The sequence below is a fragment of the Diceros bicornis genome, chromosome 6 (genome assembly GCF_020826845.1).
Source record: "Diceros bicornis minor isolate mBicDic1 chromosome 6, mDicBic1.mat.cur, whole genome shotgun sequence".
In the NCBI taxonomy this organism is placed as follows: Eukaryota; Metazoa; Chordata; class Mammalia; order Perissodactyla; family Rhinocerotidae; genus Diceros; species Diceros bicornis.
In genome coordinates this window covers 70,561,722-70,705,900 of record NC_080745.1, presented here as the reverse complement: position 1 = coordinate 70,705,900, position 144,179 = coordinate 70,561,722, and the positions used below count along the sequence as shown (strand labels likewise).

Sequence of the window (144,179 nt, the reverse complement as noted above, 5' to 3'; positions counted from 1 at the left end):
CAATGCATGTTCCTCTGGGCAAGATTTGATATTAACTGAAACAGCTGTTATCTCTCAGCTGCTGCACATGGGTTAAAGGGAGTAGGATATTGTTAGTATAGGCTCAAGCAGTTTTTTTTTTAGCCACAAAGCCATACTGCATATGGGCCATTCTGCCATCTATGAGACTATTCAATTTTGTTCCTCAGAAGAGGAAAGAAACAAATTGATTTCACAGAAAATATTACAGTCTATCCTAAACATGATATGCATCTTTGTTCTCAGCATCTTAAAGCCTTATAAAAATTTTGGAAGTAACTTTGATGTTTTAGCCATGAACTATGATTTGTTTGATAGTATCAACTCTAAATCTGAGTTCCAGAACCAATAAATTAATAAATTAAACAAGTTTTTAAATATGTGATATGGTTTAGACCAAGGAGATCCCAAATGGAGTAGGAAATGTCTTACTAAATACTATGATGGTCATTTCCATTATGAACAGTGTTAGAGCACAGAGAGAATCTTTGCAATAAATGGCATTGAACAAAATGCAGTAAGGTTGGCCAATATGAATGTTTTTCTTTTTTCCGTAATAAAAGAACATAGAGTTCATGTGCTGAGGTACAAATAGGAGGAAAAATGCACTAATCCAGGAAAAAGAAATAGGTCAGCATTAATCCTAGCCTGGCTTTATAGCGATAAATGTGTTTTTTAAAATGACTAATTGAATACATGACAAGAAATGACGTTCCTGGAAAATAACTAGCAATAGAGAACATATTGCTACCTTGCAGAAACCCAGACTTATGGTAACTCATACTGAAACTCAGAGACAAACAAACAGAGTGAGGATTCCTAAACCACAGTGATAACTCAGGTGTTGTGAAATGGCTAAGAAAATAGTCTTTACTCTGCAAACTTTTTGGCACCAAGCTTCTTCTCTGATCCGGCCTGCTTTTGCAGGAAATCACGTGTGATGGCTCTATGAGCAGGAAGTCATGGATATTTCACGTTATGGTAGTTTATTACGCAAGACAGGAAAGGCAAAGAAGTGGGAAATGGCTTGAATTGGATATTGGGAATGTCTATGGTATATTACTTGATGGTATAAAAAGGAAAACCCTCAAAGCACTACTTGGTTTCATAAGTTGTACCCTGTCACCTGATGCCAAAGATATGGCATAGCAGCATGACCAAATCTAGGTCAATCACATGGGGGAAATGTTGTAGGGAGAGGTTGAAGATGCCACAACGTAAAAGACATGTCATATGTAAGACTGGGATGAAGGGCAGGTGCTACAGGAACTCAGAGACAGGAGGAGGTATCAGTTTATTCTACCTTGCTCCAGAGCGCATATTCAGAACCATGTGGGAAAGTAATAAGGCAGTTGATTTCAGCACAATACAAAAAACCCAACAACATCCCACCAATGAGAATGGTCCAAGAGTAGAAGGTCTAATCAAGTTCTTTTCAATGAATGTGATCAAATAAAGAACCCCAACCCCTGAGATGATGATGTGGATCAAGTTCAAAATTAAACTAAATAACTAGATAAGAATTCAAAGGCTCTAGGGGGAAATAATTTTATTCCCCACCTATTTCAAATATTCTTTTATTTCTTTGGAATTTTGGAAATGAGGAGAGATTTTCTGGAGCATTTGAGAAGCAAATTTGATATGGCCCTGAAAGCAAGAGAAGTTTCAGTGAGGTTCTCAAAATTTCTGAATTGCAAGGTACATTTATTGGCTTTGATTAATTTGAAAATGGATATGTCTAAAATGAGAAGTGTGTGTGCATTAGGAGTCAAATTGAGGGAAGAGCCAAGGGGCTAATATGCCAGGAAGAGACAGTTAACAAAGCTAGTTCATATTATGGAAATGTTGTAAGATTAAATGAGAGTGCACATGTTAAATGTATAACAGTCCTATCTTCTCATGGAAAACTCAAAAGACATTATCTTACAGGTAGACGGTAGGAGAATACCAGTTCTCAAGTCTTCTAACTTGATAATAATAACCTGGAGTACAGAAACCCATCCATCCCAAGGTTACACTTTCCTCTTGCTATTTGTTCAGGGGTTCCACAGTGCCTATAAGTATCTGCAAAGGGCAGAGCCAACCTGGGCCTTCCCAATCTTAGTGAGATAATCGTGGCTGAGTTGAAAACAGCCAGAACCAAGTTCTGGCCCTGTCCTAGCCATAGATACTAGATTGGGATCATCCCCCACAGTAGCTAAGGCTCCCAGTATAAAAGCTGGGTTTCTTTAAATGAAAGTTCAGTGAGTTTGTTGATTCTTAGTGAAGGAGTTTTCCAGACAGAATGTCACAGTCTCCATTACCTCATGGGAGTAAGAAAGTAGAGATCTGGCTACAGTGCTTTTGTTGTTTTGGAGGTCAAGATACAGCCCGCTGGGCATGAGATAGTTCAGAAATGTAGTACATTTTAGACTCCCTGGCAGAAAACAAGACCTCAAACACAAAATGGAGAGGAATCTTACCCATCGAAGAGTTGAGCTCAAAGGAGATGAAGTGTGATCTTGCCAGGGAAGCTGTCTTGAGAACTGGGCCTGCAATGAACTGGCAGAGTTTGGCTTTGCTGTGGTTGCTACCTTTGGTGCTGATAGGAGTCCTTCAGAGTGGTCCTTTAAGGGAAAAAAATGCTTCAATATCTTGCTTAATCACTGGAATCATAAAGTTAGAGGCCCTAACACTGAACAGCTATTACACAGCCACCTCTTGGTTGTAAACCAGCCTTGGGATTGTTGTGGCCCTGTAAGATTTGGCACCAAGCCTGATACAAGCCAGGAACCACTTCTTACTCTACCTGAACTCCTTAATCCCCTAAACATAGACGTCGTCTTCCTCACTTTTCTCTGGACAATCAGGACTAGCGTTTTGCAACAACTGTGCAAGATGACTGTGAATTCAAGGTGATTCTTCCATCTCAGCCTATACTGTGAAGCAGTTGTCTCTGCTCACTAAAAAGAAGACACATTGACTTAAACTCTAGTGACACATCTTTCTAGTAGATGATAAGGTTGCAGAAACTTTACAATATTGTTAATATCTGATAAGACAAATATGCCCTCAGTCTTTCTTTAAAAAAAATCTTAAAAGTTTACAGAATTTTTTTTTTTTAGTAAACTGTAAGATAATGTTTGTCAAAAATGCCATTAGGGTTTTAATTAATTTTTGCTAAATGCATACATTGGGGAATTATAAAAAAATTAGAAATATCTATTTTCCCCATCAGATGAATGGTATATTTCTCCATTTTTTGAGCTTGTTTAACGTTTACTGGTAAAGTTTTATAGTTTATTGATTTGGATTCTATACCTTTTATTTTAAGACTATAAGGAATTCATTGTAAATTCATAAAGCTAATATTACCTTTATATGTATTTTGTATTTTTGCTCTTTATGATCTCTTAATAGTTGAGTTTTAAAGTTAATTTTATTACGTTTCTAGAGTCAATCGTGTTATTTTGAAGTAATGCCTATGTCCTTGTTTCCGTTTGTTATAATTTCAGTTGCTTTTCTTGTCTTATTCCTGATTTTAGGGGAAAGAATCCAGTCTTTCACCCTTAAGTGTGATGTTAGCTATGGGTTTTCATAGATGTCCTTTATGAGGTTGAGGAAGTTCCTTTCTAGTCTTACTTGTTGAGCATTTTTTTGATCATGAAATGGTTTTGGATTTTTTTCTAAATACCTTTAATGCATCTATTGAGACGATTGTATGGTTTTTTGCCCTTTATTCTATTAATATGGATTTTACTTTAACTGATTTTTGGATGTTAAACCAATCTTACAAACTTGGGATAAATCCCACTTGATAATAGTGTAAATCCTTCTTATGTATCACTGGATACAATTTGACAATATTTTCTTGAGCATTGTTGTGTCTATATTCATAAGAGATAGCCTGTAGAGTTTTTTTTTTTTTTTCCTGTGATGTCATTGTCTGGTTTTAGTATGAAGGTAATACTAACCTCATAGAAATTGGAAACTGTTCTCTCTCTCTTTTTTTTTTTTTTGGTGAGGAAGATTAGCCCTGAGCTAACATCTGTTGCCAATCTACCTCTTTTTGTTGAGGAAAATTAGCCCTGGGTTAACATCCATGCCATCTTCCTCTACTTTATATGTGGGACGCCTGCCACAGCATGGCTTGATAAGCCCTGTGTAGGTCTATGCCCATGATCTGAACCTGCGAACCCCAGGCCACCTAAGTGGAGTATGCAAACTTAACCACTATACCACCAGGCTGGCCCCTCTCTCTCTTTTTTTAAAAGAATTTGAGTATGAATGGTATCAGTTGCTCTTTAAATGTTTGGCATAAATGACAAGTGAGACTACCTGGTCTTAGGCCTCTCTTTGTGAAAAGTTTTAAAATTTCAAATTCAATCACTTTATTTCTTATCAATCTATTCATATTTTCTACTTTTTCTTGAGTAAGTTTTGGTAATTTGTGTCTTTCTAGGAATTTGCTCATTTCATCCAAGTTATCTAATTTGTTGGTATAGAATCGTTATACTCTTTCCTTATAATCTTTTTTATTTCTATAAGGTTGCTAATGAAATTCCCTCATTCATTTCTGATTTAGAAATTTGAATCTTTTATCTTTTTTTCTTGGACTGTCTAGTTAAACTTTCATCAATTAGGTGATACTTGCAAAGAACCAATGTTTGTTTTTATTGATTTTCTCCTTTGTTAATTAAAATGAGTGAAAATAAATGAAATAATTTCCTTCCTTATGCTTTCTTTGGGTTTAGTTTTCTCTTCTTTTTTCAGTTTAAGATAGTAGGTTTCCACTTGATATCTTCTTTTTGTCCATTATTTTATTGAGATCATAATGATTTATAACATTGTGTAATTTCAAGTATACATTATTATTTATCAATTTCTGTATAGACTACATTGTGATCACCACTAGTAGTCTAATTTTTATCTGTCACCATACGTATGTGCCCCTTTACCCCTTTTGCCCACTCCCCAGGCCCCTTCCCATCTGGTAACCACTAATGTGTTCTCTTTACCCATGTGTTTATCTTCTGCATGTGAGTGAAATCATGCAGTATTTGTCTTTCTCTGTCTGTCTTATTTCACTTAATATCATACCCTGTATCCATATTGTTGCAAATGGGATGATTTTGTCTTTTTTATGACTGAGTATTATTCCATTGTATATGTACACCACAACTTCTTTATCCATTCATATGTAGCAGGGCACTTGGGTTGCTTCCATGTCTAGGCTATTGGGAATAATGCTGCAATGAACAGAGGGGTGCATAAATCTCTTTGGTTTGTTGATTTCAACTTCTTTAGATAAATACCCATTAGTGGGATAGCTACATCATATGGTATTTCTATTTTTGTTTTTTTGAGACATCTCCATACTGTTTTCCATAGAGGTTGCACCAGTTTGCATTCCCAACAGCAGTGAATGAGTGTTCCCTTTTCTCCACATCCTCTCCAACATTTGTTCTTTTTTGTCTTGGTAATTATAGCCATTCTAACAGGTGCAGGGTGATATCTCATTGTAGTTTTGATTTGCATTTCCCTAATAACTAGTAATGTTGAATATCTTTTCATGTGCCTGTTGGCCATCTGTATATCTTCTTTGGAAAAATGTCTATTCATATCCTCTGCCCGTTTTTTGATCAGGTTGTTTGATTTTTGTTGTAGAGTTGTATGAGTTCTTTATATATTTTGGAAATTATCCCCTTGTCAGATATATGATTTGCAAATATTTTCTTCCAGTTGGTGGGTTGTTATTTTGTTTTCTTCTTGGTTTCCTTTGCTGTGCAAAAGCTTTTTCGTTGGATGTAGTCCCATTTTTTTACTTTTTCTTTTGTTTCCCTTGTCTGAGTAGACATGGTATTTGAAAAGATGCTGCTAAGACTGATGTCAAAGAGTGTACTGCCTATATTTTCTTCTTGCAGTTTCATGGTTTCAGGTGTTACAGTCAAGTCTTTAATCCATTTTGAGTTAATTTTTGTGTGTGGTGCAAGAAAATGGTCTACTTTCATGCTTTACACGTGGCTGTCAAGTTTTCCCAACACTGCTTATTGAAGAGACTTTCCTTTCTCCATTGTATGTTCTTGGCGCCTTTGTCAAATATTAGCTGTCCATAGATGTATTGTTTTATTTCTGGGCTTTTAATTCTGTCCCCTTGATCTGTGTGTCTGTTTTTGTGCCAGTACCATACTGTTTTGATTACTATAGCTTTGAAGTCAGGGATTGTGATGCCTCCAGCTTAGTTCTTTTTTCTCAGGATTGCTTTAGCTATTCAAGGTCTTTTGTTGTTCCATATGAATTTTAGCATTCTTTGTTCTATTTCCATGAAAAAGTCATTGAGATTCTGATTGGGATTGCACTGAATCTGTGGATTGCTTTCAGTAATATGGACATTTTAACTATGTTTATTTTTCCAATCCATGAGCATGGACTATCTTTCCATTTCATTATATTTTCTTCACTTTATTTCAATAATGTCTTATAGTTTTCAGGGTATAGGTCTTTCACCTCTTTGGTTAAATTTATTCCTAGATATTTTATTCTTTTTGTTGTGATTGTAAATGAGATTGTATTCTTGAGTTCTCTTTCTGCTAGTTCATTATCAGTGTATAGAAATGCAACTGATTTTTTTTTTTTTGAGGAAGATCAGCCCTGAGCTAACATCTGTTCCCAATCCTCCTCCTTTTTGCTGAGGAAGATTGGCCCTGGACTAACATCTGTACCCATATTTCTCTACTGTATATGGGACATCACCATAGCATGGGTTGATAAGTGGTGTACAGATCTGCCCCCGGGATCCGAACCTGCAAACCACGGGTCGCCAAAGCAGAGTGTGCGAACCCAACTGCTATGCCACAGTGCCTGCCCAAAATGCAACTGATTTTTGTGGGAGGATTTTGTACCCTGCTACTTTGCTGTAGTTGATTATTTCTGATAGTCTTCTGACGGTTTCTCTAGGGTTTTCCATATATAGAATCATGTCACCTGTAAACAGTGAGAGTTTCATTTCTTCCTTTACAATTTAGATTCCTTTTATTTCTTTATTCTGCCTAATTGCTCTGGCCAAAACCTCCAGTACTATGTGAAAAAGGAGTGGTGAGAGTAGGCACCCTTGTCTCATTCCTGTTCTCAGAGGGTTGGCTTTTTGGTTTTTTACCATTAAGTATGATGTTGGCTGTGGGTTTGTCATATATGGCTTTTATTATGTTGAGGTACTTTCCTTCTATACCCATTTTATTGAAAGTTTGTTTTTTTATCATAAATGGATGCTGGATCTTGTCAAATGATTTCTCTGCATCTATTGAGATGATCATGTGGTTTTTCTTCCTCATTTTGTTAATGTGGTGTATCACATTGTTGATGTGCAGATGTTGAACCATCCCTGTGTCCCTAGTATAAATCCCACTTGATCATGGTGTATGATCTTTTTAATGTATTGCTGTATTCAGTTTGCCAATATTTTGTTGAGGATTTTTGCATCTATGTTCATCAGTGATATTGGCCTGTAATTTTCCTTCTTTGTGTTGTCCTTGTCTGGCTTTGGGTTCAGGGTGATGTTGGCCTCATAGAATGAGCTAGGAAGTACTCCATCTTCTTCAATTTTTTGGAATAGTTTGAGAAGGATAGGTACTAAATCTTCTTTGAATGTTTGGTAAAATTCTCCAGAGAAGACATCTGGTCCTGGACTTTTGCTTTTTGGGAGGTTTTTGATTACCATTTCAATCTCTTTACTTGTGATTGGTGCATTCAGATTCTCTATTTCCTCTTAATTCAGTACTGGAAGGTTGTATGAGTCTAAGAATTTATCCATTTCTTCTAGGTTATCCAATTTGTGGGCATACAGTGTTTTGTAATTTTCTCTTATAATCCTGTGTATTTCTGTGGTATCAGTTGTAGTTTCTCCTCTGTCATTTCATTTCATTTTATTTATTTGAGCCTTCTCTCTTTTTTTCTTAGTGAGTCTGGCTAAGGGTTTGTCAATTTTGTTTATCTTCTCAAAGAACCAGCTCTTAGCTTCATTGATCCTTTCTACTGTCTTTTTAGTTTCTATTTCCTTTATTTCTGCTCTAATATTTATTATTTCCCTCCTCCTTCTGCTGACTTTGGGTGTTGGTTTTTCTTCCTTTTCTAGTTCTGTTAGGTATTTTTTAAGACTATTTATTTGAGATTTTTCTTGTTCTTTGGAGTGGGCCTGTATTGCTATGAATTTCCCTTTCAGGACGCTTTTGCTGCATTCCGTAAGAGTTGGTATGGTATATTTTCATTTTCATTTGTCTCCAGGTGTTTCTCAATTTCTTCTTTGATTTCTTCACTGATCCAATGGTTGTTCAGTAGCATGTTGTTTAGTCTCCACATATGTGTGACTTTCCCAGCTTTTATCTTGTAGCTGATTTCTAGTTTCATAACACTGTGGTCAGAAAGGTGCTTGATATGATTTCAATCTTCTTAAATTTATTGAGGCTTGCCTTGTTTCCCAATATATGGTATTTCTTTGAGAATATTCCATGTGCACTTGAGAAGAATGTGTATTTTGCAGTTTTTGGATGGACTGCTCTCTATATATCTATTAAGTCTATCTGATCAAGTGTTTCATGTAAATCCACTATTTCCTTGACTTTCTGTCTGGATGATCTATCCATTGATGTAAGTGCAGTGTTGAGGTCCCATACTATAATTGTGTTGCTGTTGATTTCTCCTTTTAGGTCTGTTAATAGTTGCTTTATATGCTTTCATGCTCCTGTGTTAGGTGCATATATATATATTCGTAACTATTATGTCCTCTTGGTGGATAGTCCCTTTTATCATCATACACTGGCCCTCTTTGTCTCTCATTGTCTTTTTTATCTTGAAGTCTGCTTTGTCTGATATAAGTATGGCAACACCTGCTTTCTTTTGTTTGCCATTAGCTTGGAGTATCGTTTCCCATCCCTTCACTCTGAGACCGTGTTTGTCTTTAGAGCTGAGATGTGTTTCATGGAGGCAGCATATTGTTGGGTCTTGTGTTTTAATCCATCCAGTCACTCTGTGTCTTTTGATTGGAAAATTCAATCTATTTACTTTTAGAGTGATTATTGATGTATGAGGGCTTAATACTGCCATTTTATCTCTTGTTTTCTGGTTGTTCTATATTTCCACTGTTTCTCTTCCTTTTTTATTTCTGACTGCCATGTCATTTTAGTGGTTTTCCGTGGTGGTTTCCTCAGTTTTCTCTTTTTTTATGAATTATGTTTCTGCTCTGATTTTTTGTTTAGTGGTTACTGTGAGGTTTGTATAAAAGATCTCATAGATGAGATAGTCCATTTTCTGAGAGCCTCTCATCTCTGGTAGCCTAAGCAGGTTCCATTTCCCTCTTCTTCCCCTTCTGAATTATTGTTCTCACAAATTATTCTGTTTTGTGTTGTGAGTTTGTGACTAAGTCAAACTGTTTGTAGTTACTTTTGATGCTTTCCTTCCCTTTATCTTTTAAGTTATAATTATTTAATTATATTTAATTAATCAGCTCTGTTCTGAAAGAGAGTTGCAGTTTTCTGATTTTGTCTGTCTGTTTAACTCCTTGCTCAAAGCATCTTAGACTTTTTCCTTTTTGTTTAAGGTATGAAGTCTTCCTTGATCACTTTTTGTAGGCGAGGTCTAGTGGTGATGAACTCCCTCAGCTTTCTTTATCTGGAAAAGCTTTTATTTCTCCATCCTATCTGAAGGATAGTTTCACTGGATTGAGTAGTGTTGGCTAAAAGTTTTTGTCCTTCAGTATTTTGAATATATCATTCCATTCTCTCCTAGATGTAAGGTTTCTGCAGAGAAATCTGCTGAAAGCCTATAGGAGTTCCTTTGTAGGTTATTTTCTTCTGCCTTGCTGCCCTTAATATTTTTTCCTTTTTATTGACTTTTGCCAGTTTTACTGTTATATGCCTTGGAGAAAGTCTTTTATCATTGATGTAATTAGGAGTTCCATTGGTTTCATGTATTTGTAAGTCTGGTTCCTCCCTCAGGTTTGGGAAGTTCTCAGCTATTATTTCTTTGAACAAGCTCTCTGCTCCCTTCTCACTCTCTTCTCCCTCTGGAATACCTATAATCCTTATGCTGTTTTTCCTAATTTAGTCAGATATTTCTTGAAGACTTTCTTCATTTGTTTGAAATCTTGCTTCTCTCTCCTCCTCCACCTGAAGCATTTCTATATTTCTGTCCTCTAAGTCACTAATTCTTTCCTCCATAATATCAGCTCTATTTTTTAAGGATTCTAGATTATTATTATTTTTTTTGTGAGGAAGATCAGCCCTGTGCTAACATCTGCCAATCCTCCTCTTTTTTTTTTGCTGAGAAAGACTGGCCCTGGGCTAACATCCGTGCCCATCTTCCTCCACTTTATATGGGATGCCGCCACAGCATGGCTTGCCAAGCAGTGCGTTGGTGTGTGCCCAGGATCTGAACCAGCGAACCCTGGGCTGCCGCAGTGGAGCACACACTTAACCACTTGTGCCACCGGGCCGACCCCTAGATTATTTTTTATCTCATTAATTGTGTTCTTCATATCCAGAATTTCTGCTTTTTTTTTTTTAATAGTTTCAATCTCTTTGGTGAAGTATTCCTTCTTCTCATTAATTTTATTCCTGAGAGCATTGAATTGTCTTTCTGAGTTTTCTTCTAACTCCTTCAGTTTCTTTATGGCAGCTATTTTGAATTCTTTGTCATTTAGATTGTAAATTTCAGTGACTTCAGGGTTCATTTCTGGAGAGTTGTCATTTTCCTTCTGCTCTGAATTGTTGCTGTAGTTTCTCATAGTGTTTGATGAACTAATCCTTTGCCAGTGCATTTGTGGTAGTATCATGTCGCAGATTCCACCCGCTACCACTGGGGGGAAGCAGGAGCTTTGTTTCTGATCCCACTCTGTCTGCTGGAAATTGTGGGGATACTGTGGGTGCTCCCATTGGCTGGGAAAGCATTCACATGCAGGCTCAGGGCTGCTGCCACCTCTTATTACAGTTGCGCCAAGGTGCATTACCACTTGTGGGGCCACAGCAGTACTATATGCACTCTCATGGACTGGAAAAGTGTTCACGAGTGCACATAGATCTGCCACTGTCTCTTCGTATGGTCATGCTGGCCACTGTGCTTGGTGGGTAGGGATTCTTCGCAGGGTCCAAGCCTGGACCACTCCTTGGGGCTGCAGTGGTATGGTGGGCTCTCCCGCCAGCCAGGAAAGTGTTTGTGCATGGGTTCATGTCTTCCGCCACCTCTTACGGTTGCACTGATGTGCGTTCCCACTTGTGGATTCCCAGCGGTACTATAGGTGCTCTGGCCAGCGGGGGTAGTGTTTGCGTGTGGACGTAGAGATGCTGCCACCTCTTATGGTTGCACCAGCCAATATGCTTTGTGGGCATGGCTTCTTCATGGAGTCTGAGCCTGGGCCACTCCTTGGGACAGCAGCAGCACAGTGGGCTCTCCCGCCAGCCGAGAAAGTGTTCACACGTGGGCTCAGAGCTGCGGTTGCCTCTTCTTACAACCACACCAAGGTGTGTTCCCACTTGTGGGACCACAGTGGCAGTATGGGTGCTCCCGCCAGCCAGGAAAGCATTTGAATATGAACACAAGGCTGCAGAGGAAGGATAGGGGAGTGCTCACCTATATCCACTACTACCCCAGGGGTCCAGTCCATCCACCTTCAGATATATAGCTGTGTGGGTATCTCAGGTGTCCTGTTGTGCTATGGGGGTATCCTCTGTTGGTCAATGAATGTTCATTTCATTGTAATTCAAAGGGGGACAGATAAAAGGAATAGCTCACTCTGCCATGTTGCTGACATCACTCTGTCCTTCTTCCTTTTTTTTTTTCCTGGGGAAGATTTGCCCTGAGCTAAAATATGCAGCTAGTCTTCCTCTTTTTGTATGTGAGCCACCACCACATCATGGCCACTGACAGATGAGTGGTGTAGGTCTGCACCTGGGAACTGAACCTGTGTCACCAAAGCAGAGCATGCCAAACCTAACCACTAGGCCACCCGGGGCTGACACTTTTCTTCTTCTTCTTCTTCTTTTTTTTTTTTTGGTGAAGAAGATTCACCCTTAGCGAACATCCATCACCAATCTTCCTCTTTTTTTGCTTGAGGAAGATTAGCCCTGAGCTAACATCTGTGCCAGTCCTCCTCTATTTTGTATGTGGGTTGCCCTCTCAGCATGGCTGATGGGTGGTGTAGGTCTGCACCCGGAATCCAAACCCATGAACTCAGGCCGCTGAAGCGGAGCATGCCGAATCTGACCACTACAGCACAGGAGCGGGTCCCCCTTTCTTCTTTCTTTAAATATAGATGATTCCAGCTATAAATTTCCCTATTAGAGCTATTTTAGTTGCATCTCATAAGTTTCAGTATGTTGCATTTTTTATTTTCATTTATCTTAAATATTCTAATTCCTTTTATAATTTCTTGATTGGAGCTTTGGTTATTTGGGGGTCTGTCATTTAATTTCCACATATTTGTCTACTTTCCATTTTTTTATCTGTTATTGATTTCTAATTGAATACCACTGTGGTTAGAGAATGTACTTTATATGATTTTAATGTGTTTAAATTTATTTAGGCTTGTTTCATGGTCTAGCATATGAGCTATCTTGGAAAATGTTACATATGCACTAGAGAAGAATTTGTACTTTTCTTCTGTTAGGTAGAGTGTTGTATAGATATCTGTTAGGCCTAGTTGGTTGAGTGTTATTCAAGTCCTTTATACTGTTGTTATTTTTCTGTCAAGTTGTTCTATGCATTATTAAACTGAAGTATTGAAGTATTTAACTGTTATTATTAAATTACCTGTCTCTTCAATTTTGTCAGATCTTTTAAAATAAATTTTATAGCTCTGTTGTCAGGTACATAGTCATTTACAACTGTTATATCTTCAAGTTTGGTTGGGGCTTTTACCATTATAAAATATCTCTCTATTGACACTTTTATTTTAAAATCTATTTTGCCTGGTATTAGTATAGCCCCTCAGTTCTTTTATGGTTGCAGTTTTCCTGGCATATTTTTCTCCATCCTCTTATGTCCAACCTATTTGTATCTTTGAATCTAAAGTGTGTCCTGAGAACCATGTATTGTCGAATCTTAATTCTTTAAATGTTATTAATCTGGTAATTTCTGCCTTTTGGTTGAACTGTTTAATCCATTCACATTTAATGTTGTTGATATAGTTGGGTTTATAGCTATCAGTTTTCTTTTCATGTTCTACTTGTCTTATATCATTTTTTTCTTCCCTGCTATTTCTCCTTTTCTACTTTCTTTTGCATTAGGGTTTTCCAGTGTAACATTTTAATTACTTTAATATATATTTTTTACTTTTTAATTCTTTTAGTCATTGGTCCAGGGCTTACCATAAACACATTATCAGAACTTACTTTGGATTAATACTAACTTATTTACAGTGAGATATAGAAAAATTACTTCTAAATAGCTCAATTCCTTCTACTTTTTTTTTTTTTGTGAGGAAGATCAGCCCTGAGCTAACATCCATGCTAATCCTCCTCTTTTTGCTGAGGAAGACCAGCTCTGAGCTAACATCTAGTGCCAATCCTCCTCCTTTTTTTCCCCAAAGCCCCAGTAGATAGTTGTATGTCATAGTTGCACATCCTTCCAGTTGCTGTATGTGGGACGCAGTCTCAGCATGGCCAGAGAAGCAGTGTGTCGGTGCACGCCCGGGATCCGAACCCAGTCCACCAGTAGCGGAGCGCGTACACTTAACTGCTAAGCCACGGGGCCAGCCCCCTTCTTCTACTTTTATTGTGCTATTATTGTTATATATATTCCATCTATATATGTTACAAATGCAATAGTACATTGTTATAAATATTATTTTATGTAATTTTATGTCTATTAAAGAATCTGAGAAAAGAAAAGACAGGAATTATATTTTTATATAGTTTGTTATATTATCCTTCTTATTTACTATTTCTGGTTCTCTCCTTTTGTTCCTGTGGATTCAAATTACAACTAGCATCATTTTAGTACAGCTTTGCTCCCATCTGCCTCCTTTGTGCTGTTATTGTCAAATATGTTAGATTTCTGTGTGCCATATGCTCCATATACACAATGCAATTATACATATTGTGTTATACAATGACTTTTTCAATTAGTTAAGAGAAGAGAGGGGAAGAAATATGCATTTATATTGTCTTTTAAAATTATATAATTTATATAACCTTCAACAGTGCTCATTATTTTTTTCAAGTGCATTTGAATTACTGTCTCTGGTCATTTGCTTTCAGCCTAAAGAAAATCTCTTACTATTTCTTCTAAGATGGATCTTCTAATAAGGAATTATCTCAGTTTATTTTATTTTTATTTCACCTTCATTTTTGAAAGATAGTTTTGCTGAATATACAATTCTTAGTTGACAGTTTTTTTTTTTTTTTTTTCTTGTCAGCACTTTGAATATGCCACCCACTGACTCCTGGCTTCCATTGCTTCTGATAAGAAGTTAATTCGCAGTCTTTTAGGGGTTCTTTTGTATGTAACAGGTCATTTTTTTCTTACTACTTTCAAGATTATCTCTGTGTCTTTGGCTTTCAGTATCCTTATTCTGATATGTCTAGGATCTCTGAATTCATCTTACTCAGAGTTTGTTGGGCTTCTTGGATATTCAGATTAAATTTTCAGCAATTTTTAGAAGTTTTCAGTCATTATTTCTTTATTTTTTCTGCTTCTTTCTTTCTCTTCTGTGCTTCTGGCACTTTCATTATGCACGTTTTTGTGCTTAGTAGTGTCCCACATTTCTCTGAGGATCTGTACATTTTTTTCTGTTCCTTAGATTGCACAGTCTCTATCAATTTATCTTTATGCTTGCTGATTCTACCTTTATCAATTCAAATATACTGTTGAACCACTCTAACAAATTTTACATTTGGATGATTCAGCTTTTCATTTTGGAATTTCCATTTGATTCTTTGAAAATACAATTTTTGTCTCTATACGGTCTTTTCTATTTGGAAAAAAACATTGTTATTATGTTTTTTTACTTAAGTATGTTTTTCTTTAGTTGTTTGAATCTATTTATAACTGATGCTTTGAACTCATTTTTCTGTTATTTCTGACATTTGAGCCCTCTCACAGAAAATTCTGTTGCCTGCTTTATTCTTGTTTATGAGTCACACTTTTTCTTTGCATGACTCATGATTTTTCACTGAGGATTGGATATTTTAGGTAATATATTGTAACAACTCTGAATCCTTATCCTTTCCACATTTTGGTACTTCTTGCTTTTTGCATGTTTATTTGTCTAATGACTTCACTGGACTAGTTTGGTGAATTCTATTTCTCCAGCAGTATGAAGTCTCTGATGTTTCTTCTCAGAGTATACAGCCTTGGGCATGCACAGTCTCCCTGAACAGCTCGGATAGTCTACCTGTATTAATATCACACCCAGTTGTTAGCATCCACTAATTGCTAGCTGATTGCTGTAATTTTTTACAACAATACTCTGAGGCATAAATTGTTCCACAGTCTGATCCAGTTAAAGTAAGGCCTCTTTACAGGTACAGAGTCTTGCCAGTCATTGAGGTTGCTCTGACCCCATGAAGGCTCTCCTTAATTATCTCTTTCTCTGGTTCTCTCTGTTAAACTTCTTTTTTGTTTACAGATTTGCTTTTTGTTATTAGTGTCAGGGAGCTACCATTCTCCTCTTAATTGCTCATTTGGTGATCTTCATTGTGTTCTACAATGCCCTTAGACATAAACTTTCCCACAATCTCTTCCAAATTAAGTGAAGCTTAATTAGGAAAAGCTGTGAACTCTGTTCTTACTGTCTGCCAATCCTAGTGGACGGAAACTCTGTGCCACTGCCTTTGGGCTGAGGACGGAGATAATGGCCCACTTCTCCTAGTGTGACATTTTTGCTCAAAAAGTGAGGCTATGGGCAGGGAAGTAGCCCCTGGACTTATGAACTTGCTGTTTTTGGCATGGAACTTCTACCCTACAAGCAAGCTGGGCAGGGGTGTTTGGATTCCAGTTTTCTTGGCCTGTTGTGCTTGGAGCAGAGTTTCTGCTATTCGAGCAGGAGCAGGGTAAAGGAAGAGACCAGTCTTCTTGACCACAGCTTCCCAGAACAGAGCTTTTGCAATTCAGAGCTGGGGTGAGATGTGGGTGCCCTGTTGTGTCAAACTGTAGCCCTAGACTGAAAGCTAGTAGAGAGGAGACTCATCTTATTGCCTTCAAATGCCTGAAGTAGAGCTTTTATCACACTGAGCTGGGGGTGGAGGGAAGCAGGATAGGGAGTGATAGTTAATCATGGCTTAAATGCCAAAGATTATTGCTGTTCTTATCTAGATTTAGTAGATTACCTTGAATAGATGATTGTCCATTTCCTGTATACTTTTAGTACAATCTCCAAAGATTTTAAGTGATTAATTTTTAAAATTTTCATCAGTTAAATATATGTTTGTTTGTTTGACTGGGGAAAGAGTCCACTGTACTCCTCACACTGCCATTTTGAAAGTCAATCTTACCGGTTGCCTTTAAGATAATACCCTGTCTTTGATATTCTGCAGTTTCACCATGATGTGTATAATTGGATTTGTTGATGTTTAAAGTTATATATACCAGTTTCAATATATGAAGTTTGGGGTTACACATCAGCTGAGTCTCACAACTATTGGACATTTATATTAATTTGTAATTATAAAATAAAATTAAAAAATTATAGATAAGGTGATCATCAAGGAGTATACACTTATAATCTGTGCACTGATTGTATATTATTTTTTTAAAAAAATGAGGTTTTAAACAGGTGGCATAGTGAATGGTTACAGACAAGAATCTCCCACACTTCTGGTTATTTTGACTTCTTCCCTCTCTTGTCCACTTGTTACACCAGTCATTGTTGCAACAGAAATGACCAATTCCGAACTTTTCTTGTTTCTCAAAGGCCAAACAGGAGTTGAATTTACTATTACTTTTGAGGAGCAATAGAACTGACAAGGAATTGGACTGACAAGTAAGTGCTCTGGTGCCATTTTGATGGACGATTTTCCCGTTCTGTGGATACAATCACGGTGTGCAGGCAGTCCTGGCTGTCTTATTTACTGGTATATTCTAGCACAGAGAATAGTGCCTGGCATACAGTGAATGTTCAATAAATAATTATTGAATGACTGCATGAAACTATTAAACCGACCTAAACCAAAGAATTGATTGTGACCTCTGTAATCAAAGACTAAAATTCCATATATTGATTCCCAATCAGAGACCTAGCCCCTGAGTTCCCTCTTCTACCTGAACCCTTGATATTAAGTTTAAACCTTCTCTGAATGTGAGGCAATGGCAAGAATAGGGGACACTCTGTGAGACCATGACCATTTGTGAGACTCACCAGAGCTCAAACTCTGTCTTTGCTGACATTTATCATCTTTCTAATGAAACAAGTGTCCTTTACATTAAAAATAATAAATATCCTGTTGTTTAAGTGTTGGGATTATTATTTTCAGAAACCCATAAAGAAGAAAGGTGAAATCACTTTTAATCAAGTTGGCTAATGTACTGAGATCATGATCTGAGCAGAAGATATGAGGAAAGCCAGCCCTGTTAGAAAGATCCACTCAGGGCCACAAACATATTCAGTGTTTCTGACTTTCTCTTATAGAGATCTTGTGACTGAGATAGGATCAGGCAATTAAGGCAAGGAAAAATCAGCCTTCCTCCAATGTTCTTTATGTATTTGGCTATAAGGCCAATCTGGGCTTTGATTAATGAAAATTCCCCATAGAATCTTATAAATTTTTAATGAGTATCCCCAGTCTGTAATTATTTGTATGGTTTTAATAAGCTGTTAAATCAAATGTGAGGTGAGGCTGGATCAGATTTCGCCAGCTCTCTGCTAACTTAAAATCAAAGCTTTAGACCCATGTTATTCTTTAATTCAAAGAGTTTCTCCTTCCCAATCAATTTCTCCATCAAGAGTCAGCTCCCCAGGGATGTATTTTTTTTTTTTAGCTCCAGTGTGATTTAGGCACCAGTTCTAAGACTAACATAGTACTCAGGGTATACCTGTAGCATTACATTTATCGTCACGTAGTCTAATAATTAACATGTTAAGGTCTCCTACTAGACTATATGCTCCTTAAGAACAAGGTCCAAGTCTTGTTTTCACATTCCTAGTAGCCAATATGGCACCTGGCACAGTACCTACTCAATACACATTTGTTGAATGAATACATGATACCTCATCCCCACTTCACATATCAGCAAATGCCTCTGAAGATCCCAAGGCATGAAAAAGCCCTTTTTCATGGGAGATCATCCCTTCCCCATAGTATGGAAAGCTCTTGAAATGTCTCTGTATGAGCTGGATGGATTCACATTAATATAGCCAGAAAATGATATAGTGTAGCTAATCAAGAATTAAAGTTATAACAACAAAGTAAACTATATCTTCATTTTAAAACACCCATACTCTTTTTCTTAAAACACTAAAATAATCCATTAAAGTTAGATAGATTATTGGAAGGCTTAACATTTAATTTACTGGTAGTTTTGTGTGTTCTTCCCCAAATTTTCCTCCAAGGGGTGGCAGGGAGAAAAGGAAATGCTACATTGGAATTTGTTTCATTTAATCAGTTGATGATGCAGGATCATCCTCTTTCCCAAAGAGGGTCCCATGGTCAGTGAATCTCTTCTCTGCTACTTTCTAGTTGACATGACTAAAGTTTCTAGGAGAAATGGGGGGCAGAATCCAAGCATTTCAGTGAATCCAGACTTGAGTCAGACACGTCACTTTTCTGGCTTTATTGACTTAATCTTTTAAATATGTGTCTTGATCTAGAATATCTCTTCCAGTTTTAAAATTCTGTCCTCTCCTTGAATTCTGAGCCTCTCTCTGCCCATAACTCTCTCTGCTTTCACAGCATCACCACCAATAGACACAGGAATCCTATAACTGCAAGGAATCCACTGGGCCTAAGATACAGAAGCATAATCACAGACAGATGTTGGACTACTGCACCTGAACACTGGTTCTGGTGCCTTGGGAATATAGGGTTCTCAAATTCCACCATGTTTTCGGAGTATGTTTGTGTAAGGTGATGGGGAAAGAGGGTTAGGGAGTGGTACATGGTAGGGAAGGAGAAAAGGAGAGGCAGAATGCAATTTCATTATCTCCACGCTTTATAGTTATTAAATGCTTACAACGTGCCAGGCACTGTGCTGTGAGCATCTGCTCCCAAATTTAACCATCAGAATAAAACTTTGAGTTGGGCACTATTTTAGGTCCATTATAGAGATGAAGAAATTGAGGATCAGGAAGGTAAAATAACTTGCCATGTTCACACAGATTTTAAGTGATGTGAATGGTAAACCCGGGCAGTCCAACTGTATGAGGAGCTAAACTCATAATCATTGACCTATAGAGAAAGAGTTTCTCACTTTTTCTAGTTAAAAACAAATGAACAAACAAAACTCAGTGGGAAGAGAGGATCTGACAAATTCCCAGAGTATCAATGTCAGCAGCAATACCTGCTCCAAGAAGAACATTTGTCTACCTGGTTATTGGGACAGTACCTCCACTTGGGAAGAACCCTGGGTATGAGACAGTGCAGGACCAACTCTGAATTAAAATAACAACAAAACAGCATAGACAATGAGAATATAATGTCTAATATTCTGGTTAAAAATATACACTAATAATTGAAGTAAAAAAAAATTCTGTAGAAGCCTAATTTTAAAACATTGGTTTCTCAGTGGTCACTGCAATGCATAAAATGACTCCTTCCCTTTGCTGTGTGTAGGGATTTTCACATGCTTTCCCTATAATTTGATGCCTGTACTAAATTTAATTTGTTCATTTGTTATTCATTTGTTTATTTATTCATTCATTTATTCAACAAACATTATTGAATGCTTTCTATGTGTCAGGGCAGGTTATCCTATAGGTAAACACTTAGCATTGTGCCTAACATATAGAACATGTTCATTTAATGATAACCATTATGTTGATTTGGTACCCACCATTTCTCCACTTAGGATTTAGGTTCAAACCAACCAGGAGTATGATTTCTGCAAATATGGGGTAGAAGTGGAATAGACTGTATATGAAAGGCTTTTCTATCTGTGGGGTCTGATGACACACTTAATAGGGCAGTGGCCAGCTAAAAGGATGTGCACAGGTTTGGCCTGCGGCCGCATCATTCCAATCTCTGCTTCCATTTTCACACGGCCTTCTTCCTTCTGTGTGTGTTTCTGTGTCTTCACGTGGCCTTCTTATAAAAGACACCAGTCATTGGACTTAAGAGTTCACCCTAACCTAGTACAACCTTATCTTAACTAATCATATCTGCAAAGACTCTATTCCCAAATATGGTCACATTCACAGGAAATGATGGTTAGAACTTCAACTTATCTTTTTGGAGAGCGCAATTCAACCAACACCACCACCATTGCATTTTCCTTTTTAGCCATGCTTCTCTAAGAAGTTATGCTTAGGCTAGCTCTCTCTTGACAAAGTATTATACTTTGTATAGAATGCATAAGAGGCCAAAAATTTTAAGAAAATTAGTGGATAGGATAAAATCTTCCATTGCTTCACATTTGCTCAGGCTGGACCTTTGTCAAAATGTATGCTCTGTTCATAAAAAGAGATGGGCAGCAGAGAGAGGTTTGTTGTATACAATTGCACTGCACTATTAGAGAAGGAAATGAAAAGAAAGAAATTATGCACAATTTTGAGAGAATGATATAGTGTTATCTTCCCCAATGCAGTGCATAGTGCTAATACTTAATGATTGTTAAATAAACTAGTACCATCCTGTCTTTGGAAAAATCTCAACATGATCTGAGGAAGCATGAGAAATATCATGCCATCTCACTATTTCATTTGTACTTTCTATTCATTTATTTATAGTCTGCCTTGTTCCAACAAAGATTTAAAATGATATAAAAATGCAGTTAAGAAGCTATAACACAGTGGTCTCCCTTTATCCATGGGGGAAACATTCCAAGAGCCCCAGTGGGTGCTTGAAACCCTGGATAGTACTGAACCCTATGTATGCTAAGTTTTTTCCTATACATACATATCTATGATAAAGTTTAATTTATAAATTAGGCAGAGTAAGAGATTAAAAACAGTAACTAATAAAATAGAACAATTATAACAGTATACTGTAATAAAACTTACTGTAGATCTTAGCAACCTCAGCATATGATTTTTTTTCTTATTCGGTCAAAAATTTTCACCTTTTCACCTAAAGGAAGCACTTCATGGCTTCTCTTCGGTATATTGGAATTGCCAGCATCACTACTTTTGTGCTTTGGGGCCATTATTAAGTACAATAAGGGTGACTGGAACACAAGCACTTTGATACCATGACAGTTGATTTGATAACCCAGACAGCTACTAAGTGACTAACAGGCAGGTGGTGTATACAATGTGGATGCGCTGGACAAAGGGATGATTCACGTCCCAGGTGGGACAGAGTGGGACAGAACAAGATTTCATCACGCTGCTCATAATGGCACACAATTTAAAACTTATGAATTATTTCTGGAATTTTCCATTTAATATTTTTGGACTGTGGTCGACCGTAACTGAAATTATGGGTAACTGAAACTGTGGAAAATGAAACCACAAATAGAGGACTATAAATGTAAACCAAGGAAGAAAATGAGGGATTTAGACGATAACATTTTGGGGACTGAGTCCTCCTAAACAAAGGTAGCTTTCTCTACTTGATCATCTTGGTTTCCCATAAACTGTTGAAATTTGTGTATTTTGAAAATATAGTGGACTGGTATAACTTGAATATGGCGTAGCTATTTGAATTTAGGTGCAAGTAGGAATGTTTTAAAGGGAGTAATGTATTTTAAAAGGATTGGTAATTTATTTTTGTCTCGACATCCTAGTCCCTAAATGCTTGGCTACTTGCAAGGAGGGCTGGTCCTCAAAAAGTGAGGGCCCTCAGCCATCTCTCCAGGGTGACCTGAGGCAACAGGATAGACTCCTATCTGGTCTATACAACTGCCATCCTCCTGCTGAACCCTACTGTTCCTCTTGTGATTGCACAAGTCAAGATTCAGCTTCTTTGGTGACTAAGAAGCAGAAAGCCATTAGTGTTTCTTCAACATCACCATGTGCAAAACCTGTTCTAGAATGGTAAGCGTCTGTTGACTGAAGAGGTTAGGGACCCTTCTCTTTCTTCCCACTTGGTTTAAGGAAAATTAGAGGAAGCATTAAAGATTTTTTTCTTTCTTTCTTTTCCCTATTTCTTTTTGAAAAAGTGTTAATTGTTTAAATCCTCTCCATTTAGAAGAAAAAAATGTTGCCTGGAAGGGCATTATTAGTCAGTATGCTGGGACCACACACCTAAACCAGGATTGTCCCAGGCAAACCAGAGCACACAGCGATACCGTATATAAGGATCATCAATTTGTGTTTATAAAATCACAGCAAAGCATAACTCAGTAAAAGTGATTCTATAGTGAACAGGTGGGAGAGGTGGGTTGGACAATATAATTCACTTTAGAATTTTGTGTTTCTGTTGGTCTGACATAATGGGAAGGTAGATTTTAAAGAATCCTGTCTAATCAATAGGCAGTATACCTTCCAAGCATTCCTCCATCGATACCTTCTCTCTGCTGCTTTGAAAACAGCTCCTGAGAGTCTGAGATCATATTTCTTGAAAACTACTTGGATTGAGGCTATTCTAGATTCGCAGTTAACTGCAATATCTTACTCTTTAATAATAACATATTATAAAGTACAAATTGACATTTTTTAAAAGAAATGTAAGGATACTAATACATTGGTATAGGAGGCTATGCTCCATACTCTCCACACGCTCCATATGCTCTGAGGTGAACCACAGTTGCTTCTACTTTGTAAGCAATTCAGTATTTTAGCTAATAGCAGCACATTTGTCTATTTAGTTATTTGGGTGCTGAACAGACTCTGCCTGTAATGTATAACATGTATGCTATATGGGATTCCATCATCTTGCTGTAATTGTCATTAAAATGTCCTTGACAATGCAACTTTCAATGCTGACTGCAGATCTGCCTGATGGAGCACCTATCCTCTTAGTTGCCATTGGCTCTCCCTGCAGGGATTTCCTCCTACTGGTGATGTCATCAAGGAGTCTATTTCATTCATAACACCACCAAATTTTCTAGTTTGGAATAATTTCAAAGGTCATTGATTTTACACATTTTTCCTTTTTTTTGTTTTAAAGAGTTAGAGAAACTAAAGTGTAGAGATCATATGGTCTCTTAGTAACAAAGGCAGTAATAGAATCCAGACATCTTGATGTCTAGTTTAATCTATTTTCCGCTTTCATGAATTTCAGGTGATTTCCCAGGAAAAAATTGAAAGCACTTGATTCATACATCCCTCTTGCTCAAACATCTTTTTATGGGTTAATTTCTGCCATTAAAAAAAATTCCTTTTCATATCTCCCTGAATGTATCAACTGCAGTCAAGCTCATGTGAAGTTTTCATTTGGATTTTTGATTCGCACAAATAGGGTTTATACACCAGGCTAGATATCACCTGAGATACAATAGCATTCAAGAATGTGGAATATACTTGGTTGTGATCATACAAATACTAACTACCCTCTGAGCTTCTTTAATGTTAGTATCTTCCAGAACAGCATCTGCAAGCTAAATCCCTTGAGCCAAATCTGGTCTGCTGCCTGCTTTTGTAAGTAAAGTTTTATCAGCCACATTCATTTGTTTGCAGAGGCTCCTTTAACACTACCAGGGTAGAGTTGAGTAGCTACACAGTTTGAAATACTTACAGCGTGATCCTCTAGAAAGTTTGCCAATTCCTCCTATAGAAAGTATAAGCATCACTTCTTACAATCAAGATTCTGTTGGTTAGATTCTACTTCTTTTTTTATGGTCTGCAAGAAAAGCATTAGGTAATTTTAGATTCATACTAAGGTTTGTAAATAGACAACTTATTCATTGCTTTCCGGAACAATCAATGTTGTTTTTGTTTTTTTGTGTGGATGATTCTTCCCATGTCCTTGAATATTCATTTTTCCAAAAAGCTGACAGATAATTATGAATTGAAATGACATTTCCTACACAAACATGGAAGCAGTTCTCCTTTTAAGTGTAAGAACCTGAAGATACAAATGTGTCTTTGATTCGTGAATTGGCATTTGCAAGCCTTTAATGAATTATCTATGAGAAGAAGATGGGGGAAATCAACATCTGCTTTGAAATTACTCTCGAGTTTTTGTGCTGGCTCTTGTTCTTAGCGAAGATACTGAAGCAATAGATTTGTTTTTTGTGGATATAGTCATAGAATTAACTTCATAGTAAATTGGCGAATTCTTAGATTATTTTTTGAGAAATCTCCAAGCAAATCCAATAAGCATCCTGGCACCATTTATAAAGTTGACTTAATTTTGTTAGTTGCATTTCGACACTTGGCCTAATCATGTTCTAAACAAGTAATATACATCTGAAACTTGTACTCTCAGTCCTATCTCTCCAATTTTCTCTAGGAACACTGATCAGTATTTCGATGACATCTATTATTGTTATTGTGTTGGATGGCAGTCATCATGTTATAATTTGTGCAGTGATTAATCACTAACACTATGAAACAATCCTTCATCACACTTATGACTAAATAATATAATCACATCTTGAAAAACCTGTCTTCTACTTGACTATAAGTTCCACAAAATTAGGCACCAAGTATATACTCCTCACCATTATATCCCCATATTAATAATTTATTTATTCAGCATATATTATTGAGTGGCTATGTATACCAGAAGCTGTGCTAATCCTGAAGAAGAGCAGTATGAAACCATCATGTCCCAACCCTCCCAGAGCCTACAGTTTAGTTCCCAGAACAGAACTGAACACATAGAAATTGCTTAGGGATACTCATCTAAGGAATGAATGAATGAAGAGTACTAATATTTTATACTAAATCAGTAAGAACCACAGTTAATTTTCTTTGATTTCATAGCTACATGCCTCTAATCTCAACAAGTAAGACTATTGTTAATACAGAAAATAAGATGAGAAATAGTGGATGGTTCAACATTCACCCACTACTTGAAAAATGACATCTAACAAATTAACTACAGTGAGTGCTGAAGAAAGGAGGAACTTCAATTTCATCTGGATTTTTTTTTAAAGTAAAAATATGTAATTATTGAGTCTAAATGCCAAAGTCTTTACAGTGGCCTCTAAGGGCCCATGCAGTGAGGCTCCTCTGGAAGGAGGATCCGTGCTCGACTGCTCTCCCCTTCGTTCATTCTACTCCAGCCGCATTGCCCTCTTTGTTCTTCAGTCTTGTCAAGTGTGCTTCTGCCTCTGGATATCTGTTTCTTCCTTTCCTTTGCCTGAGATATTCTCCCTCAAGGAATCCAGCTGGCTCACCTCCTCAGCTCCTTTTGCCAGATCTTACTTTACTCTTGCTGCTTTTTCACAGACACTTCCTGAACCTCCCTTTCAAAAAATGAACACCCTTACCTAGGTACTACCCATATTCTTTTCTGCTTTGAGTAGTTACTTTATTTATTTATCATTCATGCATCCATTTCTATACTTAGTTATTTGCTTTCTTTAATCAATGATACTACAGATTTAAGAAGAGGTATTTTTATATATTATAAGGAGCAAAGCTACATCAACATGGGTGAGGCAATGGAGAATGCCTTGGCAAAATACAGATATAATGCTACTAAAATTTACAAAGGGTGATGACTACAGAATATGTCAGTAATAATAGAGACATCTAGTCTCTATTTCTTAGAAAAGAACTATTCGGAATGAAAGTCAGTGGCTGCAAATGTCCATGCAGTAATGTTTTGTAAATATTCTGTGACCAATCTCTGCGCAGTATTTGAACCATACTGTATGCAAATGCCTCGTGTACTTTTTGGATTTCCCAATGTTCTAAGGCCTGACTTTTTAACGTAATTCCAAAATTTCAATTGGTTAGGCTCACTAAAGTCCTGGCTGAACATTGTGCAAGTTTGAAACAAGTAAAAGCAAAAAGCAACAGCCCTTTGGCTTGCAGACATCACTGCAAACATCTTTCTAATTTTATCAACTCAAGCACCAAGACTCTTGCTGTACTCCTGGAATCTGTTCTGAAAATCCTTAATGCTCAGAGCCAGCTTCACCAAACCTAAAACCAATAACTCAGGCACGGAAGTAAGAGATCTTGTTCCCTGTACTATGCATACAAGCTCTTAGATTAAACAAACACATTGTATTACATAAATTTCAATATTTATGTGGAGTCATGTGAATTTTGTTGTGTAACAAAGGCTACAGATTGAAAATTCAAAATCACTACTTTGCCAATGATAAGAACTACATTAGTGGAAACATGTGCATGAATACAACCTGGCACCTCCTCCAAGAACTGCCTTATGATCTGCAGGCCAGGGGAGCCTCTTGATTCTCAGTACATGAGAAAACATGAGAAAACATGGCACTCAGCAGTGGAGGAGAAATTGGACTTTATTGTTAGAAATTATCCATTTGGAAAAGGGTACAGATAACATACATCTTAAAGGGTCATGACATTTGTCTAGGAAAATGTTTTTGATAAAAAGAAAATTTTTGTTCATAGAAGTGCAATATTCAAAATCTATGAAGAGGATACAATGTTTTCGTTTGTTTGTTTTAAGGGAGTAAAACCTTAAGAATTTCCTCGTTAAGTTGAGTTTTTATCTCAGAGACTAGGAGCATGTTCTGGAGTTCTGTTGATTACGGAGGCAGATTTCCTTTGCAGTGTGTGTATGTATTTATAGCAATCTAATATTCACAGGCATTCATCATTGTTTGTTTGCATACTCTGAGGGTACTGTACAGCTTCTGAACATGCCATGGAAAGTTTTCCTTTCCTAGTCTAGCTGTTAGCTCTTTTAATGTCCCTCTCAGCCATCTCATGTTCTCTTTGGTTGCTGTTAGAACTTTAGGTTGGTGCCACAGCCCATGGCCATACACCCCATTCTCCAGGGAATTCAGGACATGTTTGCTGTCAGAGGACTGTGGTTCAAAAGCGCAAGCAGAGCAGGTCTCTCTGAGCTTCTTTTTTATTTTTATTTTATTTTATTATTTTTTTTTAATTTTTTGTTTATTGCAGTAACATTGGTTTATAACATTGTATAAATTTCAGGTGTACATCATTATACTTTTATTTCTGCATAGATTACATCATGTTCACCACCCAAATACTAACGACAACCCATCACCACACACTTGTGCCGAATTATCCTTTTCGCCCTCCTCCCTCCCCCTTCCCCTCTGGTAACCACCAATCCAATCTCTGTCTCTCTGAGCTACTTGACTAGCTCCATGGGAGGCAGGAATTAAAGGGGAGAGTGGGCAAAGAGTCCAGTGATTTGAAGATCCCCAATCCTAGTTTTGAGAGTAAATCAGTCACAGAGGAACCTGAGGGCAGGTTTTTCTCTGTCTAGACTGAAATTTTGGCTCTATCATGTTTTCTACTCTAAGTTTAAAGACTAAATTGGATCTATCTTTATTGGGTTTCCTTGTTTAGAAATTGTAAGCAGTTTGTCTTCATCTTGAGGCTAACTTTCAGTCATCAAACAAATATATAACTGTACTTTGTTAAAAGCTATGAACTCCTTTGGCGACCTGCATTTTGCCTAGAATCCTAGTACTGGATATCTTTTATTTATTTATTTATTTTTTTGGTGAGGAAGATTAGCCTTGAGCTAACATCTGTTGCCAATCCTCCTCTTTTTGCTGAGGAAGATTGGCCTTGAGCCAACATCTGTGCCCCTTTTCCTCTACTTTTTAATATGTGGGAGGCCTGCCACAGGATGGCTTGATAAGTGGTGCATAGGTCCACCCTCTGGGTTGCAACCCGCAGACCCCAGGCGCCCGAAGTGGAGCGCGTGAACTTAACCACTACACCACTGGGCAGGCCCTCAGGATATCTTATTGGAAATGTTGCTGGTTTTTCCTAAAGGTATATTGAGACCTTTAGGACCTAATCAGTCCAGGAACATATGACCAATGATCCAGGGAACAGTGAGGGCAGAGTCACTTCAATGACATAACCAGCAATTCTAAGGTAAATTGAATTTTCATCCTTGACCTGAGCCTTGGCACCAGCCCCCCTGACTTCATTTTATGGAGGCCAAGACAGGGACCTTGATCTTTACTCCAGCACCATGTAAAATTATTTGTAGATGGGCTCATCAAAATCTGTGATGACTTTAACCAGGAGGTACAAACATTCCACTTCCATGTTGTTATCATTGAGTTTTCTCTAGAAGTCATTAAAATTGTGGATGGAAACAAATATCGCATCCACCTGTGAATACAATTTTTAATAGGAAACCAAGTTCCTGCTTTTAGTCTTGAGAAAATATTACAAAAAGTTTGAAGCTAATCCTTTCTTATCTGGATATTTCTACAAATCATCTCTTCTGCTTCTACAGCTCAGGAATATGCCAGACACAGCTCCAAATTCCCATACCTACAACAGAGCACTGACGCACAGGAAAAGAACAGGCTAACTAGTATTGACTTGAGTGACACAATTCTCAATTGCTTTCTCATATCTGCTAAGTTTTAAGTGATGATATATGATACAATAACCAAAATCAGAAGGATCATTTTGGGCAAGAAGTACTTCTGTAGGAATAGGAACAGAGTCAAGATAGCCATAGTAACAGCAAAATAATGTTAGTAGTGTTATGTCCCAGGGCAGTGTTTTCTTTGTTCCTCCAGAAAATAGGATCAATAGGGAAACATCAGAATTTTGCTCCAAGTCCAGTTAGAGGCCATCTCACATTCTTGAGCCATTTGAATAGATTATGACAACTGGGGAAATATGAAAAAGTGGTGCTAATCTGAATTGTAGGCACTCTGGAAAGCTCTGGATTTGTGTGGAATGCAGAAAGATGATATTTTTGTTTTTGTTGTATGGATGATTCTCCCTTTATTTATATCACTGGACACAGATATTTATATTATACTTCAGATGGTAATACAACACTGCTTTACTGATTTTGTCATTCAAATTGCTCCAGTTTTGGCCACTGGGAGCTCTTTCAGTTGACTCCTGTGTCACTTTGACATACTCCCATTGAATGCTCTCTCTTGTCTCGATCTCTCTCTGATTATTGCCTTTGTCCCAGTCTGAGTATTTGTGAGTTTAACCTCCCTTTTTATCATAAAGTAAGATGTAATTCTTTGGTTTGAATAGTCACAGACCAAAGCAGATTCTCAAGCCTGTTCAATTTCGCTTCAACATTTAAACCAAGCTACCTTAGAAAAAAACAAGTTCACCAAATGGCCTAGACCAGTTTATAAAAGCATTTTCCTTTGGCATTTGAATCTAAGACACAGCTAAAAAAACAATTATTTTTATCCCATTTTACACACACACACACACACAAACACACACACATACACACACACACACTCCTTGGGAACTTTGTGTGAAGGGATGCCAATAGCATCTTCATATCCTCGGATTTCAGAATTCCATCCTGATTTATAACATTCTGTAACAGAAAAGTCCAGTCTTCGCCTGTGATCTGACTACAGTAAATGCAAACATGATCATATTCATGTGTTAAGGTTCAATGATATCCTACAGACACTTCATCAAGCATGGCTTCCTAACTTAGCAGGAAAGTGGCAGGATTTGGATAACTAGCTAGTGTGGATAAAATAGTTTTTTTGAGGATGTGGGGTTTAAAACACTCTTCTATCTTTTGCTCTGAGCCTATAACACCTAATTCTATACCTCATTCTTGTGTTTATCCGCCACCCTAATAGAAAAGGATGAACTCACTGATGTCATTCTACATGATCTGATACAAAGCTAAAGTTAGGGCTAGGAAGAATGAAACGTGTTGATACAAATGCAGAGGGTTTGAAAGAGGATGCTTTGGTTTGAGGGTTAAGAAAAATATTCTGTAGTCTCATAATGTAATAGAAAATATACTCCTTAGATATAATACAAGGCAAATATCTTCATAGATCAATGTTACTTAGCATCCCTGGTAAAACAAAGTTAGGACTACAGAACAACAAAAAAAATCTCCAAGTGTAAAGATTGTGTAAGCTAATACACCTCTCTTTCCTTCCACTTACCTTCCAAGGTCAATGGTTACCTTATTTAGTCTCAAATGGTAATCAGAGATTCTTGAAATTTTTAAAAGACCACAAAGTGGTGAACTAATGAACATCTATGATTAAGTTTTTACTGTAAAGAGCCAGATCAAGACAAGTGAGTAGATTTAAAGGAAATGAAAGCATTAAGGAATCAATATATAATTGCAAGCGCCTCTCAGTGACTCTACCATCCAAAGAGTGAAACAGTTTCTACAAGTATTATACTAATATGTAGCAAACAATATCTTGAGATTTATGTACATGTTATTCTCACTGGAATCTGTAGCCTATTCTTTGAAATCGCACTTTAAAAGGAGATGATTTTTAGGTGAAATATTAACTGCAATTCTTGTATTTTTCTTTTCATATGAGGGTAAAGATGAAAAGACAATGATTATTAGCTGAGTGTAGAAGGCACATATATACTTTGGCGTTTAATTAACTTTATGTTAGTGATTTATAAATAGTGGTTCTGCAGACGACCAAGCCTGAAAAATGGCTTAAAATAAAAAAGAAATGTTCTGTGAGCCAATGAGTTTTGAAAACACTCCATTTCTCTAATGGGGAATATTAAAGGGATTTCAATTTGGGGATAGTGGAATTGGAGTCGTGGATTACTTTAGATTGAAAGACATATGGGTGGAGACCAAAGATAATTTTTTTTTCTTGTGAGATAACTTGAAATGAAGAGTTAAAGGGCCAACATAAGTCCCAGAGGGGTAGCTAGAGAGGTTGCTTAAGGATCGCTACAAGTCCTGTTTGATTGATTTAATTATGTAAGAATTTAATGTAGAATTTTAAAAAACCCAGAAAGATCATGAAAGGAAAGGATTATTTAATGAACCATGTGAAGAAAACTGGCTAAATATTAAAAAACAAACAGCAAACCAACACAACAAATGAACATCAACACACTCCAAAATAGTTTAGATTGCTTAACACCTGCCCCCCTCAAAACAAAACAAAACAGGGAAAAAAGATGAACTACAAAATCATTTATTTTACTGTTTTTCAATTTTTTAAATACACTTTATTTTTAGAACAGTTTTAGATTTATAGAAAATTTGAGAATTTAGTACAGAGAGTTCTTGTATATCCTTGTATCCAGTTTCCCCCACTATTAACAACTGATATTAATATGGGACGTGTTACAACTAACGAACCAATATTGATACATTACTAGTATTTAGCACTCAAAGATTATTTATAATTCTTTAGTTTTTACCCAGTGGCCTTTTTCTGTTCCAGGATTCCATCAAGGACACATTACATTTCGTTGTCTTATATACCTTAGCCTCCTCTTGGCTGTGATAGTTTCTCAGATTTTCCACGTTTTTGATGACTTTGACAGTTTTGAGGAGTACTGGTCAGGTATTTTGTAGGATGACCCTCTGTTGGAATTTGTCTGATGTTTTTCTCATGATTAGGCTGTGGTTATGGGTATTTTTTGGAGGAAAACCACAGAGATAAGTGCCATTTTGTTACATCATATCTAGGGTCAATACTATAAACATCACTCTTGACGTTGGTTTTGATCACCTGGATGAGGTAGCATTTTTTAGATTTCTCCACTGTAAAGTTCCTCTTTTTACCCTTTTTCTATACTAAAGTCTTTGGGAAGATGTCACTATGCACAGCCAATGTTGAAGGAGTGGAAAGTTATCTCCAGCTCCTTGAGGGTAGATTATCTACATAAATTATTTGGAATTATTCCACATACGATATTTGTCTCTTATGTCCCATTATTTATTTATTCAGTCATTGATATCACTATGGACTCGAGGATATTTATTCTATACTTTAGGTAGTAATCCAATACTACTTTATAAATTGTGTTGTTCAAGTTGCTCTAGTTTTGTCCATTGGGAGCTCTTTCAGTTAGCTCCTGTGTCGCTTTGATATACCCCCATCAGAGTGGGGTTTTTTTTAGCACTTCCTCACTTTTTATAAGATGCTCTAGCTTATCTTGTATATTTCCTGCTCCAGCACAAGAATCAGCCAATTCTCCAAGGAGACATTTTTCCTTTTATTAGAACATGGTATTTGAAATCAGGATCTGGATGCTAGAAGTGCTCTATTTTTTTAATCCATTAGAGAGAAATATATGCAAAGAAACATAAAATAACCAAATTCCAAAGGGGTATTAGCCCTTCCTAGGTAGAAAGAGAAGTATACTACTTTCCTATTTTAGGCAGTTATCTATTTTTGGCATGGATGGGCAAAGTATTCTGCTGAGGCATAGAAAAATGAGCAGAGCTTTTCTTGGTTGCTTATGGTTGCAATCTTGCAGAATTGAACCTGTAGGAGAACTAAGTACAGAGCTAGCTTTCCTGCCTGCTGATTTGATTCTTTCAAAGATATTTATGCTGAATGTTGGATAGTGTAGGAGACTAGGGACATCACTTCAGATTCTATAGTCATTAAAAGAACTGTAAGGATACTATGAACAACTTCATGCTAATTGATTTAATAACATTGATGTAGTTGACATTTTGTTTTGCAAAATAAAACTTAATGAAAGTACAAAAGAAATTTTAAAAAATTGCCCTACATCTGTTAAAAAAATAATGACCCCATAGTTAAAAACCATTTCACACAAAACTCCAAGCTCCAATGGCTTTATGGTGAATAAAACATTTAAGGCAGGAAAAGGTGCTTTCAGAGAAAAGAAAAATAAACTTTCCTCATTTAATAAGGCTATCATAATTCTTCATAACACCACCTAAATAATACACAGTAAGAAAAGAAAATTATCTCTCATGAGAGTGAACACAAAAATATTAAACAAAATGTTAATAATCTGGATCTTGTAATATATACATATATAACATGACCAAGTGGGGTTTATCCCAGTTAAGAGAATTTTGTTTAATATTCAAAAATCTATTAAGAAGAAAAATGATTTTTCTCAATGGATAAAGAAAAAAAGCATTTAACAGAATTAAACAAACACACATGATAAACATTTTCAACATACTTGGAACTGAAGTAAACTTTCTCAATATGATAAAGGGTTTCACAGAAAGGCAGCAGATAACGTGATTCTTAATGGTTAAACAAATATTGAACACTGTCCCCTGAGTTTGGGGAAAAAACAAGGATATCTACTCTCAGCACTTTCTTATGCCTGGCTTTATTCATTTATCATAATGCTTTTGAGATTCATCCACACTGTTTCATGTTCCAATAGTTCATTTCCTTTATTGGTGAATACTAGTTCATTGCGGTTATGGCATAATTAGATTATACATTCACCACTTGTGGACGTTGGATTGTTTCCACGTTTTTACTATTATGAATATAGCTGCTATATACAATTTCAAGCAGTCTTTGTGTGGAAATGTTTCATTTCTCTTGGGTAAAATATCTAGGAGTAGAATTGCCGGGTAGTGCAGTGTTTGTTTAACTTCATAAGAAACTGACAAACTCTTTTCCACAATGGGTGTACCATTTTTATTTGAAACTTTGTTTTTCTTTTCTAAAATAAACATTTAGTCTTATACAGTTCCCACTAAGCACTGCTTTAGAGGCATCCCACAAATTTTGATGTGTTGTATTTTCATTTTCATTCAGTTGAAAGTACCTTCTAATTTTCCTTGAGACTTTCTCTTTGACCCAGGGATTAGTTAGAAGTGTTTTGTTTAATATCCAAGTGTTTAGAGATTTACTTGTTATCTTTCTGTTATTGATTTATGCTTTAATTCCATTATGGTCAGAGAACACATTTCTTATAATTATAATCTTTTATATTGTTAAGGTTTGTCTTATGAACCAGCATATTATGTTGTGTGCCCACTTGAAAACAATGTGTGTTTTGCTGTTTGGAGGTAGAGTATTCTGTAAATATCAGTTAGAACCCATTGGTTGATAGTATTGCTCAGTAGTTTTATATCTTTGCTGATTATATGTCTACTAGTTCTATTTATGACTGATAAGGAAATCCACAGCTATAATTGGGGATTTTTGTTTTTTTGGTTTTTTGTGTTTACTCCTTGTTGCGCCACATGCCCAGCTGGATGAGCAGCGCGGGATAGGTTGCCAAGAGACCGAAGAAAAGATCTAGAGACAGTGAATGAGACATATGGGTTTATTGGGAGTTACTTACAGGGAAGATCCAGTGATGGCCGGCTGGACAGGAAATGTGCACCCACACCCACATCCACTCCCTGAGAGAAGCTTGCTTAAGTAATCAGAGAAAAAAAGGCTACATGCTTGCCAAGGAGAACTGTCCCTGTATGACCTGCATTCCAAGGACCAGAGCCCCACCCTGCAAGCCCTTCATGTTCCTTCAGACCTTGAGGGTCTCTGTGCTAATTCTCCCAGGAGAAAACAACTGGTTTAGCCAGGCCCAGGACTGTTATCATCGCGAGTGTTGGAACGTAGCCCAGACAGCGTGCCTCAAGGACGCATGGCTCTTAAAAGGCACGCAGGTGAGTGCCCCTACACTCCTCCATTCAGTTCTTTCAGTTTTTGCCTCATGTTCTGAAGTTGTCTTCTTATGTTCATACACACTTAGGGTTGTAATGGCTTCTTGGTGGGTTTACCCTTTTGTCATTATGTAACATCCTACTTAATTTCTGGTAATTTTCTTTGCTCTGAAGTCAACTTCAATATTAACATGGCCACCTCAGCTTTCTCTTGATTAGTGTTTGTATGGTAAATATTATTCCATCTAGTTAATTTTAACTTAACTATATCATTGCATTTGACATCAATTTCTTGTTGATAGCGTGTAGTTGTCAATTTTTAAACACATGTTGTCAATCTCTCTCTTTTTGTTAGTGTATTTAAATCATTAAGAGCCCATTAGTTCATAAACAACTGTATGAGTTTGCGTTCCTGAGCTCCTCCCTCTCCAAAATCTCTCTGGTACTTTCTGGTTCCCTGGTATTCCCCATTTCTATCCTCTGGCCAGAAAGCTGGAGCTTTAGCTGCTCTACCTTGCCATGCACTTCCCATGACTGTGCCAACATCAACAGCATGGCAGAATGGAATAACTAAAGCTCCAGCTTTCTGGCCAGTGGGAGGACAGAAAAAAAACACAACTGGGGTTTTCTTCACCCTCATGGAACCACAGGCCTTCCGATCAGAGAGGAAGTTTCTCTTCCCTCTAAGTTTATGTGTTCCTGGGTGGATGTACATTTGTACACCCGTTTTGGAGGGTGATATGCATGATGGTATCTAGCAAACTTGAAGATGGATAGCCCAGTGATCTAGTTTTTCATCACATTTCCTAAAGAAACTCTTCATTGTGTACAAAAGGAGACAAAAACAGTTGATCATTTCATTATATTTTGTGTTAGCAAAAAATAGAAATTAACCTAAATCTCCATCAACAGGGAACCGAATGGTTTCCTTCCTCACTTTGTTCATGTTTCTGCTCTAAAATAGCCTCTTCAGAGAGGCCTTTCTTGACCACCATATTAAAATGATTCATCTCCCTCAACCCCAATCTCCCTCTCTCTCCTTATCCTATTTTATTCCTTTAACAGTTATTATTATTATTTGACACCATATTGCAGTATTGGTTTGTCTCCTGTTGGTCTTTCCCACTAGAATTCTACAAGAATATGGATTATTTATTGTTCATGTCACTACCTCACATTACATATTTATTTGTTAAAATATTTATTTATTCTCTCTCTCTATCACTAGAATATAAGTTTCATGAGGGTTAGGAAATTTGTTTTAGTCACTGTCATATCCCCAATATCTGAAAAGTGTGTGTTACTTAATAGGTGCTCAAAATATTTGTAGAATATATAAATTTATGAATTATGTAAATCTGAGTAAAAATTGCATAAAAATTGTATGACATTTTATAATTCTCTGTATTTTTCTCTACTTTTTATATTTTATAAATGATTTTGAGTGGTTAAATTTTAAGTAATTTTTTCCTTTATGTTTTATTTTTTAAAACTTATTTGAACACATTTTATTTTTATAAGTAGAACAATTCTTTTTACTGCTAATATTTTTTATTTTGTAACAACTAATTCCTTTGCTTAGCATTCAAGGCCTATTTCATTTTATATCCATTCCTTTGGCAATCTACCTTTCTAGCCTAACCACTGAGTACTCATGAATGAGTATTCTGCAAGCAAAACTAAATGGAAAATTGATAGTTTTCATATTATGCTCTATGCTTACTTCTCTAGTTCCTAACTCTGTGCGTGTGTTACTCTTTTCCTCTGGAAAAACAACCTATGGTAAGATTCCATGGTAACTAAGTTTTGGAGTTACTGTGTTTACAAAAAGTTAAATCGATTCTTTTAATTGCAGACCTATTGAGAGCATTTTATCTGCTAATGCGCATTATGAATCTCCAAGAGGGATCTATAATATGCAGAGATTCAACTTGTTTGCCCATAGAGCTCGTTTTTAAATTGTAATGGTTTCTGTCTAAGCATTTCTTTGAGTATTTCACAATGTGGGTCATTATATCTTGTTACGTTTCATACTTGTGGGCAAATAATCTTATTTTACCTTCAAAATCCCTTTGCTGCAACTAATTCACATATTAGATAATACGTGATCACTAGATAAACACATAAGCAATCTCCCTCTATTGGAAACTTCTATAGAGAGTTCAGTACTTTGTTTGGTGTGGCCCTTTAAGGATAATCATCTTTTTTTTTTTTTTAACCTCCTGACAATGAGATCCAGCCTGTTAAATTGACCTCCACCCCAATCCTCCTTTACTCTCCAAAGTGAGCAGTGAGTTGACAGGCATTTGTGAAGAATTTGTCACCTCTTGTTACTACTGTATAGTTCACTGTGTGAACTTGTCTGTACATATAAGTCAAAATCAACTTGGCAGGTAGAAGTTGCCTTCAAACTTTGATGGGAATGAGAGGAGAGAAGGCAGCCTGAATTTTTTCCACCCTTTCAAGGTTTGTTGACAATGAAATTTTTGAAGATTACAGAGTCAAAGATAGTGGTTTTACAGAAGGACTGGGTTGGAATTTCATTTGGTTTCACGACCAAATTGACTAATTTGGATTAAGGCTGAGTTCTGAATGTAGGCTTGGTTTGCTCTCATAGGATTCTAATGTTCTGTCCACTTCAAAATGTATTCAGAGAATGAGCCATTGTCACTCCATGTGTTTTACTTGTGACAAATGTAATCCTTTAGAGAGGTTTCCGTTGAAATCACTTATGAGCTAGGAAAGCCCACGGTGACAACACTGAATTTGGGAAAGTTTTTTGTCCCTTTAAAATTATTAATTTAGCAGGATAGTGAGCAGATCCACTAAAAAAAAGTCCTAATTTGAGATTCATAAATCATATCATTGACTAATTCCCAAATTTTAAAATGTCTTTTGGGGCTGGCCCGGTGGCATAGCTGTTAAGTTCACACACTGTACTTCAGCAGCCCGAGGTTCACGGGTTCAGACCGTCGCATTGCTTATCAAGCCATGCTGTGGCGGCATCCCATATAAAGTAGAGGAGGATGGGCATGGATGTTAGCTCAGGGGCGATCTTCCTCAGCAAAAAGAGGAGGATTGGCAACAGAAGTTAACTCAGGGCTAATCTTCCTCACACACACACAAAAAGGTCTTTTTGTGATTCTCCCTGCCAATAGGCATCCTTTTCTTAATGATTGAGGAAAGTTTCCAAATTATGCAGCAATATTGTTGCTGTGTTCTTGTGGTGGTTAAAACCTATTGTGTACTAACCATTTACCAGGTACCGAGGATAATTCTAAATATTTTACATTATTGTTTCATTTAATCATCACCACTATGAAGTTAATAGGAATATTATCCCTAAGACGAAGACATGACAAGAAAATGTCTTTGTCCAAAGACACAGAGGCAGTAAGGGGCCAAGCTGGGATTCAAACCCACATAGTCTTTGTTCAGAACCTGAATTTCTAATCGCAGCTATACAGCATACAAGTGAATTTAAAAGTACAGGCTCTAAAGTAAAAAGTACCCCAAGTTCTAGGCTCCACTCTACACTAGTGTTGTGACATTGAAAAAACTGCCCAACCTATTTAAACCTCAGTGTCCTCACCTGTAAATTAAGGATAAGGAAGGTACACATTTCATAGGATATTTGTAAAGATTAAAGATGTTTATGCATGTACATGGTGGAACCTAGTAAACAATCAGTAATTGCTACCTGTTACTCTTACACCTACTGCTATTACTCTGATTGTGTCAGGAAAGTTTCTCCAAATAAACTCATTGGTTTCCTGATGGAAAGTTCTGTCAAAGGTTTATGTGGGGAAAAAAATATAGCAATACGGTAAAAGTTGAGTGTATTTCAAGCACAGATAAGATTTCCTGCAAGAACACATTATTTTAAATCACTTTTGAATTAATCTTTCCTTTTTCAAAAGGATAGCAGTTTAACACCATCATCATAAACTTCATCATCACCAACTATCATATTCATGATCAATAAAGGCATAAAATAGTGTTTAAAAATGTGTGTTCCAATCAGCAGAGAAATAGCAGCCCTACCCGTTCTATTGACCACAGAAATAGCCTTACTATTAGATTCTTCAGTTTTCTACCTGGTTCCAATCAGCTTCACAATCCATAACGCCAAATCAAGAATTTTACTTATGGAATGGATTGTCTGATGATTTGCAAGAAGACAATGTGTGCATTGACTTACAATTCATTAACAGACACAAAGCAGATTTATCCTCCTAAAAGACCTAGAGAATAATAAATTCCTAATGAATATTCCTGAATTTTAAAATCCTTTCATTGTACCTACTATATGAAAAATGGATTTCCACTTTAAAGTTCATAAATTCTGTTCATTTTCCACATATTTTTTGTAATCCCAGGTACTTTTTTAAGTAAATGAACTGATTCTTCTCTCTAAAATTTAGATTTAGTGATAATCTGCTTAAAAGTTTGATCCAATTTGCTGTGTTCTGCAGGTCGTTTGCTGGTTTCACACATTAATCTCTTTTGGTAGAATCTAGTAAAGTGAAATACATTACTGCACATTATAGTCATTGTCCATAATTCCTTTTATCCTTCAGTATTTTTCTGCAATATCTAAAACCATCAGTTCGTATCCTCTTCTTCAACGGCCTTCCTTTTTCACCTCACACCCACAGGTCTGTGGCTCTGGTCTAAGTGTATCATTATGTATCAGGGAAAGGGATTTTGCTTTATAAGGATAAACTGTCTTGCTTCCACACAACTGAAAGTCTGACTTTGGAGCTTTTCTCAAGCTGAGCCTTATGCTCCATTGCTCCAACAAAATAACATAGAGAAAGATTGAGCAAGTAATTTTGAAATTTACCACTCTCATATACATATCGTATATTGTCCATTTGGACAAAGACTTTTTTTGACACACCTCCAATAAATTAATTTTGCCCCCCACAATTTTTCTTTTGAATGCAACATGATAGGATCTCATCATGTATTCAATGTTGACCATATAGTTATAAGTAGCTTCCCATGAATGGCAATGGCAATGGGTCCTTTGGATGAATTAGCAATGAGATATCTCATCATTCCAAGAAGGACAAGTTCACATATTATCACGTCATATCCTACTCTAACACACTGTTCTCCCTTTAGCCACCAGCCATGAAGACTTCGATGGCTCCAGACACCACCCAGATGCCTTAAGAGAATTAACTGAATCAATCAGTTACAATATTTACGCTTGTGTTTTTCTTTACTTGTTTGTCTTTTTTTTAGGGGGCTGGGGGATCTGAGTTAATCTTGTTGATGCTGTGAAAATGGTCTGTAAAGAATAGATATCTTTTAACAATTCCCTACCCTTTCTGTTCCATCTTCTTTATTTCCCATCCACTCTTTGGTTTGCTCCATTCTGTTCCCACCCCCAACGAAACTGCTCTTTTCAGTGGTCATTTCTGTGTATTTATCCTGCATTACTTCTCAGCAGAAGCATTTAACACAGTTCTCGGTGGCATTTGACATGTCGTCCCTCTCGCTCTCTCATCACAAATCTCTCTTGGATTGTGAGGTCGTGCTCAATTAGTTCTCACATCTCTTCCTTTGCAGTTTACTTTCACAGCTGCTCCTTCTCTACCTACCTTTTAAATATTAGAAAGTTGACTCACCTTATTTAGATACACCGTATGTATCTCGAAGTACCTCATTTAGTTCCAAAGCTTGAAATACTCTCTGTGGTCTGATGACTCTCAGATTTAAATCAAGAGTCATGAACGTTCCCTTGAGCTCTGGATTTAGACATCAAAATGGAGACTATAGTTCTAAGAGGTATACATTTAAACATCTCAAATTTGATATGTCCCCCAGTTTCCCATAGAAATGTTTCTCTGCCTTTCCATACCTCAGTAAATGAGTCCACATTCCACTCTATTTTTCACTTCAAAACATAGGTCTTTATTCTTAATTCTTTCCTACGTCTTAGATAGCGAACATGGAGAATTAATTTTGACCGGACTATAAGGTTTGTATAAGAGAATATTAGTAGGAGATTGAATGTAATGTCCTTCTATCTGGCCAAATCTCTTTTATCTCTTTAGCTTTTGTCTCATTTTCTTTATTATCTTACCAAGGAGGCTTCTGGATTCTTAATTATTACTACATTTTTATATTGTATGTTTAATAATGGGACCATGCATAGAAGATAATGATGTTCAAAAAATTTGTCTAAAATGTAATTGTTGAAAGAAATAAAAGAGCAAGTGTCCAGACTTAATGTGTTTTAACTTACAACATCCCCCTTCTATGAACTCTTTTCATTTTAAGACCACTAGGTTAATGGCTATAATTTTTATTTATGAACAGCTCACAACTGACCCCATAGCATTAAGCCCATTGACAACTCTCATAAAAAGGGGAGGTCAAAGGTAACATGACTGCTTCAGTCTGCAAATGGAATCAGAGGAAAAGCATCTTTATCACAACCCTTTAATTCTTTGGTATTTTTCTTTCTAACTTAGAAATTGATTCACTCTTATGTAAGAAATGAAATACTGATGCATAGAATGCCAAACATCTTTGTAAATGAAGATATTTTGAGTCAACCAAATTGCTGAGTGAAAGTGAGTGAGCTAGTCTCTAAGTCAAAATTTTCACTCTACACAAAATTGAAAAAAATAGAATGATTTGAAAAGCAAGAGTTCCAAATAATTGAATGCTTGAGAAGAAAAATTCTGGAATATCTGGAATCATGTACCTCTGAATTAAGAATAAATTCTGGCAAAGACAATGTCTGCCTTGTAGAGGTCAACAAGTCCAGAAGGGAAAGCCAAGGAAAGTGTTTTTTGACAAATATCACAAGACTCGGGAAGAGATCCTGTTGTTACAACTTTTGAGGACAGAAGTAAACTGTAGATGCCAGTGTAAAACAAAAATTCCCATAAAAAATCATTGAAATAATTGTAGAGGAAAGCTATTTTCTGCAATGTGTAAAGGACTCTCCTGGAAATATATATATTTTCAAAGCTATACTGGCAAAAAAGAAAATAAAAGAAAAATGTCTGGTTATAAGGCAGCCAAGGAAAGACCATTCTTCTCTCCTCTTCCTCCTCTAGCTCTGTCAGAGATCCCTTGTTGTTCCTTTTCCACTGTCCTGAGAAGCATGAGAAGATGAGAAGAAGTGGGTTGTAGTTAGTATTTGGGTGGTGAACATGATATAATCTATGCAGAAATAGAAATATAATGATGTACACCTGAAATTTATACAATGTTATAAACCAATGTTACTGCAATAAACAAAAAATTAAAAAAGAAGTGGAGGACAAGTACTCCATTCTCCAGCACTTGTCATCTGAAGACTTTGGAGGCTTTTATAGATGTTGAAAGAAAATCGCACTTTTGGAGGCAGATGTACTTACTTTGAATTAAGTTACTTAAATCAGGGGCTGACAACTTTTTCTGGCAAAGGGCCAGAGAGTAAATATTTCAGGCTGTGTATGCCATATGGTTTCTGTTGCAACTGTGTAATTCTGCCATTAGAGGCACAAAGCATTCATAGACTATGTGTGAACAAATGGGCATGGCCGTGTTCCAATAAAACTTTATTTACAGAAACAGGTGGACGGACAGATTTGGCCTGTGGGCCTTTTTTTGCTGATCACTACCTTCAACTACTGAAGAGTGTTTACTAAGGGAATCTTTACTAGAAAAAAAGGACAAACATTCAGTGCAACCTTTACTAGACCCATGATTTAAGGAGCTTCACTCAGGGTATTCAGTTCATATTTTAAAAATCCATGGAAAAGAATATTTGTAATATTCTTATAATTTTCAGTTTTAAATTAAAATATAAGAATGCTTATTAAAATACATATTGTGTTATTTACATAATTTGGGGGAATAGTAAACAGTCTTTCAAGATCTAAACTCCAATTTTGGAGCTGCACTGAAAGGACATAAAAGGCATACTTAAACAGTTGTTTGCTGTCATCTTCTAGGAATAAATTAAGCCATAAATCTGGGATTTTTCCAGTTAGTCTTGTTAGAACAATACGAACTTGTCTCCAAACTTGCTGAGAATTCTTGGGTCATGTCTGAAATCTTAAAACCCTGATCAAGGTAAATACATATGTTTACAGCCTAAAGTAGCTAAGCGTGGGGTACAATTGCAACTATTAATAGTTTACTCATTACTCTTCTAGTCACATTTTGCATATAATTGTCACCATATTCACACATATCTTTCACCAAAGAATCAGCTTTGTGGCCGTTGTAGATTGGAAACAGAAAGATTTGTAAACCAAGGTTTTGTTAACAACGTTAAGATATATGCAAAATTCTGATGCAATTTTGATTAAGCCTACAGTAACAAGCATGCAGTTTGGGAGAAATATGACCAAGGCTCTGTTTCAGTGGATTGGAAATAAGAACTTTATACATGCCACGGTGAAATGAGTCTCATCTTCAAGAACTACTTAGATTTACTTAGATTTTAATTTAAAAAATAATGATTTATGAGGGTCGGCCCCGTGGCTTAGCGGTTAAATGCGCGAGCTCGGCTACTGGCACCCGGGGTTCGGATCCCGGGCGCGCACCGACGCACTGCTTCTCTGGCCAGCCTGAGGCCGTGTCCCACATACAGCAACTAGAAAGGATGTGCAACTATGACATACAACTATCTACTGGGGCTTTGGGGATAAAAAAAGGAGGTCTGGCAATAGATGTTAGCTCAGAGCTGGTCTTCCTCAGCAAAAAGAGGAAGATTGTCATGGATGTTAGCTCAGGGCTGATCTTCCTCACACACACACACACACACACACACACACACACAAAATGATTTATGAGACAATGTATGTAATCAAGGAAGCACTGGCATCATTAGCTACTAGTAAAGAGTGTATGGATCTAGATTGTAAGCAAGAGAGTTAAGGTCAAACCGTCATCTGACTCTTATATGTTGGAGGAACGATTTATGGAAACAGTGTAGCATTTTTTAGAATCTGAAAATTGGAGGATTTGAAAACTATCTTCCTTACAGATGGACAGAAAAAGCTCTTTAGGTTTGGAATGCACGACAGTTTTTTTCCTTTGCAGGTTTGCACAATAAAAGCATCCATAAAGCCATAGATCCACTATTAAGAGAAAATCCCAATGATTTACAAAGAGATTTTTGTTTTGTTTTGTTTGAAAGTTCTATTTTCCCACGGTGGAAGCTGGAACATGGGTGGTCCCCTAAGGGAAATACAATCCGAAGAATGTGAAAACTAACTATACTCTCATTAGGATTTGGAGAAAGAAAGGGGAAGAAATAGAACTTCAGTTGGGGAAGAGCAGCTTTTCATGTTCACCTGGAGCCTATAGAATTGCTTCAATTAGTCACCGAATCCTAGCACCAGTCCTCTTGCCAACTGTCTAAAACACACATAAGCAACCGACACAGCCCTGGAGCAGCTGCATATGCTTCTGAATTACACACTATGCCTTAAAGTCCTTAGCTTCTTGCTTTCTACAGCAACCTTAGAGAAGATGAAAAAGTACATTTTTATCACACATACCATGATGTGCATAAAATTTTCTCTCCAGTCCCTGCATCTTGGAAGGTGCATTTTCAGTGACATATAGCATATAATGTAAATGAGCTGTGGAGTAATAAATTAAAAAGCTTTTATAGAAACCTCTAATCACTATTTATGGCTCCCTCAGTATCACCTAAGCCATCTATTGCTCAAATAATCACAAGTTCCCCAATGAGTGTAGGAGTGTGCATTGTTGACTAACAACAGATGCAGCAAGCAGTGTGATTTATTATTAAGGCAAAGCCATAAAGATAGTTTTTTATCAATGATGCTCTTTCTGTGCACCGCCAGGCAGACAATGAGAAAGGGCATTTTAAAAAATGGTGGCATTTTTCTGCCCTGCAGCTGTTCTTCTCAGGTGAGGACTCCTCAACCCTATCACTTTTCTTTAGTATGTAATATCAATATCATAAAAAAATGAGCAGATGTCCACCTAGTCATGCAGTAATTGAAGCATCATGAAAAATCGTATTGCGTTTGTAGTTATATAATTAATAAATTTGTCAAAACCTACTTATAGGCAGAGCACTACGTTGTTGTCTTGTTAAAATCATAAAAAATGGTCCTTGATCTCAAGGGGATCATGATTTAGTGCTTGATTCTTTCTTTGGTATATGACACTGTTTCCTAAAATGACAAAATGGTATAAATTTGATTAATGTAAAATTTATTGACTATCTACTATGTGTCAGCTACTGCTTAGACTCTGGGACTCAAAAATTAATGTCCTGGCCTCTAGAGGCTCATGATCTAGTGAAGGACAGAGAAAGCTACATAAATAGCACTGCTGGTAGGCAGAGAAGGGTAAGCGATCTGATTTCCAACCAATATGTTGTGGGAGTACGAGGAGGGAGATTAAAATTCTGAGTGGAGCTGATGGGAAGACATCTGGGATAAGGTGGAATATGAGTTTGCTTGAAAGAAAATATAAGACTTATGCCTGGAATGAAAGGGCTTTCCAGGTAAAATAATTACTTAATATGAAAAAAACATATTCAAAAGGATAAAACTGGCAGAAATTTCATTTATAGAAGACTGGAAATTGGCCACTGTTATTGTTTAGACATGTGTTTGATGGGATGATACAGAAGTAAAACTTTTTAAAAAGGATAATTATTATTTTCATGATGCTTACAGTCTAGCTGGAGAGGGAGGGAATTTATTTTTCAGGATCAGATTTGTTTATACATACTTTCTTATAATGACAACAACTTGGATTTTGAAGCACAACAATTGTATCTAGTCTAACTCAGAGACTGTGAGTATAAAGAACACACTTGCAATTGCTTTACAAATTCTAAAACTTTAAAGAAATGTTGATGTTCTGACATGACTTAAGGGATGCATAAGTACTACTTTTCCCCACTTATCACACAATTGACTTCCTCGCAATGCAAAGGGCTGCACTGGACAGAGCAGAAAATACTGGCCTTTTCGACTTGACTAGCAGGGGGAAAATGCCATCAATAATGATGCTGCCTTTTTGGAAGTCAAGATGGAATCATATTTCACTACACTGTGAACCTTGTTTTTGCAGCTGACAATCAAAAGTCAATAAAGAAAGTTGCTATTACTTATAAAGATTGAGTGTCAATACATGAGTCTTTGCCTCTCAAGTTGGGAGGCCCAGTGCTGTCTCTATCAGCAAGATGGGAGAAGTTAGGATGGATCTGCAAACACATCAGCAGAGGAAATCACAGTACCAGCAATAGCACTAATGGCCAAGAATCCCATGCTTGTGTAGATTGCTGGGTAGGATCTAGTGTAATTCTTGATTTGAATCACAACATCTGCTGTTCTCTGGTGCTGTCTTTTATTCCCATTTAGGTGAGTCCAGGCTGAGCAGGGATGATCAGTAAATCCTCTGAAATGTGTCTAGGGATTATAAAGGGAAGGATGATCCCAGGATATAAAGAAAGCAAAAATTTGCAGAGGGGAACTCGAAGTCAACCTTAATTGATGATATAAAAGCTAGGTCCTTCTCAGTTAATCTCCATAATATATAAAGAACTCGCACAACTGAATAACAATAAAACAAACAACCCGATTAAAAAACGGGCAGAGGAAATGAACAGATACGTCTCCAAAAAAGATATACAGATGGCCAATAGGTATATGAAAAGGTGTTCAACATCACTAGTCATCAGGGAAATGCAAATCAAAACAACACTAAGATATCACCTCACGCCTGTTAGAATGGCTATAATCACCAAGACAAAAAACAACAAATGTTGGAGAGGATGTGGAGAAACAGGAACCCTCATACACAGCTGGTGGGAATGCAAACTGGTGCAGCCTCCATGGAAAACAGTATGGAGAGTCCTCAAAAAATTAAAAATAGAAATACCCTATGATTCAGCTATCCCACTACTGGGAATCTACCCAACAAACCTGAAATCAACAATCCAAAGAGTCTTATGCACCCCTATGTTCATTGCAACATTATTTGCTATAGCCAAGAAGTGGAAGGAACCCAAATGTCTCTCGACTGATGATTGGATCAAGAAGATGTGGTATATATATACAATGGAATACTACTCAGCCGTAAAAAATGACAAAATCGTTCCATTGGCAACAACATGGATGGACCTGGAGGGTATTATGTAAAGCAAAATAAGCCAGAAAGAGAAAGACAAACACAGTATGATTTCACTCATATGTGGAATATAAACCAACACATGGACAGAGAAAACTGTATAGTGGTTACAAGGGGCAAGGAGGATGGGAGTCACAAGGTGTGGGCACAAGGGGTGAAGGGAGAAATGTGTATGGTAATTGACAAACAATAACGTACAACCAAAATTTCACAATGTTATAAACTATTAAGACATCAATAAAAAAAAAAAAAAAAAAGCTGGGTCCTTCTTGCGCAGCCTAGGCTGGTGTTTCAAATATCTCTCTCACTCACCACCCATGTTTTATTTTTTAAAAATATTACTTTTATTTTTTCATTTGAATCATATTAAACAACTATTATGTATGCTTTAGCTCTCACACAGCTCTGAGAAGTGGATGAGCACTATATTTGATCTCTTGGACACTTCATATCATTTTCCATGACTTAGACTTTTAGTGTCTTAGACTCTAAGTATTCGGGTTCTTTTCTGAATATTACAATATGGCTTTTCTCAGTTCTTTAGATTTTCATATCTGTCTTCGGACAGATAGACTCAATGTTAGCATCTGACAATCACATAGTATTTCTAAAATCAATAATTATAGTGATCACTGGCATTTACTCTAGCTGACCCCTTTATTGACAGTTGTCATAGCCTGGGAAAGGAGTTGGGGCATGAGACATAGACTGTTCTCTCATACTTAGAGCTCACCAAAACCCCAGCAGATTCTAAGTTCTTGGAGAATTGTTAGGGTACCACTGTGTATTGCCATCTCTTTCTAATTTTTAGACAGACTGTATCCAAATTGATGCATTGGTGTCCAAAGAGGATGAATAACAATGCAATGAGATGGGCATACATAACTCATTTACCCAATTTGTAATACTGGAAGCCTAATGAATATCATTTCAAACTTCATCCAAAGGCCTTTACCCCAAGTTTGAAATGACTCACAGATGTTCATGTAATTAGAAAGTCCGGTAATTCCAGTCACTGCAATTGTGTGCATAGCAGAAGGTCTTTAAGACCTGACAAAAATCGTTCTATTTGTGCACGTTAAAAGGTTCTGCCTTTTCTCATTTTCCATGATGGTGTATGCATTTTAAATACTAAGGGATTAAGAAGCTTAAAAAAAGATTGTCAAGGGCTGACCTGCATAGATAAATAAAAGTGTTAATCTGAGAGAAGCAAGTTTGAATTAGAAATATGATAATTAGAAGTGAAGATATGGTGGAACAAATAAGTAGATAAGGATGGAAGATTTAGGTCCACCAACAGGCAGAGTCTTAATAAGTTTGCCATACTATCTCATTGATCAACTTGGTGCCTACAAATTGTGTGTTCTTAGTGGAAACAGTAGAAAGTCTATCAGTAATGTGGTATAAAATAGAAAAGCCAACCAGCACTTTACCTGATACAGTATAATGGGGCCAATGACCAATGACCCATGACAGTAGAAACCACATTTTTAATTAATTAATGAATGAATTGCATGCCCTTTAAATGACCCTAGTGTTTTTGTTATTACTTTCATGGCTTTTTACATCCAAGATCTTGATCGTTTCTCACATAGTTTTCATAATGAGTATTAGTCGGCATTGCTTAATTTGCACGCAGAGAAGCAATCCTTGAAGCAAAGCAGTATGGGAAACAATTCCTATTCTTTGATGTGGCTGCTTTTGCATGAGGTCCTAGCAGCAAATTGGGGGCTCTAATTTCTTTAGAATGGATGTAATAATATGTTAGCATCTATTACTTTCAAATGCCTAATGTCATTATTTCACCTAGTAGAAATAGGATATTCTCGGCTTTATCAAATTAATATAGTTCATGTTGAAAAGTATATCAAATTGTTAAAAAATATTACCACTACCCTAAAAAGTCTCATTTTCCCTCCTTGAAAGACTTTTTTTCTTTTGACTTCTTTCAGTTTCGCTTTTTTGTTCCAAGCTACTTAGAGACCTTGTAATAGTGAGCTCTTTGTCACAATGGCGTGAAATTCATTTTTTATTTTATTTTCAAAAACATTGATAAACAAATGCTTTCCAAAAATACTTAAATACTTATGAAGGGTTCTGAGTGTTCTCTGGCTATAACATAGAATTTTGTGACTCTCACACAAATAAAATTCCACATCAATTTGGGTGGATGCTTTATTATTGTTTTCAGTTATTTTGAATAGAGTTACTGAAATGTTGATCCAAAAATAAACATTAACAAAATTCTACACCACTCGATTGATTCAGTAGTGAAAAGAAACTATGCCTGTCAGGGTCTGGCCTATTGTGTCCTACCCCAGGTGACTTGTCTTATAAAGACAAAGTACAGATGGCACGCTCTGCCTGGTTCCTTAAACTTAACAGTAAGGCTCCAAGAATAAGACAATATCTGTGAAGTGTTTTGAGATGTCCAGGTAAAAAGAAATCTATAAGTGAAAGACATCCTTGTTATTATAATGGAAATATCAAAGATACTGTGGAGGTAATTCTAGAATCCAGATCATTTTCCAAAACATGCCCTTTTCCTCCCACCACCCATGATCAAAGAGAAAACTCTTCTCTAAATCACCAAAATGGGTGTAGGGAAACCTTAAATATTTGTGCTTTGGATATTATATTATTACAAAAGTCAGTAAATTTGCCCAGCTGGCTGTATATAAATGAACATTTACCTTGACAGGTCGTTCAATATACTCCATGCTGTCCAGGCAACATACACTATGGAATGAAATCAGAGAGGAGACAATTTCTGTCAGCAGGAATATACAATTACAATGTATTTACTAAGTGTGTACCTGGGAGCTATATTAAATTACTATGTAATTAAAAGACAGTTTGTTCTTTACTCAAGCTGCTACTTTTCTCAGAGTATATGGAAGGTTCCTGTAACAGTGAAAGAAATCCTGATATTATTTAGAGCAGTTCAGAGCCCCGATGGATACCCTCAAAGTAAGTGGATGTAAGCTGCTTTCCTTAACCAATGATTGGGTTTCAATGAATTCCCATTTTATTTCTGTTTCACTATTTCAGATGAAAGAAGACTTTGTTCTTTCTGGTGGCCAAACACTTAGAATTGGATAACATAATAAATAGTTTATCATACTGATAAAATTGATACAACCCTCCCCCTCTCCCCCATTTCTTCATTTAGTAGAAAGAATGAAGTGCCTTTTGAAAAACTTATTCCTGAAAATGCAAGGCTTACAGTATTTGCTGGATCCTGTTCCACTTCAGCGATCCAGCTCAGTGGTAAAAGCATAATGGCAAATTGTCAGATTTGCTCTGTATTTAAATAAACAGATATTAAAGACAGAAATGGCAGATAGTGATAAAAGGGCATTCAGTAATTAAATCTAGCTATAATTTAAAAAAAGTTTTCCCCCATATTTGGTTACTAAAACTATAAGGTAGAGATGAAGATCTTGTTAACTATGTTTCAAGGTACTTATGATTAGGGGCAAAGTATTTCTACTGGAAATGCTTAAATAGTCCAAATTTCAAGTCACCCTAGGAAATATTAAGAGGAAACAAATGGCTGCAGCAGAAATTTGCAATTCAAATAGCACCATTTTCTCTCTGTGCAGTAGTTTGCTTCCGTTCAGGAAAAAAAAAAACAACAACCTCATGCTGTGAACACCTACCATACAGTGTAAGGTTGAAACAGGTGTCAATTGTCACATCATACCACTACTGTTTTTCATGCAATTTTATCAATGCTTCTCAAGGTGAAGTTAATGTTTTAAAATATTTTGCTTTTAATCATAATTACCTGGACCTTTTTCATACTCTTTTGCAATTCTGGCTGTTAAGGTCCCATATCTAATGAAATATTTGTGTGTTAACGTTTATTGGATATTGTTTCTTTCTTGTCTTTTCTGCCCTCATAATTGGGCCTTCAGCAAAGGAGCACAGGAGTATATAGCACGGTGAAATTTCTTCTTGAGGACTTTTTTCCCTTCAGATAAGTTTTAAGATTTGCATTGTTTATTTTCCCATTAAAACACATTAAAATGTCACACAAAGAAATTGCTGCGGTGCCCCAAGTCAGCTAAATAAGTAAGTTCAGCTGCCTAAAAGACATGTATAGATGAATGCAAAGATGGAGGAAATCTTTGAGGACAATTTTACAGTTCCACAAAAGAACCACAGAGTATCCTGGAATTCTGCACATGAGGTGGAATTTACTTTCCAGGCATCTTCCAGGATTGATCCTGTGAGGAAAATCAATTTGTCAGGCACAAAGAAACTTTGGCAGAGAGGAAATAAGTGCTATATAGAAGATAAAAATAGAGGATCTGTCTATAGCCCACAAAAAAAAAGTTTGAAAAGGAAAAATAAAGGCAATTGGGTATTACAGAACATATACTGGGCTGGAAACAAAATTGTTTGATTACTTTTCTTAATTAAAAGGGTACTTTGGGATTATATAGCTGAGCCTGAGTATATTATAAGTAAAAGTCATGCCTGACTTCCCTCCCCAACGTAGATACAAAGTTATGCACACACACGCACACAGCTCTTTTCTAACCAGAATATAAAATGCATTTAGAATAATGACTGAAAAGTTTGGAGAAATAGCAAATAATTACATTTTTGTTTTCTCTATAATTAGGCTCCACAGAGGGCACAAAAAATAAAAACACTAACGAGTGTTTCATATATATTCTCTTAGATTTAACCTATGTTTATGTGTATTTTTTCCTCTCCTAGAATTTCTCCTCTTGCTTTTCCCCCTCCTTCTTAATGTTCTGTATTTATTGCCTCAGAGAGGGATGGAAAGTAGAAAATGTGTAGAGTTCTGCCGGCTTTGCTTTCTATAAACCACACCATTGTGGAAACACAGTCTTCAGAACCTCAGTAAAATGATGGAGAGAAACATAGAGTAAAAAGGATCCTGCCGTCTGGGCAACAAATAGGTTTTCTTAGCATTTTGAAGCAGATAGAAGGAAGTGATGAAAGGAAATATGTTGATGTGTTGAAGAAAAAGGAGCTCTTTCCCCTTCTCACACAAAGCCCCTGAAAAATTTGTCCAGTGATATAATGTAGACAGGACCACAGAAAACCTTCCAAATTTTCCTTGGTCCCTGGTGACACAGTAGCAATAGAGCTTGTAGGCTGCTGATTTTGAATTTAGTGAGCTCAATTGTCAAATGATGCATTTTGTTAGACTGACTTTCCGTGAGAGGACAAGTTTGAGAGTAGACATGTTTGCAGGCAGTTTATTTGGGAGGTCATCCCAGGAAACCAGAGTGAGGGAGAAAGACAAGTGAGACAGAAAAGGAGGAAAAAACAATATACAAGTATACTATTGTGGTTGCTGCTGCAGGCAATAAGGCCTTGATTCTTTTTTTTTTTTTTTTTGGTAAGGAAGACCAGCCCTGAGCTAACATCTGTTGCCAATCCTCCTCCTTTTTTTCTTCCCCCTTTTTCTCCCCAAAGCCACAGTAGATAGTTGTATGTCATAGTTGCATATCCTTCTAGTTGCTGTATGTGGGACGCGGCCTCAGCACGGCCGGACAAAATGTGTGTCGGGGCGCACCTGGGATCCGAAGCCGGGCCGCCAGTAGCAGAGCGCGCGCACTTAACCGTCAAGCTCCAGGGCCAGCCCCGGCCTTGATTCTTTTAGGATCTTTGTGTAGCATGGCAAAAACCTCCAGAATTGTGCACTGGTTCCTATTCCCCACTGTGAGGGTGGCTTGAGAACATTAACTCTCTCTTGTGTCTGCACTACATTTTTACTTGGAATGACTGGAATCCTGTGGCTTTGGGGGATGCCCTGAAGCAGAAAATGACGCACAGCGTGCATTTAAGTTGGAGTGCTGTCAGCGTGGAAATGTCCGCCACTGCTGCTTCAGAAATCAGATTTGGTCCAAGCCAAAAAGATAAGGAATATGAAAAAGCACCTGCTGTAGCCCCTCCCTTGCATGACTCGGATCCCCTTTAGCCCAACATTGTCTCTCTCTCATTGATTCCTGAAGATGGGGGCCAGATAAAATCTCTATGAAAAGCTTGCACATGGAAGAGTTCCTGAAGCCTGCCACAGGCCCTACTGCTGCAAATGGTGCTGAAACCATGTAAAATCATCATTTTCCTTCTCCACTGCTGATTCTACATTCTTATACCTTTTGCCAGCCCTTCAGCTCATCTACAGTTCTTGCTGCTGAGATGACTCAGTCCTTGTTCCTGAGGGATCTGAGCACTGGCTTGCTTTTCCCTTGTTAGGCTGTATTTGCTGACATAAAGCACCAAGAACAGCCCCCAATGAATCCCTTGAGTTCCAGAGATGGTCTCTCTTGCCCCCACCCTCCATTATGTAGCAGTAACCTTAGCTCTTATGATAATTAAGGTAAAACAACAACAGTGGCATGAATAGTCCAAAGTGATCAGGGTGCAGTTGTAATTTCAGGTTTAGGGGAAAATTTACTACGTCTCCTAGTGGCAGCACACCTCCCCATAGTGGAAACCACGGCCTCTGATCTAAAAGATTATGAGAAGTACAAATTTTGCAAGTGGCTCACTAGGAGTGGTGGTGAGAGAGATCAATCCTTCTTCCACAGCTTGGCTCCCAGACCCATGTATTCTGGCTATTGGAGACCAAGAACTATATATTGGCTATTGGTTTATCGCATATATTGCATTCTGGAGGACTGAAACTAAAACCTGCAGAGTGTTATTCTTAAACCTTAATAGAACCTTCAATGGGCTACCCAACATTCTGTTAGACTGACTAATTCCACCTGATGCACCACATGGTAAGATTAGTGAGTTATGTGGTAACGCAACATTGTTACTCCTCTTTAACTGCAAACCTGGCCAACTGGTCTGAGGTGAGGTTACATAATAGCCTATTCCAGTATATCAGATATTCTCTAAGTACTCTAATAGTGCTGCTATAAGAAGCACTTGAGAAGAGAAGGGATGCTTATATCTAGAGTAGTTTTCAAATCTAATAAGGATACATAACTGCTTTCTACAGAGTAGAAGAGATCCAATGTCTTTGACTGGACAGAAAGTGGCAAGCTAATCTCCTCAAGGGATTTTACCTCATTGAGATCTCAGAGTTGCATTGTGTTGGTAATATGCCCGGTATTCACTGGTTTCAGTAGGTAAATCAGCTTTACTTAGAGGGGTTTCTTCGAATAGGCTCCAGCTCGAATAGTGTTAGGCACTGTGCTGGGTACCGGGAATATGATGGTCCCGAGAAACTAGTCTAATGGGGAAGAGAGACAGACAGAAAGATAACCATAATACAGAGTGTTACGTCTGATTATGAAGAGATGGATAGAGTGCCATAGAAAAGTGGAGGGGGAGTAAAGACTCTACAGAGGAGACGACAGTTTGGGCTGCCGTCTTCCAGGCAGAAGGGAGAGGGAGGGAGCCATAAACAAAGCAAGTGAAGGACACAGGGGTTAGTGAGTCCTGTGCTTTGGTGAATAGCACGAATAGGCTCCATCCAACATGGACACACCTTTCGTGAGCCTATTGCACAAGCAGAAGAGTGACAGAATACAGAAGCTGGCTAACATCCATTGGATGAGTCATTCTGTCTACCTGTTATTGAGTGCCTCTTTTGCAGTGGGTCCTCTCTGATGTTCACTGATACGATGCACAAATATCCATGTACTTAGTGCCCACTAGCACAGATTTGTGCATATGCATCCACACCACAACTTCTTGGACTTGATTTTCCAGTCCCCTAACTAGCCAGCCAAGATGTTTGCAATTTTTCATGAGTCCATCAGAGTATATCTCTCTCCAAACAAAGTGGACAAACAAGTGTATTTCTAGAAGTTTCCCTCACCACTGTTCTTTAGGGCCACTCCTGAGATAAGCTGTAGAGTGGCAGAATAAGTGGCAACTTGCGCTGAGATAGTTGGACAGGACATCTGCACGGCAGGCCTGAGTTTTCTCTTATTCATCTGGTTGTAGGGAATGCCACACAAGGCCACAGCCATAACAATTGGTGCAACATAGGTAAGGAGCATGGGTATCTGGTCCATGTGTTCACGAAACTGAGTTGTGCTCTCTGGACCTGCATGAGCTTGATTCTGAATGCATCATTTCTATCCTATCATAGATTGCTGCTGAGTAGCATGACGTCATCAATAAAGAGTTCAAACATGGGGTTCTGCAGAATCTGAAGATGATTTAACTTTCCTGTGAGTTGTATTATGACAGAAATCAGGAGAATTAACCTAGCCCAGAGTTGAGATACTAAATGTGTATTGCTGTATTTCCCATATAAAAGCAAACTGAATTGAATCCTCATTATTGATGGGGTTTGAAAAGAACACATTTTTCGTATCAATAACTGCAAACCACCTTTAAGAGACTGTTTTGATCTATTCTAGGAAGAAGTCCTCATCTGTCAGAACAGTTATGATTGTGGATATCACTTAGGTAAGTTTATAATCATCAGTCATCCAAAACAATACTGATTTTTGCAGGAGTCAAAGATTCTTTAAATTTTTGAGGGTGACAGTAATCTCCACAAAGAATTATAGGGAATTAGAATGCTTCACATTTCTCTTTTTGTCAGGATGGGGATAGTTTTAGGGGCTTACACTTGGCCCTATCTACCATAATGATTATTAATCTATGAATCATGGAACCAATGTGAAGATCCTAGCAGCTGCTAAGAAAATCAATTCTAATTATATTACCACCAAATTGGACAATGTACTAAAAAATGTTTGAAGGCACTGGAGAAGAATTGAAGCAGGAAGAAATCTAAGGAATATAATTTTTCAAAAAAGAGAAATTCGCTAGATAAATTCCACGTTAACATGGCTTTCCCTCTGAGGTCACTCTCCAGTTCACCACAGCGTGGGTAATAAAGTCCAAGCAAAAAGTAGCAGTCTTAATGGACAGAGAAGTGGAGCCGTCATAGAAGCTGGAAGCTGGGGTTGGGGGAGGGGGAATCATGAAGAAGAGGAAATCAAAAAGGAAAGGAGATCCAAAATCTACATGAAAGTTCCTTTTAAATTGTTGGCTGACTATTAAATTGCATATGTGCAGGTCAAGACTTCAAGAATCCCAGTGGAACCAGAAACTGGTAGGATATGAAGCTGAGCAGAGATTTAAATAGATGCCTGGAGCTAAACAGAGAGTTTAGTTCAAGTCCTGCCAAGTTAAAGGGGCTTGTAAACACTTCGGGATTCTTGTTAAAGCTCCCAAAGGGATGTGCCCTAGGAGCAAGGGAAAAACATAAATCAACCAGTTCTTACAAAGTATCAAAAAGCACCCTCTCTAAGATTAAGTTGATCTATTGGTACTCTATAGCAGAAAAATCATCTTTCAGGGACTCTACAGACTTTACATACAATCAAAACTTCTGAGCATGATTATTTTTTAAAAAGGACTAGTTTATAGCAAACTAAGAAAAACAACAGATAAAAATAACAGTCACAATTTATTCAGATACTAGAGTTGAGACAGGATTTTGAAATAACAATTAACAAATTTTTAAAATAGAGGAAAAGATGGTCAAAATGGAAGGAACCACGTAGAATTCCAACAATATAAATAAATAAAATAAAAAATAGCTATTTTATAACTTAAAATGCAATATACAAAATTAAAAACACATGGAATTAATATAAAAAAAGAATCTGGGCACAGTAGAAAACAAGATTAGTGAATTTAATGACAGGTCAATAGAAAAACATTTAAACTGAAGCACAGAGAGGAATAAAATGCAAAGAATAGAACCGTGAGTAGAAGACATGTGAGACATGGTCAAATCTAACATGTATGTAACTGGAGTCCCATAGAGAGAGGAGAGAGGGAATGAGGAAGAAGCAACATTTGAAGAGATAATGATTGAGAATTCCCCCAAACTGGTAAAAGACCACAACCCACACATTCCAGATCAGCGAAACCAAAACAGGAGAAATATAAAGAAAATCACACTTCGTATTCAAATCGTGAAAAAATCAGAGTTAAAGAAAAACCTTAAAGCAGCTAGAGAAAATATATTATCTTTAAAGCAGCAACAATAAAACTGACGTTTGACTTTTCAACAGAAACTATGGAATCCAGAAAACAGTAAAATGACATTTTTAAAGCACTGAAAAAAAATCCAGTCTTGAACTCTATACCTTGTGAAAATACTCATCAACAGTGAAGACAAAATGAAAAGTTTTTCAGACAAACAAAAACTGAGAGAATTTATTACCTGAAGAGTCGCACGACATGAAATCCTAAAGGAAGTGTTTTAGGCTGAAGAAAAAAATTAAGATGGAAACTTTGAACTACATGAAAGAATGAAGGATTACAGAAAGGATAAAGATGGGGATAAATATGAAAGAACCATAACTGTATAAAACACTGTCTTATGTAACATGTAGAAGGAAACTATACAATGGCAAAAACACAGTCAGGGGGCCAGCCTGGTGGCACAGCGGTTAAGTGGGCACACTCTGCTTTGGTGGCCTGGGGTTCGCGGGTTCGGATCCTGGGTGAGGACATACATACCGCTTGTTGAGCCATGCTATGGCAGCATCCCATATAATAGTAGAGGAAGATGGGCACGGATGTTAGCCCAGGGCCAATCTTCCTCAGCAAAAAGAGGAGGATTGGCATTGGCTGTTAGCTCAGGGCTGATCTTCCTCACACACACAAAAAAACACAGTCAGGAGGGGCTACATAGGGTTAAACTTTTTAAAGTTTCTTGCACTATTCTAGATGTGGTAAATATACCAATTTAAGATAGACAATAAGACAAGTATGCACATTTAGGATATCCACTAAAAGAAGAACACAAATGTACACTAAAAATATAATAAAAATACTTATTCAATCTTAATTTTTTTCTGGATGCTAGGAATACATCTTTGAACAAGCAAAAGCCCCTGCTTTACTGAGGAGAGACATAAAACAATCTTAAAAAATGAATATATCATGTTAGGTGATGACTGCTATAAGTGAAAATAAATTTTAAAAATTCCTACTATTTGTTGACCATCTTGTAGATTTGGGCACCAAGCTAAGAGTTCACAGTAGAGAGCTTTTTTCTCACAGAAATCCAGTGAAGGAGATACCACTATCTGCGTTTTACATGTGAATAAAATACGGTTTATGGAAATTAAGTGATTTACTCAAGGCTATAAAACTAATAAGTGACATATGAAAGTTTATAACCTTTTAAAAACATCATAGAAAAAGCATTTTTCCATGTTACTACCAGTTCTTTTTAAACATTGTTTTTAATTTCTACATAGAATTTTTGGTGGGTATCCCAGGCACAAGCTATGCCAGACAATATTTTAAAAAGTAATTTCTCTTTGTGGGTTATGGCATCTTGGTTTGCAAACTGGCCCCCATATGTGGACGGCAAGGAGAGACTAGAAAGAAAGAGGCAGACCTCTCCAGATTGGTAGGTGGCAGGTTTAATAAGTAAGGGAGCTTATTTAGGAGGCTTGTCTTTGGTGTGGCCAGTGCAAGATGAACAGATCTTCATGCTTACTCATCAGAATCTTAAAGTTTATATAGAGGCCTCAACTTCAGTTATGTATACCATCCAGATGGTCTCAATAATACCTTACTCTCGCAAGGCTACGTCCTTGAAACAGCTGCTAGTGTGGGGTAGGTAGGTGGGATGCACATTCCAAGGACAGAGGAGGTAGGAAGGAGCCTGTGATTGCCTGGGTCCAGCTTGCAGGGCGACTAGTGGTCATGTCCTCTCGATTATCTCCTCCAACAGGTAGAATTTGTAGTGCTATTCCATGGGTTCCATGACATTTACCAGCCTTCTTTTACTCAGGTTAGGGAACATGTGACTAGTTCAGGCCAATCGATTGTGAGTAGAATGACATGGTTCACTTCTGGTCAGAAGCAATTAAGGTATGAGTTTCTCATACTCTCTTCCCCTGACAGTGCCACATTCTAGATGGCAGAATCACAAGATGGAGTGAGTCTGGATCCCTGATCAATGGTTGGAGGAAGGTCTCTTGACCTGCATCTTCGCATGAGGGAGAAATAAATTTCTGTAGTGTAAAGCCAGTGTTGTTTATTTTCACAGTGTAACCTAGAGTTAGTTATCTGGACTGATGTATGGGCTATTTGGCTTGGGTCCATTTTTGAACTATTACATATAATAACACATTGAAAATAATTGTGGATTAAATATTTTCTATATTTGGGATTATTTTCTTGGTATAGATGATCAGAACTGGAATTAATGGCTCCAAGCTTCTGAGGCTTACCTCCAAGTTGCTTTCCAAAGGGCTGTTTCTATCATAAGCCCATTGAGTTTTTTGAGTGCTATTTTCTACCAGACTATCAGGATCATTAATCATTAAGATCAAAATCATTTATTCAGGCACATAGAACGGGAAGAAAACTCACTGTTATTTTGATTCATATTTATTTGATTATTAGTGAAGATGAACTTGTTTTCATTTACTTTTTTAAATAGTTTTATTAATTTATAACTGACCTACAGTAAACTGTACATATTTAACTTATAAAATTTGATAAATTTTAACATCCGTATATGCCATTGGAACCATTACCACAATCAAGATAATGTACATATCCATCATCCTCAGAACTTTCATTATGCTCCCTTGTAATCCTTTCTTCTGCTCATCTCCAATTTAAAAGATGTTGCTCCACTATCTTTGGCTTGCATTGTTTATGAGGAGACTGTTGCTATCCTTATCTTCGTTCCTTTGTATGTAACATGTCTTTTTCTCTGGCTATTTTCAAGATTTTCTCTTTATCACTGGTTTTGAGCAATTTGATTATGATAGGTCTTGGTATTCTTTGCTTCATGTTTCTTATGCTTGGGGTTCATCAGGCTTCCTAGATCTGTGGATTTATAGTTTTCATCAAATTTTGCAACTTTTTTGGACATTATTTCTTAAATATTTCTCCAATTACATGTACATTAGGCCAATTAAAGTGTCTCACATTTTCCTGGGTGCTCTGTTAATGTTTTTTTCTTTTTTTCTCTCTGTATTTCGTTGTGGATAGTTCTTATTGCTATGTTATCAGGTTCATAAATATTTTACTCTATGATGTATAATCAGCTATTAATCTTATCCAGTTGTGTTTTTCTCTCAATAATTATAGTTTTCATCACTAGAAGTTAGAATGGTTCTTTTTTATACCTTCATGTCTATAATTAACTTTTTGGACATATATTATAGTTATGATAACTGTTTTCATGTTCTTGTCTGCTAATTCAAAGTCTATGCCAGATCTGGGCCCACTTTTAAATTTTTGTTGTTGTTTTGTTTTAATTGAGGTATAATTAATATGTAACATTATATTAGTTTCAGGTGTACAACATAATGATTTGATATTGGTATATATTGCAAAATGATCATCACAATAAGTCTAGTTAACATCCATCACAATACATAGTTGCAGAATTTTTTTTTCTTGTCATGAGAACTTTTTTCTTTTTTTTTTTTTTTGTGAGGAGGACCAGCCCTGAGCTAACATCCAATGCCAATCCTCCTCTTTTTTGCTGAGGAAGACTGGCCCTGGGCTAACATCCATGCCCATCTTCCTCTACTTTACATGGGACACTGCCACAGCATGGCCCGACAAGCGGTGCATTGGTGCGCGCCCGGGATCCGAACCGGCGAACCCCGGGCCGCCGCAGCAGAGCGTGCGCACTTAACCGCTTGCGCCACCGGGCCGGCCCCTTGTGATGAGAACTTTTAAGATCTACTTTCTTAACTTTCAAATATGCAGTACAGTATATTATCTATAGTCATCAGGCTGTACATTACATCCTCATGACTTATTTATTTTATAACTGGAAATTTGTACAGGCATACCTCGAAGCTATTGTGGGTTCAGGTCCAGACCACTGCAATAAAGAAAATGTCACAATAAAGCAAACATCACAATAAAGCATCACACAAATCTTTTGGTTTTCCAGTGCACATAAAAGTTATGTTTACACTGTACTGTAGTCTATTAAGTGTGTAATAGTATTATGTCTAAAAAGATAATGTACATACCTTAATTAAAAAATACTTTATTGCTAAAAAATGCTAATCATCATCTGAGCCTCCAGCAAGTTGTAATATTTTTGCTGGTGGAAGGTCTCGTGAAAAAAGACAACATCTGGGAAGTGCAATAAAGCAGAGTGCAATAAAATGAGATATGCCTGTGCCTTTGACCCCCTTCACTCATTTTGTGCACCTCCCACTCCCCACCTCTGGCAACCACCAATCTGTTCTCTGTATCTACCAGCTTGTTTTTTTTTTTTTTTCCAGATTCCACATATAAGTGAGATCGTACGGTATTTGTCTTTCTGTGTCCGACTTATTTCACTTAGCATAATGCCCTCAAAATCCATCGATATTGTTGCAAATCGCAAGATTTTCTTCTTTTTTATGGCTGAATAATATTCCATTGTAAATATACATACCACATTTTCTTTATCCATTCATTCACTGATGGACACGTATGTTGTTTTCATAACTTTGCTATTGTAAATGACGCTGCAGTGAACGTGGGTGTTCATATATCTTTTTGAATTAGTGTTTTCATTTTCTTCGGATAAATACCTGGAAGTGGAATTGTGAGATAATATGATAGTTCTATTTTTAATTTCTTGAGGAATCATACTGTTTTCCACAGTGGCTCTGCCAGTTTACATTCCCAACAAGAGCGCACAAGGGTTCCCGCATCTCCTCATCCTCACCAACACTTATTTCTTGTCTTTTTGATAATAGCATTCTAACAGGTGTGAGGTGATATCTCACTGTGGTTTTGATTTGCATTTCCGTGATGGTTAGTGATGTTGAGCACCTTTTCATGGACTTGTTAGCTATTCGTATATCTTCTTTGGAACAATGTCTATTCAGATTTTCTGCTCATTTTTTTATCAAATTATTTGTGTGTTTTTTTTCTTTTTTTGCTGTTGTATTGTATGAGTTCTTTATATATTTTGAATATATATTAACCCCTTATCAGATATCTGATTTGCACATATTGTCTCCCATTCGGTAGGTGGCCTTTTTATTTTGTTGATGGGTTCCTTTGCTGTGCAAAAGCTTTTTAGTTTTATGTGGTCCCACTTGCTTAATTTTGCCTTTATTGCCTTTGCATTTCATGTCAAATTCAAAAAATCATCACTAAAACCAATGTGAAGGAGCTTACTGCCTATGTTTTCTTCTAGGTGTTTTATGGTTTCAGGTCTTACATTCAATATTCATTTTGAGTAACTTTTGTGTATGGTGTAAGATCGCGGTCCTGGTTCATTCTTTTGCATGTGGCTGTCCAGTTTCCCAACACCATTTATTGAAGAGACTGTCCTGTCCTTATTGTATAATCTTGGCTCTTCCACCATAAATTAATTGACCATATATGTGTAGGTTTATTTCTGGGCTCTCTAATCTGTTCCATTGATCTATGTGTCTGTTTTTCTGTGAATACCATACTGTTTTGATTACTATAGCTTTGTAATATTGCTTGAAATCAGGGAGCATGATACCTTCACCCTTGTTCTTCTTTCTCAAGATTGCTGTGGTTATTCGGGCTTTTTTGTGGTTCTGTACAAATTTTAGGATTTTCTTTTCTATATCTGTGAAAAATGCTATTGGAATTTTGAGAAGGATTGCATTGAATCTGTAGATTGCTTTGGGTAGTAGGAATATTTTAACAATATTAATTCTTCCAATGCATGAGCATGGAATATCTCTTCATTTATTTGTATCTTCAATTTCTTTCATAAACATCTTCTAATTTTCAGTGTACAAGTCTTTCACATCCTTGGTTAAATTTACTCTAAGGTATTTTATTCTTTTTAGTGCAATTGTTTTCTTAATTTCTCTTTCTGATCATTTGTTGTTAGTACATAGAAATGTCACAGATTTTTGTATATTGATTTTGTATCCTGCAACTTTACTGAATTTGTTTTAGTTCTAACAGTTTTTTGGTGGAATCTTTAGGGTTTCTATATATAATATCATGTCATATGCAAATAGTGACAGTTTTCTTTCTTTCTTTCCAATTTGGATGCCTTTTGTTTCTTTTTGTTGCCTAATTGCTCTGGCTAGGATTTCCAATATTATGTTGAATAAAAGTGGTGAGAGTGGACATCCTTGTCTTGTTTCTGATCTTAGAGGACAAGATTTCAGCTTGTCACCATTGAGTACGATATTAGCTGTGGTCTTGCTGTATATAGACTTTATTATGTTGAAGTATGTTCCCTCTATACCCACTTTGTTGATAATTTTTACCATATTGAATTCAATTCTAATTTTGAAGTATGGAGAAATAGCCATAGGGTGTATCTGAGGGCCCATTTCCTCCACTGTGAGATGGTAGTTGACCATTACTGCGGTTGTCACCTATCCTCCATAAGCCTCCAATCAAATCGGAGGTCCATGATGGTATTTTGAGTCCCCTGGAATCCATGCCAGCTCAGATCTTCTATTAAGTACCTCCTGTAAGTTCTCTCAAGTATTCAGTTATATGATAAATGGTGAAAGTCCCTTTGGGGAAAGAATAACAGGATGTTTATTGTATTTGCTTTCAGTACATTTCCAGGTTCCTACCCAAGTAAGAACTGGCTTTCCATTCAATTGGTGGAAACTGTGCCTGAAAATTGAGGAGGGAAATATTTTTAAGATTTCTGACATCAACCTTTTTACAAGCTCTTTCATTTTTCTGTTGATACAAGTCAGCAGTATCTTATCAGCTGCCTCACTATCTTACCCTTAATAAAACATGGTTTATTAGACATTGCCACAGATCTCTAGAGAAAAAGTAGACTGGTTGCTGCTCTGTCCTTTCCATTAAAAGAAATTGTCTGCCTTGTGTCAGATTATTAAGTTTCATCACCTGGCATCTTCTATTTCCATTGACACTAGGGAGCTCACCTCCATGGTAGCATCCCCTAATGCCAGTCTTGGCCTATGGAGGATAGCCACCACTAAACCAGGGGTGGAGTTGAGGTGTGCTTCAGCCAAGCTGGAGGATTCCCAGGAGTCTATTCAGGCATTTCCACTCTAATTACAAATCTTAGGATCCCATGTAAGTCTCTGACTTCACCCTGGGCTGCCTGTCAAGGTCATACATGATCTCCTTTGATGTTCTGCTAACAATTAAGTTCTGAGCCTAATTTTCAGTACAGCACTAGCTTCATTGAAGAGTCTCTTTAAATTATGCCGAGGTCTTTAGGCTTTTATGTCATGCTCTGCTAGTTGATGGACCTGAGCCTGTTATCTCTTTCTTAAAGCCTTTTAAGAAATTTAACAAAAGCCAACCACCTCCTAATCTTTATAATTACCATTTCCCCATACCATTGAAGCGCCAATACTAATACATAAGTTAATGTTTCCTCTTCTAATTGTACCTCATTTCAATCCATCACAGGTGATATTATTGCTGATTGTGATATTGCATCTCACACATCAGAGTTTATCATCACCCTGTTTATTGCCAGCAATAACTGATATCTGATCAGTGAGGCGTCCAGTTCCAGAATCCCATCCTAAGGATGTGTTTCCTAGGACCACTTCTGGAAGAACTGTTTAGACCTTCTCAATTGTAGAACTTGAAAGAAGGGAATTTGTGAATGCTGTTTATTTGAAAGATTATTCCATGAAACAAGAGTGATGGAATAGGTGAGAGAGAAAATAAAGAATAAAAATTTAAGTTAAGGATGAGATTTAAGTTGTTGCTGAGGGCAACAGGGGCTAGATTTCACTGGTACTTCTGAGAAGCATACAGAATTCCTCCCTGTATTAAACGTCCAATAAGCATGGGAGCTTCCACCAGTTGCCCTCGGGGGGTATTAACTCCAATGCACTTTAGAGCGCTGCAAAAATATGTGAACTGAGCCAATTCCCTCCTTTTAGGGAAGTGCCCTGAGGTTGAAAAAATAAATGAGTCTTTTAATATGCATACAACTATCTACCATAGTTTGGGCTGAAATCAAAACTGAGCCAAGAAACCAAATTGTGCAGAAAACAAACTAATCTGCTACATACATGATTTGGAGTCTCGTTTAACCAGAGTCCACTTAAAAACAGAGTTGAAAGTAAAGTTTACACATTAACAGTGTGGTGGGGGGTGGGGAGGGAGGAATTGGGTACGGTGGTATGATCCTAGTACCTAGGAATAAAGAATTGAAGATGGCCATACAAAATACAGTGCTTTCTCAGTCACATGGGATAACTTGCGACAAGCTGTATAAAACTACTACCCACCTGTCGGATCTGTTGAAGAGAAGTAGAAGGATGTTTTTTCCAGCTTTCTCTTATCTTTTCTCTAATCAACATTTGTCCACAGGTATTTCTTTTTCTTTTTTACCAGCTTTATTAAGATATAATTCACCTACCACATTAGTTACCCATTTAAAGTGTACAATGCAATGGTTTTTGGTATATTAAATTATTGATTTTTAAAAAAATTGTGGTAAAATATACATAAGACATATTTTGCCATTTTAATCATTTTTAAGTGTATAACTCAGTGGCATTAACTACATTCATAATATTGTGTGACCATTGTCACTATTTCCAAAACTTTTCATCACCTCAAACAGAAACTTTGTAAACATTAAGCAATAACTTCCCATTTCTCCCTCTTCCCTCTGCCCCCTAGCTCCTCTAATCTACTGTCTCTATGAATTTATTTATTCTAGGTACCTCATATAAATGGAATCATACAATATTTGTCCTTTTTTGTCTGCCTTATTTCATTTAGCATATGTTTTCAGAGTTCATCCACGTTGTAGCAGGTATCACTATTTCATTCCTTTTTAAAGCTGAATAATATTCCATTGTGTGGATATACCATGTTTGGTTTATCCATTCATTCATTGATAGACATTTGTATTTGTGAGGTTTCCACCTTTTGGATATTGTGAATAATGCTACAATGAACACTGGCTTATAAGTATCTGAGTCCCTGCTTTCAATTCCTTTGAGTTCATCCTTATTTTTGAAAGATACAGAATTCTATGTTAATGGTTTAATTTTCCTTTCTGTGCTTTAGAGATTTTATTCTGTTTTCCTTCAAATCTCCATAATTTCTGATCAGAAATCAGCCTTGATTTTTATTATTTATCACACTGTATGTGATATGTCATTTTTGTCTGGCTGCTTTTAAAATTGTCTTTTTTCCCAGCTTTATTGAGACATAATTGACATATTGTGTAAGTTTAAGGTGTACAACGTGATGATTTGATACAGGTATATATTATGAAATGAATACAATAAGGTTAGTTAACACATCCATCCCCTCACATAATTACCATTTTTTTTTTTTGTGGTAAGAACATTTAAGATCGACTTTCTTAGCAACTTTCAAGTACACATTACAGTGTTTTTTTTTTTTTTTTTTGTGAGGAGATCAGCCCTGTGCTATCATCCGCCAATCCTCCTCTTTTTTTGCCGAGGAAGACGGCCCTGGGCTAACATCCGTGCCCATCCTCCTCCACTTTATATGGGACGCCGCCACAGCATGGCCTGCCAAAGCAGTGCGTCGGTGCGCGCCCGGGATGCGAACCAGCGAACCCCGGGCCGCCACAGCTTAGCGCGCGCAACCAACCGCTTGCACCACCCGGCCCGCCCCTGTTTTTTTTTTTTTTTTTTTTTTTTATTGTCGTAACATTGGTTTATAACATTGTCTACATTTCAGGTGTACATCATTATACTTCTATTTCCACGTGGATTACATCATGTTCTCATGTTCACCACTCAAATACTAATTACAATCCATCACCTCACACATGTGCCTAATTATCCCTTTTTCCCTCCTCCCCCTCTTCTCCTTGGTACCCACCAATCCAGTCTCTGTCTCTATGTGTTTGTTTGTTGCTGTTAAAGCCTGTGGTGACAGGAGTTTCCTGCATTTCCAGATAGGTCGCTAGGCCTCTCTGGATATATGTTGTGAAAACCAGATCTCATACTTAATGGCACGGCGCTTTTCTGAATCTAGAATCGGGCACAACCGTCGCCTCTGTGGGTATGATTTATTCATGCTTGATTGCTAAAGCTGCTTAGGGTTACATCACAGTGGACATAATGGGAACCATGTCAGAATGGACTCTCACTTCAAGGGGCCAAATCAGCTGGGGGTGTTAGGTGATGTGACAGTGGTGACTGAGGCTCTGTAATGTCCAAGTAGGGTCTAGGAAACAGGTCATACCAGGTAAATTTGGGATGCAAATAGAATGCTTCTACTGGGATCTACTGTATTGATACAGTCAGTACAAACAATGGGTATATGTCACTCATAGACCATGAGTCGTATTTCAATTATAATCAGATATCACTTCTATTTTCCTTTCAAAGAGCAAATGCAGCAGAGTTGAAACACAGTAAGACTGGCGGTGTTTTTATTACTATGTATTGAGCTTTTTTCCTCCGTCTTTATGGGTGTTGACACAAGGAAACACATAAAATGACACCTTGTTAAGTGGACCTATGTCAAGGCTGGTTTGAGACATCCCTGGTCACGTAAGCTATGCTGTATTCAAATGAAATTTTTGTGAAAAGTTCTTACTTTAAAGACATACACTTCCTTTAAAGACATACATTCCATCTTCTTTCAGGCAGTATCCTACTCAATGGGACAGTCAGATGATATAACTTATTGAAGAGTAGAAGCATTTTCGATTTAGTGATTTATAGAGATTCTATTGTTTCCATTTTCTTTTAAGACTTTTTATTTTTTAAGAGCAGTTTTCAGTTTATACCAAAATTGAGAAGGAGGTGCAGTGATTTCCCATATACTGCCTGCCCTCCCTCATGAATGACTCCCCCATTATCAACGTCGCTCACCAGAATGGTATATTTTTTATCAAAAATGAACCTACGTTGACAAATCGTAATCATCCAAAGTCCATAGTTTACTTTAGGGTTCACTCTTGGTATGTATATTCTATGGGTTTGGACAAATGTATAATGACATATATCCATCATTATAATATTATACAGTATATTCTCACTGCTCTAAAAATTCTATGCACTCTGCCCATTTATGTCTCCCTTCAATCATTGAGCTGTTTCTTTTTTCTTAGCATTGTTGAGGAATAACTGACAAATGAAATTATAGGACATTTAAGTGTACAATGCGATGATTTGATATACATAGACATTGCAAAAGGATTTCCCCCATCAAGTTAATTACAAATCTATCACCTCACGTATTTACTTATTTTACTGTTTGGGGTTTTTTTTTGTGTGAGAATGTTCAGTTATACTCTTTTAGCAAATTTCAATTATACAAAGCAGCATTATCAACTATAGTCACCATTTTATACATTAGATCCTCAGATCTTATTCATCTTATAACTGAAGGTTTGTACCATTTTACCAATCTCTCTCTGTTTCCCCTATCCTCTGACAACTATGTAATTGTTTTCTGCTATTTTCTGTAGTGGTATGCTTTGATTCCTTTGTCTTCATCTTTTATGTATTTACTATAGGCTTTTTCTTTGTGGTTAACATGAGGCTTATATAAAACATATTTATAACAGTCTATTTTAAACTGATAACAACTGAACTTAAAACACATACAAATCTCTACATTTTTATACATCTTCCCCCACACTTTATATTTTAGATGTCACACTTTGCATCTTTTTACATTGTGTATCTATTAACAAATTATTGTAGTTATAGTTATTTTTAATACATTTGTCTTTTAACCTTTTTGCTAGAGTTATAAGTGATTTAGCTTCCACCATTACAATCTTAGAGTATTCTCAATTTAATTTTATATTTACTTTTACCAGTGACTTTTATACTTTCATAAAGTTTCATGTTACTAATTAGCTGCCTTCCATTTCAGCTTACAAAACTCTCTTTAACGTTTCTTTTAAGGCTAGTCTAGTGCTAATGAACTCCTTCAGCTTTTGCTAGTCTGGAAAATTCTTTATATCTTCTTCGATTCTGAAAAACAACTTTGCTCGGTAGTTGGCAGTTTTTTTCTTTCACCGCTTTGAATATATCATGTCATTCCTTTCTAGTCTGTAAAGTTTCTACTGAAAAATCTGCTCATAGTCTTATTGAAGGTTTCTTGTATATAACACGTTGCTTTTCTCTTGCTCTTTTAAATTCTCTTCTTGTCTTTAACTTTTGACAATTGTAAGTGTCTTGGTGTGGGTCTCTTTGATTTCACCTTATTTGGTGCTTTTTGGACTTCCTGGATATGGATATCTATTTCTTTCCCCAGATTAAGGAAGTTATTAGCCATTATTTCTTTGAATAAGCTTTCTGCCCCTTTCTCTCCCTCTCTTCTCCTGGGACCCCTATAATGTGATTATTGGTCTGCTTGATGCTGTCCCTTAAGTCCCTTAAGCTACCTTCACACGTTTTCATTCTCTTTTTCTTTTTGCTCCTCTGAGTGGATCAATTCCACTGCCAACATCTTCTTGTTTGCTGATTGTTCCTTCTACTTTATCCAGTCTGCTGTTGAATCCCTCTATGGAATTTTTCATTTCAGTTATTGTATTCCTTCAGCTCTATGATTGCTTTCATACTTTGATACATTCTTTGATAAGACTCATTTGATACATTATATATATCTTTTTGTTGAAATTCTCACTTTGTTCATGTACTGTTTCCTGACCTCAGTGATCATTTTTATAACCATTATTTTGAACTCTCTGTTAGGTAAATCACTTATATCTGTTTCATTAAGATGTGTTTATGGAGATCTTTCTTGTTTTTTTTTTTAACATGATCCTGTGTTTCTTTATTTTTTGTTGATTCTCTGTGTTGGTTTCTTCACATTATATAAAACAGCTACCTCTTCACGTCTTGACAGAGTGGTCTCATGTAGGAGATAAACCTCGTCAATCAGCCTGGGCCGAGCTCCTAGTTTTCTCTCAAACTTTTGTGATTATCCAAGCCACCTTCTTTGTTCTTAGTAGCTCCCAATATTTGAAGGTGCGCCAAGACCTGTCAGTGTCCCAAAGAGGGGGATCACAGTCAGCATCTTCATGGAGGCTGATTAGAAACTGGGCCTTTAGGTAGCATCTGGGAAAGTATGTAGTTAAGCTCCAACATAGAAATTGAGAGATGGACATTTTGACTGTTCCTTTTGTTCTGGGCCCAAGAGTGTAGCCACAGGGTGGGGGGTTGTTGTCAGTGTTTCAGATTTTGGCCGTTCTAGTAGATGTGTAGTGGTATCTCATTGTTGATTTAATTTGTATTTCCCTGATGACATATGATGTGTCATATGCTTTTTTGCCATCTGTATATCTTCTTTTATGTCTGTTAAGGGTTTTGGTCCATTTTTGAATTGGGTTGTTTGTTTTTTTATTGTAGAGTTTTAAGAACTCTTTTCATATTTTGGATAATAGTCCTGTACCAGGTGTATCTTTTGCAAATATTTTCTCCCAGTCTGTGGCTTATCTTCTAATTCTCTTGATAGTTTTTTGCAGAGCAAAAATTTTTAATTTTAATGAAGTCTGGTTTGTCAATTATTTCTTTCATGGATTGTGTCTTTGGTGTTGTATCTAAAAAGGCATCATCATACACAAGGCATCTAGGTTTTCTCCTATGTTATCTTCTAGGAATTTTATAGATTTTTATTTTAACATTTAAGTCTATGGTCATTTTGAGTTAACTTTTGTGATGAGTGTAAGGTCTATGTCTAGATTTCATTTTTTGCATGTGGATATCCAGTTGTTCCAGCATCATTTGTTGAAGTTCCTTTGTCAAAGGTCGGTTGACTATATTTATGGGGGCCCATTTCTGGGCTCTCTATTCTGTTCCATTTGATCTATTTGTCTCTTCTATTTTTTCTGTGAGGAAGATCAGCCCTGAGCTAACATCCATGCCAATCCTCCTCTTTTTGCTGAGGAAGACTGGCCCTGAGCTAACATCTGTGCCGGTCTTCCTCCACTTTATGTGGGACGCTGCCACAGCATGGCCTAACAAGCGGTGTGTTGGTGCATGCCCAGGATCCAAACCCGGGCCACCAGCAGCGGAGCACACACACTTAACCGTTACACCACGGGGCCAGCCCCTCTATTTGTCTCTTCTTTCACCAGTACCACACAGTGCTAATTACTGTAGCTTTACAGTAAGTCTTGAAGTCAGAGTCAGTCCTCCAGCTTTTTTTTCTTCCTTTTATTTTTTATTGTAAGTGGCAAAATGTATTGCATCTGAACTGGGAACTTAAGAAAACTCTACTTGTGACTGACATTACAATTATGTGTGTTCCTTCATGTATAGTTTACTCAATTTGGAGCCTCCAGAAATTCATATTGAAATGTTTGCCAAGGTCCATGCTAAATAAAGTGACTTGGCAGTGTACATACTCAACGAAACAAAATCACACAGTGGAAATTTTTATGCATGTCCCATCCTGTTTGAACTTGACATTAGATCTTTTTGTTATAAGGGGATATATCTGAGTCCTGTCTGAGATGAAGACTCCTATTTTCTGATTCTGTGAATATTTAGACCTTAAGCTGGCCTCACAACAATCTTTCCTTATCTAACATATTGCAAGTCAAATTCAGCCTGGCATTTAATCAGATTGTTTAATTTCAGGAATGTGCATGTGATGATCTGTATGATGGTTCTTTCTTCAAGATCTTCCATGCTTTTTTTTTTTTTCTTCTTTTAGTCGTTATAACACAAATTCAATCTTTGTTCTCAATAAAAATAAAGCAATTGTAGGTTGTAAATGAGAGAAGAGACATTCAAACCAGGTGATTACAGATTATATTACCAACCACGAGCTTTCCTATAGTTGCCTCTTAAGTTCATTAACAAAGATGGATGATTCTATTCATCTACTCATGTTTCAATCCAAGAAACTGGTACTGCTATCATGTTGATATTTGTATTAGTTTATATAAAGGACTCAACATAGTGCTCGGCACATGGAAATTATTAAACATGAATTCTTGTTTGAGGTTTTATCTCATTTACTCCTCATAATAATGCTAATAAGTATTATCATTATCTCATTTTAAAAAAAAACAAACTGAGGCACAGAGTAGAAACTTGGCAATTCAAATAGCTAGTGACCCAGAGCTGAGATTCAAATCTAGGCTCTCTAAGTAACATGCACACGCACGTGTACACGCACTGTCATACCCTTAATCACTGTGCCTTATTGCCTCATAATTAATACTCTGAAACCAAATGCTTATTTTGTCATGATAGAGAAGAGGAGGATAATAGTTAACTTTATATATGTTATCTCATAAGATATAAGCAATAGCCAGTATTTTCTCTGTCAATAGCACATTCCTCTCCTAGTCAAATATTACAGGTATTATTAGTCTCATTATATAGTATTTTTTCAGTTCAAGGCACAGAGATTTCTGATACAATTTTAAATTGTTTTTGACTATAATATCATAAATCAATTTATTTTGAAATAGTCAAATATGTAAAAACATTTATATAAAGTACAAAAGATAATCAAATGACTACATGTGTACTCACCACATAGCTTAAAAAACAGAACACTATTGAAGCACTGTATCTCTCTCTGATCATATCCTCCCTCCCTTCCCCACAGGGATAACTACTATTTTCATTATGTGTTTATCATTCTCTTGCTTAAAAACCTATTTATAAAATAGAGACAAGTATCGCCATATGAAATAATCTTTATTGTTTTTAAACTTTATATACATGGTGTTAGACTCTGTGTATTCTAACGTGACTTCATTTTATCAAGCAACATTGTTGATACGATTTAATCGTGTGGATGTGTTTAGCCGTAGTTCATTCATTCCCAAAGCTGTATTAAAATATACCTCAATTTATTATACATTCTCCTTTCAGTGGATATTTGGTTTGTTTCCAGATTTTGCTCTTATAAATAATGTTGCTACAAACATTTGTTTTTCATGTATTCTGGTGCACGGATGCAAGAGTTTCTCCAGAATGTAAATGCCTAAGAGTGGAAATAATGCTTGGTAAGATATGTGTATTTTCAGTTGTACAAAATAATGCCAAATTATTTTCCAAATTCTTTGGAGCAGTTTACATTTCTACCCATACTAGTTATCATTGCATCATGCCCTTATCAACACTTGGTATTATTTAATTATGTGATGTCTATCTGTCTATCCATCTATCATATTTTTATATATATATATAATAAAAATATTTTATCTATCTAGACATCTATGTTACCTATCTCTGTATCATCACTATCTACCTATCTATAGAGGGAGACTAAGCAAATGACTCAACACCAACATTAAAATTTTTCATGTATGATATATAGATTCACCCAGGGAATATAAAAAATTAGGAGGAGGGGGGAAGAGGCATTTGAGGGTTTATGTGAAGTTAATACCCCTGAGCACCATGATCTGGCCATACAGGAATACAGGAAATTCTTCAATGTCAGGAAAAACAGACATCAAAAGCCTCCAAGAACTTGAAAAATCTCTTGGGATCTAAATGATTATTCAGAATCAGGCAGTGCACTTGAGAGCTGGTACTCTAACTGTCTTTGCAGCAGCAGTATATCATTAATCTCTACAAGTGGGACTTTCCACTCTTGTAACTCTCTAAATAGTGGGATCAAAACCAAAAATATATTCATAAAAACTGAATACTTAAATTTCTATATATATTTCTAGTTGAAACACAAGAAAGAAAGATACATATTTATCCAATTTTTATTATTCTAATTGGTCAAAGGGGTCCTGACAGTTTGCTTTATAATTCTTTCATACAGATACATATATGATATCCCACTGTGTATTTTCACTTGTATCAGCTTTTTGCACTTAATATATTTTTTATTACAAGCCCAAATTATTAGATATTCTTCTATAACATTATTTTGCTGCCAACAAAATTATACTTATATTTAATTTTGGTTCTATCTCTTACTTTATGTTCTTTCTTGGCTCCTGTCTCCATACGCTCCTGGCCTCAACATCAGGGCCCCTGTATTGTTTGTTCTGCAATACAGGATATTGCTCTGCTGTACCTGCCCTCCTCCAGCCTCTGAACATTAGTGTTTCCATTATTCTTCCTCTCGGTATTTTTGTCACTCAGAATTTACCTTTGCTGGATCCCAGTCTAATTTATTACTCATAGTGGGGAGTACTGGGTGCTCCTGGCATGATATTATCTTTCATATCTGCATTAGTCTCTTGTAACTTTGGAGAAAATGTAAGAACTGATGGAATTTCACGGCACTGTGATAGGGTAGAGGTAAAGACACTACGCTTTCTTTACACAATTGCAAAATAAGGCTTATAGAATCTTCCCTTTACATTTGGGGCCAGTCCTCTATGTGGGGTTTTATTTTTGAGCATAAGTTAAAGGAGTATTACCCATAGATACATCCAGATAAAATGTGCATCATGAAAAGACTGATCACTAAGATAAAGCATTTTTTTTAAACTTCCTTTACCTGAGTTTGAATAACATTGCCAGAAAGTAGGAGCTGATGGAATGCAGAGGTTTTAAATTTCTTAGGCCAAATTTAAGTGAAATCTCTATCTATATTTTAACTTCTTTATTGAGGAGTAAAATAATAGACAACATTTAATTTTATTAATGTGGGTTTTGATGAAACAATTACACAATATGGGGCTGTTCAGTCTTTGTTTAACAGTGAATAGAAAGTACCAACAGTGAATAGAAAGTACCAACATCCCAAGGTCTCTTTGAAATACATTTGTTCCTTTCTCAATTTTTTTGCTTTTATTAAAAAAGATCCTTATGCGAAAAAAGAATGATATAGATTAAAAGTTTCTAGATGATTTGATGATTACACTGAAGGCTGGAAACTTTTAAGTAGAAGAGAAAACTCGATTGTAAATGTCCTCTTTCAGCAACATCTGAATGAGTATTAAACTCAATTTGAAGCCAAACACAAAGGTCTCTGAGTAACTGTACAGATTTTTAAGCTTCATTCTGCTACCATTTCTCCAACTCCTGGTTTTGCTTATTGATCTTGCTAATCATGCCTAGCAAAGCTCAGAGACATTGTTTAGACCAAACCTACTCACTGATGATCTTCAGATGACTTGGGTTTTATTTTGTAATACTAAAATCATTTGCATGCACTAGCTGCTGCCTCCCACCGTCATACATACATACATACACACACACACATACGTACAAAGACTATAGATCTCTTAAGGAGTTTTCCTTTCTAGAAGTCATTTAATTCCATTCTTTATCTTCCACAACCTATGATAACTTGCATTTCATGACCTGTACTTAACGCCAGGAGAATATACTACCTGAAAGTAGTCTCTTTAGTACTACAAGAGACTACTGGGTGAAAGGTGACATACATAAAATCACCTTCTCCCACTTGTGCTAATAGCCACTGCCAGTGAGTGACTGCCTGGAGGACCTCTGCCCTTCTGAAAGCAGCATGGGGTGGCTTCTGGGTGTGTGTATGTGGGAGAGAGAATATTTGAAATGTCACTGTTGTTCTCTCTTTGGAGATGCCACTAGGTCAGGAACATTACTTATTGAAATGTGTAACTGCAGCACATGAGGATAAGAGAGTCAAAGAATCATTTCCAATCTCTTTGGGGTTCCTTTATCCACTTTTTGTCAAGTGAGAGACTATTTTTGAGTAAATATCTAATTTGTGGGGTATAGAATTTTCTTTCACTGCATTCTGGGTCACTCTCCCAGACACTGGTGCTCCCTTATCATGTTGACTATATTCACTGGTAATATCACCAGTTAGCAAAGGATTTAGGATTTAGTTGCAAGAACCAGGTTATTAAATCCTCAAATCTCTTGATATCCTTCAATCTCTCTCAAATATAATGACTTTTTAATTGAATAATTTTAAAGTAAGGTTTAATAAGAAGTGTCAGCGGCAAGCAATTGAGCCCATCTGATTTTTTGAAATTGGAAATACTATGATTTTTTTAGATGATCAATAGGAAATCTGAAGTTATACCCTTTTATTCTCTATGGTAACATTTCTCAAAGTAATGCTCTTGAAACGTGATATCATATCATTCTGTGTGATTGCTAAAAACCCAGATTCCTGGACTATATTCCAGAGTCATTGAATCAGAATCTCAGGGGTAGGGGGAAGAAATGTGCATTTTAACCTGCATTTATTCTGCTTTCTTCTTTCATGATTATTTAACTGATTGACATTGGCAAAGCAGTTACCTGGAGCTAATAAAAATTCAGACTTTATCTCCTTTTCTTCTGAATGTAAGATGATGCTGACTATTAAATCATTTTTAGCATTTGCCAGTGCTCTCCATTCTGCCATTCCTTTGCTTGTATAATGCTGACCAGGATACTTCTGGTACATTAGAAAGAGTTTGGGAATTGAACATGGTGTTGCAACTCCTGACTCTGTTACCTTACTAGCTCAGTAAGTGAATAAGCTGGATACTAAAACTTTCCAAATCTCAGCTGCTTCATCTGAAAATGGGACTAATAATTACTTTCATTTAAAGTGGTTGTTTCATGGCATTTCCGATGGTGGGACTTTTTTGAGGCCTTTTACATGCTGTAGTGAAGAAAATATTTAGGGAAAAACCAAAGTTCAATCTGTGGTTTTTCTCTAGTGGAAGCAAGGATCAAGAAACATTAAAACTATGAGTATTGTGCAAAGCTGTTTAATAACAGTACTCCGTTTCACAATGAACACTGACTTGCAGAGCCAGCTCAATAAAATAGCTCTGAATGTCTCTCTAGTGTCTCCTGTTGTTGTTGAAGATGTATATGCAATGATTTTGCTAATTAGTCATAATATGGTTAACAGATGGTGAAATTTTAATTTGCAGGCGAAAAATGTGTGAAAATCTGTATGGTTACCTGGAGCTATATATAAACCTTTTAAGGATATAAATATATAAGCAGAGTTCTATTTGTGAATATGTCAGGGTGTATAATTTCAAGAAAAGTAAGAAATATAATGTTGAATATGAACCTTCAAAATATTTAAGAGTTTATTCACTAACAAAGATAACGCTAATGGTATTCATTTGATTCTTTCTTAACTGAGAACTAGAAACTGTTTAGAAAATTGAGACTACTCCCTGGATTATTTGCTGTCAGTCTCTTTCTGTGTGGGTATTAATTCTTGTTGCTCATTGCAATACACATATCACTCTGAAGCTGGCTTTGGTAGATGCTCAATGAACATTTTACAGTTAAAGAATGTTATAGTAGCTATCAATGTCTAAGGAAAGGAATCTAGGGGTGACTGGTCAAGAAGATATATCTTCTCTCACTTTTTTTTTGGTCTCGGTTAGTTTGTATGCATGGTTTCTGAAGTTTAGTTTCATTCTGGATAACTAAATAATCTCAACAGAGTTTAAAGAGTTTTTAAAAATCTATCATACATGATTTTATGTCAATGTTACTCAATTAATATTTCTTTGACTTATAGTTTAAAAGGGCTGGATTGTTATAACCAATGGAAAAAGTAGGACAATTTATCACTTACCTTCTGATAGAGAATTATCTTTCCATCTGTGTCTCAAGAAAAGCTGTTCCTGGATGTGGCACAGGTGACCCACAAGAGAATCTGGTGTGTTGCAAATTGTGGATTACTATTAATAAAGTTTGAAAATACTTTTCTTTAAAAATAAAGTTACACAGTTTGAAGGTTGTACCTATGACAACCTATCCTCACACACTTGCTTTATGATATGGTTTCTTAAGCAGGAAAGGAAAGGGCAAATTGTTACCTCATGCAAGTATTAGCCTTATCGGGTACATAGTTCTGAACTGATCATGTGAAGAATATGTGGCATATGTGCCATGGTGTGAAAAAAAGTTGCAAACCATTTGCCTGTAAATTATATATTTGTCTTCTGAAAATGCAGAAGGAAAGTAGTTTAGTGAGAAAACCTGTGTAATGTTCCTTTTCTGGGAAATTGCACATTATATCTTAAAAATAAACAAAACCAAAAGGCTTTTATGTTTCCTTGGAGCTGTTTAGATAAACTTTTGAGTTTGCTATTTGTTTCCTTCTGGGATCCTTACTGATATAGAAACTTACTGGTTCTAGATGATTCTAATGTTAACTTTTACAGAGTTTTGGGTATGGTTAATTAAACCACAAAAAATGGTGATGCACGCAAGGACTAGCAACAGAGCCAAGCCATTACTGTCTCTAGGCCTGTTGGAGGGAAAGGAGGGAGCTATACACAGGAGTCTTTAGAAAACATCGAGCCATGAAAGAGAGATCATCCTAACGGACCTGTAAATATTGAGTCCACCCACCAAAAACTACAGACAATCGGTAAAGGAGTAGAGGAAATAAACGTCCCAATCTCTATCTCCTCCTGTCTTCCAATTTCTGACAGTGCCTCCCATTGGTCAAAGTAGCTGAAAGCCAGAGGCACGGAAGACCAAGTGACACAGTCTATAGAGGTCAGTGTCCCAGGGAACAAATTAGGCAAAGAAGGGCAGAGGGTGGGCCTGAGAGGAAAAGGAAGTGTAAACAGCAAAAGCATTACTTTGTTAAATGTGACGCAAAAATATAAATAAGATTCCTCTTGTTTCCTCCAGGTGGCTTTGCCAATTACCAATTTCTGTATACTCAGGGGAAAGAAATGAGCAGAAACATCATGCTGGGAAAATCTGGAGCTAACATATTAACTATTTCAAATACATCTGTGACATGCTTTTGATAGTGATGACTCTTGGTAAGTGAAACTTTTACTTTGGGTATTCTAACATTAATCAAGGGAGTCCAGACTAAGCTAGCTCTATGTTATTTCTGCATTAAAATCCAGATGGTAAAACCAACCAGCACTTGAAAGGGCTACAGGGGAATTGGTGTTCTCAGGAGAGAATAGATTTCCATAAAAGCAGGAACATTCAGGAAGGACATTCAGATAAGAGACTATAAATGTAGAGCATTTTACTAATGATAGTTTGGCAATTCCAAAGAGGACAGTGGGAATATTTTAAAAAATGAAGAGATGTGAGAGAGGGAAACAAAATAAGGTGAAAAAAAATCCAGATGGCAGTGGTGCTTTCCTTTGATGGCTGATCTGCCTTTATTGGTGCAATGGAAGATAGAGAGATCATCAAATGATACATTACTTTATCTGCTTCTGACAAGTGGGATCCCCTATTTCAGTGTGTGTTATGATTTCTGTTCCTAGAAACAAAGGAAGAAAAATTATTAAGTCATTAAAAAACCTTTTGAATATTCATAACAATATGCCCATGCTTGATTATTTAGAACAGGAAGTCATTACCAGATAAATAAGTTAAAAATGAATCATTTTTCTTCCTTTAGCCTTATTCAGTCAGTTTTGAGGCAACTACTTATAGTTAATCTTCATATTGCTAAATTATTTTTGCTTTGGAGTCTCTACTAGCAAAAGCATGCAGACTATGGGGAGCTGTCCACATCAGAATTAGTACTTGAACAAATAAAGTGGTTTACTTGTTATATATTAATCATAGGTTAATGGGGGATGGAAATACAGTTGGCTCAGTAAAGTGCTTGAGTTTTTCTTAATCAGAAATGTGCTTGAGGAACACTTTTTAAGAGAAGATAGATTAATGACAGATTTCCTAAATACAATGAAAAAAGGATATGCCTGCAAAGTTTGTTAGACTTTTATGGGTTTATAATATGAAGACTTAGCTAAAAGAAGTTGCAGGCATCATTTTCCTGACTCCTATTGGAGATATCTGCAATAGATTAAAAAAAAGTCTGTCTGATCAGTAAAATGTAATACAGAGTAAATATGGAAAATTTAATTATATAATCAATGTAGATGCAAGTAAGAATACCCATGTATGGGCAAAGACAATGAGGTGAAGAAGATTTGGTGATACTAATTATATATAGTTTTAAAGTTTATTTTTCAAAAATTATTGGTAAAATTTTTCCCCCAAATACTGAAGTTAATATGCAAACATATTTTATTATCAATGTCTTTGTATGTCTCATTATTGCTCACTAGACTGTGCCTCCTTGATTGCAATAATAAATCCTGAGCATATATGATAGATTCTGAATCATAGAAAGTACTTTAAGATATTAGAATGAAGGGGCTGGCCCTGTGGTGTAGTGGTTAAGTTCACACGCTCCACCTCGGCAGCCTGGGGTTCGCCAGTTAGGATCCTGGGCGCAGACCTACACACCGCTCATCAAGCCACGCTGAGGCAGAGTCCCACATAGAAGAACTAGAAGGACCTACAATTAGGATATACAACTATGTACTGGGGCTTTGGGGAGAAAAAAGGAAAAAACAAAAAAGAGGAAGATTGGCAACAGATGTTAGCTCAGGGCTAATCGTCCTCAAAAAATAACGCGTCTCGATTGCATCATTTATATATATATATATGTATATATATATATTAGGATGAATATATAAATGCTTTGAATACAAAAGGTTGTCAAAATTGAATGAGTTTACGTATACGATATACCAACTTTTGATTAAAAACAAAAGGAGGTATATACCACACCATACATGACTTTTCCTTCTCTTATAGAAAACTTGCTTGTATTGGAGGCATTGGGAAATCAAGAAGATCCTCTCATAGTGTAGTTTTCCTTTGGAAAAAAGAAAACTCAGTAGAATTTATATTACTTATCAGTTAGAAATATATTAGTTTTCAAATAAAAACAACAACAAACACTTGGATTATCACAGTTTAAACAAATAGGATTATTTACTTACTTATGTCAGTCAATAATCTCAAAGATAAGACATTTTCTCTTTTTTCATTCCACTATGCTTGAAGAGGTGCTATGTTGCCTCATATTCATAAGAGAGCTACTTTAGTGCTCGCTATCATCTATATTTTAAGGTAGGAGTGTGAGAGAAAAGAGCAGTGCCAATTCCACTCACATCCTTTAATCAGGAGCGCAAAAGTTTTCTCAGAAATCTCTGCATCAAATTTTGCTTAGTTTACATTGACTGTAACTCGACAATTGAGTTATTTGGGCATGTTTTAAATGAAGAGAGTCTGAAAATACTGGAAAAAATATAAAAGATTAGTGTGATGAGTTAAAACAAGTGATTCCCCTATGAGTTCTGGGCTTTTCATTACAGGCACTGTTAATTGTCTACGCAATTCTATCCTTATCTCTCACTTATTCCTTCCTGACAAAACCCTGGATTGTCTCATAAGGCCAGTTATTAAGCCAAAACAAGAAGTTCCTGGGGATGATGCAGGCGATGAATCAGTGTGACATGATGGAATCAACACTGGCTTAGGTACCAAGATATCTGGATTTTGGTCCCAACTATTTCAATAAATAGTATCTTAAAACCAGCCCTCATTGGGCCTGTTAATCCATCTATAAAATTTAAAAGCTTAGAAAAAATTAGTGGATTTCAAATTACGTCCTTCAGGTCTGGAGTTTTGCAGAAATGTCTAGTGTTGCCCATGGAAATATGAGTACAGGAAAAACTGAAAAAGAAGGGTTATGACCCCACTTATAACAGATAAAAGTGTAATTGCTTTGGCTTATTTGTTGAGATTCCATGAATGTTTCATTTGATTAAAAAAGTATCCTATTAAAAATGTTTTAAAAACCACTGGGCAAAATGGTCTCAGATCTTTTCCAACTACTCTATGCTTAATCAGCTATGCTTTAATATATAAATTAGAAAAGAAACAACACTATCTATCTCTCATCAAATGTAAAGCTTTACCCCATTCTAATTCAGTTTGGCATGAAAACACCCCAGGAAATAATAGAACTGCATCATACACCATTTGTATATGAGTTGTCACTTATTATTAGAAGCTTATTGTTATAAATGTGAGTGGATTCTGAGGAAAGACAACTCAAACTCTTGTAATTGCAATATATCAAGATTAATTTCAGAGATGTCATTATTATGATGGCATGAGATGATCCTTTGGTCTCTCCCCTTTAATCTACAGCAAGTAAAAGATCCATAACCCAACAAAGGCTATATTGCATAACACACCAGGACACCGGAGAGATCCACACATTGGTACATACAAAAGTGGGTGGATTAGAGTACATAGAGGAAGCTAAACAGGGGAAGAGCAGAGGCAGAGCCCAAGATCCTGGATCCTTGGCCACAGCAGCTGAGTCAGCCAATTCACCCAGTTTCAGAGAACTCATTGGGCAGCAGCAAAGGAACACCTGCAGCCATGGGAAGCAGGGTAGCAGCTGCAGAGGAGCCCCATGATCCCAGGCCCCCTGACTATGGCTTGGAGCCTGGTAACAGCAGTGGAGGTGCACAACAGGAATCCTAAATCCCAGTCTCGGTGGTGCCTGCAGCCACAAGGTAATAGGCAACAGCTGAGATGGTGCCCTGCAAACCTGGCTTCCTCTCCACCTTCCTCCTCCCCCCACCACTGCAGCTGAGATTCTGATCCAGGTGATCCCAGATACGGCGGAGGCATCAGTTATCTCTGTCCCCCAAGCAGGAAACCCAGTGACACCAGCAACAGCAAGGTATCAGTGGCCTTCAGGAGCACAGGTGGCAACAATGAGAATACCAGCAACACCCCAAATATAGGTAGTGGATAGTAGAACATGCAGGTCCTCAAATATAGCCAGAGGCAGCTCAGGTGAGAGAAGCCAAAAACTAGCACTATAGCAACACCTACTGGAAAAAAAAGAAAGACTTCTAATCTCCAAGTGTTTGAAAAGTTTGAATCAAAATAAACAAAGCTATACATAAATAAAAAACGTGTTTGCTACAAAAAATGTACTGGCAGAAGAATAAATTGCTAAATAAATTAGCAAAAAATGTACTGGCAGAAGAATAAAAAGCCATGATACCATGGCATCACAAAAAGGAAACAATTCTCCAGAAACCAAAAATAAAGTCGTGGCAAATTGTGATCTGATAAAGAATTCAAAATAGCTGTCATGAAGAAACTCTACAAACTACAAGAAAACTCAGGCAGTTCAGTGAGCTCAGGAATAAAATCAATGAACAGAAGACATACTTTACCAAAGAGATTGAAACTCTAAAAAAGAACCAAACAGAAATTCTGGAGCTGAATAATTCAATAAATGAGATGAAGAATGCATTAGAAAGCATTGGAAATAGAGTAGATCATATGGAAGAGAGAAATAGCAAGCTCAGATATAGAAACCTAGATATGATGCAGGTAGAAGAGGAGAGAGAACTAAGACTTAAAAAAATTTGTAGAAATTCTACAAAAATTATTTGACTCCATTAAAAAGGGCAACATAAGTGTAATGGGCATCCCAGAAGGAGAAGAGAGAGAGAAGGGTGCAGAGAGATTATTTAAAGAAATAATATCTGAGAACTTCCCAAGCCTGGAGAAAGAACTGGCTAACCAACTCTGTAAAGCTAATAGAACATCCAATTATCTAAACACAAAAAGACCATCTCCAAGACATATGATAATAAAACTGTCAAAAATCAATGACAAAGAAAGAGTATTAAAAGCAGCCAGGGAGAAAAAGAAAACAATCTAAAAGGGAATCTTCACTAGGCTATCACCAGATTTGTCAGGAACTGAGAAACTCTACAGGCAGGAAAGAGTGGAAGGATATATTCAAAATATTGAAAGATTAAAAACTGCCATCCAGGAATACTCTATCCAGCAAAGTTTTCTTTCAGATATGAAAGATAAATAAAGGCTTTCCCAGAAAAACAAAAGCTGAGGGAGTTCACTGCCACTAGACCTGCCTCACAAGAAATGTTGAAAGGAGCTCTCCTACCTAAAACAAAAAGGCAAAGGTGTACAAGGCTTTGAGCAAGGTGTTACATAGATAGAATCAGAAAATTGCAACTTTTTGTCAGAATAGGACAGTATATACTTAATTATAACAAAGGTTAAAGGGAAAGGAAGTATAAAAAATAACTATAACCACTTCAATTTGAAAATGACCTCAGAATACCAAAGGGGATAATTTGTGACAACAAAAACGTAGATGGGGAAGAGGAAAAGGACTGAACCTGCATAAGCAAATGAAAATAAGATGCTATCATCAAAAGAAGAACTATCTTATCTATGAGAACTTTTATACAAACCACATAACCACAAAACAAAAATCCAGAGCAGAGTCACAAAACATAAAAAAAAATGACACTGAGAAACACATCACAGAAAAGCAAGTGTAGCTATTCTTACATCAGAAAAAATAGACTTCAAGTCAAAAGAGATAAGAGACAAAGACGGACATTATATAATGATAAAGGAGACAATCCATCGAGCAGACATAACATTTATTAATATATATGCACCTAACATAGGAGCACCAAAATATATAAAACAACTATTAACAAACCTAAAGGGAGAAATTGACAGCACCACAAAAATAGTAGAGGACTTCAGTATCCCACTTACATCAATGGATAGATCATCCAGACAAACAGTCAACAAGGAAACATTGCCCTTAAATGAAACATTAAGCCAGATGAACCTAATAGATATATATAGAACATCCCATCCAAAAACAGCAGGATACACATTCTTCTTAAGTGCACAAAAAACATTCTCAAAGATAGACCATATTCTGGGAAGCAAAACAAGTCTCAATAAATTTAAGAAGCTCGAAACCATATCAAGCATCTTTTCTAACTTCAAAGGTATGAAGCTAAAAATGAACTAGTAGAAGAAAGCTAGAAAAGTCACAAGTATGTGGAGACTAACTAACATGCTACTGAACAACTATTACATCAATAAAGAAATTAAAAGAGAAAACACAAAGTACCTGGAAACAAATGAAAATGAAAATACAACATACAAAAATCTATGAGATGCAGCAAAAGTGGTACTAAGAGGAAAGCATAACATTACAGATCTACCTCAAGAAATAAGAAAACTCTCAATCTAACATTACACCTAAAGGAACTATAAAAAGAAGAACAAATGAGGACCAAAATCTGTAAGAGGAAGGAAATAATAAAATTCAGAGTGAAAATAAATGAAATAGAGAATAAAAATACAAAATAGAAAGGATTGATGAAACTAAGAGCTGCTTCTTTGAAAAGATAAATAAAATTGACAAATCTTTAGCTAGACTCATTAAGAAAAAAAGAGAGAAGGCTCAAATAAATAAAATCAGAAATAAAAGAGGAGAAATTACAAAGGTTACCACAGAAATACAAGGGATTATAAGAGAATAGTATGAAAAACTATACACCAACAAATTGGATAACCTAGAAGAAATGGATAAGTTCCTAGAATTATATAACCTTCCAAAATTGAATCAAGAAGAAATAAAGAATCTGAATAGACGAATAGACTGGTTACTAGTAAGGAGATTGAAACAGTAATCAAAAACCTCTATAAAAACAAAAGTCCAGGAAGAGATGGCTTCTCTGGTGAATTCTACCAAACTTTAAAATAAGATTTAATACCTATCCTTCTCAAACTCTTCCAAAAAATTGAGGAGGAGGGGACACATCCTAACCTATTTCACGAGGCCAACATTATCCTGATACCAAACTCAGACAAGGACAACACACACACACAAATTACAGGCCAATATTACTGATGAACATAGATGCAAAAATCCTCAACAAAATATTAGCAGACCGAATACAACAATACATTAAATGGATCATACCATGACCAAGTGGAATTTGTTTCAGGGATGCAAGGATGGTTCAATATCCACAAATCAGTCAATATGATACACCACAATAACAAAATGAAGAATAAAAATCACATGATCATCTCAATAGATGCAGAGAAAGCATTTGACAAGATTCAGCAGTGATTTATGAGAAAAACTCTCAATAAAATGAGTGTAGAAGGAAAATACCTCAACATAATAAAAGCCGTGTATGACAAGCCCACAGCCAATATCATACTCAATGGTGAAAAATTGAAAGCTATCCCGCTACAAACAAGAACAAGAAAAGGATGCCTACTCTTGCTGTTCTTATTTAAGATAGCATTGGAAGTCCTAGCCAGATCAATTAGGCAAGAAAAAGAAATAAAATGTATCCAAATTGAAAAGGAAGAGGTAAAACTATCACTATTTGCAGAGCACATGATTTTATATAGAGAAAATCCCCCCAAATTCACCAAAAAGCTATTAGAAATAATAAACAAATACTGTAAAGTTGCAGGGTACAAAATGAACATAAAAACATCAGTTGCATTTCTGTACACTAACAAGTGTCAGAAAGAGAAATCAAGAATAAAATCCCATTTACAATTGCCACAAAAAGAATAAAATACCTAGGAATAAATTTAACCAAGAACTTGAAAGCCCTGTACACTGAAAACTATGAGACATTGTTAAAAGAAATCAAAGAAGACACAAAGAAATGGAAAGATATTCCACGTTCATGGAGTGGAAGAATTAACATGGTTAAAATGTCCATATTACCTAAAACAATCTACAGATTTGATGCAATCTCTATCAAAATTCCTATGACATTTTCGAAGGAAATAGAACAAAGAATTCTAAAATTTATATGGAACAACAAAAGACCCCAAATAGCCAAAGCAATCTGGAGACAAAAGAACAAAGCTGGACGTATTACACTCTCTGATTTCAAAATATACTACAAAGCTATAGTAACCAAAACAGTATGGTACTGGCACAGAAACAGACACAAAGATCAACAGAACAGAATTGAGAGCCCAGCAATGAACCCACACACTTAGGGACAGCTAATTTTTGACAAATGAGCCAAGTACAAGCAATGTAGAAAGGAAAGTCTCTTCAATAAATGGTGTTGGGAAACCTCAATAGCAACATGCAATAGAATGAAGATAGATCACTATCTGACACAATACACAAAAATTAGCTCAAAATAGATTAAAGACCTTAAACCATAAAACTCCTAGGGGAAAACATAGGCAGTATGCTCTTTGACATTTATCTTAGCAGTATCTTTTTGATTATATCTCCTCAGGCAAGAGAAACAAAAGAAAAAACAAACAAATATGACTACATCAGACTAAAATCTTCTGCACAGCAAAAGACACCACCAACAACAAAAAAAAGACAACCTACCAATTAGGAGAAGATATTTGCAAATCATTTATCTGGTAAGAGGTTAATATCCAAAATATATACAGAACTTATAAAACTCAACAGCAAAAAAAACAAACAACTAGATTAAAAAGTGGGCAGAGGATCTGAACAGTCATCTTTCTAAGGAAGATATACAGATGGCCAATGGGCACATGAAAAGATGTTCAACATTACTAATTATTAGGGGAATGCAAATCTACACCACGACAAGATATCAGCTCACGCCTGTCAGAATGGCTATTACTTAAAAGACAAGGAATAACAAGTGTTGGAGTGGATGTAGAGAAAAGGGAACCCTCGTGCACTGCTGGTGGAATGTAATTTGGTGCAACCACTGTGGACAACAGTATGAAGATTCCGCAAAAAAATTAAAAGCAGAACTACCATATCATTCAGCTATTCCACTTCAGGGTATTTATCCAAAGAACACAAAAACACTAATTAAAAAATATATATGCACCTTTATGTTCATTGCAGCATTATTCATGATAGCCAAGACTTGGAAACAATCTAAGTGCCCATCAATGGGTGAAAGGATAAAGAAGATGTAGTATATATACACAAAGTGTACTACTCAGCCAAAAAGAAAGATGAGCTTTTGCCATTTGCAACAACATGGATGGAGCTTGAGAGTACTACACTAAGTGAAATAAGCCAGAAAGAGAAAGAGAAATACTTTATGATTTAACTCATATGTGGACGATAAATAAACAAACAAACACACACATAGATACAGAGAACAGATTGGTGGTTACTGGAGGGAAAGGGGATAGGAAAAGGGTGAAAGGGGTAAAACGGCACATGTTTGTGATCATGGATGGCAACTAAACTTTTGGTGGGGAAGACAATGGAGTCTATACAGAAGGCGAAATATAATGATGTACAGCTGAAATTTATACAATGTTATAAATCAATGTTACCGCAATAAAAATAAAATTAAAAAAAATAATTTGCATACCTAGAGATGAGTAGATAAAAAATATCCAAGGGAATGGAGTAGATTCCACAAAGAATAGATTAAAATGATTAGGATGCCCAAGGTTCTATATATATATTGACTAAGAATGGATAAGATTAGAACCCATAAAATTAGAAAAAAGCTAATAGAAAGAACACAGTCAAAGTATAGAAATGGAGGAACTTAAAGATCTACTTTATGCAAATGTGTAGAAAATTCAGTAGAAGTGAATGCCTTTAAGCTTTGAAAATATTGCAGAGGCGATATAAGTCCAAATTGTTCATAAACTTATGATACACTTATAGCAAATGGAAGTTGTTGTTTTTAACATTACTCTAAAAATACATTAATTCATAGTATATGTCGTTAGTCACGGACCTCTTCTGATAAAAATTCTTTGATGTTACTGCTCCCCCAAAACACAATGATTAAGAGACCACAAGACTGACCCAAAGATACGTTTTCAAAAGTCTTGTGAATTTAAATATATTTAAAGCTCTCATTCTGTACAATTCTCCATGCTGAGCACAGTAAAGCATACAAAGGAATATAAGATACAGTGCCTACCTTTACAGATGCTTAAAATCAAGTTAGGAAATTAAAATACAGAAATATAAATGGAAATAGATTTTAAGATATTGGCACACAACCTGAAACATTGGAAGTACTCAATAAATGTTAGCTCTTATTTAATTCTCAGATCTACCATATAACAATATTAGTATTATCACTGCTTTGCAGAAGAGATTGCTTGGGTTTGGGGAGTAATTTGCTGAGTATTACACAACAAATAAGCCGGGTCAGAGTTGAGAGAGTATCTTTTTCTCTTCACTTATTGAGATGTTTATACTCTGAACAATTGCACTATAATACATTTTAAATGATAAAGTTATTCTAAACCTTTCTGTTCCCTCAAGCCTCTTTTTTTCTAGCAGATGACATTGTCTCCTCCTAACAAAGGAAATTGAGGGCTTGGATTAAAAACTGAGATCTGCATTTTTTTTTTCTTCCTGGAGATAAGAAGGAAGGAAATAAAGATGAATACAGATGCAAATAAACATACTGACAAATAATTCTATCACTGCTGTCCTTGAGGTCAGTGATTTTGACTTTCTGGAGCTTTTTTTATCTCTCTCCCTATCTTTCCCTCTCTCTCTCCCTCCTCCCCTATGCCTTCACTTCTCTTTCTGTTATGGCTACTTTACCTCACCATTAAAATGTGAATGCTTGCTTTATCCTCCCTAAATAAATATAACACATCAAAATTACTCTAATTCTAAAGAAACACAACCTTCTTTTCCATTCTGCCCACCAATTTTTCCTTCATGACGACATTCAATAAAGCAGCACTAATCTTTTTAATTCTTTTTTTATAACCTTTTCCTCTTAAACCTCAGATCATGGGCCTGCTCATCAATCTATTAAGAATGGTCTTCTAAGTATACCAATGACCTTTGACCTTCCCATTTCAATAGAAAAATCTAGAGTCCTTACTTACCTAGACATTAATATGATATTTGACACTGTTGATGACAATTTCATTTTTTTCTCGAAATTCTCTGTTTCACTTGAAAGTGAATGTTTTCCCTTTATTATCTCAATTTCTGAAAGAGTTGCATTCTTCTGTTGATTGCATTCATCTCTCCACATTCCTTTTTATTCTGCTCTCAAATGGCAGTTTTCCAGTCTCTGCCCAAATCTGCAATATTTCTAGTCCTGACCTCTCCTTCCTTCTTGTTCCATCTTTTCAGGATATATCTCTATTTGAATGCTCTTTGAACATCTCAAACTTTAAAAGATATATAGTTTCCATTACAAAACTCACTCCTATTCTCATTGTATTCCATTTCTATAAATGCTTCACTAACTAGGAGAGACATCACTAAGACAGCAACACAGGTCATTCCTGACATTGCTCCACCTCACAAGAACAACTAACAACTATATGTGGACAAGACACCATTGAGAGAATCCCAGAACACAGAGCACAGAGGTGAGACTGAAGCACCTCCTTGTACCACAGAGACCATGACAGACTGCATCAGAATGGTCAGAAGGGCTGTTACACATTGCCCTTCCTCCAGGCCAGCACAGCATCAAGCTGAGAGGTCTCTCCTGAGCCTATGGCTGTTCCAGTGAGAAAAGAGCACTCGGGAGTGGACAATTCATCCCCCAACATTGGAGGTCACTTCTTGGGTGTCCCCACTGTGGTCTCATCTCATGAAAATTGCAGGGGAATCTGCAGGGATTGACTACTGAGAACCTGATTATGACAGAAAAGGGGGAAGGGCTTGCAAAAATCATCGCTTGGATCTTGGCACACTGAGTTCCTTCCTGTAGCACCCAAGTAGCAGTCCCAACCCGCAGCTTTGCTCATATGCGGAACTTAGTCAGCGGCACAGTCTGACCAGGGAACTTGGTGGGGTGCAGGTATGCCTGATTTGTATCCTCAAATGAAGAGACTTGCCTGCCCTGGAGCCTGGTCTGCCCCCACTCAGGCAGGGAAGCTGAGTCATACATAGCCCATTGCTGAATGAAGCTCCCAGCCCCACCCAACCAGAAAGTCTGACCAGCATACCTGGAAAGCTATGTAGCCCAAAACCACTTTAGCAGAGAATCTGGCAGCAGTGGTGTTAGTCTTCTGAGCAAAGCCAGTGGCTCTGCTTGGCCAAGGAACTTGGGGCAAGAGTTGGCTTGAGTCAAGACTACAAACAAAGGGCCTTACCAGCCTTGGAGTTAATTCTCTTGCCGTGTCTAGGAGGGAAAATAATTCATTGCCCTGCACATTTCTAAATACATTTTTCAGCCCACTTAACCAGGGAACCTTACCAGAGCACATGGGAAACTGCATAGTCCATCAAATAGCCCTGTATACATTGGCACCTGAGCAGAGATCACAGACTGTGGCTCTCCCACTCCACGAGACAAAATCAGTGGCTCTATCTGGCCAGGGAATTCGGTGCACAGTCTTGACTGATTCAGGTCCTCAATAAGCTGTGCAGGCTCTGGGGCCCTTCCTGCTGTCTTGCCAAGGCAGACAAGCTAATTCATGTCTCTACCACCACTGAGTATAATACCTACTCCTGACTATCTAGTAAGTCTGACCAGAAAAACCAGGTGACCAAAGAACCCATTCTATAGCCTCACTTAGGCAGGGAACCAAGCCAGCAGTCTTATCCAACTAGTCTCAGCCAGCAGCACCCCCTCACTTCAGAGCTAGGGTAGTGGCCTCACCCAAAAATAGACCCTGATAGCAAGCCTTACTTGCCCAGGGACATTACGAGCACACACATCTAAAATGCAAACTAAGCTGACTGGTGAAGAACTGTCTCTGCCAAAGTGAACCTGTAAAGTATATAAAAGGAGACCATTTACTCAAATGTGAAGATACCAATGTAAGGACTCAAAGATCACAAAAAAATCTAGTAAACATGATACTACCAAAGGAAACTAATAAAGCTCCAATAACTGACTCTAAGGAAAAGATCTATGAACTGTCAGACAAAAAATTCAGAATAATTCTCCTCTTAAAGATTTTAGTGAACTACAGAAACACACAGACAACTAAATGAAATTAGCAAAACAATGCATGAACAATATGAGAGGGTCAACAACAAAATAGAAACCATAACAAAATCCTAGAGCTGAAAAATATAATAAATGAACTGAAGAATTCAATAGAGAGCTTCAAAAACAGACTCAACTACGCAGAAGAAATAATCAGTGAACTAGAAGAGAAGACATTTGAAATTATCCAGTGAGAGGAGAAAAAAGAAAAAAAGAATGAAAAAGAACAAAGAAAGCCTATGGGACACAATCAAAAGAAATAATGTTCACATTTTGGGAATTCAAGAAGGAGAAGACAAAGGGACAAAAGTATTTTTAAAGCATTAATGGCTGAAAACTTCCCAAATTTTGGGGGAGAAATAAACATCCAGATCTATGAGGCTCAAAGAACCCCAAGTAGGTTGAATCTGAATAGGGCTACATTACAATTAAGTTATCAAAAGTAAAAGAGAATTTTGAAAACAGCAAGAGAAAAATTGCATACAAGGGAACTCCCATAAGATGATTAGTGGATTTCTTAACAGAAACATTTTAGGCCAGGAAAGAATGGGATGATATATTCAAAATATTGAAAGAAAAAAACTGTCAACCAAGAATTCTGTTCCCGGCAAACCTGTCTTTCAGAAATGAAGGAGACGTAAGGACTGTCCTGAACAAACAAAAGCTGAGGGAGTTCATCACCGTTAGACCTGCCTTACAAGAAATGATAAACGGAGTTCTTTGACAGAAATAAAAGGATGCTAATTAACATTGTAAAAACATAAGAAGGTAGTATAAATCTCACTCGCAACAAGAAATATATAGTCAAATTTAGATTCTATAATATGGTAATGGTTGTATGTAATTCACTTACAACTCTAGTTTGAAAGCTAAAAAAAATGTGAAAATTACCATAACTACAATAATCTATTATTAGTTACACAATGTAAAAAATATATACAAACTATAATGTCAATAACCTAAAATTTGAAGGGGAAGAGAAGTAAAAGTATAAAGTTTAGGAATTCAGTTGAAGTTAAGTTGTTATAAGTTTTAAATAGGATTTTATAATTTTAAGATATTTTATATAAGTCTCATGGTAACCACAAGGGAAAAACCTGTAGTAGTTATACAAAAGAACATGATAAAGAAGTCAAAGTATACTGATACCAGAAGACATCAGAACACGTAAAAAGACAGTAGGATATGAAACAAGGATCAACGGATCTAGAAAACAGCCAGAAAACAAACAAAATGGCAGTAGTAAGACTTTACCTATCAATAAGTACTTTAAACATCAATGGATTCTCCAATCAAAAGCTATATTATGGCTGAATGGATTAAAAAAAAAAGATCAAGATCCAGCAATATGCTGCCTACAAGAGACTCACCTTAGCATTAAAGATACACATAGAGTGAGAGTGAATGGTTGGAAAAAGTTATTTCAAGCAAATGATATCCAAAAAAAGAAAGGGCAACTATACTTATATCAGACAAAATAGACAAAGCTAAAAATGGTAAAGATACAAAAAAACTCATTATATAATGATAAAGAGGTTAATCCCTCAAGAAGATGTAACAATTATAAATATTTATGCACCCAACATCAGAGAACCCAAATATATGAAGCAAAAACTAACAGGGGAAAGGGAGAAATAAACAGAAATACAATAGTAGTTGGGGATTTTAATACCCCACTCTCAATAATGGATAGATCATCCAGCAGAGAATCAATAAGGAAATACTGGCTTTGAACAACAATATAGAAAAATGGACCTAACACACGTATACAGAACATTCTTTCTGACAATAGCAGAGTACACATTTTTCTCAAGTGCACATGGAACATTTTCTAGAATACACCATATGTTAGGCCACAAAACAAGTCTTAGCAAATTCAAAAAATTGAAATCTGCCTAACTATCTTCACTTATCACAATAGTATGAAACTAATAATCAACAACAGGAGGAAACTGGAAAACTTGTGAATACAGAGAAATTAAACAACACTCTACTCAACAACCAATGGATCAAAGAAGAAATTAAAGGGGATATAAAAAAGTGTCTTGAGAGGAATGTGGAAACATAATATATGAAAACTTATGGGGGGCCAGCCCCATGGCTTAGCAGTTAAGTGCACGCACTCCGCTACTGGTGGCCCGGGTTCGGATCCCGGGCGCACACCGACGCACTGCTTGTCAGGCCATGCTGAGGCGGCATCCCACATACAGCAACTAGAAGGATGTGAAACTATAACATACAACTATTTACTGGGGCTTTAGGGAAAAAAAAGGAGGAGGATTGGCAATAGATCTTAGCTGAGGGCCCGTCTTCCTCAGCAAAAAGAGGAGGATTGGCATGGATGTTAGCTCAGGGCTGATCTTCCTCACCAAAACAAAACAAAACAAACGAACAAAAAACTTATGGGTTGCAGCAAAAGCAGTTAAGAGGGAAGTTCATAGCAATAAATGCCTACATTAAGAAATAAGAAAGATCTCAAATAAAAAACCTAACTCTATACCTTAAGGAACTAGAGAAAGAAGAACAAACTGAGCCCAGAGTTAGCAGAACAAAAGAAATAATAAAGAATAGAGCACAAATAAATGAAATAGAGAACAGGAAAACAATAGAAAAGAATAACAAAACTAAGAGTTGGTGTTTGGAAAAGATAAACAAAATTGACAAATCTTTAGCTAGACTAACCAAGTTAAAAAGAGAGTGGACCCAAATCAACAAATTACAAATGAAAAGGGAGACATTACAACTGATACCATAGAACTGCAAAGGATCGTAAGAGGCTACTATGAACAACTGTACCTCAATGAACTGGACAACCTGGAAGAAGTGAAAAAAAACCTTAGAAACATACAACTTACCAAGTCTGAATTAGGAAGAAATAGAGAGTCTAGACAGACCAATTACTAGTAAGGAGATTGAATCAGTAATCAATAATCTCCCAACAAAGAAAAGCCCAGGATGAGATGGCTTCACAGGTAAATTCTACCAAAAATTTAAAGAAGAATTAATGTCAATCCTTCTCATATCCTTCCAAAAATATTGAAGAGAAGGGAATACTCCCAAACTTATTTTATAAGACCAGCATTACCCTGATACCAAAGCTAGAAAAGGCCACCACCACAGGTGAAAGATCTCTACACCTAAAACTACAAGATATTGATGAAAGAAATTGAAGAAGACATAAATAAGTGGAAAGGTATTCTGTGTTCATGGATTGGAAGAATTAATATTGTTAAAATGTCCATACTACCCAAAGTCATCTATAGATTCATGCAATCCTTATCAAGATTCCAATGTTATTTTTTACAGAAGTAGAAAAAACAATCCTAAAATTTATATGGAACCACAAAAGACCCCAAATAGCCAAAGCAACCTGAGAAAGCACAACAGAGTAGGAGGCATCACATTTCCTGATTTCAAGCTATATTATAAAGCTGTAGTAATCAAAACAGTATAGTACTGGCATAAAGGCAGACCCATAGACAATGGAACAGACTCAAGAGCCTAGAAATAAACCCAAGCATATAGAGTCAACTAATATTTGACAAGGGAGCCAAGAACTCTCAGTGGAGAGAAGACAGTCTATTCAATAAATGGTACTGGGATAATTGGATATTCACATGTAAAAAAAAAAATGAAACAAAACCTCTATCTTACACCATTCACCAAAATTAGCTCGAAATGTGTTAAAGACTTAAATGTAAGACTGGAAACCTTAAACTCCTAGAAGAAAACATAGGATTGACATGGTCCTTTAACTGGCAAGGATTTTTTGGATATGACACGTAAAGTGCAAGAAAGAACATCAAAAATAAACAAATGGGACTACATGAAACTAAAAAGCTTCTGCACAACAAAGGAAATGTTCAATGAAATGAGAAGACAACCTTTGGAATGGGAAAAAATGTTTTCAAACCACATATCTGATAAGGGGTTTATATCTAAAATATATAAAGAGGTTATATAACTCATTAGCAAAAACCCCACAAGTAATCCAGTTAGAAAATGGTTGACAGACTTAAATGGACATTTTCCCAAAGAAGATATATAAATGGCCATAGGTACGTGAAAAAATACTCAATGTCACTAATCATTAGGGAAATACAAATCAAAACCACAATGAGATATCACCTCACTTCTGTTAGAATCACTATCATCAATAAGGCAAGAGATAACAAATGCTGGTAAGGGTATGGATAAAAGGGAACTCTTGTGTACTGTTGGTGGAATTGTAAACTGGTACAGCCACTATGGAAAACAGTATGGCAGTTTCTCAAAAAATTAAAATAGAACTACCATATGATTCAGCAATTTCCAAATGAATATAATTTATTTCCAAATGAAATAAAAAGACTATGTTATAGAGATATTTGCGTCCTCATTTTCACAGCAGTATTATCTATAATAGCCATGACATGGAAACAACCTAAGTTTTCATTGACAGATGAATGGATAAAAAAGATGTGGCATACATATATACAATGGAATATTATTCAGCCGTAAACAGGAGAAAATCTTGCCATTTGTGACAACGTAGATGGACATTGAAGCCATTATGCTAAGTGAAATAAGTCAGACAGAGAAAGACAAATACTGTATTATCTCACTTATATGTAGAATTTTTTAAAAAATTCATAGAAAAAGAGATTAGACTTGTGGTTGCTAAAGGTAGTGGGTGGGAGGAGTGGAAATTGGATGAAGATGGTCAAAATGTACAAACTTCCGATTATAGGATAGATCAAGTATTAGGGATGTAATACACAAGATGATTACTATAGTTAGCACTACTATATGGTGTATACGAAACATTAAGAATATCTCCTAATAGTTCTCATCAAAAGGAAGAAAATATTTCTTTCTTTTTTTTTTTTTTGTATCTATATGAGACGATGAATGTTAAATAATTTATTGTGGTAATCATTTTACAATATATGTAAGTCAAATCATTATGCTGTACACCTTGAACTTAGTGCTGTATGTCAATTACATCTCAATAAAAATGGAAAAAAAATAAATGCTCCACAATATTCATTATCCCTCTAGCTTAAAAACTCTATTTTCTGGTGAATAGGAAGTGCTAATTAAAAAAAAAAGGTTGAAAAATCGTTGAATGAACCAATGCATTTTTTAACGCCTCTCTGTTCCTTGCACCTCATTTCTGCATTCAATTAATTTCCAAGTGCTTCAAAGACCCTTCACAACATCTTTTGAACTGAAGCTTTCTTTCTCCCTATTTCCATTGTCAGATCCTCATTTTCTATATCGCAATAGCTTTCTACCTGATGTCACGGTATTCAGTCTCTGCCTTTTGTACACCGATAGCTTAATACAACTGAAGCAAAACTCTGGCCATGTCCTTTGCTAGGCTCGAATTTTTTCTTCGGTAATCATTCTACAACATACCTCCATGCCCTGGACCCAATATCCATTTCTATGTTTCTTCTTCCATTTGCCTTATTCATCCTGTATTTGAATAAATAGATGATAGATAGATAGAACCATTCCTTTTGCCTTCTTGACTTTGTACCCAATTTTTACCACTTTCTGTTACCTCATCTCATCTCTACAAATCCAAATGATCTCTACTTTTCAAAGCCCAGTTAAAATGCTTCATGAAAATGTTCCTGATCTATATAGTCAGAGGCAACTTCTTTCTCCTCCAAACTTCAACGGCACATTGAATTTGTACCAATATAACACGTTATTGCTTATCCTTTCCATAACAATTTTATCTATTTATTCAAAAAATATTTATTGAGCACCTCCTATGTGTAAGGCAATACTAAGACTATAAATGGTGAAATAGACTCGATTATGGCCACATAAAGTTCATAAGCCAATGGGAGAGAGACATTACAACTCTCAAAAGTTCTGTGAAAAATATGTGCATACAAGAACTAATAGAAAACTGATATTAAAGAAATCACATTTGTGTTGAAATATGAAGGATAAATAAATACACGTGTTTCCCTTGATAGACTTTGAATTAGTACAGGCAGACTTTATATGATTTGTCTTTTTGTCTCCGATAGCTCTGCTTTTCACATGGTAAATAAGAAGGATTTGTTCAATGAAGGCATCTAAATATTGCCCCAGTACATATCCTATCTCTCTAAACACTATCACTTTGGAGGAGCACTATGAGGGGCGGCCCAAAAAGAAAGTATGCCTGCCAGCCCACGCAAATAAGAGGTTCTGCCTACTATGACAACAGCACCTGTTTCTAATTAGCCTTGGCATATTCTTTGTAGTTGGTGGGGTTGATGGTGACCCACGCTGTGTTCTAGCAAATCATGTCATCTTAGCTGACACAACTAAGGTGGGATGCAATAACCTAGGTGTCACCTTAAATCATCAGCCCAAAGGATTTTTTCTTCAGGAAGCTAGAGCAGCTTGGGTTTCAGTGTGTAAGACACACAACACGGCATGTTCTTGTCAGTGAAATGAAATGTTGTCACAATGTAGTACATTCCTACTGCTCCCTAAATGCCACAGTCTTGATTTTCACTGATCTCATAGTGTTATTGTTTTTTTCATATAAGGCAGTTGATGCAGATATAATCACTCAAGTTCTTAAATGCCATTACTTGATATCCATTGCTAAGCTAAGAAACGATTCAGCCAAGATATTGTCATCAAAGGCAAGAGGCTTAGCCATCCAAATGTCTAAATCCAAAAATGGAAACCAAAGAGTTCTTCATCTCAAATGCACACTTATGTCAATCACTAGCTGCTGCCTGGAGTACGCTTTGGAGAAGGATTTTAAGTTTGTGCCAGGCTCAGCAAAAATGAGGGTCTTTAACACTCTCCTAGCCTTGAACCTCTTATTCCCTCCCTTTTCTTTTTACTTAATCTAGACCATCCTTCTCCAAAACTTCCCTGTTTTTCAATATATTATTCCAATATCTCAATCCTAGCTTCACTTAATTCTGTACTCAACACAGACCCTGAATAGTGATGACTCTACCTGTTTTCTTAATTTTAGCTCCCTTTCCACTTTATCCTTCCATTACTCCTCTTCACCAAAAGCCACCAAAAAAATATATACTGTCATCTGCCGGGCTTAATTTATCTGTAGTCACCTATGCATTGTTTATCTAGGGTGAGAGCAGAATTCCCATGACTTCCTCAAAAATTAAAAATGAAGTTTAAATCAGTTATGACAAGAAAGGTTTATAAAGTCTCTGCAATGTATAAGGCAACAGTCTACATTTATCCTGAAAGATATATAAATAAAACTGTATAAGCGTTCAGAAACCACAACTATTCAATGTTCAAATGAATTGTCTTATAATGTTTAGTAGTAGTGGCACTGATGAGTCAATATGATGTGAATTCTACTCATATTCTATATTAATCAAGAAAATCTTTCTGGAGTTGGTATATCATTATGCGAACTTTCAAAGAGACAAGGCTGAAGTAGGATTTCCTGAATTAGAAACTTTCCTAGACCATTAAGATCTATATACCTAAAGCATTCTGATTCAGGTTACCCAAGACAAAGGATTAAGTAGTGTGTATTTCTAATTAGCTATTGCCTTGGATTTAATGTGTGCTGTGATTTTATTTTCAAGAATTGTCAGATCTTCCCATTTGGAGCTCTGTGTGTATGTATGTTTGTGTGTGTGCATACTTATGTGTGTCGTGTGTGTGTGTGTGTGAGAGAGAGAGAGGAGACAGACAGAGAGAGAGAGAGAGAGAGAGAGAGATGCATGTGACTGAAGAGAAATTTTGCTAATCATATGCTATTTGTTGTGTCTGGGGTTTTTTTGTTTGTTTTTTTATTTTTGGTGAGGAAGATTGGCCCTGAGCTAACATCTGTTGCCAATCTTCCTCTTTTTAAGGAAGATTCTCCCTGAGCTAAGATCTGTGCCAATCTTCCTCTTTTTTTATATTTTGTATATGGGACACTGCCACAGCATGGCTTGATGAGTGGTGTGTAGGTCCACACTCAGGATCTGAACACACAAACCCTGGGCTGCCAAAGAGCAGCGTGCAAACTTAACCACTATGCCACCAGGCTGGCCCCATGTCTGGTTTGCTTTTTAAGAAATTTGCTTTCAATAAAAGAGGGAGCTCTCATAATTTTCCAGTAGTTTCCCTTTAGGTATTGGCTAATCTAATATTATTCAATTTATGAACTTTTATATGATGTTATACAAATACCCTGAAACTTGAAATGACTCAACTTTTTTAAACATCACCACATTAATGGTCTTAGGTGAATCTTCTAGTTTAATCACTTTTCACTTTATCTATTCATAGAATTTAATTTGGTAAATTTTTTCAACTTAGAGGTAAATGAACATTTTAACTGGCTGTTTTATGTTTTAAAATTGCATTTCAAAGAGACACAGTCACATGAACAATCATTCTATCCTGGGACACAGGGATTAGAGAGTTTGTTTGGCTTATTTTCGAAATGATGAAGGATTCAGAAGGAGAATAATTTTGTCGAGGACCCATGTCAGTTAGTTAGTCCATATTGTTAAATCTAGGTATTAAATCTTACAGATCATGAAAATAGATAAAATAATGAAATGGAGTAGGATTAAAGAACCCACATAGATTGGCCAAGACTGTTCAGACAACTTGAAAATGTAACTCTTTAGCAAGAACAAAATGAAAGACAGAAATTTGACCAGATTTTGCTGTATAAACAACTCTATACATGTCTCCTAATGACATTTTGTTCATAATATTCTCCTCACTTAGGTCAGTAGAGCTGAATTGCCAGTTCATTGTCAGAACTCTTAAGATCTTGAATTTAGGAGATTGGAATACTTTAGTACCCATTCTTCAATCTGAATTTCACCAGGTTTCAGGCATTATGCTGTCAAAGCAACTACTGGTTACATTAAATAGCAAGTTTTATCTCATTTCACCATTTCATGAAAGGGTTAAGAAACATGACAGCATGTAAACACAAAATGGTTAGAGATTTTCAGTATAAATGTTTAATAGAAGTACAAACAAATATTAAGTGCTGACTGCTAAAAACGGCTTAGATGGTTATCGATAATTCCCACTCAAATTTAGTAGATTTCCATCATAAAAAAATTAGGTTTTACATTTATACAGCACCTTTTATCTACACGTACTGAAAGTTTCCATAACCTCCATTTTCTCAACCTCTTAGTGATTTTTTTCGATTTTAATTTTACAAATGGGGAAATTGGGGGAGGTTAATTGGCTTTTCACTGCAATGAAGGGTGAGTCAGTGACAGAGTCAGAAATAGACACCAAGGCTTCATCTCTCTTTGTCCTGGTTCACATTATAAGGAAGAGCTTTTTTGCTTGTAAATACCTTTAATGACATGGTTCCCGGAACTGTTAACTAGGGTAGTTTTTAAAATCCACCTGATTTCAGAGCCAGATACAAACTTCCAAAGTTAGGCATGTTTTGATGAAAAGTTTAGGAGCTTTCTGTCAATTTTGTGAGAATTAGGAACTTTGTGATAGACTAAGAACAACTTAAAAAGAATAAATAATAACACTTGTGTATACTTTCCTCCACATATGCTTGTTAAGAATGCTAACATTGTTCTCCAGAAATTTACAACTTCTATACCAAGCAAGAGGACATTTGTTTCATTGGGAACATGCACACATGAAAGATATACACACGTAAAATGTAGAGGAAATTGTACTAAAGTGGATAGAATCAGGATTGGACTTGTCTGTCTTAGTGGCACATTTGACACATAGTTAAGAGTTTCTGTCAATGATGAGTTTATAGAAACAGTGAGCTAGATGTCATCAGAGAAGAGTGCCTGCCAATAATGATAATAATACAACTATTAAATGCAAATATGAGGAAAGTAATGTTTTCTCAACTCTTCTAGGTAGAACATACTTACAGAACTGGTTTAGTTTTGTGTGTCCTTTTTTAAGAGAGAAAACAATTGGTCATATTTTTAAGCTAGTAGCCAGAGCAGAGAAGATTTTTGAAAATCATTGATTAAAGATTGAAAATATTTAACGTGGAGAAGAAAAGATTCATGACAACGTTAATTTTTTATGAGATATCATACGGAAAGGGCAATAGACTCACCCCGAATGGCACCAAAGGAGAGAAGCAAAAAGAATGAGTCGAAGCTCTAATGGCACACAATGTAACTCCAAATAAGTAAGAGATTTCTAATAGGGGTGTGCAAAAATAGAATGGGCTCCAGACAGTTATGGGGGTGAACAAGCCTATGCTCTATTGTTGAGGAGATTTAAACACCAGATGAATTGTTGATTTAGTTAGAATTTAAGGTTCTTACAAGCACAGAGAGTCCACTATTCTTAGTGACAAGATATGTAGTGAAGCAGTAATTTCTACGAGGAATTCAGGACACAGAAAGGGAGAAAGCACTGTGGAGAGATTGGGAGGACTAGAATTTAAATGGAGGGTAGAGTTTTCATAGATAAAAAGGAACATTGAGGTCATTCTAAGGATCAGCAGGAGAGAAATGAGAAAAAATAGCCTGTGCTTACAAGAAATTGTCAAAAGAGCAGTCTTGATAGAGTTTAATATGCAAACATATTCAGATAGGTAGAAAAAAATAAGACTTAAATGCCAAGAATACTATTTTACCTTAGTTTGAAAAATAATATGTTGTGAAGGAAAAAGAATACAGAATGGATCCAGAAAGATTCAGATTCATATCCTGATTAAATAATCTCCATCTCTAAAGTTAAATTCTTAGAAATCAAATGGTGGTCACCAGGGGCTGAGAGGAGAGGGAATAAAGGAGTTGTTGTTTAATGGATGTAGAGTTTCAGGTTTATAAGGTGAAGAAGTGCTATCTCACAACAATGTGAATATACTTAACACTACTGAAGTGTATGCTTAAAATAGTTAAAATGGTGAATTCTATGTAATTTTTAGCATAATAAAAAATAGCATCTCTAAAACCTGCATTAAAGCTCTCTGAAAACTCAGTTTTCACCCCTGTAACAACTTTGTATATTGTTGGGAATATTAAGTGAGTTCTATTAGGTGAGATCATGATTATATAGAGTATCACATGACATGTACCCCTGTGTTCATTGCAGCGTTATTCACAATAGCCAAGACTTGGAAGCAACCTAAGTGCCCATCAGGGGATGAACGGATAAAGAAGATGTGGTATATATACACAATGGAATACTACTCAGCCATAAGAAACAATGAAATCCAGCCATTTGTGACAACATGGATGGACATTGAGGGTATTATGCAAAGTGAAATAAGTCAGATCAAGAATGTCAAATACCTTATGATCTCACTCATTAAGTAGTAGATAATAACAACAACAAACAAACACTAGAGACAGAGATGGGATTGGTGGTTACCAGAGAGGAAGAGGGGAGGGAGGAGGGTGAAAGGGATAATTCGGCACATGTGTGTGTTGATAGGTTGCAATTAGTATTTGGGTGGTGAACATGATGTAATCTATCCAGAAATAGAAGTATAATGATGTACACCTGAAATTTATACAATTTTCTAAACCAATGTTACTGCAATAAACAAAAAATTAAAAAAAAAAAAGAAAATGTCAAAAATGTTTTCATTGGTTTCTATTTTCTCCCTCTTCCTAACCTGTTATAAATTTTATGCATAAAAACATAGGGAGTAGTTACATGAAATTATCTTTTGCATGTATGATGGTGGTACATTTTAAAGTCAGTTTCTAAGGCAAAAATTGCATACAATCAGAAGTTCCATTGGAAATCATTTTAATTTTGCATACATTATGGAACAATACCTTTTCTTAGGAAGTATATAGTTATTTTCATTTCCAATATTTCACCCATTGTTATTACTTTGTTGGAATATTATTCAAAATAGTTGGCTTGTGTGCGTAATAGCCATGTTGCATGGAAAATATAAACTTGATCTTCAAATGCAGAATCACATTCAGTTCACACAATGAGAGAACAAGACAACGAAGACTGGGGCAATGGTGGGTTTACACATTCAAACACATGCCTACTCCAAGTCAGTGGCTCTCAAACTTTTTGCACTTCAGAATTATCTGGAGGGCATGTTGAAACCCAGATTGCTGGGCCCCAGCCCCAGAGTTTCCGATTCAGTAGATGTAGGGTGAGTCCTGAGAATTGCATTTCCAACACATGCTAGATGAATGCTGAAGCTGCTGCATACCACACTTAGCACTTAAATAACCACCACTCCAACTCATACACTCACTGGACCAAACAGTAGAAAGTATACCCAACCTACTAAAAAATCTCTCTCTGTCTCACAGAAAATTAAAAGGAATAAAAAATACATAAAATGAACACATCCTTGATGGATGAAGTTTCTTAGCCACTTATGAAGAAACCCACCAATTCCACATTCCAATCCTAGTCAAAGATAAACTGTCGAGTCATAATCAGTCTCCTGTTGGTTTAACTCACCGTTAAAGTTCAAGCAGTGCCAGCTCTGGTGCTGCTGACTGAGAAGAACACCAATGTGATGCCTGTGCTGGAACTGATGGCTGGATAGAGGCTCTATTTGGACTAAAATTCTGAGGTCATAGAATATGCAAAGAATATGCAAATATCCTTCTCCAACATTTTAAATTCCATCTACTATTATAACACAGATGGGTTTAAAAGACACCCACTTCCTTTAATGACCACATTATTTAGGCAAATAAAATAAGAGGCTGTCCTGCTTCCCCTGCAGTGAAATAGGGGATAAAAGAAAAAGTTGCATCTCATCTCTTTAAGCAGGAGATCAAAAATTCAAACCACGTGTGACAAGCCTAATTTATCTGCGCCAATATACTATTTTTTCTGAACACCATATCCATTTCTCTAACTACTTTCTTCAATTTGTTTCTGTAAAACTCAGTTAAAGCTCTTGTTTTAAATGGCTTTTAATATACACTGCCCCAAATTGTTTACTTAGTTTCATTTGATTCAAAACTTTGCTTTGCCTTTTAGGCCTCTTCGTTCCTCTACCCATTATGCACACTCTCCCTAAAAGAATCCTCTGTGGGAGGGTTATTATCATGTCTTCCATAATGGTGTAGTTAAGATTGTGTCAAAAGGGTACTTGCATGGTAGGATTAGCTACTCTTTTGTAGGATTTGCTAAAATGAAAGTAATTATTTCCAGTTACAGTGGTATCATGGTGAATCTACTCTTAGCAGAAACAGAATATTTAAGCTCACTGGTGAAGTCAACACAGCCTAAGCAAGTAATGGAAAAAACACTACATCTTGCCTTAAATTTATAGTTAGTTACACTCCAAAAGCCATAAGGAAATAGAAAAGGATTAGCTTCTAGATTTTCACAAAGATAAATCGTCTGTCTTGCATTTCGATTGCACATTAAAATCCACAATAAATGAATTATTTCCATAGATCTGGGATGGTAGAGCAAGAATAAAGAGACAGAGAGCAAGATGACTTTTTCAGGCTTTCAGGAGAGACTGTCGATCCCAAATTTATGTAATCTCAAATTGTTATTAATTGCATTAAGGATATCCCTAGCTTGAGCAACACATAGTGAGAGAGACACGTCTTTACTTCAAGTTGAACCATTGTCACTGCTTTCTGAATTACAATATGAGACAAAACTCGCTGTGAGGAGGAGAGCAATAGTAGGAAATTTATTGTACCATTTTCATACCCAAGAATATAGAAAAATCCTGTCAACATCACAAAACTAAGAGAGGAATTGACTGATGTAATATTGCCTAATATTACACACACACACACACACACATTTTAAGTCCTGATTCTACTGAGATGAATGAAAGAGAATTTAGAATGACTGTTTCTGGGTTTCATGCAGATGGTAGCGGCAGTAAAACTCAGGCAAGGTGAGAATGCCTGTCCATTTCTTAATAAAGAAAAATTTATCAAGTTGTCAAGAATTCAGTTTTAACAGTTTATGTTTCCACAATGAAAGTTGTGTATCAGAGAATCAAAGAAACTCAAGTTTATGTAAAAGTCTACATAAATTGTAGTGCTTAGTCTAACACGGTTTCCTTATTGCAATATAGATATCCATATTTATCCATCTTTGGGCAAAACAAACAAAAATAATTTGGTATTTGGGTGTCCCCAATTCTATTTGGAAAAATTACTTTGGGAATCTTTTAAAAAATCGCTATAACTCCTGCATAATGAGCACAACTAACAATGAGGAGAAAGACATCAAAATAGAATCCTTGCTCTTTGGGGTTTTTCAGGTATTCACGATAATTCTCTGGAGGTAAAAAGCCCAGTTTAAGTCAAAAAACACTTCTGGAGTGCCAATGATTGTAAAGATACAGTGCTAGGCACTGTACTGAACAATAGGTATTAAAACAAATCCTTGTCTTCATTGAGCACACAATCTCTTAGCAAAGTCAGACACAATTCAGGCTCATTATGATGATTAGTGTTATGTGGAATAATCAATTTTAAGTTTTGTCAAGAGTGTTTGCAATTATAGGAAAAGGAAGATTGAGTATGACCAAGAAGCATTCAAGAAATGTCTCTGAAAGGTTGGTATGTCAGCTTGACCTTAAATGATGAATAGCTCATTTCTTAAGTCTCCTGACCTTGTTAGAATGCCATATCTCGTATCTTGGCATGTCAAAGGCATAGAAGAAGGAGAGTCCAATTTGCATGCAGGCAATGGAGGTGAGTAGTTCATTGGAAAGTATATAAAAGAGTGTAATTGGAAATGTGCTTGAAAAAGCAAGCTGGGTGATTAAAATGTGGTTTAATTTTATTTTTACAACAACCTTATGAATTAGTTATCACAGACATCATTATCCTTACTTTATTAATGAGGAAACAAAGAATTAAGAAAGTTTAGACCTAACTCCATTGCAGGAGCTGATTAAATAGTCTATGTGAGTCTGTTTTCTCTGGGGCTAAAGTCAGCAAGGCTAGCAGTCAGGAAGGGGAGGTGGACATGAAATGGGGAATGACAGGGACAAATCTGAATCTAGGAAGACTGTCTGTCTTTCACCTCCCCCAATCTCACGTATGGTGATGAGCTCTAGGATAAACTGGCACTTTTCACCACAGACCTGTGGTGTACATACCTGTCCTAGTGTACAGAGAAGATAAGAAAGAAACCTGGTGGGAGCTGGAGGAACTGTGGGCCCATCTACTGCCTCACTCTACAAGGTGAGCCAGCATCGGCAACAACAGGTATGAATTGCAACAGCAGCAGTCCTACAGTGACCTTCAGAGAATAAAACATGGCTACTCCTTCACTTATGCCTTTCAAATCTCATACAAATTTCTCTTGTGGCCAACATTAACTTAGAACCACATAGGGAAGAGAATTCAGGGAAAGTAATTCTGGTTTAGCTAAGTTGACTTATACAAAGCCACTACAGTTGTAGAGACTCTGGATACTGTTATATTCCTCAGAAGAGTGAGTTTTGTTCTAACAGGCAAGTACTATGACTAGACTTAAACTCCACACTCTGTACTGGGCTGGGGGCTGCAGTGCAAATTTCCATTAGGTTTTTTCAACTGACTTCCTGGGGTCTTGCTGACACCTGTGTTCAACAATCAGATTTGGGAAGATTTTATAGGTATCCCTTATGTGTCTCTCTTTTTTCTGGGATCTCCCCCCTAACTTTTAGTCTGTCATACCAGCACAGAACTCTGTCCTTTGACATCTCGGATCAGTAAGGGGATAGTTTCCTGCTGCCTCAAGCCACATACAATTTGAGAGAGATCCTCAAAAAAAAGCACCATCAGGCAACTCTCACTAGGTATAATTCCTGTCTTCCAGAGATAGTGTTATAGACTGAATCCTTATGTTCCCCCAAATTCACGTGTTGAAGCCCTAACCCTCAATGTGATGGTACTTAGAAGTGGGGCCTTTAGGACTTAATCAGTTTTAGATGAGGTCATGAAGGTGGAGCCCCCATGATGGGATTAGTGACCTTATAAAAAGAGAGAGAAACCAGAGCTCACACTTTCTAAACAGAAAAAAAGAAGAGGTCATGTGAGCACACAGCATGGTAGCAGCCACCTAGAAGCCAAGAGAAGAGGCCTCAGAATGAAACCTACCTTACTGGCATTGATCTAGGACTTCCTAGCCTCCAGAACTGTGAGAAATAAATTTTTGTTGTTTAAACCACCAAGTTTATAGTATTTTGTTATGGCAGCCCAAGCAGACTAAGACAGATTTTGGTACCAAGTAGTGAGATGCTACTTAACAAATACCTAAAAATGTGGAAGCAGCTTTGGAAACTGGGTAATGGTTAGGTACTGGGTGAGTTTTGAGCTGCATACTAGAAATATGAGCATTAAAGGCAATTCTGATGAGATCTCAGATGGAAATGAGGAACACGTTACTGGAAACTGGAGGTAAGGCAATCTATGATAAAGTAAAGAACTTGGCTAAACTGTGTTCTAGTGTTTCGCAGAAAGTACAACTTGTGAGCGATGAAAATGGGTATTTAGCTGAGGAGATTTCTGAGCAAAGTGGTTGAAGGAGAGGCTTTGGTTTCTCCTGACTGCTTATAGTAAAATGCAAGAAGAGAGATGAGTTGAAGAAAGAATTGTTAAGCAAAAAGGAACCAAAACTTAGAGATTTGGAAAATTCTCAACCAGTTCATATTGCAAAAAAAAATGAGAAAGCATGTTTGGAGGAGAACATCAAACGTGTGGCTGGTCTATCACTTGATAAAAAGATCATGAGTATGATTTATGAACTAAATCAGACATCTCAATAGAAGTTAGGAATAGAGATGAGATGATACTAGCAGAATCACTGCCAGCTTGGACTAAAGGGGACCATCACTTGGGCATAGTCCTAGCAGAGAGCCACAGGGCTGGCACCCCATGGAGCCAAAGGGGTGGGTCTGTCCTGCCAAGCCATATAGGTGGTATTGCTACCCCTGTAGGCCAGTAGGACAGAGCATTGGACTAAAGAGGACTATTCTTGAGTCTTAAGATCTAATAGAATTTGCCTTGACAAGTTTTAGACTCATTCTTTCTTTTTTATTTCTCCTTTTAGAAATAAGAATGTCTATCTTATTCCTGTTCCACCTCAAATTTCTAGTATTTAAGCCTTCCAGTCTATGGCATTTTGTTACGGCAGCCCAAGCAGACTAAGACAGGTAGTCTCCACTCCATTTTCTGCCTCCAAATAGTGTGCTGTGCATTTTTTGCCAGATTATATAATTGTTATCTGTGGGAGGGTTAGTTTGATTAAGCTATTCCACCATTATCAGAAATCAGAGACTTATTTCTTGATAGCAATATACTAATAACTAAAAAATCATGTTTCAAAAGTGTGTTCAATATATCATGCCTTCTAAAAATTCCAAATAAACATTTATGTATACATAGAAACAAAGATCTGAAAAGCTTTTCAGCAAAATATTGAGTGGTTGTGTGCAATGGTGAGCTTGTGGGTATTCTGCTTTTTTCTATTTGCTCACCACATTTTCTATGTTTTCACACATTGATCATGTAATATTGTGTAGTTTTAAAACTAAATATAGAATTAGCTAGAAAAAAGGAGAGTTAAGAAAACACAAAGCTGATGTATCTGGTCACATTTGTAATATTTTCGCCTTGATTTAAAAATAACCAAAATCAAATTAAGATTTTTTTTTTTGTGGTGAGGAAGATCAGCCCTGAGCTAACATCCATGCTAATCCTCCTCTTTTTGCTGAGGAAGACTGGCTCTGAGCTAATATCTATTGCCAATCCTCCTCCTTTTTTTCCCCCAAAGCCGCAGTAGATAGTTGCATGTCATAGTTGCACATCCTTCTAGTTGCTGTACGTGGGACGCGGCCTCAGCATGGCCAAAGAAGCGGTGCATCGGTGCGCGCCTGGGATCCGAACCTGGGCCGCCAGTAGCGGAGCGCGCGCACTTAACCACTAAGCCACGGGGCCGGCCCAAGATTTTTGTTTTTATTACTAGTTTATTTGTACCCAATGATCTCTTTCACTATTAAAAACTAATAATAGGATCTAAGGTCAGCAATTCTGGCAATATTCACTGGATATTAAAAAGTGTTAGAATCAGCCTGAATGTTTTATTTGGTAATCATGAAAATATTTATTTATGTATTAAATAATTCTTTTCAAATCAGTTTACTACAGCAGTGTGTTTTAGTATTTTTTTTCTTTTTTAAAATATTGGAATTCCCATTTTCTAGATAAATTTTCAACTAATTTTCTCTCTCTCTATCCCTTCTTTTTTTTGTTTTCCCTCCCTTTTCCTTTTTTCCCCCTTCATGCCTCCATTTATTCTTCCCTTGTTCCTTCCTTCCAATATTTACCAAGTTTATACACTATGCCAAATACTGTATCGGGCTCCGGAGATCCAGAGTTGAATAAACTGTAGTCTCTCAAGGGGTCTATTTGAGATGACTGACAAGTGCACGAGCTATTACACTGTGACATGAGGTTGCTGAGACAGAGGTATGCACAGGGAGCTGAGAAAGCTATAGTGGAGACACTGAACATCTCTAGAAAATCAAGAGAGCCAAGGTTCACAGCTTCTGATGAATTGCTTTTATAAGAAAAGATATGAAAAATACATTCAGCTAGTTTTACCTCCCTTCTATCCCTTAGAGATTCATATTTAAGTTACGATTTTTCATTTTAAGTTCTTTTTTAGTAAGTAGAGACAAAGGAGAGCTGTTTTGTATCAAGCAATAGTTTTACAGTAATCATAATTTATGTTTCAGACTTTTTTCTCTTTACTTTTAAAAGTACTAAAAGAACCCTTATAGATACTTAAAGGATTGATTCTGTCATGATCGGGCAATAGTAACAGAATCATATTTCTCTTACAGTCTAGAACACCTACACGAAAGTTGAGAAAAATCAATGTCTTTTCGCTGATAAGAGATTTGTAAGTATCAAAATGACTTCAGTACTAGCATTTGGATCAAGCCCCATTTAAAGAGACATAAAAATAAAGTTTTTCGAAGTATTTTTAAATGACTTATGATGAAGCTGACTGATCTCTTACATTAGGCAGAGAAAACTAAAATCCCCCAAGGAAACACTTAACATGAATAAAAAAACAGCAAATATTAATACACCATGTCTGTGGGTCCTGCATATTTTATTTCTTTCGTAGCTCATATAATGATCATGGAAAATATAGTGCCTTCACGCATATTTGAAGTAAAACTCCCCTCTGACTTCACTGGGTAAAGTGTGCAAGATAAATTATTTAGCCTTTAAATGAACTCAACTCATCAGACGTGATGGGTGCTTTACAACTAGTGATGGGCAGAACTTAGGAATCTGGGGAGGTTGGTACAAGTTTGAATATTTTATTTGAAGCTAATGTGAATTATTTGATTCAGCATTATGAGGCTGAAAGTCTCATAGTCACAGGAATTAGCACATTCAGCAACATGGCACTAATATAGAAGCTAACATTTGTTGCGCAGATGAATTTTCGGCGTCAAACATAAAAATAGGTTTTTTCCTGTAAGCTACTATAGAGACCCATGAGAAACCATAAATCTGAAATACTGTGAATTTTGAAAAGTGAATGTCAAAGATTAATTAATTCTAAGGGAACAGCGCAGAGCTTTTGCAGGATTCACACTGACAGAGAAGAGATTATCGCTTCTAATTCGAAAGAGGAAAAGAAACGATATTTCTTTGCATAGAGTCAGGAGAAAAATCTTGAAAAATAAAATTATCATTCCATTTGACATACACATTTTTAAAGATATTTATGTTTTGGAAGAAGAAATAGATATAGATATAAACATAGATATGTCGTTTTATTCCCACATTATTCTTTAAATTAAGATGTGAGAAATTCAACCAATTCGGGTTTTATTTATAAAATGTGTAAATTCAATGAATACTAGCTTCTCTTTACTACCTTCCACACTGCCAAGTATCTCAAAATGTAAGCCAGACGAAGTCTCACTCTGACAAATTTCTGGAACAACAGAACAAGGTTACGTTCATCCCAGCATCTCAGTGCCCTATGTGTCCTCAGGGACTATGAATTAGCCAAATCAGGGAAGTGAGCAGGATATGAAATCTTGCCTGGAATTGAGTTCAATTCCAGTTAAGAAAAGTGATTCTTGGGGTGGGCCCCGTGGCTTAGCGGTTAAGTGCGCGCTCTCCACTACTGGCGGCCCAGGTTCGCATCCCGGGTGTGCACCCACGCACCGCTTCTCCGGCCATGCCAAGGCTGTGTCCCACATACAGCAACTAGAAGGATGTGCAACTATGACATACAACTATCTACTGCAGCTTTGGGGGAACAAAAAAAGGAGGAGGATTGGCAATAGATGTTAGCTCAGAGCCTGTCTTCCTCAGCAAAAAGAGGAGGATTAGCATGGATGTTAGCTCAGGGCTGATCTTCCTCACAAAAAAAAAAAAAAGAAAGAAAGAAAAGTTATTCTCATAGTAACTCCTTCCACAATATTTGCTATTTTCCAAGCATGAGGGAAAGTTTGCCATGATGCCACCAAGCTCCTTATCTTGGTTCACCCCTAAATATTTATTGTGATATTGTGATTTGGGCTTTAAGGAATTTCTGGGGTCCTTGATCCAAACCTGTATGAGCTCCTAAGGAAACAAGGCATCTAGTGAGCCACTGGAGGAAGGCAGGAGATCCCTGCACCCCACAGTATAGTGTTGACTAGCTATGCAGTTCATTCAGACAATGTACAGCATTTTGAAGTTTCACTTAACCCAAGCAGAAAGCAAAGTGGGAGGGGGAATCGAGGTAGGGAAGGCAATTGGTCTTGGCTTTGGTCCTGCTCAGGAATAATTTTCGAAGAATGTTTTTGGAGGGCTTGGGTGAGGCAACACAGGGAAGAAAAAGTGAGAGCAGAGAAGAAGGAAACAGGTGGAGTGATTAAGAGCTTAGATTTTGGAAGAACGCAGCTGAGCTTTACTGCCTCCTTCACCACTCTAGATATTTGGTTTGGGCACATCCCACAACCCTTTTAAGTTCCAGGACTTTATTTTCCATCTATATACTTGGCACATTTATAGTATCTCTTTCACATGATTATTGTGAGATTTACAATGAAATAACAATAGTAATAATAAAAATACACTAGAGTACTTAATAATTATACATTTAACATGGTTATCACAGTCCCTGGCAAATATTATCATCTGTAACCTCATTATTTTTATTAGCGTGGTACTCTTACTTTTATATCAGTTCTGATTTTATCTTTACAATATTGGTTAGATGAGTCTCCCTAATTCTCCAGACCTTCTTTTCTCATTTCAGAAATGGCGGAGATTGGTCCACTAGTCTCCTGGGCCCCATCTAACTCTAACAATCTGTGACTTGGTCTACTTTTACAGACTGCACTTCTGAGAGTCACCAACTATATACACATATTCACATAGAATTTCAAATTGGGAGACTTTACGTGGGGAATAGAAATGGAAAAAATATCCAAGAAAATAATTACAGAGAGAACGTAATGATATAGAAAAGGCCCATAAAAATCTCTGCCTATTTCCAAAGTCTGTTTCTACACTTATACATTCCCCATGAGACTTCCCAAAATGCAATTTCGAGAGACACTGAATTGGATTCAGAAAGTTGAGTGTTTTATGAATTTTTGTCTCTAAGCGACATATGCCTTTCTGCAAAATCAGAAAATAGATTTGTTCAGTGCATGGAGTGGAGTATTACTGATGTAATTGGGTAAGGCTGGCAAAATATGTTCAGTTTTAGTTGATGACATTGAATGAATCTCCTGTCAGGAATAAATTGAGTATTCATGGAAGCTTCGATGTACCTATGAACACAGACCAGCACAGAAATCTGAGAGTTTGATCAGATTTTCTTATATGGATTGAAAAGCATTATGAAAATTGACTCAAATGCAGAGGAAAATGCAAGTGTTGAAATCCAGCAGTTTGTAAGACAACAGCTTCCCTCTAGAGATGAAAAAGGAGCCCATTGGAACTGTGTGTGTGGACGAGCTGGTGTGCAATGCTATGACATGAAAGTTTACCACTGAACCTCATTTCCTTTGGATCTCATATTAAACCTAGTTTGAGAAATTTGTAGCTAGAATGGAAGATGCTGCTGCCCAGGAAATGAGAGCAACTTTAAAATCTGTAAATGGACTGGCTTCAGCAAACAGCACTAACCAGCTAACTGGATTGAGTGGCTGGCATTACATTTCAAACAATGATCACAATTTTTTGAATCCTACAAAATGGCCTACAGCTCAGAGATAGAAGACTAAATACAGTCTAAAATATTAAGGAGACTTTTGGTCTTTCTTGCCCAAACTTACAGAAATCCCAGTGCATTTGGTTTGACCACCTTTACAGAGGATGGTCTGATTGTAAAAATTTCCTCTTCACAGACTCCTAGCAAAGAGGACTGAGGATAAACTGGGACTTGTGAGTGACACGCAATAGTCATAGCATTTAAAAGAGTATTTTAATACACCAGAAAAGATCAAGACTGATATGGCAGGACTTAAAAGCCTCACAGTGATCCCTAGGATGCAATGCAAGGAGCAATAACTCTTCACAGGATTTATGAATCCATGCTAGAATTTTCATTCCAACCTGAAAAAAATAATCACCATAATTGGAACTAAAAGAAAAGTCAGGATGCCTTTCAATCCTCAAGAATATTTGTTCACATTGGTCACTGCACTGGAGAAGAAGCTTTGGAGCTTGTCTAATTTCCTCAGGGTAGGGACCACTGCCTCTATGGCATATACCTTAACAGAGGCATTAATATTTGAGTTCAGAGAAACACGAAGCTTTTTCTCTCTAATTTCTTGCATCTGAAATGTAAAGAACAGAGGTTGTGAAGTACAAAGACATTTATATCCAGGCTCTATCATTTACCAGGTGACTGACTTTGGGCAAATCAAAGTGCCTCATTTAGCTTTAGTTGACTTATCTATAAAGAGTAAAATTCAAATATATTAAACAATGTCCATGAAAACAATGCCCTTTATAAGGCACAAACTATAAAGGATAGCAAAGTATACTATTTAATTGTATAAGACCTAGCATAACACCACATAGGTTCAAATCCAAACTCCATTGTAGAACAGCAATGTGATTTGAGCAATTTTCTCAGTTCCCAGATATATATGATAAAATAATAATAGTCCATTCCTCTTTGCATTATGAGGTGGATTCAAGATAATCTATGACTAAAACTGTTAGAAAATATATGGGCAGAGAGTAAGTGCTCAATAAATCTTAAATATTATTTTGATGTTCACTACACAGATGTAATTTTTCTCCTTTGTTCTTACCCTTTTAGTCTTCTTTATGTTCTCCTTATTTAATATTTTTGTTTCAGGTTCCTTTCTCCAAGACTTTCTTACGCCATTATCCATGTCTGCGGAATACATAGGTATGTGGGCCTTCCAAGAGAAGATTTGTCCATGACTCATTCCTGCTGAGACGCTTGGGGCAATAGAGAAATCTAGCTGCAGGATGCTGTGTTTAATGTCTCGACCTTTGTCTTATCAAATGGACAGATTCATACAGACAGCTCTGCAAGTCGTTACTTATCTAATTAATACGAGTGTTGATAATATTTTGGACCAAATTTATCCTTTTGTGTTCATTCAAAAAATATTCATTAAGCTGCCACTGTGCCAATCACAGGGAATGCAGAGATGAACAAGACTGACACGTCCCCTGTGCTTATGTAACTTGAAATCTGGTAAAAGAAGTGCCAAGATAAGAAATCCCAGCTACCCTACTGGCAAGGACAGCAAGGCAACGACAGACTCTGAGGTGGACTATTGCCTGAAATTGCACCTCTGCTTGGCTTCTTCTCCTTTCTTATTCTGCTTCCCCCTCTCTTACTGTTTTCTCTTGACAATTCTTCCTGAATAAGGCACTTACACTGATATTCTCTTTTCAGGGTCTATTTCTGGGGAATCCAACCTAAGAAATTGTCCAAGAGGAAAAAGTGAATAAGCTTATGGATATAATTTCATGGATCCCTGAGTCAACAAGTGTCAGCAAATGGCCTACCTTAGCAACTTGTGAGAATTTCCTTTTGGTTCTGTATTTTTTATTAAAGTAGATGGTAGGGAAGTTAAATTTAGCTCTAAGATAAAAGTTAAGAGTCTCAGAAATTTACAGGAGCCAGAATAGAAGCACAGGTATAGGGAAAGAGTGTTCTGCTGGTGGCAATGGAATAAGTCTCTCTTTCAGAATTAGCCTTCCATTACAGAAAAGACAGTGATATTTTAATATTAAGAATAATAACAATAGTAATGGCAAAAAGTATAGCACTTATAATGGCAGAAATTTTTTCCTAAGCACTTTATAAATATCAACTCTCTTAGACCTCTTAAAAGGCCTGGGGACTCGCTATCATAATTCCTATTTTACAATTGGAGAAACAGAGACATGAAGAAGTAAAATCACTTGCCCAATGTCACACAGCTAGCAAGTGACAAAGCTGGGATTTGAACAAAGGTACTTTGGATCCAGAGAATGTGCTCTTAGTCATGCCTTTCATATAATGAAATAATGGAATAACCAATATTAGCATCATCATCAACAAAACAGCAGCAGCAGCATTGAGTGTATACTATGTGTCAACAAGGCCAGGCATTGTTCTACCAGCTTTGCATATATTATCTTATTTAAACCTAAAATGTTAGATGATAACATTATATCCATTTTAAGAATAGGGAAATTGACCCAGAGAGAGTTTAAGTAATTTACCCAAAGTCACAGTTAAATAAAGGTAGAGTCACTAGAGAAATGTATTGAATTTTCAGTAGAGAAACACGGGACATTATAATGCAAAATCACTTATCTTACTCCTTGTTTTGTAGTGCCTGAATTACCCTAGAGTCAGAAAAGCGGAGAGAATTTTTGAAGTTTTACTCAGAAGTAAATTAGATTATCTGAAACTTTTTATTACTTTTGTTTACTATAAAAAACAAAAAGAATAATTTCTACATTTTTAAAAATCATTTTTATTTTGATCACAAAAATTTTCTTTTATGCTCTGCTAGACATTTTATAGTTTCATTTTTTTACATTTAAGTTTATAATCCATTTCAAATAATTTTTGTATATGATGTGAGGTGGAAGTGGAGTTTCATGTGTTTTTTTCTCTGGTATGTATATTCAGTAGTCTAGTGCTATTTGTTGAAAGTTGATGTTTTCTTATTGAATTTCCTTGGCCATATATACGTAGGTCTCTTTCTGGATTCCCTATGTCAACACCACTCTATCTTTGCTATTGTAGCTCTACAGTAAGTCATGAAATTTGTAGTGTACCTCCTCCAAATTTGTTCTTCATTTGCAAAATTGTTTTGGCTACACTAGTTTTTTTCCATTTCCATGTTGAAGTAGCTTTTCAATTTCTTACAAAAGAACAACTCTGATTATGAGTGGGATTGTTTTGGAGCTATAAGATCAAATTGAGAAGAATGGAAGTTTTAATACTGTTTTCCTATCCATGAATATTGTATATCACTCTATCTATTTAAGTCTCTTTTTTTAGGGTCTTTGTGGTTCCACACAAATTTTAAGGTTGCTTTTACTATTCCTGTGAAAAATGCCATTGAAATTTTGATAGGAATTGCATTGAATCTATAGATGGCTGTGGGTAGTTTGGACATCTTAAGAATGTTTATTCTTTCCATCCATGAACATGAGATATCTTTCATTTGTCTGTGTCATCTTTGATTTCTTTCATCAGAGTCTTGTAGTTTTCAGTGTACAGGTCTTTCAACTCCTTGATTAAATGTATTCCTAAGTAGTTTATTGTTCTTGGTGCTAGTATGAATGGGATTGTTTTATTTCTTTTTCAGACATTTCATTATTAGCGTATAAAAACACGACTGTTTTCAGTATGTTGATTTTATATCCTGCAGATTTACTGAATTTGTTGACTAACAAAGTTTCTAAAAAACTGTTCTAACAGTTTTTTGGTGGAGTCTTTATGATTTTCTGTATATAAGATCATATCATTTGCAAATAAAGTCAACATTACTTTCTCCTTTCCGATTTGAATGCATTTTATCTTGCCCAATTGCTCTAGCTAGGATTTCTAGCGCTTGTTGAATAAGAATGGTGAGAGTCGACACCCTTGTCTTATGCCTGACCTTAGAGAAAAAGCTTTCAGCCTTTGAACCTTATGATGTTAGCTGTGGGTTTGTTGTATATAGCCTTTATTGCATTGAGGTTTGTTCCTCCTATAACTGATTTGTTGAAAGCTTTTATCATGAATGAATGTTGTATTTTGTCAAATGCTTTTTCTGCATCTATTGAGATGATCATATGATTTTTGTCTTTCATTTTATCTTTTCATTCTACTAATGTGGTATATCAAGTTAATTTATTTGTGTATGTTGAACCATCCTTGAATTCCAGGGATAAATCCCACTTGATCACAGTGTATAATCCTTTCAATGTGCTGTTAAATTCAGTTTGCTAATATTTTGTTAAGATTTTTTGCATGTGTATTCCTCAAGGATATTAAGTAAAAGGTTTTCTTTGAAGTGTCTTTACCCGACTTTGGTAACAGGGTAATGCTGATCTCGTAAAACGAGTTTGGGTGTGTTCCCACGTTAATTTTTTAAAAGAGTTTAAGAAGCATTGGCATTAATTGTTTTTTAAATTTGTGGTAGAATTCACCAGTAAAACCACCTAGTTCTAGACTTTTCTTTGTTGAGAGCTTCTTGCTTACTGATTCAATCTCCATACTCATTATCAGTCTGTTCAGATTTTCTATTTCTTCATGATTCAGTCTTGGTAAGTTGTGTATTTCTAAAAATTTATCAACTTTTTCTAAGTTATCCAAGTTGTTGTCATATAATTGTTCATAGTGGTCTTACGATCCTATGTATTTCTGTGATATCAGTTGAATGTCTTCTCTTTCATTTCTGATTTTATTTATTTTTTTAAATTTTTTGTTTATTGCAGTAACATTGGTTTAGAACATTGTATAAATTTGAGGTGTACATCATTATAGTTCTATTTCTGCATAGATTACATCACGTTCACCACCCAAATACTAATTACAACCCATCACCACACACATGTGCCGAATTATCCCTTTTCCCCTCCTCTCTCCCCTCTTCCCCTATGGTAACCACCAATCCAATCTCTGTCTCTATGTGTTTGTTTGTTGCTGTTATTATCTACTACTTAATAGAGGAAATCATACGGTATTTGACCTTCTCCCTCTGACTTATTTAGCTTTGCATAATACCCTCAATGACCATCCATGTTGTCACAAATGGCTGGATTTCATCGTTTCTTATGGCTGAGTAGTATTCCATTGTGTATATATACCATATCTTCTTTATCCATTCGTCCCTGGATGTGCACTTAGGTTGCTTCCAAGTCTTGGCTATTGTGAATAATGCTGCAATGAACACAGGGGTGCATGTATCTTTAGACATTGGTGTTTTCAAGTTCTTTGGATAAATATCCAGCAGTGGAATAGCTGGATCATGTGGTAGTTCTATCCTTGATATTTTGAGGAATCTCCATACTGTTTTCCATAGTGGCTGCACCAGTTTGCACTCCCACCGGCAGTGTATGAGAGTTCCCTTCTCTCCACATCCTCTCCAACACATGTTGTTTCCTGTCTTGTTAATTATAGCCATTCTGACGGGCGTGAGGTGATATCTCATTGTAGTTTTGATTTGCATTTCCCTGATAGTTAATGATTTTGAACATCTTTTCATGTGTCTGTTGGCCATCTGTATATCTTCTTCGGAGAAATGTCTGCTCAGGTCTTTTGCCCATTTTTTAATTGGGTTGGTAGTTTTTTTGTCGTTGAGATGCATGAGTTCTTTATATATTTTAGAGATTAATCCCTTATCAGATGTATGGTTTGCAAATATCTTCTCCCAATTGTTAGGTTGTCTTTTCGTTTTGTTGATGGTTTCCTTTGCTGTGCAGAAGATTTTTAGTTTTTTTTTTTTTTATAATTTTATTTCTTATTTATTTTTTCCCCAAAGCCCCAGTAAATAGTTGTATGTCATAGTTGCACATCCTTCTAGTTGCTGTATGTGGGATGCGACCTCAGCATGGCTGGAGAAGCGGTGCGTCGGTGCGCGCCTGGGATCCGGGATCTGAACCCAGGCTGCCAGCAGCGGAGCGCGCGCACTTAATCGCTAAGCCATGGGGCCAGCCCAGAAGATTTTTAGTTTGATGTAGTCCCATTTGTTTATTTTTTCTATTGTTTCTCTTGCTCGGTCAGACATGGTGCTTGAAAAGATCTGGCTAAGACCGATGTCGAAGAGCGTACTGCCTATGTTTTCTTCTAGAAGTTTCATAGTTTCAGGCATTACATTCAAGTCTTTAATCCATTTTGAGTTAATTTTTGTGTATGGTGTAAGGTAAGGGTCTACTTTCATTTTTTTGCATATGGCTATCCAGTTTTCCCAACACCATTTGTTGAAGAGACTTTCTTTTCCCCATTGTATGTTCTTGGCTCCTTTGTCAAAGATTAGCTGTCCATAGATGTGTGGGTTTATTTCTGGGCTGTCCATTCTATTCCATTGATCTGTGTGTCTGTTTTTGTGCCAGTACCATGCTGTTTTGGTTACTATAGCTTTGTAGTATATTTTTAAATCACGGAGTGTGATACCTCCAGCTTTGTTCTGTTTTCTCAGGATTCCTTTAGCTATTCGGGGTCTTTTGTTGTTCCATATAAATTTTAGGATTCTTTGTTCTATTTCTGTGAAAAATGTTGTTGGAACTTTGATAGGGATTGCATTGAATCTATAGATGGCTTTAGGAATTATGGACATCTTAACTATGTTAATTCTTCCAATCCAAGATCATGGAATATCTTTCTATTTCTTTGTGTCTTCTTCAATTTCTTTCAGCACTGTCTTATACTTTTCGATGTACAGATCTTTCACCTCTTTGGTTAAGTTTATTCCTAGGTATTTTATTCTTTTTGTTGCAATTGTAAATGGGATGGTATTCTTAATTTCGCTTTCTGCTACTTCGTTGTTAGTGTATAGAAATGGAACTGATTTTTGTATGTTGATTTTGTATCCATTCGTTTATTACTTCTAAAAGTTTTCAGGTGGATTCTTTAGGGTTTTCTATATATAAAATCATGTCATCTGCAAATAGCGACAGTTGCACTTCTTCCTTTCCAATTTAGATCCCTTTTATTTCTTTCTCTTGCCTGATTTCTCTGGCTAGGACTTCCAGTACTATGTTAAATAGGAGGGGTGCCAGAGGGCATCCTTGTCTGGTTCCTGTTCTTAGAGAGATAGCTTTCAGTTTTTCACCATTGAGGATGATATTAGCTGTGGGTTTCTCATATATGGCCTTTATTATGTTGAGGTACTTTTCTTCTACACCCATTTTATTCAGAGTTTTTACCATAAATGGATGCTGTATCTTGTCAAATGCTCTCTCTGCATCTATTGAGATAATCATGTGATTTTTATTCTTCATTTTATTAATGTGGTGTATTACGTTGATTGAGTGGCAAATGTTAAACCATCCCTGCATACCTGGAATAAATCCCACTTGATCATGGTGTATAATCTTTTTAACGTATTGTTGTATGCGATTTGCTAGTATTTTGTTGAGGATTTTTGCATAGATGTTCATCAGTGATATTGGCCTGTAATTTTCTTTTTTGTGTGTTGTCCTTGTCTGATTTTGGTATCAGGGTAATGTCGGCTTCGTAGAAAGAGTTAGGGAGCTTCACCTCCTCCTCATTTTTTTGGTAGAGTTTGAGAAGGATAGGTTTTAAGTCTTCTTTGAATGTTTGGTAGAATTCACCAGGGAAGATGTCTGGTCCTGGACTTTTATTTTTGGGGAGATTTGTGATTACTGTTTCAATATCCTTACTGGTGATTATTCTGTTCAAATTCTCTACATCTTCTTGATCCAGTTTTGGAAGGTTGCATGATTCTAAGAATTTATCCATTTCTTCCAGATTGTCGAATTGGTTGGCATATAGCTTTTCATAGTATTCCCTTATAATCTTTTGTATTTCTGAGGGGTCTGTTGTAATTTCTCCTCTTTCATTTCTGATTTTACTTATTTGTGCCTTCTCTCTTTTTTTCTTCGTGAGTCTAGCTAAAGGTTTGTCAATTTCGTTGATCTTTTCAAAGAACCAGCTCTTGGATTTATTAATTTTTTCTATGTTTTTTTTAGTCTCTATTTCATTTATTTCTGCTCTGATTTTTATGATCTCCTTTCTTTTACTGATTTTGGGCTTTGTTTGTTCTTCTTTTTCCAGTTCCTTTGTGTGGATTGTTAGATTGTTTATTTGAGATTTTTCTTGTTTGTTGATAGGCCTGTATTGCTATAAACTTCCCTCTTCGAACCACTTTTGCTGTATCCCATAAATTGTGGCATGTTGTATTTTCATTTTCATTTGTCTCCAGGTATTTTTTGATTTTTTCTTTGATTTCTTCATTGACCCAGTCGTTGATCAGTAGCATTTTGTTTAATCTCCACGTATTTGTGGCTTTTCTGATTTTCTTCCTGTAGTTGATTTCCAGTTATATAACATTGTGATGAGAAAAGATGCTTGGTATTATTTCAATCTTCTTAAATTTATGGAGACTTGTTTTGTGGCCTAATATGTGATCAATCCTGGAGAATGTTCCATGTGTATTTGAAAAGAATGTGTATTCTTCGGTTTTTGGATGGAATGCTCCTTATATATCTACTAGGTCCATCTGTTCTAGTATGTCACTGAAGGCAAATGTTTCCTTATTGATTTTCTGTTTGGATGATCTATCCGTTGGTGTAAGTGGAGTGTTAAAGTCCCCTACTATTATTGTGTTACTGTCTATTTCTCTTTTTATGTCTGTTAATAATTGCTTTGTGTATTTAGGTGCACCTACACTGGGTGCGTAGATATTTACAAGTGTTATATCCTCTTGTTGGATTGTTCCCTTGATCATTATGTAATTCCCTTCTTCATCTCTTTTTACAGTTTTTGTTTTAAAGTCTATTTTGTCTGATATGAGTACTGCTACCCCAGCTTTCTTTTCATTGCCATTAGCATGGAGTATCATTTCCATCCCTTCACTTTCAGTTTGTGAGTGTCTTTAGGTCTGAAGTGTGTCTCTTGTATGCAGCATATATATGGGTCTTGTCTTTTTATCCAATCAGCCACCCTATGCCTTTTAATTGGGGCATTTAGTCCATTGACATTTAAAGTAGCTATTGATAAGTATGTACTTACTGCCATTTTTTAACTTTTTTTCTCAGTGTTTTAGTAGTCCTTCTCTGTTCCTTTCTCCTTCTATACAGAATTGATTGTCTTTTTAGTTTGACCTCTGTCTGAAAGCTGTATCTTTAACTCCCCTCCTCCCTCCTTTTATGTTTTTGATATCATATCTAACCTCTTTTTTGTGCATTTGTATCCATTACGTTCTTATCACAGAAATAGATAATTTTTCCTACTTGTGGTCTTCTCTTTTGCCCTTAAATCAGTCCCTTTAACATTTCTTGTAGCACTGGTTTCTTGGTGACAAACTCCTTTAATTTTCGCTTGTCTGGGAAATTTTTGATCTCTCCTTCCATTTTGAATGATAACCTTGCTGGGTAGAGTATTCTTGGCTGTAAGTTTTTTCCTTTTAGCACTTTAAATATATCGTGCCATTCTCTTCTAGCCTGTAAGGTTTCTGCTGAGAAGTCAGCTGATAGCCTTATTGGGTTTCCTTTGTATGTAACTTGACTTTCTCTTGTGGCTTTTAGGATTCTCTCTTTATCTTTAATTCTGGACATTTTGATTATGATGTGTCTTGGTGTGGGCCTCTTTGGGTTTATCTTGTTTGGGGCTCTCTATGCTTCCTGTACCTGGATGTCTGTTTCCTTCCTTAGGTTACGGAAGTTTTCATCTATTATTTCTTGAAATAGATTCTCTGCCTCTTGTCTTGCTCTGCTCCTTCTGGGACACCTATAACACGGATGTTAGTGAGCTTGATGTTGTCCCAGAGGTCCCTTAGACTGTCCTCACTCTTTTTAATTCTTTTCTCCTTTATCTGTTCACCTTGGGTAATTTCTTCTAGTCTTTCGTCCAGCTCACAGATCCGTTCTTCTGTATCCTCTACTCTGCTTTTGAGTCTCTCTAATGAATTTTTCATTTCCAGTATTGTATTCTTCATTTCTGATTGGTTCTTTTTTATATCTTCCATTTCATTGTTGACATTCTCACTGAGTTCATCTATTCTTCTCCCCAGATCAGTGAGCATCCTTAATACTCTTAGTTTGAACTCTCTGTCAGGTAGGTTGCTCATTTCTGTTTCACTTAGTTCCTTTTCTGGGGTTTTGTCCTGTTCCCTTACTTGGAATGTATTCCTTTGCCTCCTCATTTTGCCTCTTTCCCTGTGCTTCTGTCTAGGTATTAGGTAGGTCAGCTATGTCTCCCACTCTTGGATAGGTGACCTTATGTAAGTGATGCCTTAGGAGGCTTCCAGTGTGTTTCCCTCAGTTCTCAATGTTCCAGGGGTGACCCCTATGTGGGCTATGTGTGTCCTTCTGTTGTGGCCTGTTTGCTCTCCCTGTAGGCACCCAGGGAGGCCAAGTTATGCTTCTGGCCTGCTGTTGTAATGCTCAGCTGCTTGTAGTTGTTGTGGGCCCTTCAGTCTCTTTATCGGGTATGGGGAGCCCCAGCACAGTTGGCTGCAAGTTCTAATACCACATTTGTGTTGCAGTATTTATTTTAAGTGAGTAGGCCCCCAGCATGGCAGGTTGTTAGGCTCAGGGCCTTACAATTGCTGTAAGCCTCTAGCCTATTAGGTCTCTTGTCAGCTCTCTGAGGATTGCAGCTGGATGGGGCTGGCCTCAGGCACAGGAGCACCCAATTGTTTCAGGCTTTGGAAGGTGAGGCAAACCCCCTATGTGGGTCTTTGAGAAGCACAAGTCTTCTGCAGCTGACAAGCCCTGCCGCCCACAGGTCCACACACACAGTCAACACAGTCCTGCCCCATGTACGTGCCCCAACCTCCCCAAGCGGACCCAGTCTCTCCATGGCGGGAGCCCCACACACTCCACCACCACCCCACACTCTCCACCTGCTCCTTGTACACACTCTGCCCAGCTAAAGTCGGCTCAGTTGCCAGGCTGCAGAGAATCCAGTCACCAATATATGCAGGCCCACAAGTTGCCTGAGGGCTTGTTGTTGGGTGGGGCCAGTCTCTAGGGTGGGCTGCCTGCCCTGGCTGAGCTGGATTAAATCGGTGCTCTAGTGGGTGGGGCAGACCCTGGGCTAGCAGGCCTCAGGGAGAACTCCAATGGCGTCTGTGTCAGCACGCCCACACCAGGCCACAACAATGGCCGCCACCAATGTCCCAGTCCCTGGAGAGGTCTCACGCCTCACCGAGATGCACTCAGGGCCTATTAGGTGAGTGTCTTTCCACCACAGCACTGTGCACCTTTCTTTCTGGTGATTTTAGGATGCTTTCCGAAACGGTGAGTTTGCGCGCGAGCCCTTTAATAGCCGGTTTTAGTTTCTTTGTGAACCAGGTTTTCTGGGGGTACTCCCCAATGTTTTAGTAGCAGGCAAAGTCAGATATTACGCCGCTGGTCTCGATTGTGCTGGGTCCACAAAATGCCCCCAGCGGGGACACTCCTGGCTCAGGGCCCCTCCAGGGAGGGCTGCGTACCTGTGCGATGCTCTTGGCTGCCGTGAAGCTGGCGGCTTGTGAAGGCGGCGTTTTTCCTCTCCAGAAGGGAGTCTCTGCCTCTTCCACCTCAGTTAGGATTGTCCGTTATTGCAGGAGTTCCTCTTATCCAGTTTTCAGTTCTGTCTCAGGGGTAATTTTTCCACGAGTAATTGTAAATTGGCTGTGTCCGCAGGAGGAGGTGAGTTCAGAGTCTGCTTACACCGCCATCTTGACTTTCTCTGGATCTTATGTCATTCTGATTTCTCATTCCTTTTATCATTATGAAATGATATTTCTTATGATTAGTAATATTTTTGCCCTGCAACCTACTTTGTCTGATATTGATATAGTCATGCTAAATTTGTACACTTACTGCTAGCATGATGTATAGTTTTTTCATCTTTACAACTCGTCTGTATCTTCCCATCTAAAGTATATCTTTTATAGACACATCTGTTATTTGGCTTGCTCTTTTGCAATTCAATAGTTATATTATAATTATAATTTTTCTTCCATTAATATTTAATATAATTATTGACATTGTTGGGTTTAAGTCTGAATTTTATTATTTTCTTTTTCTTTTGTGCCATCTGTTGTTTGTTTCTCTGTTACTCATTTCCTAATTTGGGGGGATTAGTCAAAAGATTCAGAATGTTTCATTTTATTTTCTACATTGGATTTTTAGCTATACATCCTTTCTTTTTTTCTTTTCTTTTTTGGTTTTCATTGATTCCTCTAGGGCTAACATCTTTGCTCTAGGGCTTAGCATCTTTTTAACTTATTAAAGTCTAATTAAACTTAATATTATTCTACTCTAAACTTTACATTTCATGTTCCAAATCATACTTCACACTTGTTTCTTCACAAATATAATCATAAAAATCACTCTTAAGGAATTGAAAAAGCAAGTCACACTAAAAAATTATATTAGCAAAACATATATCTGACAAAGTTGTATGTATGATAAAGAAATCTTAGATTCAATAATAAGAAGACAAGCCAGTGAAAATATGTGTAAGTGATTTGAACAGATACTTCACCAAAGAAGATATATGGAGGGCAAATAAGCACGTGGAAAGACACTCAACATCAGTAGTCATTAGAGAAATACAAATTGAAACCATGAGATACAACTACAAGCCAATTATACTGGGTAAAATGAAAAAGAATGGACATACCAAGTATCGGTGAGGATGTGAAGCAATGGAAACTCTCATACATTGCTGGTAGGAATGCAAAATGGTGAGCTGCTCTGTAAACTAGCCCTGAAGGGTCCCAGTCATCCTGGTTCAGTCCCTTATACCTCCACTCCCAATTAAAAAGTCACTTGCTGAAAACTCTTTTTCCCCTCCAATCCACTTCAGTGCCCCCAATTACACAATTTTATCCCTTGGCACAAAATGCTCATTCTCTTCTATTCTCTTAAATGGGCTTATTTGGATCAGAACCTGAATCATTAGTGATTGAATATTTTTTCTTTTAGGATTATGAGGAGCTCAGTCTTTGAAACATAATGCCTATCTTAGTCCTCTCGAAGGAAAGGAAACTGGGTCTCTTGGTTGTGGAGGAGGGAGTATGTGTGCCTTCTCCACACTTAGGATGATTTTTTTCTAATATAGACAACAATTACAACAACAGCAACAAAGTGCTGCTACGTTAACACCAGATCAAACGTTCATATTTTCCTACAGAAACATTTACGTTAAATAAATGTGACTTTCCTTAGACACGATTTTAATAAGGAAGGTTGAAAGCATCTCTTTTGGAGATATATTTCATTTTGGACTTGGGCTATCTGGAGTGTTTTAAGTACAGTCCCACAAAAAATAAAGGAAATATACTAGATAATTTACATATCTCTTTCAAATATGAGTCCTAAGCTTCTAACTATTAAACTGTTTTAAGGATTATCCAATAGAAAATATTTTTTGATGCCTCAGTAACTAGGAAGACCTTGATAAGGATAACAATTTCCAACATAAATTGAAGTTTCCTATAACTCATCCTGGGGCAGAATCTAATCTCCGTACAAGAGCACCTCAGCACCTTACAGCAACCTGAATAGGGTTCAATGTTGGGAAAGAAAAGAGGCAATTGCCAGTGTTATCTCAATGGTGAACACAACCATGAATAAGCACACCCCCACATAAGACCTTTGTGGGGGCTCTGATGTAGAAGAAAAAATGAAAACATCTCCCTCAACAGGTTGATAATAGGTTCAGTGAAGCACTTGATGAGATATGAAAACAGAGATATTTAAAAGAAGAAATATTTCTTTTTTTTAAATATAAACTGTTGTATAGGTGTCTTATCCTGGGTTCCCTCAAAGCAGAGCCGGAGGCAAAGATGTGCGTGTGAGTATCTTTTTCCCCCTTGGAGGAGGGAAGATTGATACCATTGAGCAGGAGCAGGGGACAGAAGAAATTTCACTGGGAAGATGGAGAGTCATGGAGGATGTTATATATGATGTTCCTTCATTGTATCTCTTTGAGATAAAAAAAAATTTATTAATTTTGCCCTCTGGACAATGTGGGAATTTTCATATTTTGAGTGCCCCATAGGGAAACTTGAGTTTTATTTCCCTGGTGTATAGCACAATTGTTGCTCTCTGTCCAGCCTAAATGGCAACCATTTTATCTCCTCTAAAGTCTGGATAAATCTAAAATTATATTTATGTTGGTTTTGGAATTTTTCAACCAACAAGAGCTTCTTAATAATGTATGCGTATGAAAAATATTTCATCGTAAGCATCCTTCATATTAGTGCATTTGATGGTCTGCGAATGTATCCTTTGTTGTCAGGGAATTTGGGCTTCAGTTTTTATGGAACACAATAAATTATACATACAACATATTTCATATCCTTATAGCCAGAAAATAAACCTGTCACCATCCAATTGAAAATGGGTCACTGATTGATTTAGAACTTTGCCAAGTAGCCTCCATGAAGTGATTGACCCTCTTGTGACTTAAAAAATCCATACATCTCAGCAGTAATTATTCATTTGTCCATGCATCCTTTTTATATGACATTGTTTTTGTGTTTGATTTAATTCAACAAGCCTATATTGAATATATTCTATGCATCAGGAACTGTGCTTTGCTCTGGGGGTAAGAGATTAAGAAGATACTTACCTGACCTTGCAGAGCTCACAATCTAGTGAAAGCATCAGAGGTGTGCAAATTCCTACAATATAAGCAAAATTATAATAGAGATAAATAATACATTCCAGGAAAGCTAACTAAAGTAAAAATCAAGTTAGCTTAAAGATGAGAGAGAATAGGATACATTATACAAGAGGAAAAACAGGAGATAACACTGAAATATGGGTATTGGAGGTTATATTGGAGTTTGCCAGATGGACATGAGACAGACAGAAAGAAGGGGATTCAAATCTTTCTGAAGTAGAATAGTATATGCATAAATACACTGGGACGTCAAATGACCTGTTCTGTTTGGTGTCTGTCAAGTGTCTCCACTAAGAATGGATGGGAAAAAATGAGTGAGGATGAAAGGGAAGGAAGAAACTTAGTTAGAAAAGGCATTGAATTCTATGCCAAGGAATTTGGAAGTTTTCACAAAATGCCAGGAAATGTTACAAATAACATCTTACTTGCCAACCATGCCAAGCATGATGTGAAAAATGGTGCTTTCCTCATACAGCGCATAAAGTCTTATTCACTGTAGCCCTCAATATTCTAAAAATTCAGTAATAAACCACAGAAATTCTGGATTTTACTCTTGGAAAGAAGCAAGAAACGTCCCTGGGTTAGGAATAGACTTTTCAATATTAAACTTCCCTGTTCTCCAATACCACTTTTGGCGTTGGTGGAAAAATAACTAATTAGCCCTGTCCAGTAGAGTAAAACAGTTTCCTTAGAGCAGCAAACACTGCCATTAATCATTCTATATACTTATTCAAATAAAAATAAATGCAATTAAAAAATATTCCACCGTCTGCAAGTTTGTACACTGGACTTAACTCTAGTTGTTGGAAGAAGAGTGCTTGTAAGCAGATTTCCCCAGGAGGGGTAGGAGAGAGAGAAAATGAAGACATAAAATCACTAAACAAATACATGAGCTCTGCAAGTGATTCTGTTTCTTCCTGAATGCTGTATCTGCATTAAATGCACATTTATGACAATGGGAATGCCTCCATTTACTAGCAGGTCAATCCAGACAACCCACAATTTCTGATGTATAGCTCCAATCTCTGTACTCTGAGAAAAATTTGCTTTCCTTACAAAGCTCTTTAGAACTCCCCCTTGGGGTTTTGTTGCCTACGATGATGAAAAGACAGGCAAAAAAAGGAAACATCAAATGGAACCAAAATGATGAGAATAACCTAAAGGGAGTTTCCAAAGGTTATTTGTTGCTAAATGACTGTAGTTATGTGATATTATGCATATGCCATGCGATCCAGGTTAAGTCTAGTCTCAGACATCAATATGCATAACTAATCAAAACGGCATGAGATCATAGTGCTACAATCACCTAAGTGATACCAACTGGCTTTTATTATAGTCTCAACATTGACAACCACATATGTTCTATTGAAATGCTTCAAAGGTAAGAATTGATGAAATGCATAATTCTCAACTAGCGTTGGGAGAATGTTCTTATTCTCCAAACTAATGTTTCCATGGCAGGAACTTCCCGAGAGTAACATACATGGCCTAGCACTCCACTTCTACCTCCTTTCTCCATGTTTAACTACTCATTGTCGTTGAATACTGGGAAACTTTTCTCAATCGCAAGAGCCAGTTTCTTATAAGTCAGTGAGCACTGAAGACTCAGTGTCTTTTTTTCCCTCTCTTTCCTGGACCACTGAAGGGCAGTCATACAGAATCTCCTCTGCAGAACACACATCTTTCCTCATGTAGGCTGTTCCAAAGCTAGACTGGGGACAATGATCTAAATCAGAGGAGGAGAAAGCATTAGAAAGTTCATTTGTCCCTCAGACCTAAGCCACATTCCCCAACCAGCATTATCTGACATACAGATGATATTTCAATTTTCATTTTCCAGACTCTTCCATCTATGTTCCCATTTAATCCAAACTAATGCAGAATCCAAAGGTCAGTCATAGAAGATATAGTATCCCGATAAATGTCATTTCAATTCAGAAGCAGTTCTGTCTTTACTTGCTTCCTAATATCATGTGTGTGTGTATGTAGACATGTGCAAAACTAAATGAAAAATTGCTAGGTTCATAAAGGCCATGGAAGTATAGTGGAAAGGATAATCAGTTGGGTCAGGGATATACTATTAATTAGCTGGGGAACTTGGATAAATGTCTTAAACTCTGTTCTCCAGTTTCCTCCTCTCTAGTATTCATTGATACAATCTCTTCATTTAAAAATATTTAGCATTCTATGATTCCAAGATACTAGTTCTCTGTTTACTATATATTTGACCCACTTCTGCTTTCCTGGGTCACTGATAGCTGTGACACTTTGGTAGTCACATATATATATCGATGCATAGCAAATAGAATGAACAAAGTGATTACTTGTATTACCAATGAATTAAAACTGTATTGAATATATTTATTCATTTATTTGATAAGAGCAGCAAAGCAAGGGAATTCTGTCATCAAAATTTGAGTGGTTGGAGGCTGATAGAGCAGTACTGAAAATAGTAATATAGAGACTGTGAAAAATTATATATATACATTTTTTTGTGTGTGTGTGAGGAAGATCAGCCCTGAGCTAACATCTGCCAATCCTCCTCTTTTTGCTGATGAAGACTGGTCCTGGGCTAACATTCGTGCCCATTTTTCTCCACTTTATATGCGACGCCACTACAGCATGGCTTGACAAGCAGTGTGTTGGTGCGCGCCCAGGATCCGAACCGCAGGCTGCCACAGCGGAGTGCACGCACTTAACCGCTACTCCACCGGGCCAGCCCCAAGATTAGATTTTTAATGAGCAAAAATTTACTCTTCCCTTTAAGCATCATGGAGGAGTGTGCTTCCCCATCTCAAAAATGTTGGACTTGGCCATTTGATTTGGGGCAACAGAATGTAGGTGAAAATGACAGTTCACAGTTCTTAGCTGGGGTCTTGAGACATCACATGTTTCTTCTACCCTCTCTTTTGTTCTTGATTTTCCACTATGAGAAGAACATGCCTTGAGTATTTGCCCATTTAAAGATGATCAAGACATGTGGAGAAGACCTGGACCCAACCCAGAACCAGGAGCCAAGCTAAGCTGAGCCCAGCCTACATCAGTTGAAACTCAGCTGATCCACAGATACTAGACTAAGAAACAAATGCCTATCATTTTATGTTACTAATGTATTGAGGTGGTTTTTCACGTAGCGTTAAATTGCTAACGACAAATGTGCATGAGGATGTGGAGAAAAGGGAACTCTTACACACTGTTGTGGGAATGTAAATTGGTACAGCCATTCTGGAAAACATTATGGAGGTTCCCCAGAAAGTTAAAAATAGAACTACTATATGATTCAGCAATCCCACTACCGGATATATATCAGAGGAAATGAAGTCAGAATCTTGAAGAAGTATCTGTGCTCCCATGTTCACTGCAACATTATTCACAGTAGCCAAGATGGAAACAAGCTCAGTGTCCTTCAACAGATGAATAGATAAAGAAAATGTGATACACACACACACACACACACACATACACACACACAGGAATGTTATTTGGCCATAAAAAAAAAAAGAAGAGAATCCTGCCATTTGTGACAACATGCATGAAGCTACAGGGCTTTATGCTAAGTGAATTAAGCCAGACAGAGAAAGACAAGTACTGTATGGTATCACTTATACATGAAATCTGAAAAAGAAAGTCAAACTCATAGAAACAGAATAGAATGGTGGTTGCCAGAGTCTGGAGGGAGAGGAGGGAGAAATGGGGATATGTAGGTCAAAGGGTACAAACTTTCAATTATAAGGAGATTAAGTCCTGAGGATCTAATGTACAGCATGGTGACTGTGGTGACTATGGTTAATAATACGGTGTTGGATACTTGAAAGTTGCTGAGAGTAGATTTTAAGCTTTCTCACCACATACATGCAAAAAGAATTAACTATGTAAGTTGATGGATGTTTTAATTATCTTGATCTTGGTAATCATTCTATAATGTATATGTATATCAAATAATTATGTTGTATACTTTAAATATTTACAATTATATTTGTCAATTGTTCCTTAATAAAGTTGGAAAAAAATAAATATCTAACTTGTGCCAAGACTCAACAAGTTCAATTGCATACTTTACTTTTTTTAAAATTCAAAGTCACAGCACAGTCAATGTATCTAATGTATCTGTATCTTTATGTGTCTTCAGGTAATTCTGCCCACCATAGAAGAAACCATTTGACTCTGGAGGAGGACCCTCTTCCACCACACTCACTTTGGATAGAACTGCAGAATTAACTTCACTTACTTTTACCTCCAGTAGCCATGATTTGACACTCCACCATTCAAAGAAAATTCAACAGTCCTTCTCAGGCTTTAAAGAGCCATCACTAAGGCTCAATGGAGAAGATTGACTTAGCCAAATACAACCTTCGTTGCTTCTTCGTGACATGATGAGTCTTGTTGAGGCCCTGAATCTTTCACAAGTAGTTTTACCATACCAGCAAGCAAGTTCACTTTCAAAGAGTGGCTGGAGAGGCTTCATATTTTTAACATAATTAACGTATTCTCTTGCTGTTATCAGCCACCTGAAGCTCTAGGTTTCTTCTACCAAGCAAGACTCTGCATTCTTTCTTAATCATTAAAACACTCCACAGGTATACTTCTACAGTCTGAGAACTTCAAATTCTTACGTGAATCTCATTTTAAGAGCTCACAGATCATGGAGACTTACAAATGTGCAGGGGCATTTTGGAGAATGGTTTAGCTGGAAGAGAAGTATCATATCAAGTGCATAAGTGAGCAGGTTTTAAAGGCCAAGTAGCCTCCGGTTGTATCTTAGCTCTAAAATTTACTAGTTATGTCTTTGGATAAGTCCTCTTATTTCTCTAACCTCTATATTCTCATCCACAAATTGGCCATATCAGTGGTCCCTAAATCATCAACATGCTGTGAGGATAAATTGGGTTAATAAATGTGAAGATCTGAGCACATAATAAGCCCTTGATTAACGTGTGCTAGAGTAATCATTATCTTTCAGCAGAGCTGTGTTTTCGGTAGAGGCAATTTTAACTTTTGGAGACAATTTTGGAAGACACAGACCACTCCTCCACTATTGAAAATCAGACTAAATTATATGTACCATACAAATTTCAGTGTAATGCATAACCTGATCATTTTGTTCTTTCTACAATTCAGTCAAGATAGTACCCACTTAGGAAGAGAGGATGGCCATGTGTGGAGATCCTGCAGAGTGTCAAGCCAGATGCTGGGTTTGTACATAAAATGATTATTAACTCTCACAGCAAATCTCAGACTTAAAAGACTGGACTGGGATTGGATCACAACTCTGCTTTTAAAGCATGTGGCCATTATAAAATGCTCCCTCTCCACAAAGTTTGCCTTGACACTTCATCCTTTTATCTCTTCTTCTCTGTTCTTTTCATACTTAAACTCTGTACTTAATCTTTATCTGTGCTCAAGATTGTATTTATAGTATTACTTATTTTTTCCATTTTTGTGGAGCAGGAATGGGGTCTTACAAATCATGCATATGTTAGGAATTAAAGATAACTTCATGACTGAGTAAATGACAAACTTGTTTGAGAGCCTGATCAGCAGAAATGGAAGGAGTTAACACTGGAAGACCTCCACCCTTCCTCCCCAAATTAGGGGTGAGATATTGTTTGTCTGAATCCAGAACCAATAGGATTTTCTGATACCCTAAATAAATTCTAACTGAAACCTTAACTCTTTATATCTTTTTTCTAGTCCCCATTAGGATTCAGTGTGTTTACAAGATATCTTGGTTCCAAAGATCAGTACTCCCACTGTCAACTCGGTCGCGTCAAATGCTGAGGCTGCAGGGCCTCTGTTACTGCCATAATAATCGTGTTAATTATCACCTGTATGCTGGAACCTTAGCCAGTGCCAGAGGATGTGTAAGGTTCTCCCTTACCATAGAAGAGTTTAGAGCTTTCCCAGTGATGTAAGGCATACTATGAAGACCGCCTCCCTACTCTGTATTGCTTGGTGAGTTTTGCCTAAAATATGTTATCTAAAAATGCAAGGAAAAGATGTTATTGATTATAATGGTCAGGATTGCAGCACAAAACTGATGTCAATTTCAAATGAAGTAATTTGAGAACAGTTTAATAAAGAGACTATTTATAAAGTCATGAGCAGAGTTTGAGGAAACTAACAAGTGATAGCGCAGTACCCCGGTGCTAGTATCAGCTGGATAAACATTAACACACCTACATCTGATGAACCAACTGAAAGGAGCAAGAAATGAACTCCTATTTCTTAGCTATATGTAAAGGATTGTTTAATAGCAATTGGGCAGAGAAAGAACTGAAGAATATATACTCCAAATTCAATTTCTTCTAGCCCTACTCCTTAATTTTCCTATTTTATTTTTCCCCTTTGACTAAAGTTTGAGGTCAAGGTAGCATGTTGATGCAGTCCAGATAGGCAAACTCTTGGGACACAGAGCAATATGGAGAAGATGAGAAGTGGATCTGGAGGGAAAAACGTAAAATATCCTTCATACTGATTGGGGAACTTCTCATAGGAAAAAAAATAAAGGAAAATTCAGATAAGTACTTTTTGTAGAAATGCTGGGTAGAACTGATTGCACAATAAATCTTATATGCTGAAAAAGGTAATGTATCAGGTATAGCCGTTAAAAATAGAGCGTTGAGGTCACTGATTTCAGGATAGAGATACATAGCCACAGACCAGATAAGGAAGGATAGAATGTAAAGTGTTCACACTCCCATGACTACAAAAGCAACACAAGTCAAGAGTATAAATTGAATTCAAACAAGTGGAGTAGAAGGTCCAGCTGAGACCCAGACATAGTTTCCAAGGTCTTGTTTATGGGAATCCCTTCCTCATGTTAACTATGTTATAATGAGAAATGCAACAAGCAAATGAAATAAACTGAAATTAGAAAGAAATAACATACGTTATAAAACTTGCTACTTAAAATGTTGTCTGCAAACCAGCAGCATTGGCATCACCTGGAAGTTAGAAATTCAGTATCTTGGGCTCCAACCTGGGAATTGTTGAGTCAGAATTTTATTTTAACAAATTAACATAAGATTCATATGCATTAAAGTTTGAGAAGCACTGATCTGGTTATTTCTTCTTTGGTGAGCTGGGAGAGGTGGTTGTACAATGAATAAGTGTTGGAATGAGATTGCAGCAACAAGGTCTTGTATTATAAGTTGAAGTGATTTTATTGAGCCTGTGAGCTCAGGATATTTCAGGCACTAAAGACCTCTATATCACCCACTGACTAGACGAAGTCAATATAATTACATCAGGAGTTTGTGAATACACTTTGCCTCACTTTGTCCAACTGATTGCCGTTGAATCAAGGGAGAAAACTCCAGGAGAAGGATGTGGTTATGATCATCCCCCTGCTGCCTTGATCAAGTACCCTGCATCTTGCTGCTGTTTAAGAGGGATGAGGCCTCTCCAAAGGAATTAGGGTGGATAGAAAGAATGGCAGCAATATAGGTCTATTGTATTTATAAATCTATCTACTATGCTTAACTATCATGACCCACTTTTCAGAAATTGTGACCAGTTGAGGGGGTAATGTAAAGAAAATTTCATTGATGTCATGATGTCTTCAGAACCAAAAAAAATCACATGGAGAAGAGTTTCTAGCTAGCCCAAAAGGATATATTTTGACCAAAGTTTATAAACTATAAGTTCCATAATAGCAGAGACTTATGTTTTTTTTTGTTTACTGCTATATCTCCAGCACCTGGAACAAAGCCTGGCACAGTCTAGGAGCTTAATAATATCAGTTGAATTTTTTCAATGATTTGAAATATTTTATAAAACTCACTCAAATCTTCAGACCAAATCTTACCTCCACTTACCACCAGGATAATAAGAGTTCTTATCAGATCAGTATATATAGATGAGCAGTTACTGAGACCTTGGTCCAATGTTCAGACCTCTCTTGATTGTGTTGGAAATTCTTGAAATATTGTGACGTTCAATGATTGCCTATTAAAAAGAATTTGAGCTTTAGTCAATATTTTGACCCCAAGGATATTACTAGTGTCCTCCTCCAAGAAGAGAATCAATAAACGAGAAAAACATCAAACTTGAACAGATCATTCATATCAACTAAGAGAAAGATGAAATCTCAAATAAAACAGACTGCAGATTATCACACTGACAATCCAGGGAAGAAAAAGCAATCGGTGCTGATTTTATTCCAAGACATCTTAAGTACTTAAGTGGGGGAGTGGTTAGAATGTGCCTCATATTGGGACTGAAGCCGCTCTTAACAGAGAAACACCGTAACTTGTACATAGTAGGGTCTTAATAACATCTGCTGAATAATTACACAGAGTTATGAGAAAGTTGGATTGGAGGTAAGATATATATTTTCTCTAGGATGGGTGGAACCGTTATTATTGGAAGGGGGAAGGAGGTGCACAGGTGCAAAAGCACAGAAACAAAAGCCATCCCTGAGCGGCCTGAGTTTGCAGGTTCAGATTTCAGGTGTGGACCTACACACCGCTCATCAAGTCATGCTGTGGCAGCGTCCCACATACAAAATAGAGGAAGATTGGCACAGATGTTAGCTCAGTGACAATCTTCCTCAAGTAAAAAGAGGAGGATTGGCAACAGACATTAGCTCAGTGACAATTTTCCTCACCAAAAAAACAAAACAAAACAAAACACAAAGCCACCCCTGGTGGTTATTAGAACAAGTATACCAGGAAGTAGTTCTAGAAGTGTGGTTCATAGATCAGCAACATCAACATTACTTAAGAACTTTTTAGAAATGCAAATAACTGGGCTCCACCAGGACCTACTGAATCAGAAAATCTGTAGGTAGTTCTCAGGAATCTGTGTTTTAACGAACCCTCCAAGTGATTCTGATGCATGCTAAAGTTTGCAAAACTCTGGTTTAGAGTACACAATTTTGGGAGATAAGGCCAAATGGAAAGATTGGGCCAGATTATGGAGTGACTTGTGGACAGCCCAAGAAGTCTGGACTTTGCCGTAGGCAACTGTGTAGGGCAATGATTAGGGTATAATAATCTGATATTGGAAAGATTGTTGTGCAGTGTAGACTTAGGTGAGTCTCCTAGTTAATCCTTTTATGTTTGAAATGTTTCTATAATTTGGTATTCTTTTTTTAAATAAACTGTTCATTTGTGTGTTAACTTTATTATATTTCTGTAAGATTGCAGCTTTGTTGTAGATCTTTGCTATTTTAATTTGAAGTTTGTAAAATTCCGTGATATTACTGGTAATAATATTCATCTCAGTGAGTTAATTTTTGGAGGAGTAATCTAATATTTCTGTCCTTGAAATTAAAAAAAGAGTACTATCATTGAATTATAATCTTATTTGCCAACATTTCTCTGTGAGCTGTATTCTTTTGAAGCTTGAACTGGTGCTTCATGTCTATTTCTCCAGAAATGGACTTTAAGGGTTCCTGAAAGGACATTGTCTAGAAAATATCCACATGAAGTTTATCAGCTTCTCATTGGAATTTGCACTTTGAAAGCAGTCCAATTCGTATTTCAGTATATAATAGCCAAAGGCCACATTCCCCAATGATAGAACAAAGTGCGCTAATGCGTTCCTCTGGACAGGTCCTGGACAATGAAAAAATAAAACACCCTTAGAGATACTTTTTTAAACAGGAAACACCTGCTTTCCCAAGTGGAGAGTCTTTGGAATCAGTATGTGTTTATTTTTCAGTATATTTTGGCCACCATTTTAGGAAGCATCAGGTGACTGCTACAACAACTCTGTAAGTCATTCTCCTCTCCCCATCTCCCCACCCTCTCCCCGCTATAGGGGGTGAAAAATAAGAACGTTCTTAGGGAAACACATCTACTTCAAAGAGACCTGTTTTGTTGACTGTGGTCTACAAAGTATGAAGGCTATTTTGTTTTCTTTGTCCATACTGGTTTTCTCTTGCAGGTATGTTTTATGCATTTATTTGTCTGCTTGTTTATTTATTTGTTTATTCGCATATCTGTTTATTTAGTGAAGATGACTGAGGTACATTTTCTAATTTCTTTCTTTCTTTCTTTCCTTTCTCCTCTTTTCTCCTTTAGCATCTAGTCTCCTCTCCCAACAGGAAATACCCACTAGCAGGGCTTCATTGACAAACAACAGGGATATAATCAGTGTTGGGGAAATATAGTTAAAAAAAATCTCTTCTCAACCCAGGAAATCTCTCCACAAAGAGGTTTCCAAAAGAAAGAAAACAATTTTATTACTAAACATTAAGCTAGATGTGCATCACATGCAGTCCACTAAAAAGATTACAAATACAGAAAAAAACTCACCCTTTTACATAGCCAAGCAGATACAAACCATTACATACATATTCTCTAGTCCCAAGTAAGAGGATTTGACAGCACCATTTGTCACACATAGATCATCCTAGATCCAGTTGGTAATTGGGGTGCCATCTGGGTTAGCTAAATGACTTGCTGCAAAGAAAAAATAAACCTCATATCTTTATGACAGAAAATAGTTTTGGAGTTAAGGTGTCAGCCGGCTAAAGGTAGGCTAATACTCTCACACAGAAACTGGGAGTAGGGGTGCTATCTTCTTGATGATTATATTTTAAAGACATGGTTCCCAGGTCATTGAGAAGACATCTCTGGGTCCTAAAGCTGGTGAGAGGCTTACTTAGCTTTTAAAAGATTAACATACATTTCAAAGAGAGAAAAAACTTGCAATTACAACTTTTCTAAAGTAAATGCTCTAAGAAAAGGGATTGAGGCAAAGTCTCTTCCCTTATTTTCAACAGAGAGTATTAAGACTCTTATTTTTCATTTGTGTTTGTCCTTACATCATCCAAATACATCACAATAGGAGCCAGAAACTTAAGGCTTCAGTTCTTGCTTTCTCACTGAGTGGCTGTTACTTAACATTCTGTGAACTTCAGGCTCTATCTATGGGGAATTTAGTCTAAGAACTGCATAATGTTTAAGACGTTCTACACAACGTGTGGTCCATAGACCAACAGCAGTAAAGCTTCTTAGACAACAGAATTTCAGGATCCCTTCCAATAATAAATCCAAGTACATATTTTAACAGTACTTTTGGTGATTCGGTACACATTTAAATCTCAGAAGCTCTAGTCTAAGGCCGTGGTTCTCAAAATGTGGCCCCATACCAGAAGTATCAGCATCATCAAGTAACTTTTTATAAATGAAAAACGGGTCCCACCTCAGATCTGCTAAATCAGAAATCCTAAGTACAGTGTCCAGTAATTGTGCAATCATGTGTGTATACGTATGTGTGTATATTTAAGTAAGGTGTATTGAGATAAAATTTACGTAGAGTAAAGTTCATGCTTTTAATTCTGACAAATGCATAGTCTTCTAACCATGATCACCATCAAGACATAAAACACTCATATTACCGCTAAAATTTCCCTCATTTCCCTTCAAACTTAAGGCTCCTACTTTTAGCTCAGCTCTAGCAATGACTAATCTGTTCTATGCCCCTATAGCTTTGCTGTTCCAAATGTAATCTACATGGAAACATACAGTATGTAGACATTTGAGTCCAATTTCTTTCACTTAGTCTAATGAATTTGAGAATCATCCATGTGTATTGTTTAATTACAACGTATTTGTGAATTTTCCAATTGTCCTCCCATTATTGACTCCTAGGTTCACACTATTATGGTCAGAAAAGATACTTGATATGACTTCAGTCTCTTAAATTTGTTAAGACTTGTTTTGTGGCCTAACATATGATCTATTCTGGAGAATGTTCCATGTGTGCTTGAGAAGAATGTGTATGCTGCCACTGCAGGATGAAATATCCTGTATGTGTCTGTTAGGTCCATTTGGTCTATAGTGTTATTCAAGTCTGCTGCTTCCTTATTGATTTTCTGTCAGGATTATTTATCCAATGATGAAAGTGGAGTACTGAAGTACCCTACTATTACTGTATTGCTGTCTATTTCTCCCTCCAGCTGAAAAGGGCAGAACACTTACAGACTCGTTTTATGAGGCCAGCATTACCTGATACAAAGCCAGATAAGGACACTACAGGAAAAGAAAACTACTAACTAATATCCCTGATGAACATAGATGCAAAATTCTCCACGAAATACTAGCAAACTGAATTTAACAACACATTTAAAGGATCGTACACCATGTTCAAGTGGGATTTATCCCTGGGATGCAAGGATGGTTCAGTATATTCAAATCAATGTGTGATAAATCACACTAACCAAATGAAGGATAAAAATTGTATGATCAACACAGTAGTTACAGACACATTTTGAAAATTCAACGTCTTTTCATGATAAAATGTCTCAATAAAGTAGGTATACAAGGAATTACCTCAACATAATAAAGGCCATATATTAAAGCCCATAGCTAGCATCACACTCAATGATGAAAAGTTGAAGGTTTTTACTCTAAGATCAGCAATGAGTTCAGGATGCCTACTCTCACCACTTCTCTCCAACATAGCACTGGAAGTCCTATCTAGACCCATTAGGCAAGAAAAACAAATAAAAGTCATTGAAATCAGAAAGGAAAAAGTCAAATAGTCTCTATTTGCAGACCTTACATATAGAAAATACGATCTATACGTGATCTTATACACATAAAACCCTGAAACTCCACTCCAAAACTGTTAGACCTCATAAATAAGTTCAATAAAGTTGCAGGTAAATTAAGTTATACAAAGGAAGACAAATACTGAATAATTTTACTTATATGTGGAATCTAAAAAAGAAAACAGAAAAAAACTTGTAGACACAAAGAACAAACTGGTGGTCACCAGAGGGAGGGGAGTGGGAGGACGGGCAAAATAGATGAAAGGGATTAAGACATACAAACTTTCAGCTATAAAATAAGTCATGGGAATATAAGGTACAGCATAGGGAATATACTCAATAATATTGTAATAACTTGTATGGTGACAGATGGTTACTAGAGTTGTCATGATCATTTTGGAATGTATATAAATGTCAAATCACTATGTTGTAAACTTGAAACTAATATAATATTACATGTCAACTACACTTCAATAAAATTAAAAAAATCAACAGATAAAAATCAGTTGTGTTTATACACACAAATAATGAACTATCCAAAAAAGAAATTAATTAAACAATCCCATTGAAAATAGCACCAAAAGGACTAAAATATTTAGGAATTAATGTAACCAAAGAGGTGAAAGATCTATACACTGAAAACTATAAAACATTGATAAAGAAATTGAAGAAGACACAAATAAATGGAAAGATATCTCATGTTCATGGATGGGAAGAATTAATATGGTTAAAATATCCAAAGTATCAAAAGCAATCTATGTATTCAAGCAACCCTTATCAAAATTCAAATCGCATTTTTCACAGAAACAGAAAAAAAAATCCTAAAATTCATATGGAACCAGAAAGACACCAAACAACCAAAGCAATCTGGAGCAAGACAAATGAAGCTGGAGGTATCACATTTTCTGATTTCAAATTATATTAAAAAGCTATAGTAATCAAAATAGTATGGTACTGGCATTAAAACAGACACAAAGACCAAGGGAACAGAATAGAGAGCCTACACATATATGGTCAACTATTGTTTGACAAGAACATCAAGACTATACAAAGGGGAAAGGAATGTCTCTTCAACAAATGATGTTGGGAAAACTGTATATCCAGATACAAATAAAATCAAATAAAATTGGACCCTTATCTTCCAGTATACAAAAAAAAAGTCAAGTCAAAATGGATTAAAGATATACAAGACCTGAAATTGTAAAATTCCTAGAAGTAAACTAGGAAAAAAGCTTCTTGACATTGGGCTTGGCAGTAATTTATTGGACATGACACCAAAAGCAAAAAAAATAAAAACTACCACCCACAAAAAGAAAACAAGTGAGATTTGTCAAACTCAAAAGCTTCTACACAGCAAAAGAAACAATAAACAAAATGGAAAGGCAACCTATGGAATGGGAGAAAATATTTGTAAGCATATATTTGACAAGAGATTAATAACAAAAATATATAAGACACTCAACAACTCAATAGTAAGAAAAACCCCCAAATAATCCAATTTTAAAATGGACAAAGTAACTGCGTGGACATCTTTCCAAATAAGACATATTAATGGCTAATAGGTATACGAAAATGTGGTCAACATAAATAATCATCAGCGAAATACGAATCAAACCACAATGAGATATCACCTCACACCTTTTAGGAAGGCTATTATTTAAAAAATAATAATAACAAATGTTGGCAAGGATGTAGATAAAATGGAAGTTTGGTACACTGTCGGTGGGAAAGTACACTGGTGCAGCAATTATGCAAAATAGTATGGAAGCTCCTCAAAAAATTAAACTAAAATAAAAATAAAACTACCATATATCCAGTAATCCCACTACTGAATGTTTATCCAAGGGAATTAAAATCAGGATCTTGAAGATACTTCTGCATTCCTATGTTCATTGCAACATTATTCTCATTAGTCAAGATACAGAAACAAACTATATGTACACTGACAGATGAGTGAAGAAAATGTATGTACATACAGTGTAATATTCTCCAGACTTAAAATAAGGAAATCCTTTGCCACAAAGTGGATGGATCTTGAAGGCATTAAGCTAAGTGAAAAATGCCAGACATAGAAAAAGAAATACTGTATGATCCCACTTATGTGTGGAATCTAAAATAGTCAAACTCATAGAAGCAGAGAGTAGAATGGTGGTTGGTATGGGCTAATGGGAGGGGGAAATAGGGAGGTATTGGTTAAAGGGTACAGAGTTTCAGTTATTCAAGATAAATAAGTTCTGGACATCTATTACACAGCTTAGTGCCTTTGTCTAACAATAGTTTATTGTATACTTAAAATTTGCTAAGTGGGTAGATCTTATGTTAAGTGTTCTTACAACACACACACAAATAATAATGAAGAAATGGGTAGGAAACTTTCAGAGATGATGGATATGTTTACAGCCTTGATTGTGGTGATAGTTTTATGGTGTATTCTGATCTCCAGCCTCATCAATTTATATACATTAAATATGTACCATTTTATACATGTCAATCATCTATCAATAAAGTGGTTTTAAAATAAGTTTAAAAAGAAGTATAATTGATATACTAAGAAAGGAGAGAAAATGCAATCATACAAAATGCTCAATTAAAACTAGAGAAAGCATAAAAAGAGTGGAAGATCAAAGAAAAAAAGAAAAGAAACAAAACAAAGGCAACTAATAGAAAACAGTTACCAATATTGTAGATGTTAAAACAACTATATCAATAATCATTGTAAATGTTAATGTCTAAATACACAGAGTGGAGGAAAAGTAAAAAACAACCAAGATCTTGTTACGTGTTGTCTATAAGAAACCTACTTTAATTAGAAACACAAAAATAGATTAAAAAGAAAGATGTGGAAAGCGATATACCATGCTAAAGCAAATCAAAAGAAAGCTGAAGGAACCAAATTAATTTCAGACAACGCAGGCTTCAGAGCAAGAAAAATTATCAGGGAAAAGGAGGAGAATTACATAATGATAAAGGAATCAATTATCTAAGAAAACATCCTAAATGTGTATGTGCCTAATAATAGAATACCAAAATACATGAGGCAAAAACTGATAGAACTGCAAGGAGAAATAAACAAATCCACCATTACAGTTGATGTTGAAGACAATGAGGTGGATTGGTAATTGACACATCCGGCAGGCAGAAAATCTGTAAGGATATAGTTGAACTGAACAACATCATCAATCAACTGGATATAATTAACATTAATGTAATATTTCATCCAACAATAGCAGAATACACATTCTTCTCAAGCTTACAAGGAATTCACCGAGATAGACCAGTATCTGGGCCAAAAAACACATCTTAACAAATTTAAAAGAAGGTAAATAATACAAAGTATGTTCTCAGACCACAGTGGAATTAAACTAGAGATCAATAATAGAAAGATAGCTGGAAAATCCCAAAATATTTGGAGATTAAACAACACACTTATAAACAACACATGGATCAAAGAAGTCTCAAGAGACATTTAAAAATATTTTAAACCAAATGAAAATACACTGTATCAAAATTTACGATATACAGTGAAAGCAGTGCTTACAGTGAAATTTAAGGCATTGAATGCATATATTAGGAAGAAGAAAGACCTAAATGCAAGATCTAAGCTTCTACCTTAGGAAACTAGAAAATGTAGAGAAAATTAAATCCAATGTAAGATGAAGACAAGAAATAATAATTAGAGCAGAAATCAATGAACCTGAAGAAAGGAATCAATAGAGAAAATCAGTGAAATCAAAAGCTGCTTCTTTAACAAGATTAATAAAATTGAAAAACCTCTAGCCAGGTTAACCACCCCTGCCAAAAGAAGCAGCCACAAATACAAACTATTAATATCAGGAATGAAAGAGGAGCCATCACTACTGATCCCATGAGCATTCAAAGGGTAATAAAGGAACAT

The 144,179-nt window shown here is 36.5% G+C and overlaps 1 long non-coding RNA gene across 1 annotated transcript; it reads left to right on the top strand.

Moving 5' to 3' along the window:
* Nucleotides 1-55,032: 55,032 nt before the first annotated feature.
* LOC131406814 (uncharacterized) lies at nt 55,033-102,221 on the top strand. Its single transcript, XR_009220353.1, has 3 exons — nt 55,033-55,082; nt 78,116-78,252; nt 102,103-102,221. It is a non-coding gene; the product is annotated as an uncharacterized LOC131406814 (long non-coding RNA).
* The last annotated feature ends 41,958 nt before the right edge of the window (nt 102,222-144,179 follow it).